Source organism: Falco cherrug, chromosome 3 (assembly GCF_023634085.1).
Source record: "Falco cherrug isolate bFalChe1 chromosome 3, bFalChe1.pri, whole genome shotgun sequence".
Taxonomy (NCBI): domain Eukaryota; kingdom Metazoa; phylum Chordata; class Aves; order Falconiformes; family Falconidae; genus Falco; species Falco cherrug.
In genome coordinates, this window is record NC_073699.1 from 18,740,933 (window position 1) to 18,878,167 (window position 137,235).

At 43.0% G+C, this 137,235-nt stretch overlaps 1 protein-coding gene across 1 annotated transcript; it reads right to left on the minus strand.

Moving 5' to 3' along the window:
• Nucleotides 1-43,071: 43,071 nt before the first annotated feature.
• FER1L6 (fer-1 like family member 6) lies at nt 43,072-117,568 on the minus strand. The gene is made up of 42 exons (XM_014279360.3): nt 117,446-117,568; nt 117,325-117,329; nt 115,193-115,275; nt 112,018-112,144; nt 111,341-111,395; nt 111,114-111,245; nt 110,324-110,386; nt 108,724-108,802; nt 104,852-105,008; nt 103,695-103,881; nt 101,894-102,086; nt 100,502-100,845; nt 97,014-97,122; nt 95,056-95,236; nt 87,657-87,777; nt 86,257-86,357; nt 85,535-85,625; nt 84,629-84,748; nt 83,381-83,533; nt 81,854-82,040; nt 81,161-81,285; nt 79,093-79,227; nt 78,380-78,529; nt 74,448-74,558; nt 72,119-72,280; nt 70,785-70,968; nt 70,400-70,584; nt 68,779-68,901; nt 68,608-68,647; nt 66,784-66,896; nt 65,522-65,653; nt 64,363-64,488; nt 63,214-63,341; nt 61,189-61,359; nt 59,847-60,007; nt 57,708-57,850; nt 56,303-56,391; nt 54,224-54,322; nt 51,559-51,800; nt 51,050-51,213; nt 48,235-48,335; nt 43,072-43,585 (listed from the first exon to the last, which is right to left on the minus strand). The coding sequence occupies exons 1-42, from the start codon at nt 117,566-117,568 to the stop codon at nt 43,405-43,407; spliced, it is 5,676 nt and encodes a 1,891-aa protein (XP_014134835.1). The 3' UTR covers nt 43,072-43,404.
• Between the last annotated feature and the right edge of the window lie 19,667 nt (nt 117,569-137,235).

A 137,235-nucleotide genomic window follows, 5' to 3' on the forward strand; every position in this document is an offset into this window, starting at 1 on the left:
GGAATAGTGTGTGGGGGTCAGGTCGCCCTGTCTCCAGAAGGGTACAGTACCACTTGAAACAGAACCGAGAAAGGCAACAAGGGTGATCTCATCGCTTTAGTATGAGGAAAGGCTTTGAAAGACACCTCCGTCTGGAATGAAAACAACAGAGAGGGGATGTTGCAGAAGTCTGTAAAATTGTGAACATGGAGGAGGAAAGAAATGACTATTCATTACTTTTCATAATACATTGCACAGGTAGAACCCAATTAAATTACTAGGTAATAGGTTTAAAACAAAGAAAAGGACATACTGGTTAATAGAAGGGCAACTTCACAGCTGGGCTTCTTAAAGGAGGTCGAAAGTACAAACAAGCTCCAAAATGGAATAGATAAATTCACACAGTAATGCGCTGTCAGTAGGTATTAGACACAGTTATCTGGGTGAAGCTTCTGCCTAAGAGATCATCAAAGCAACTGTTTAAGGACATAATAATTATTTCAGGGTGGTTAATTTGGGCTAGCTCCACTCTGCCTCTGAAGGCCGAACACCCATCAGCACCCATCAGCAGTGGGAGTGCTTGGAGTGCTCCTGGAGCACAACTCAGAATTTACTTCAGCTGAAAGAAGTGCAGGTCCTGTCCAGCAGCGCCTGGGGACACAGACAGAAACAAAGTAAGTAAAGACGATCAAGCGGTTTGGTTCTGAAGTTCACTCTTGATGTGAACAGAGCACATGAAGGCTCACTGCTATACAGTTATGACCAAAGCACCTTGACTTCAGCGGGGTCACTTTCTTTGGAAGGGGAGAGTGGGAGAAAGATCACCTCTTCACATTAGTATGCAGATGGGGTAGAGGCATGAAATGCATTTAGTGCACCTAAATATAGGAAATGGCCTAAACATACAATAACACCATGAAGCACCCATGGGTTTGCTCATGGTGACCATGTGGAAAATGGCCTTTGATTGGAAAATGGGTTTGGCTCTCATGGGTGGAAAATGGGTTTGACTTCCATGGCTGCCACCAAGGTTTCAAATTTTGTACCTGCAGGGACCAGTTTTCATGGTATATGTCCTCTCCTCCTGATCCAACAGCAGAAATTTTAAGGGTCATATATGAATATTCACTGGTTTACACTTGACTAAGGATTAGATTCAGGCTTTGAAATTCACTTCTTTTAAAGAAATGCAGCACATAAAAGCTGCCTTGCTTTGATACACCAGAAAAGGAGAAAGAAAACAGAGGAATGTGGAAATTCTGAAATTTGATCCTTTTTGGTGTGAATACATTCGAAGTTACCAGTGCCTAAGAACCAACCCCAGTCCATGCAGGGTGTCAGGGCACACTGCCCTTGACACTAACGCCTTTGTTCGGTCTGCCTGGTAGGTGACTGATGGAATGACACCAAGTATTTTTGCATGCCCTTTTCTGCACCTTTTGGTAGTACTGCTGGGTGTGAAAGGCCAGGTGACAGCTCAGCCTTGGAGGAGTTTCGCTGTTCTTGGGAGCCTTTTAGCTATCAGTGAAAGCTGCATACCTCAGATCATTGAAAAAGTGGGTCTTGACTTATTGTCAGCAGACAAATCTATAGTTTCAGTGGAATTAAATTTTTAAAAAACATCTGATTGTATCCTGTCCTTTCTGTGTCTGTTTCCCCATCTGCACAAGACACTCACATATCTTTTAATGCCTTTTTGGGTTGTGAAGTCCTGTGTCTAAGCGAAGCAGAGTGATTCCAGCATTGGAGGGATGGAGGGATGAACCAAACCTGACCCATCTGGCCTCCATGCTGCCCCTCAGCTGCTCATCCGTCGTCCCTTCTCATCATGTAATCTTGCTCAGAGATCCAAATGAGAAGAATGGCTGGGAAAACCAGGATATGTTTCAAAGGCTCATCAAATGATTGATGAAACTGCTTCGTCTAAACAATCCATTCAGAAGAGTGGGTTGATTTCTGAGTCATGATGTCTGCTGAGATGTATGAAGAACTTCAAACTATTCATTAATAAAGAATCGTCCGACCTGATAATTGAAGCCTTCACAAGACAGACAGCTCAAAGAAAACAATGAGAAGAGCAGCATGTCCTCAACAGGCACATATGTTTGAAAGGAAAATGTGAATAGCTTTATATTAAGACTAGTCGGAAATTTCAGTCTCTCCATTTGATGTCTAATCAGTGGGATTGCTCCAGCTCTTGACAGTTTTATTCTTTTGTCAGTTGTGTGAGTACATTCAGCCCTACAAATACACAAAACCAGGCCAAACAGGAGGAAACATGCAGTGTGACCCTGTCTTTCTACCTTTTCGGCTTCAGGTAGGAGAAAAAGCCTTCTTCCATCCTGTCAGAATGGTATTGTAATCCATTGTCTGAATAAATATATCCTCTGCTGGATATTCAACACTTGTAAGAAGAAGCCGAGGAAACTCATTTCCTCATGGTTAAAGACATCTGATGTTAACAAGCATCCACTCCCACAGTTACTGCACCCATGCTGTAACTTGCCAGACCGTAGAGAAAGACTTAGTAGTTGTTGACTAACTCAAAGTTTTTTGAAGATTCATAATAAAAGTCTATGAAATGGAATGAACTCCTTCCAAGTGACTGTAAAAACCAGCAAAAAGGATGCAACCCCTTCCAATATTCAAAATCTGCACCTAGAGTATGTAATTCATCTGTGTAATGATGTGATCTCTGTTGCCTCTGCCAACGGAACGTCCTTTTCCAACTCTACACCTCTAATCTGAAGCACAGGGTTACCGTTGAGCTCTAGGGAACGTTTCTATGTATCTAATTCTGAAATGTAGATTTTAGACACACTACATGGATTTACTATGAAGGTTCCTGGGACAGTTTCATCTGGCTCAGTAAAGGTTTTTGGGAATCTTAATGTCTGTAAGTTTCTCACTTTTGCTAGTGCAGGATAGCTGGGAACTTAGTGTATCCATCATAGGCCATTAATTTCATAGGTTATTCCTGAACAAAACCCAATAATTTTTCTTTGAATAAAGCAATAACGTCATTAAAATCAATGTATTTTTGTATAAATGGTAACTTAGTGAAATAAGGTGGGAGCACCAGCAATAGCAGGGGTTGCTTCCACATGTGAAGCCTTACAAGGCTGGTGACAACAGGGAGGTGCTTTGCTCCCGACACTGGCACATCACACACAATCTCAGTACAACCCTTGGGGCAGCCTCTGCAGGGGTTTCTTGGGCAGCACAACCGATAGAGATGTGTAGACCAGGGGACCAAATGGAAACTCATCAAAATTCATCCCCCCCCCCAGCCACATACAACATGGAGGAAAAGACCTCAGCACCAAATAATCCGATCTACCAAATCACTTGCTAGTGCAGGCATTTCTAATATGGACTATGAAAAGTTTGCAAATGTCTTTATTTTTGCAACCACATTAATTCTTAGTTGTATGAAAGACTGAATGACCATAATGATGTTGTATAACCTCTTAATACCTTTTTTCCCCATCTGTAAACTCAAAATAGTAACACTAGAACTAACGTCAGATGTTGTGAGGCTAAATGAACCTCTGAGGCCTAGCTGTCATCAAAAGATAGCTTAGATCCACTGCCTTTGATGATACTGTGCTCATACTCATCGCTGGATCTATCCTGCTGACTGTTTTATCTGATCTCTTTGCTTTGTAGATGTTAGATATAAAATAAATGGGAAAATATTTTCAGACTGAAGGGTGAAGCCAGTATCAATTTTGCCAACTATTGCATAACCATGGAAGTGATAAACCCCTAAAAGATTATTAAAAAAAAACCCAAAAAACCCCAAAAAAACCCAAAAGCCAATGGATTTATTTACTTTTGTCATGTTTTTATTATTTAAATGCATAAATATTAAAACCAGCAAAGACTGTTAAATAATTTGTTGTGACAGTCTGAATGGAAGGAGATTAGATTCACAATACTTGTGACTCTTGGATGAAGCCTAACAGCATGTGTTCAAATAAATTAAGCCTTCCAGAAACACATGTGGTTCTGTTAAGATTTCCAGAGAGGCAGAAGAGTCTCAGGTCCACATTAAGATTTAGAATGGAAACTGCTTAAAGAAAATTTGATATTTTTTTCATTGCCAAATATGACCTACCTCAGCATCAAGGACTTTCAGAAAAATACATTGTAAAGCCACAGGAATTGGCAGCTGCAGGAATTTTAAATGACTGATGCTGACTTCTGGGTTGTTTGTGAACCATTAAGCAGATGCTTGCACTTTTAGTTCCATGAAGGCTTTCCAGTTTTGCTCCTGACTCTTCACACACATGATCTCTCTGACAGGGAGCATACAACCAAGACAGCATTCTTGGAGCAACACCAAGAACTCGTCCCTCATCAAATTCTATCCCTGTTTAAAAGCAAGTTGGTTTTATTTTTTCTCTATTTTATGAAAATAACCTCTGTCCTCAACATGGGGTGTGGATAAAAGAAGAGTAAAAAAAAGGAAGTAAAAAATCTTTTGGGAAGACAGATTAGTGCTATATCCTAACAGAAATGAAAAGCATACCCGTATATTTTATAACTTGCCCTGTGCCATGCTGGTGCAGATGGAGAAGATAACAGATCATTCATGACCCTTCTGCCTCATTCCCACCTCTGTTACAGCTACAGTGTAAGGGCAGTGGGACCATCTAGCATGAAAACAAGTGCTTTGCCACAGAAAGACTCACCTGAAATCAGAAGTGTCCTGATTTGGAGGCAAGGTCACACCTCCTGTTTCTCACTGTCAGCCCTGGGCTGGTTTTTGGCATGTTAACAAAGCATGGCTTTGTTATTCACTCCAACTGGTTGAAGATAGTTGCATGAGCAGGACATCCTGAGCTATTGAATGGTTGGCCCTTGCTCCAGTGAGCGGGACTGAAGAAGGCAAGAGGTACCTGCAAATTTTCCCCCTCTGAACTGGCTGACTGCGTGACTGTGGTGCCTCATATCAGGCACGGGCCAGTACAGTATGTGACAGATATTAGGTCCCATGCAAACAGAATGAAAAGACAGCACTGTATGGAAAGTGTATTCTAAATATCTTCTTATTTCGCTCTTGATCGGTCAGTGCTGCAGACTGCAAACATACCTATGTGAAGAACTCACTTCAGCCAGTGCTGAAACCGCATTCACTTGTTATCTTTGTATTTAGTGGTCTGGCTTAGCCCACACACAGATTACAAATTGTGTTATGTCACATGGCTGTTGTTGCTGATTGATCTTTGGTTCACCAATGCCACAAAACCTCTCCCTAACCTTCTTCTGCTGATCTATAGTGTGGAAGAACAAGCTGAAGGCGTATTCTCATTGGGAAATTAATTTTTATCTCATTATTCAAGAAGTCCTGTGCTTTTTCCATATCTTGCAAGGTCAGGAATAGCATGGTTTTTTTCTAAATATATGTTTGCCTCTGGCCAAGCCACCTCTTGGGGCTCCACATCATCAATCAAAACTTATGCCAGAAGTGGATTTTTAAATGGGTCTTTTATGTTAAGTTGTATAATTGTTAATAGGCTTGCAATGATGAGGTGGAAAAAAAAGGAAAAATTAATGTAAACCTGTTTAGAAATCTCTATTCCTTGCAGAATTTGCCTAATTTTTGGAATGCAGAGTAAATCCTTTCTGTCCACAGAAATGGAAAAAAAATTACCACGTGTTCAAATGGCTGTTGCAGGTGAAGGTTGGACTTCTCAGAATGACTGTCTGGCTCAGACAATAACCAAACAATGGAGATGGAACAAGTCCCCTCGGCTCTGCTGAACTGTAGTACCTGTCCAAGTTACTACAGTGAGGAGGTAGTAGGTCAAAATTCAGTGAAAGACAATACAGACCAACTAAGCACCAGATGAAAAAGCTTGTCACATTACTTTTGGACTGGTCATAGCTAGTAGCTTGCCCATAGACAGTTTATTGATAACCAAGTTTACTGATTGTCAAAATTTATACTTTATATGTACTTGATATGCCCACAGAACATCCTTGCATCTCAGTCTCTCTTGATAATCAATGAAGACAGGGACTTGTAAGGAAGGAGTCATTCTGTCTATTTAGACACCATTATAAAAAGAGACAAACTGCATATTAAATCTGCCTGGTCCACCCTGCTGACGCCAATGGGTGATGAGATAGTGCAGTTCAGGTGTAAACATGGGGAACAGAAGCCAATACCCACTCAGATAAATCTTGGCTGTGCTACCCAGTTAAAGCTCCTTAGCACACTATATATCTGGATCTTCAGGTGCTTAGGAGTATCCACTTATTTTGGATCAGCTGGTCTGCAAAAATAACAAAAGACTGGGTGATTTTCAAAGACCTGTCCAAAGACTGAAGAGTTCAACACAGGTCACACCAGAAGTTCCACACCCTTCAAAATGCTAAAGCCAAGTCTGTAAAGCTATTACCACAAGTTCATGCTGAATTTCAGCAGTACTGGTTATTAGGTTGAAAAGTACCTGGAAGATGAAAGTAATTTACTACTAATCATGCTCTGAAACCAAATTCGATTTCTGAAGGACTTTAAAAGCTTTTCTTTAAATTGGACTTTTCTTCCAGATTATGCACTTTAGTTTTACTTTTCGAAACGTGCACAACATAGTCCTGATTTAATTGCACAACCAATGCAGTCACATGCACAGATCACATATTTACTTGTGCAAGTGAGGCCTGATCTTGCAACCACTGAATGTGAATAAAAGGACCTATATGCCTCTTGTGGTGCACGATCAAGCTTATGGGGACCCATGAATGTGGCTTGTCATTTCTGCATTTTCCCCTACCACCATCACCAAGCTCCTAAGATTTACAGGATATATCTACACCTTGTTGTTTGGGGTTTTTTTCCCCATTGTAGGTGCTTCAATAAATTACTTTATAGTTCAGGCCAGCTGTCCTTTGGGTCTGTCCTCCTGCGTATTGCTAATCCCCAGGTATTTGGCATCACTCAGTGCCAAACACGGACAATACTGTGCTGCGCCACTCTCTCCAGCTCCTGAATCAAGAGTGTCACTCTCTAATTCAGCCCAAGACTACCTTCTTCCCTTCATCTTGTGTTTGAATCTCCAGAGCTTTTTGAAGCATGAAAGATGTTATGTTTAAAAAAACCCATCTTCCTCAATATTGTCTTTATTGCTGTATTTTGGTACGTCCTCCGCTTCCTATAAGAGGTAAAGCTATTTCACATGTATTATTTTAAACACCTGCTTCATGTGACCCCAAAATTCATTAAAGGAATAAAGTGGCAAGCAAACAGGCATCACACCGGGTTTTAGGTTTTTAAATTACATCAGGAAAATTCATACAATCTGGATACGCAGTGGTAAATTATCATTGCCTTCCCCTCATAATGTCTGTAGAGAAGAGATAGCTGTTTCAAAGATTTGGGGAAACTGTTATTACCAAATAATTTGATGAGGAGGCTTGCCCCATCCTCCTTGCCCCCAGGCTACCCTGCCTGGCACCGGGACTGCGAGAGTTGGCAAACACTAGCCCCTTCCTCGCCTGCGCAGCAAGTTTCAGGGGGGTTCCCAGTGTTTGCAGGCTTCAAGAGGTTCCACCTGTCATGGGAGAAAAGGACCTAAGCACCTCACATCTGTGCAGGACAGAGTACCACAGCCCTTTCCCAACTCGATTTGTGCTCCTCCTGCAGCTCCCATAGGATTTGACCTATCCATTCCTCTCCATGCTGTGTAAGCAGAAAGCAGCGTATGTCCGGGTGTCCTTGAACCTTCTCCTAACATATTGCGCAACCCTCGCATTACTGTGAGCCAGGAGGTACGTGATCTCTACACGTCTTGGGAAAACATTTGATCCTGCCCACATGCCCTGGCTGGCATGGTTAGTGGTGCCGATCTGCAGTCAAAGAGCACTTCGAGCTCCCTACCTGCGAGCAGTGGGGTGAGGTCGGGTGCCAAGGGGGGATGTCCTTCTGCAACCACCTTGGTGCAGGTCCAAGGGAGCTACACAGCTCATGTGTGGCAGCCTCCAGAAAAGCCTCTGAGCAGGAGAAAGTGCAGTCACAGATGCTGGGCTGTTCCTTTTGTTCATTAGATTCTCTGGGCTGAGAAAACCCAGATCAAACAATTATACAGTAAACACATGATGCCCGCTCTGCACTGCCCCAGACAGAGCTGTATGGGCTCTGAGGCTGGGTTTGGCCTGTTGTAAAGACAAGGATGGCCAGTGCCTTTGTGAAGCCAAGACCTTTGTATGTAAATTGGCTGCATTATGTCTTTTTCCAAGATGCATTTAGTCTTTAATATGTAAAAGAGACATCCCCCCTCCATGTCTCAAGACGGCAGGATGGGTTGAACAGCTGGTAAGGAATTCCGCTCTCAAGGACTATTAAGGCAGTAACATTTAAATGGCATAAAGGCCATTGAGTGCAGGCCAACAGAAGCTCATAGCTAGAGCCAAAAAAGCCTGTAAGAGATCAAAGGCTCGTTACCACCCCCTGCTCAGCTCCTGCCTCATTCTGCCACATTCGCTGTCTCTCTGGGCCATGCTCCTGGACACTGAGAGCTGCCCATGTGCTGGACACTGGGGACTTGGTGCCTCATTTTACTGTTGCAAAGTCTTAGTGGTTTGGTGCCGGAATTACTGGTGTTGCTGGGGGGTTGTGGACCTACACCAGCAACTGGACCCTGCAGGGGGTTGGGACAAGGCCATGCAAATTCCAGGGATGTTCATTGACAGCCGGCTGAACATGAGCCAGCAGTGTGCCAAAGTGGCCCAGAAGGCCAACAGCATCCTGGCTTGTATCCAAAACAGTTTGGCCAGCAGGACCAGGGCAGTGATTGTCCCCCTGTACTCGGCACTGCTGAGGCGGCACCTGGAACCCTGTGTTCAGTGTTGGGCCCCTCACTGCAGGGGGGACACGGAGGGGCTGGAGCGTGTCCAGAGACGGGCAACGGGGCTGGGGAAGGGGCTGGGGCACAAGTCTGATGGGGAGCGGCTGAGGGAGCTGGGGGTGTTCAGCCTGGAGAAAAGGAGGCTGAGGGGGGACCTTGTCGCTCTCTGCAGCTCCCTGACAGGGGGCTGTAGGCAGGTGGGGGTCGGTCTCTTCTCCCAGGGAACAAGCGACAGGACAAGACAAAATGGCCTCAAGTAGCACCAGGGGAAGTTTAGATTAGATATTAGGAAAAATTTCTTCCCTGCAAGGGTGGTCAAGCATTGGACCAGGCTGCCCAGGGAGGTGGTTGAGTCACCATCCCTGGAGGTATTTAAAAGATGTGTAGATGTGGCACTTAGGGACATAGTTTAGTGGTGGAGCTGGCTGTGCTGTTTATGTTTGGACTTGATGATCTGAAAGGTCTTTTCCAACCTAAACAATTCTATGGTTCCATGACCTTAGTGTTGGATTGGGACAGAAAATGCTATTACCAATTAAATTCCTATCTGTAGGTGTATTCTTGCAATTTCCCAGGGTGGTGGACTTGTATATCTAATGATATAGAATTATGCAGGACAGGTTTTGTAATAAAGGATCGTTTTTTCCCTCATTAATTCCTGTTTAGAAGACTCAGCTATCAGGATGGTGGAGGAAATTTTCCTTTAAACAGGGACTGAGCAGTAATGAGGGACTGGAAATTATTTAAGTAATGTAGTGAACATTAATTCCCTTCTTCTGTTCTGTGTTACAGATTATAGGTAGGCATGTAATCAGACATAAGGATAAAGAAATCACAGAGTTTGGGGAAATGAAGGATTAAGGCTTGGCTTGATTTAAGCCCATGTGAACAACTTCCTTTCAACATTTATTACTTGTCTTAAACACTGGGATTAGGTTGTGCTAAACACTGGGCAAAAAACCTAGACAAAAATCCCTGCCTGTATGAATTTACCATCTGGACATAAATGAGACCGAGCACAGGCCACATGCAGGCTCTCTTGTGCCAGTGTTCAGAGCTGAAGGTTTGGTCCTGGACTGTCTACGCTCAGGTTTTGACCTGGATTTCTAAAATTATTGGCTCTCACTGCATTTACAGAATCATAGAATCACAGCATCGTTTCGTAGTAGGGGAGCCCAATTCTGAAAACTGTGCTACAAGTGTAAGGCTGTGGGAGATGCATAAGATAGGAATTACAATAAAACCAGGTTTAAAATGTCTTAAACAAAGGAGGTAGCATTTCATGGGAGATACATACACTTGTAATGCGAAATTATACACAGCACTTCCAAGTTCCATTAAGCTCCTTGAGCTGTTTTGTGTGCTGTGTGGTGCAGAACATGACTGAAGAGATCTGCAGCAGAGCATGGTCCTGTGTCCTGTGACCTGTCCTGGCTGCATGCTTTCCTCGGTCATTCGGAGGAAAAATAGATGTTCAAGCATAGTAATTAGAGAAAAAGCAAATGACTAAAAAATTTCAGATGATAAACAAATCTGCTGTTGACTTGTGCTAAAAATGCTTGCATTTATTCATGATTAACACATAGGACCATGAATCCTGGGTCATGCATGTGGTAGGCAGGGCCTAGTGTCATGTAAATAAATAAGCAATAATGCTCAAGTGACCTTTTGCCAGTGTATTAGGAGAGTATGTTGCTTGAGGTATAAATCATTGCAAAAGCTACTGAAATTTGCAAGCTAACACTGAACAGCTGTGGTTTTTCCACAATTAAGTCAAAGGCAATTAAAAACCACAGTAATCAAATATGAAGTTCTTATTTTAAATAAAGACAGACATAAGAAGTGTGTGTGGGGAAATAAAAATAGCAAGTAGCAAAATTCAATGTGCTCTGTAGCGTGGAGACATGCAGAAAGGATTGGGACTCATTTCTGAAATCCCTTATGCCAGTCATTTCCATGCAACGTGTATTGCGAAGGAACCAGAGAAACACCTTATCAAAAATGATAAAATAGCAACAAGACCACAATGTACAAGGAAACATAATCCAGAGCGCAATGCAGGGTAGAACTGGGGGGGTGACGGTAGCTGTGGTAGTTCCTTACAGAGAGGAATTCAGCCAGTTCAAAAATAGAAGTTGCCAGGCAAAACAGAAAGTCCTGGAGACAAGCAGGTGGCTGCAGCAGATTTTTGTTTGAAATGCTAAGGTGGGGGAAAATTACCATCTTCATCCAGCTTTTCTACTTCTTGAGATTCAGAAGGAGCCAGGAAAGCACGTGGAAATCTCTTGTCTTCCTACTGAGCAGCCCCTTTCATGGGAAAATGAAGATGACGTGCAATATTAACTATTGCCTCTTCTCCAATTGATGTTCTCTTCAGTCCCACAGTTTGAGAGGTTACTTAGAGGACAGATACTCTTACAAATGTAATTTACTGTGTCAAAGCAGGTATTTTTTTAATTTTATTTTATTTTATTTTTTGGTTTCTCCAGGGCTCTGAAACACTGTTTTGCATCCCTACTAATGCTTGCAGCCAGTTGCTTCTGGCAAGGAAGGGACCTTTTCCTAAAGTAACCAGATTATGTCAGAAATGGGAATAGGCAGAAGCAGACACACATCAGCCGGAGCAATCTAGCAATCATTCTCAAGGGGCCCTTAGCAAACAGCCTCAAAGCACTCTCAGTACAGGAATTTACTGGCAGTGTAACCAAATAAAGTGCAATGCATTGCAAGAAGAACAAAACATTTTTTGTTGATTATACGCTGCATGCAAACCAATAAACAAGATCAAAGTACATGCTTTTGTAGAGAATTAATTTTAAATGGGCTGGGCATAGACTTCTGTGTCAAAAATACCTCTGCTGTGATTAGATAGGGAAAGATATATCATACCTGTCTGGATAGCTGTAGTGCATGGATCTCCATCTGAGCTCCTCATCCTGAGCTTTTCCACTGTCAATGGAAAGAAAAACTAGGCAATTTAAAATATGATTTATGTAGTGTATTTTAGATACTGACTTTGGAGTGAGATAATGGAGTGAGATAACCCTAGTTGTAACCACTATTAAGTGAAGCCAGATAAATGTCTCTGACGTTCATTTCTCTACCTTTGATGAATCCTACCAGAGGAGTACTTCACCCTAAGAGACCTTGGCCTGTGCAGGCTGCCACTACTGCCCAGTAACTGTAACCCTCTACCCCATGTGGGGATGCTGGTTTATCTCAACCTACAGTATTTGACAGTCACCTGGGACAACCTCACTGATGGGCTAGGGCTAGTAGTGTCTGACCTTTGTCTGGGTACTCGCAGGCAGAGCACCTCCTGGGAGGATTATGATTATGGCTACCGACAGACCTATGCCCTTGGGTAGCACTTTCTGAAGCAGGTTTTTTTTCTGGACTTTGCATCTTCAGTGATGCCTGAGTACTACCCATTTCACTTCCTAGCTGTGATAAGGACTGCAAGAGCTGTACTTCGCAGAATACCTTACAGCATATTGCTAGGAGGACAGGCAGTCTAGTCTTTTCTCATCCTGCTACAACAGGTGTTGAACAGTAGTATATCAGTCTATAAAGATCTAATGCATCGATAAGATTCCCCCAGATCCTTTGGTCTTCAGTAGCACACTCGGGTATACTCTGGTATTTAGGTGACTAATTTCCACTTGGCTTCTGCTGTTGATCTATCCTGCTCTCCCTGTCTTCCTCCTGAAGCTTCTTGCCATATCTTTGTTTTTTCCACAGAATTTTTTAATTTTGAAAGTTTATATCTGCTCAAGGTGGATATGAAAAGTATGCAGTAGGCCTGAAATCAGAGTCTGGGGAGGATGTTCTTGATTCATGTCTGTCCTTCGAGCTCCTCAGGAATGGCAGTTTCCACCACTGGGAAACCCTAGCATTTCTGATCTTTCATTCCAAACTGGGGGAAAAAAAGGAAATCCAAAATTTTATACCAGTACAGACATTTTCAACTGCAGCTGTGTGCGCAGGAATTAAGGAGGAAAGTTTGAATTCTACTAAACAAATATTTTTCAAAAGAAAGTTGTTAGGAAATTTTCAGCCAAGCCTACCCCATTATTCAGTTCTGATTTTTTTACTTATTTCACTTGACAGGATACTGGCTTAAAAGAGATTATTTTGCCAGCATGCTGTTCTGTAACATTTGCTCATATTATTTGAGTAGCTTTTCCCCAGATAGCCCGTGGGTAGCTGGTATAAACAGTAACATATATATTGTGACTACCTTTCTAATTTCAAAGCAAGTTGAAGTTCATTTGCTACTGTGATTTCTGTTTGGCAAATGGCTTCTGGTCATAAACTATGATGTAAAAGATGGAATCACCTTCTGTGTTTGTGCAATTAAAAAGAAATGATCAGTCTTAAAAAGTCCTGTTGTAATGCCAGTAATGACCTTATGTGCACAATGAGGTAATGAGCATTTTCCCTGTAGTTCTTCTTATGCTAATGAGGTGACTTTGTTCTTGGTTTTGCCTTTTCTATGGCAAAGGTAGGAAATGCCAGATGCATCTCTGGTGTAAACCAATGCACCTAATAAAGGGACAGAGTTGATTAAGTGAATTTGAAGAGCTTTTCTCCAGCTGATAGAAAATATGGATATGAAGCACCAAAAAGAGCACAACAGGATGCAGAGGGATTTTACTCTGTGCATATGTTAGAGAAAACAATGAGTGCATATATTTGCATGCTCAGGAGGGGATTTTATATGGTGTGCACTTGAACGTGAGCTTCTTCAGTACCTTCTGGGTCCTACCTAAAATCAGCAGAGCACTACCAAGAAAGCCAGTCCCATAGGGACTGTGCAGCCATCACCTCACTTCACCTCTGTCCTGGCCTTCTAATATTTCCTCCGTGAGCAACAGCTGCACATCAGGGTAAGCTCTGCTCAGGCCAAGGCTCGACTGGCATCCTCCTCCCAAGCCCCCTGCAGAGGGATCTCACTGGCTAAATACCTTCAGCCTCTTCTCCCCTTCTTTTCTTTCTGAGCCTTAGGGGAGAAAATTGTCATTGTGACATCTGTAAGTGAAAAGAAAAATTGTGATACTTTATAGCTCATGTCCTTCATGTTTCTCAAAACACTCCAACAATCTGTAAGTTGGCATCTCATTTTTCTGAGTCAGAGGTCTCTGAGGCAGAAGGGGAAAATAAGGACTGTGGGGCAGTATCCATGTCAGTCTTTAGATGTCTGAAAGTCTGCAGGTTTAGTTTTAACTGCTTGCACATGCCTCCTCTATATCTATGGGCCACCCAACAAAACAATTCTTATCGAAGACTGGAACAGGACAGGACAGGACAGGAAAGGAAAGGAAAAGAAATTTCAGCTGGAAGGGATCTACAGTGATCATCTAGTCCAACTGCCTGACCAATTTGGGGCTTACTTAAAGTTAAAGCACAATGTTAAGGGCGTTATCCAAATGCCTCTTAAATACTGGCAGGCTTGGGGCATTGACCACCTCTCTAGGAAGCCTGTTCCAGTGTTTGGCCACCCTCTCGGTAAAGAAATGCTTCCTAATGTCTAGTCCAAACCTCCACTGGTGCAGCTTCGAACCATTCTTATGTGTCCTATCACTGGATCCTAGGGAGAAGAGATCAGCACCTCCCTCTCCACGTCCCCTCCTCAGGAAGCTGTAGAGAGCGATAAGGTCGCCCCTCAGCCTCCTTTTCTCCAGACTAGACAAGCCCAAAGTCCTTAGCTGCTCCTCATGGGACATTCCTTCCAGCCGTTTCATGAGCTTTGTTGCCCTTCTCTGGATACATTCAAGGACCTTCACACCTTTCTTAAATGGTAGGGGCCAGAACTGCCCACAGCACTCAAGGTGAGGCCACACCAGTGCTCAATACAGTAAGATAATCACCACTTTAGACATCTCCATTCAAACTAGTCACCCTAAGTTTCCTTTCCAGTCAGTGGAGAGAAGTAGAGTGTGATTCTTCATGTCTGTGATAGGGTGAGATGAACTGCACTTATTCCTCTCCATTGATCATAAAGGTAATTTAGTGATGACTAGCCTGTCTGTGTTTTAGAAGCTGATGTTCAGTGAGTCACACTGCAACCGTTGTGATAGATGTCAGTGTTTTCTCACATCACTTTTGATAAACCGTAAGACTACCGGCTGATCTGTGATGTACATCATGTCCAGACTCAGCTCCAAGGTACAAACAAGACTGATGTTGCTTGGCCTTAGGTGTAACATGTACTTCTTATCTCATGGATTCAGCAAACTTTAGAACTAAAAAGTTCTACAAAGTAGTTCACTACAATGGCGGTTTGTCAGCCTGAACTTGTGTAAAAGGGTGAGAAAACAAGATGAAAGAACTGGTTTTGTGGTCTTGGCATTAGTCAGCTTTATAAAGTTTTAGAACCAACTAGCCTTGACTAAGGAGGATAAAAAACAGGAAAAAAAGAACAACTGAATGAGAAACTGCTTTGCAGGCCGTTGTAGCTTCTGAAAGCCACGTCCATCCCACCCACCACATTCTGGTGTACATCTCTGAAGAGACACAGGTTTTTCCAAGTGAGGACCATTGCCAATCCCAGGTAGAAAATGTCCTGTTCTGAATTATCACAGGTTAGCAAGTTTACCCACTATTAGCTCCATCACCAGAACCTGCCTTCGATACTGCTGGTTGTTTTGGAAAACATTTGTAGGATTGGTGCAATGCATAGCCATGGTCTCTAGTTAGTATGAACACGTCATATTCCTTTTCTCTGTATTTTCAGGTTTATGATCTTGTATGATAAAACTAAAATGAAGTACTTTTCACTCATCATATATTCCAGTAAAGAAGACACAAATCATATCCCCTGAGTAAGAAGTGTATCTTACCTCAGCACAACCAGTCATCTTTAGCTGGGATGAATTACAGTCGTTCCATCTTTGCTGGTATAGCCACTGGGATGTACATCTTCTTGAGGAAGTTGTTCTCCAGTGCCCTTTGAGTCTCTCCTGATACTCTTAGTGCCACAGGAACCATTTATCCATGCCTGAAAGGGTCATTTTGATTTAACCAGAGGAAACAGGGAGATAAAATATTATAAATTCTTCCTGATAAAAAAAAAAAAAAGATATTTCAGACATAACTTTAATGGAGTGGGAGGGTGGATGTGTTTAAAGTGTCATATCGATTTGGCTAAATTAATTGTTGAGATTGATATTTCTGGTATAATCAACCAGGAAAGATGAAATCAAACTGAGAAGCAGATACTGTATTCAGAAATCAATCCATTCATTTGCGTACAGGCCATGAGAGAAAGATTAAGGGGCAGACAGCTGCTTGATCATCATTTCAGTTTTCATCTATGACTTTTAAGTAATAAGGACTCCATTTCTTCTGGGTTAAGTCTTACACAGACATCAGCTTTGCAAGCCGGGCCAGCACAAATAAAACAGTAAAGTGAAATGTAAAGGAGGAATATGTTTGGCTTTTACAGCATTCTTGTGCTTCTCTGTGCAGGGCAGAATCAGCTCTACCTGAGCCATGCTGGGCTTGAAATCACATCCATTTCCATGAGAACTTTTATATAAGCAAAATTTCTGGTAATTGCAATATTGTCTTTTTCTTCGCTTAAGTTGAGCTGATTGAATTCATAGCTGAACAAGAAAACAAACAAGCATCACCCACCCCCCCCCAAAAAAAAAAATAATGGTGAGAGGAAGTAAAAAGCCCAGAAGAAATGGATTTTTAAGTGTTTGGTTCAGCCAAGTCTGAAAGTCATGTGCTGAGTGTCTGAGTGAATTGACATTTTCTCACAAGTCACATAAACCTTGTTTAGCAGGAGTAGCTCAAAACTGACTCACTGCCCGCTCTCTCATCTCACAGCGCTCATTAGCTGACACAGCCTGCCACCCCAGCCTCTCAGGCACTGTGTTTCTCTGCCACTCGGCTTTTACAAATCCACCGACAGTTTCTAGAGCACTTTTCAAACACCATACTACTTTTTCAGAAGTATGTGTGAGCTATAAATGACAAAACGTGTGTATTATGCCTCTGCACCAGGAAGGAGAGCTGCTTGTGCAGTCTTGCTTTCACAATCCACATTTTCCAGACATAGACCTTTTTGTTTTTCCTAGGATGACGCCTCTCTTTCTCTCTGCTCCTTTCTTGAGCATTTAATTGCCTTTCATCGAAACTCTCACTGATTTTCTTCCTTCTACCCTCAAAAACAAGAAAAAAAAAGGAGGTTGACATTTTTGATAGCTGATTTTTCTTGCTGAAGAACACAAGGCTGCAAACTCAGAGGAAAAAGTAAATTTCACAGATTTCAGCATCTCAGATACTGTTGACTGAAAGAAATTAAGTAATTTCTTACTTAAATTAAGTAAGAAATTAAGTAAGAAACTCAGAGCTATGACGGAGGTTTTATGGGTATTCTGTCCCCACCGAATTCTGAGCTGGAAAATTATAAGCTCTTGTGTCCATGGCAATACATGAGGGATTAATTTGGTCTTTCTTGTTAATTTATAATGTCATGTACAGTGGATGTCACATGACACAGACTGAAGTACACAGTTTGCTGAGATACAGACCCTGTGATTCGTGCAATTACCTGTCTCAGAGGCATGGCCCGTGCAATGCATGTTTGCAGGGAAGGACAACAGCCTTCTCCTTTTTTCACAAGCTCATGTGCCAAGAGAACAAGGATATCAGCATTGTAAACTACATCAAACGTGCTACAACAGAGCAACAAGGAGGAAGATGAAGGAGGAAAAAGAGTGAGCTCCAGAGTTGAGCAGTTCTCGAAGCCTGGGTCAAGTAGTGCCTGAGAAAACATGAAGGCACCTTGAGCAGTGGAGATAGGTGTGATGGTCCTGTGGAAGGTGCAAGTCAAGATCTCAAGGGGAATACAGTGGAGAGAGAGCTGGTGCAGACACCACACAGACGTCCTTGGGAAGACAAGCTTTCCTGTGCATGCCGTTGTCACATACATGGCAGGGAGCTGCGCGTCCCAGCTATGGAAACCCATGCTTAGAGGATGAAGTCCTTCCCTGAAAAACCCATTGTTACTTTGAAGTGTGGCCCAGTTTTCAAGCCCAGTTTCAAGAGCTAGAAAAATGGATTTTAACTTTATTCCTTCCATATTGTGTATTCTTAAAGAGCACTAAGCCATATTGTGGAGCATTTGTCACCTTGGAGTTTTCCACAAACCCATTGAGTCTCCCTGACACTCAGTATACAAATAGCCTCATGTGTATGATGTATGGTGTATGATGTATGACGTATGATGTAGGGATGGATGTATCATCTCTCCCTAGCCCACCCATCTCCAGGGAGAAGGGAAAAGATTTCTTCCCCGGCCATCCCGCGTTTCGAGTTCATTGTGCTCTCTGTTTGAGTGTATCAACAAGCAGGTAGGCTTGGTGTGCATGTGTATGATCCCTGACTCTTCATAACTATACATCAAACCATCAGTGGATTAAAAAGTGTAAGTTTTCTTGGGGGCACCATTTAAGCCCTTCTGGCTGAGGACATTCTAGACCTCATGTTTTGGTTTCCTGACAAAAGCAGCCATCAGCTACAAACATTGTGCTGAGGCACTAAGTCATTTTTCTTGTTTATATTATGTACCAGAAACGTATAAGGTCATATGTTTTCCTGTAAAGGTAGCAACACATTGATCACAGGTGATTTTATGGATGCTCTTGGCTCCTGCTCAATTTATCAATCACCCTCCTCGAGTTTATCAATGGGTGAATTGTCAGAGGTACTATCTGGGTTCATTTCATCTGGTTAAGTAGAATTCCATGCTGAAAGGGTGGTTATTGGTGTTTAAAAATAGTGGCATAATAGCAGTGTATGCTTTAATTAATATTCTTTGCCAACTCAACACCAACTGAGCAGTCTCTCCAAACTTACCCAGACCACACAGATGAAAGCTTGGTCCCGTGCCACACTAGGGACATGAGCTGCAGCTCAGCCCATGCAGCAGAGCCAGTGCTCAGCTGTGCATTCCTGGTTCCTGCCAGGCTTTGTCAGCACAACAGCCACAGGGAAACACGCAGTAATTCTGAGAACTTCAATCATCACATCTTCCTGTGAGAAAGAATAAACCAGGATCTTTTCTTTCATTTTCTCAGAAATAATTGGTACAAAGTTATATCCAGGAAGATCCTATTTAATAATGATTAATCCCAGTCACAGCCAATTTGGTCAGTTATATTAGAACAATACGTAAATGGATGCACAAGAAAATTATATGATTTCTTGTTTGGGGAGAAATTTGAACGTACTTTTTCTTCAATGCTAGATGAGTCTATCCAGTTTATAGTTTCATCAAGCCTCTTTTTCCATATGTTTTTTACTACCTGATGCTTTTCTGTCCTTCAGGAATCCCAGGTCCCACACACCAGGCAGAAAATCTGAAGAAAGAAAGATGTACCCTTGGTGGAAGAGGACCAGGTCAGGGAATACTTCAGCAAACTGGACATACATAATTCCATGGTTCTGAAGGGATGCACCCATGAGTGCTGGGGGAGCTGTCATATGTAATTGCAAGGCCACTCTCGATAATCTTTTATCAGTCATGGTGATTAGGAGAAGTGCAGGAAGACTGGAGGAAAGCAAATGTCACTCATCTGCAAGAAGGACAAGAAGGAGGACCCAGGGAACTACAGGCTAGTCAGCCTCACCTCGAACCCCAGGGAGGTGGTGGAGCAGCTAATCCTAGAAACCGTTTCCAGGCACATGAATATGATTCTTGGAGAATCTTTTTTAATAACAAGATAAAAAGCTAGGTGCAATTAATGTGAGCTGTTTCAGCCAGCTGCTGCCATAGGATCACATTAAATTGCACACATGACATTGTGGATTATATCACCTCCAAGAGAAATCTGGGTTGACTAGCTCAGAGGTAGAAATCTGTATCTCTGGGTATTAACACTCAGTTACTTGAACGCTGCCTTAAGTCTTAGGTGAGCTAGCAACACAGTGGGCAATCTCTGTGTGTCTACAGGATGCTCTAGAAAAGAGAAATATAGTGAGATGCAACACAGTATCACTGAGTAGTAGTGAAAGGTTTTCATGCCCAAGTACCTAATGTCAATATATGGAAGCTGCACTGCTGCCCTCATCCCAAGATCAGAATTTTTGCTGCCAAGGTTGTCTGTGCTTTATGGGATGCTCCCAGCACAGAGCAACGTTTGACATGGAAGAAGCTAGCAGCGCTCATTTGATTTTCTTGGCGAGTCTGGAGATTAGGATTTCTCTTGGAGGACCAAGTGGAAGAAGCCTCTGATGGAACCAGAGGAAGTGGTCTGAGCCTGGATCCCCTCTGGAGCCGTGGATGATCCTTCTTTGCCTGCTTGGGGCTCAAAGAGCAGAGTCTGCCCTAGAGCCATGGTTAGGGAACACAGAGCAGGCTCTGAGGGACAAGGACTTTTGACACACAAACTTACTGAAGCTGAAAATGGTTTTTCACAATAGCTGATGCTTGCAATTTTCCACGTGCCAAGCACCAGAGGCAGCCGTTTTCCCTGTGGGTTGCAGATGTCAGATCACTTAGACACTTTAACAGAATTTCAGACATTAAGTATTATGAGCTCAGAAAAAAAAAATTTAAAAAAATTCTAAAGCAAAGTGAAAAGTTCAGAGGTGACAAGCCCACAGGGAAATAACAGTGGTGTGAGGATGAGACTCCCTGAAGTACCAGAAGCATTTGCAAGTCAGTGAGGAAGATTTATACTGGGGATTCTCCTCGTCTCTTAGGTCCATGGGAACATACTGCAATGTGAATACTGATGTGCTTGTTCTCAGAGCCTATGATTTAGAGGAAGTGTGCACTGGTCACTAGGCTTGCTCTGGCGAGACTGCAAACAAGGATGAAAAATAGGTATGAGCAAATTGTGGGTATTCAGCAGGGTGTTACTGAGACAGAAATCATCTTTACATGCTCAGAAATGGAATCTAAACAAGACCTGAAAAAGTGCTGTGCTGGGATGGCTCAGGGAAGTTGCAAAGATTCCTTGCTATATTTCAGTGCTGTTGAAGAAATTATTTCTAAGGCTGCCTTTACAGCTTTGCAGGAGGTTCGTGATGGCAGAAGTAATTGGTGAGAAAACACTGGGGTCTGGGAAACTCTTGGCTACTTTCTGTTTCTTAGTGCATACTTGCAGTTCTCCACATCTGAGAATATGTATGGTGCTGTGTTCCCTGGGCACACGAGACTTCCAGGCAACTCCAGCAGCAGGGTCTGATCCGTCTCCAGAAGTGAACACCAAGTAGCAGCTCTAGTCCTTTTTCTAGTTGCCACAGGTTCACAACACGGCTCTGTGAAATGAACAGCTCAGCGACTGAAGTGACAGCTTCCTCACCCCAGGAATGAGCCTTGTCAGTGTCGCAGTCCAGTGAGGGATGGGTAGGTGGAAATCACAGTTGCGTGATTAACCATGGAATGACCCTTGACCAATATGTGAAGGAGAGCAGTTTCCAGGGCTGGAAAGATGCTCCCTTTCCTGGAGACCACGTGTTCAGCCTGTTCTGAGTGAAAGACCTGGGAAAAGCCCCACTCGTATCTCCTTACCACGCCTTTTAGAGGAACAGTGTGCATGTGCAAACCTACCCAGGCTACAGAGCGACCTGGCTTCCCTTATTATTAAAATAATTCTCATCACTGAGTCTAGTAATTACATTCAATTCCACATTGTAATGTTTGGAGTCACCCTCAGGCAGATGTAATATCCTAAATCCAATTAGTTATGATCCCTTTCCTGGAGATAGACCATTTCTTTTAATGAAAGAGTCACATATAATTTTTATATAACAACCAATTCTTGGCCAGCTTGACAAAAGCACCTTAAAGAGGCTGCCACCATCACAGTCCTTGGCAGAGAGAGACAGAGGCAATGATCTCGCACTGGATTTATGGCAGCTGGAGATCCTTCAGATCTGGTACCTGATACCTGAGATACAGGTGTATGGAGATGTACTTCTCCCCTGTCTGAAGAACACTTTATGGAAATGCTTTTAGGTCATGGCTTCGACATTCAGTAAAAGCAAACCCAATAATATCAGGTTCCATAATAACAAGTGACCTTACAAATCCACTTGAAGCCTTACTTAAGACCATCATTCCTGTAAATATGATAATCATTACTCAAATATCCCTTTTTTCTGACAAAAGCAGTTTGATTTCAGGGCAATGTTCTTATTCCTAGGTACTACATATGCGGTCTCTCAGTCCTCAGTTGAAAGGGTTTATCTTTTACATATGTAAATAATCACTTAACGTGTCACATCATTGTTATAATTGGACAGGCAAAGATAACAAAGAAAACCCTAGAACCTCGTCATACAGGTTACATTAATTTCTTGTCAGATTAGGTAAAGCAGAATAACAAAAAAATATATTGTATATAGCAGGCATCCCTTCTTGCTCAAGACCTCACTGGGCAAGCCTCCAGCCACGGGAGGAGGGTAATTCCTATAACACGCTTGATGGTCCTTCAATCTTCACATCCCAGCCTCTCTTTTTGCTGTGTTTTCCTTTCAATTTAAAATATTGTTAACGTCCAGTTTGTTATCTTTAAATGTCTTGATATGAATGAATTCTAAATAAAGGGATTTCTGTCTACCCTTTAGGTCCTTTACTGAGAAATTTTGCATCTGTGATGCTTTGTCACTTGTTAGTCGCAGTATTACATATTTTCTTTTGCCTTGTCTTGCATTTATTTGTTTACAGTATCCCAGCAACAGCAATCAGGGGCCTGACTGAATTTACATCATTTCCTATTGGCATGGGGAGAGCAAAAATGACAAAGATATAAGGTAATATGTTGCCCAGTTGTTTAAGCAACACGGAGTCCGCATACAGAAAATGCATTAGTTTAGCTATATTCAAGCCCACAGAAATGGCTTTTTCTTATGAACCAAACGAGATTGCTTTATGACTGGGAAATTGGGCAAAAGGAAAAACTCAGATTTTATTTTCAACTACAGAAAAGAAAGAAACAAGATTTATACCTCAGGCTTCCCCAGATGAAGTGTTGCCATCATGGGGTTATTGCTCCATTTAGTGAGGGATGGGACAGGAACAGCTTCTTCCACCACTTTCCATGAGAAAGAGTAGTCCTGACTGAAGCATTAAGCCCAGGGAAAGTTTTATAGAGAAAGGTGCGTTTCACCTGTCTCCTCCCTGTCACATGCCCTGCTGTGGCTTAGGGACTGCACCACTCTTATTTACCCCTGTGGCGTTTGTGTGATATGATCCATGCATCACACTGAGACTTCAGGTGCTCAGCTCAGACTGAGACTTCAGAGATGTGGCAAGTCCCAGTCGCTGGGACGTTATGTGCTGCTGGTTCCCTTCATGGACCTCACTCACTCATCTTTAAGACTTCCATGGTGGGTCACTGCCAGGTCTCCCTTGATGTAATATCCCATTTTTTCCTTAAAAATCCTTTGTGTCTAACCCTTTAAACCTGAACTGATATGTAGCTATATCCTTTCAATATCCACTTCAAATTTCCTTCTAGCAAACATAGCATCCATTTGACAACCAGTACATGAATTTCTGCCACTAGTAGAAACCAGTTTCTCTTACACATTTCCTTTCTTCCAACCTCTGGCATATTTTTGTGCTGCATTGACACAGATAAGGGAACTGCAGTACTCTGTAGGAAACATGGGAAAATATTAATCTTATTAAACAAAAGAATACATTAAAACAGAAATAGACTGTTTGAAAAAGCTTCACTAGCTATGGTTAGTCGAGGTACAACCTCACACAGTGTAATGCTGCTGTAGTTCTACTGGATTTATAGCTGATTTACTTCGGATGGACTTATGTTACAGAAATAAGGATAAATGAGTGGAATTTTAAATGGATTCAACAATCTTCCATCGACCAATTTCTGATCCAAGCCTTTAATTTCTTTTCATTCACCACTCTTTGGATAGCTGAATCACTGCCTTGTATTGCACCAGAAGAGGGATCATGGAATAATTTATAACAATAATCAACCTTCCGCCCAGTCTGTCACAAGTAATCTACTATTAACAGGAGTGGGAGGCTGAGTTTCCATTGGGGGGGGATACTGCTATGGGGTACATTTTGTGTCTGATCCTCAAAGTTCACTTAATCGTGATCTGATCTGAGGTCAGGGTAAGACACAGAATTTAGATGATATGCAAATAAGCCACGTCTGCCCTTCACTTGATTTTTGAAGCGTCTGTGTTCTCTCTGAATCCTTACAGCAGCCTTTTTCTTGGTACCTCTTCTGCTCAGATTCTGCACGTGATAGTCCATAAGGTCACTCTCCATATAATGACACATAGGAGTAAAAAAAGTGTCATGATACAATAAGGCGTCTTCCACAATTTGATGTGTTGTGTGCATCTGTCCTGATGCTCTTATGCTCACCAGGCACCTTTCAACTGAAAAGTTTTAAGAACGGCTTTATAGAGCCACTGAGATTAATGATGGGGAAAATAGTTTTCTTCCTTCTTCTGAGCTGGCTGCTGTACATGCCTGTGAAACACCTGACTCCCTCACCTTTCCCCAGGCAATACAGCTCAGCAGGTCACACCAGGCTAATTATTAAGGTGACTTTTGCAATTACCCTGCAAGGCCCCCGAGGTTTTCCTGCTGCCCTGTTCAGCATGGATGAGGTCTCAGCTGGAGCACTTGGGTCATCAGAGGCAGTGATACAGAAATATTAAAAAGGTCTTGAAATACACATCAGGTTCCTGTGAGGGAGAAAAGAGTAATCCCCATTTCCATCCCATGATGGGCAGGATAAGAAAAACCTTTCGGGAGGTCAATAAATGAGGAGTGATCTACTTGCCTGCTCTGAAGGCAGGATCCTTCCAGTCGTACAATTGGCTTTATAAGCCTGTCTCCTATCACTTGTAATTTTGCTCAGGTGCAACTGAGCTGACATTTCCTAGCCTGGGAAATCTCCCTGGACCTGAGGTTTAGTGAAACTTTCAGCCCAAGCAGTGACAAAGTTTCAATTTCCACCACTTTTCTTGGCTCTATTGCTGACCTGGACTGGAAGGATTTGGTCTGGGAAAACTGCAGGTTTTGCTGTTCTCAGTCAACCACTCCAAACTGTAGGAGCTACTTTCAAAAACCCCAAACCTCTGTTTGTACATGTCCAGTAGAGACATCAATATTTTGTGGTTATCAAACAGAAAGGCTCTGTGCTCAGGGAAATGAGCTCAGCCCCTACCAGTTCTTGAAATAAGTGATGTCTGATCAGGTGTTAGAGAAGTTCCTTCTATTGCTACTTTGGAACTCTCACAAGATGCCTTTAATGTCTCACATGCAGCTTTCCACCCCCCAATAAACTACATGAAAAAGTGATGCTAGTGTGGCTACCTCTCTGAGAACTGGTATAGGACCTGTCTCAGTTCCTTATCTCTGCTAACTTTAAACACTCTCCTTGAATTTGGAAACTGAGATGAAGAACAAGCCTTTGCCATCTGCTTGATGTTAGTCTGCCAGGGTCACTGGATCAGTTGCCTTTGTGGCTGTAGAGCAGTACAAAGCCCCCACACCTTCATCTGCATCCTGCTGATACTTTCAGGGGCAGAGGACCATTCAGATCCTGGTAGAATTCCTGAGCAGGATCTGCTCCCTGTTGCCATTCATGGAAGCACCATCCAGCTTCTGGGCTGGTTTCATTATGAAATGGGCTTTTTTTCAATCAAACACCTATCTGCAGCGCAGTTTAATTTCTTTGCTAGTTAGCTTTAGTAATAGTAATTAGCAGATTGGAAGAGCATAATTGATTTCTGAAGCGTCTGCAGTGATTTTCCTGCTGATTACTTGAAGAACAGCAATGCCCTGAACCCCAGGCAGGATTACAAGAAACATCTGTGTCAGAACAGTTATGAAAATGACAATAATATCACTATATGAAGAAAAATAAACAGATTTCTCATATTCCCCAAAAGAGATTGATGGATAAATGCTATGCTGGTAGAAGGATAATGGTATTTCCACTTGGCCGAATATGGGGATGGGATAGTTCCTCCTTTCTTTATAGTTATCTTGGATAGGGTCGTGCCCCAACGTTGGCTGAGAGGAGGCGATGCAGTCCATGTCAGGAAACAGAGATACCTGATGGGGCAGTTGTGCTGGGCCTGGGCTGTGACCTCAGCAGGATCAAAACACAGAAAATAAACACTGAGGCAGGAGAGTTCTGAGTGTTTTTGGAGAGTGCCTTGTGTAAAACTCCCCATTCCCTCAGACAAGTGAGATATGTGACAAGAGCAGACAAAGAGAGAAGGTCACCTGGGGCTGGAAGCCATCCCTCAGCTGCTGGAAAGGGACTTCTGTCTGGGAGCTGGTGCCAGGGAACACCACCTGATGAACATTAAAGCTCCGCAGAAGGCATGCCATCACTCACTGCCCTGGGTGGCAGGTCCCAGCAGTGCCACCTGTGCATATCTCTAATTCACCTTGTTGTTACTGAAGTCTTCTCACTTCCCCAAGACTTCTAACACCAGGCAAAGCATGGATGGCAACGTGATGGGTTTATTTCAGCCAAGTCAAAGGATAGGTAGCTGCACCTCAAGTAGGAGAAAAGATTATAGAAGAGAAAGGCAGAATAAAGGAACCCAACCTCAGATCCTACCTGTGCAGAAATATTCCTCCCTGGTATTGGCTGAGATGCCCTACAGTTTTTCTCAGCTGGAGAGCAAAAAGCAATTCAGACATCACCAGTCACCTCCCTGCATGCTGCTGCTGTTCAGTGTTGAACCCTAAAGGGGTTCAACCCCTGAGGTCTTAGCCCTGACCAAACACCTTCCCCGTCCCTCCCAGGGTAGCTGTGGCTGAGCTCCCTTTTGCTCCTTTCACCTGTGATGGACCTCCTTTCCCAGCTGTGTTTGAATTTCACTTGCTGGTTCTTTCCTGTAACAGGGAAGCAGCCTTGGTGGCTCAAACTGTTGCTATATGGCACCATCTGCTCTGACACCTTCCCCTGTCATGTCTTTTGGAGACAGGCTTGGAGGTGTAACATGCAAAGGTAACAGGAGCTCCTTCATCCTCCCAGGTGGCCCCTCGGTTCTAGCATCTTCGTTGGCTGAGACCTTCCTTCTCCTGCAGTAAATCACCCTTTGTAAGATGCATTTATTGTGCATATACTCTAGGCAACCCAAGGTCCTACTGAGATTTATCTCTTAACAGGAAGCAAGAACTACATCACTGATGCAGAGGATGGAGTTGTCTAAACTGCTCACTCCCACACCTGCCCGCACACCACTCATAGCGGGCTTGCTGGGAAGTCAGTATTTATTTATTTATTTATTGTGATGTGGGGTATGGAGGCAGCAGCTGAAGAGTTTTTCATTACTTTGGTCACTACCTGAGAGCAAAATATTTTCCTTGATTTAAATAACTATGAAGGACTCCATTGGCATATTTTCTGAGGGCCTCATGTTCTTTAAAGAGTTTTATCACCTCCCTGATATGATGTCAGATTTTACAGATGGAAAAAGGACTTGTAAGAATAAGTAATAATGAGGCCAACAGAGTTGTGAACTACATTGGAAGAGCATCGCCAGCAGGTAGCGAGAGGTGATCCTTCCCCTCTGCTCAGCACGAGTGAGGCATGTCTGGGTGCTGAACCCAGGGCCAGGCTCCCAGTGCAAGGGAGACATGGACATACTGGAACAAGTCCAGCAAAGAGCCATGAAGATAATTAAGGGACTGGAGCATCTCTCTGGAGCTGAGATTGTCCATCTTGGAGAAGGCAAGGCTTTGGAGATCTTATCCATAAGTACCTGATGGAGAGGGAGTAAGGAAGACAGAGTTGAGATGGTACCCAGTGGTACCCAGCGACAGAAGAAGACACAAAGAGCACAATTTGAAATGCAGGAATTTCAATCTTCATTTTACAAGGCCTTCCAGTTCCATGAACAGCACAGGGACTATTCGCTTCTGCATCCCCATAATAAATATGCTGAAAAAGACAACTCAAAACTAGGGCCATGTACCTGTTCAGAACACACAAGGTGAAGAAAAGCTGCAGTGTGACCATATATGAGGTCCCAAGAAGGGACACGATAATCACAGTTTAAAGTTTTCTTCAAAGGAATCACTAATGGCTGCTTAATGAGGGTACGTAGAGCCCACTGTGAACAGTGTGAACAGATGTGAGTTGGCAGGCTACTGAGGTCCCTCCACACTGGCCCGTTCCTCCTGTGCCTGGGAGCAACCCATCCCTGTGCAGCAATTAGAGAATGCCCCTTCCTGAAAAAAACTACGGCCACCACCAAACTTCTCCTTTTCTTCAAAAATTAGTTCACAAAAATTAATTTCTGTAAAGCAAGTATGTTCCTTAAAATTACCAGCCACCCCAAAATCCTGTTTCCATCCCCTGTGCCCACCTCAGGCAGGCAGGTCACTGTGAACGGCCTTTCCTTACAAATTCTCAGTCCTTAAATGGTCTTGCAGGTACAAGTGTAAGCATACAGACTTGATATATTTTTTAATCTAGTTCCACCACAGTTAAATCAGCCACTCCCATTCCCAGTAGCCACACAGGGGCATTAAGTACAGCCTGCTATCCTAGCTACGTCCTCTTCAGCTCTTCAGAGTTGACAATATGATGGGATATGGGAAGATGCTATTTGAATATACATCATAATTCAAGCAGTAGCAAAGTATACTGCATTCACACACACACACACACTCCTACTAAGGTATACTGTTATATAAAGACTTTAAAAAAATCTTCCTAAAATCCAAACTCTTCCTAGTTGTTTTCTCAAAAAATGAATTAAGGAAACTTACAAAACTTTTGCCAAACACAACCCTGTGAATTAAAATTCGTATCTTGTTGCGTACCACAAATTTGTGGCTCTGTAGCAATATTGCTTTTACGGTGCATGATTCTCTTCTTCCTGATACCCTCTCTGTGCTCCACATTCTCTACACTATCTTGCCTTCCCTTTCCTCAGGTGATATCTGCCTCAGCACCTTTCTTTCCATCCTGTTAGTATCTTTCCACTTGAGAGGTACCAACCACATTTCCTTCAGTGATGGTCTGATACACAGCTCATCAAACTGTGACAACTTTTCTCTGCTGTCGGTGCCTGTGAAGCTTCCTGCCTCTATTGCAGATCTGAAGAAGCTCTTGTGTGCCCCAAAACTTGCCTAATTCTTCCTTTTGCCCTGGCTGGTCTAAGAAGAGATGGTGTCTTACATACCTTGTCCTGTCTTAAAAAAAATTATATTCTTAATTTTTTTAAAGAAATGTTTACACAGGGATTTGCTTTAGGATGTCAGAGTGACTGAGCTCGGTGCTGGAGTCTGCAGTGTAGGGAGCGCCGCATTTGCATCACCAACATCCCCGTTAGGCCAGGTGGATTTAGAGTCCCTGCAGCACGGTAACTGCACTGCCGTAACAGCTTTTCTGCTAAAGGACTTGAAAAATATAACCACATATAACTCTGAATTACTTATTCTACAAACAGAAAATGAGAAAAAAAGGAACAAATGGTAACACTCTAGGTAGATAACTCACATTCTGCTCTTTAGTGAAACCGGTTGCTTTATGCTTTACCAGTTGGGTTATGGCAAGCCAATATATAAACCTGCAGGGAGCTATGATGAGATGAAAGACTTGTGGCATGAGTCTGTTCCATTTCAGTCAATAGTAAGAGGTGATCAGTGAAAGCACAGCACAGATTATGGATAAAAATTGACATTCTAATAAAAATGTAAGGAAAATGGTAGATGTGGTTGAAAATCACAAATGACATGCTAGAATCTTCTCTACCTCATTCATTTGGTCATATTCTGAATTTTTACTAATTTTCAAACTGAAATGTTACTTATTCTTTTGCCACAGCTGAGAAATTATTTAGACTCCTTTCCAGCTTTTGCAAAAGCCAGCACAATAGGAAGGCAGTAGGTTTGTCTATTGGGCCCAGCGTTGCTCTGCTGAACTCTCTGGTTGTTAACCCAGCACCATCTCATAACCACGGTGGTTTGATAGCTAGGTCTGTTGAAACAGCTTGTTCTGGGTCCCTGCTGCAAAGCATTCAGGGAGGTTTCTCTCCACCATCGCTCCAAATCGCCCTAGTGTGTGCTGTACATTCCTTTTTCCAGCACTGAAATGCCCTTGACTAGGAAGGTTCAACTTTGCAGCTACTGACTGCTAAAAATGCTCTGTGGCATTGGCTGCCCCACCTCAGTATGTCCCTTAAGGTGTTATTTACATGCCACCCACTGCTTGAGAACTGCACCTGGTGACCCTGGATGCAAGAAATTGAGCTCCAGGGCTGCAGCAGTCACACTGCAGGAGTTTAGAGAAGCTTTTTTTTGTTTGTTTTGTTTTTAAAGAGAGATTTATTGGTTTGGGTTGGGTTTTTTTCCCCCCAGTCCTCATCTTCAGTCCTGCACAACAAAAGCTTGAAACTATGAAAACCGGAGCTACTAGCAGCTTTTTTATAATGGAGCATTTGATCACAGTGGCTCTATCTTAACTGTGTGTTCAGTTTCCTCCAACATACCAAGCTATCAGAAGCACATATATTTGATGAGAGGCAACAGAAGTTTTTTCCAAAGCTTTCAGCAGTAAAGTCACTTAACTCTCAATCTGCTGACTGCTTGAAGTCCAGCAATCTCAAGGCCCCCACACACATCCGAAACACAGCTCCCACTGTGTTCAGCGAGAGCAGAACTGCTTCCCCATGTGAAATGAGGGGCTACACGCTGGCAGAGAGCCATTTCAGATTAATGTTTAAGCTGTGCTGTGGTTGATTGACAGTGCAAACTGTCTGTTTAGTAATTAGTTGAGCATGAATGCTCTGGCATGCCAATGTTTCAGGAGCTCTGTTCTGATGGCGGGTGTCACCATGACAGCTGTGCGAGGTGCGAGGAGGATGCTCTAGCTGCACACAGCTCGGCAGGTAACTTGCAGCTGCGCACATGCCATTCAGAGCTGCGCTCAGCTTGCTTCCCTTTCAGTGCAGTAGGTGAAGTAAAAACAACCCACAAGGAATCCTATGTAAAAGACCTTATGACCCTGGGATGGAAGGTAATTTGATGGATTAAAAAAAGGAGATCACCGCCATGCATTTTCATGTCAATAGCCCGGTGAAAGCTCTGGCTTAATGTAGTTATAAGCAGTGGGATCAAAGAGCTCTCACAGATGAAGTACTTGCAAGCTGCCTCAGGTTTCACTAACAAATTTGCCTTGCCCCCTCAAAAGCACTGACAGAACAATACTGCCTGTTTTTTCTGAGACAGGGATCATAATTTATTTAGTTCAGTTCCAAGAGAAACTGCCAGTGGTTTTGAAACGAAGGGAGAAGCTTGCATAAAGACCTGCAAAAATGCTATCAAAGCCAGAGAGCTGAGCTGAGTTGAAACCAGATCATGCAGGGGTGAGCTAGTGCTGAGTGAACTCTGATCCTGTCTGGTGCTGAGGAGCCTCGGCAGCCTCAGAGCCTGTCCTCCATCACACATCCCACAGGGCACCTTGGTCCAGCAGGTAAGTCTGCTCCTGTCATGCTCAAGCTGCTCTGAAACCTGGAGGTAGCAGGACCAGCTGTGGAATTTGGAGATGATTCCTCCTCTGTGCTCCTGCTGCAAAGTGAGATGCGCAGGAGCTGAGTTTCAGGTCTGGGTCTGATTTGCGCTGCCAAACCTACCTCTATGTAAAATGCACTTTCACTTATTTCCAAGCAGGCTGCATGTTTTCCAGTCCCAAGGACTGCAGAGATGTAATCCACCTGCTTTTATCCTTTGATTTGTAGCCAATAACTGAAGAAAGTCAGTAATAGAGGTTCCGTATATAACATGCTGTGGGTACTTTGCACCACACAAAGCAAGAGTGAGCCCCATTAAACCAGGCGTACATCTGCTTTTCATTGCTGGTGGAAGATGAGCTTGCTCTATTGGTATTTACGATGAAAGGAGAACGCACAAGGTTGCTTTCTTCCAAAGAGGGAATTACTTGTTTGCTCTGGCAGTACTGGGAATGGGTGGCACAGGGGAAAAGAGATGGGGTTTAGCTGATCATTTGGTGATGGGAAATGTTTAATTTTAGCAGTGAGTTGAAAGCTGATTTGGAAAGCTTGTTGTCTTGTGATCAGGAACTGCAGGAAAAGTCTTGTGCCCTTGAAGCATGCAGAGGAGAGGTCTGAAAGCAGGGAGTGACCGAAAGGTATTTAATGGGTAGGATTTGTAGTGCACACTCTGTTCATCCTTCAGCCCTGTCAGATGTGATCAATTAACAAAGCAAGGCATGATCAGCAGGGCTGGTTAAAAATTGATTTGATATTTCTCTCCCCAGGTGTCAATCCCCCAGCCTGCATGGGGGGTCCTGGGGATGCTCGTTGTGACTCTTGAGGAACCTCCTTGCAGGGGGAGCAAGATTAATGGGAGTAAATTTAGACTCAAACCCGACGCTTTTTGTGAAGCTACTGAAATGTAAGTGACGGCAGAAGTCAGTGTTTAGTTTTGTGTGCAGCAAGATAATTTTCTTGCCATGAATATATTAGCATATTTGAATACTAACCAAGTGGAACAACCTTTCAGGCAGATGTCAGACCTTTTTTATTCTGTTCCTAAAAAAGGTTTTGTGCTTGGCATAAGCAGTGGAGTGTCTGGAATCTGACACACACCCAGATGCCACAGGGAATCCAGTCAGCATCCCAGTGACTACAGGTGCAAGTGATTTACAGGTGCAGCTTCCCTTTTTGGGTCCAGTGGGAAGAACACCTTGGATGGCCTAACACCTGCTGGGAAGTAATTTGCCTGATGTAGTAAGAAATGGCTTTGGCAAGAGGGCATTCAGCTGTGCAAGATCTCGCAGTCTGGAGCGTGTTTGTGGTACAGGCCCCCAAGGACTGATGTAAGTACTCAGACTGGACCATGCCCCTTGTACAGCTCTGGGCACAGCTCTGCCACCGTCCCTGCCAGCTGCTGCTGGGTGGACAGCTGGCTTATTGATGGCTCATGGTCCAACCTGACACAGCAAGCCCCAGTTCTCATCAGTCTCTGCTTCCCTGTCCTTAAATCCAGCTAACTTCTCAAACCACTAAATAAGAATGGAAACACTAAAGCAAATCTATAAAATTTTAGCCTCAAAATTGGAGGTGATCTGGGGGAAAGTGAGGTTCTTGGAGATAAAGATGACTCTTAGTCAAGGGGCTGTGGGGGCTTTACGGCCACTGGAATTTTAGAGGGCTGTAGTGGAATTTGGACTACAAATATAGTTGTTGCCAAACTTTCCCTTTATAGCTGCCTGCAAAATCTTTCGTTTTATGAGCCAAAAAAAGGCTCTGACCAAAGCCTATGGAGTCAGTAAAAAGCGTTCAGCTTTTCCATCTTTTCTCTCCCCACCACAGATGTTATAGGGAAAAAATGCTGACAAAGCATCCCAGCTTCACTCTACAGGCTGAAAAACCTTTCATGTCAAAACTCCAACACATGGATGAGCTAATAAATTCCTATTTCTTCAGCACATGTGTTGACCCCTTACTGCACAGGTCTGTCCTAATGGGCAGTGAGCATCGCCAGTGAGAGATGTTGACCCAGGATCACATGGACAGCGCTGGAGAAGGCAGATATTCAACTCTGTTAAGGGTCTACCATGCTCCTGGGAGGGAAAAATCACAGTGCCTGGCTCTGAAACACATCCTCCATACCATCATGTTTTACACATCCAGTCAGTAAGTTATCCTCACAAATAGCTACTCCAGCTCCTCGTGCCCAGAACAGGAAGACCTGGCCCTGGTACATCAAAATCCACCCACACTCCCAGAGCTGTGAGCGAACCCTCTTTGTGGTCATAGCTGCTGCTGAGACATCTGCGTGAGCTGTACCCCATCAGGAATCAGTCAAAACAGAGCCTAGGACATGCAAACAATTGCCAAATAGAGATATTGAAGGAGGAGAAATGTGTGAACTGAGCAGAACAAGATGACTCTCATTAATCCTCTGATTAGCGGGTGGTTCTTATTATTACTGTTTGCTTAATATATTGACTTTACTGTATGATATCCACTGCAATTGTGTTCCAAGGCTCTAAAATAGCCTTTGAAGCTGCTATAGGGCAGCACTTTCACACAAGCTGTGCTTACCCATCTGCACTGTGGGTACCAGCTCTTGAGAGCTGTCAGTTTAAGGCAGAGCTGCTCTCTTGGGTGAAGCTATTCACACAGCACGAGCCAAGAACATAACGATGGTGTCAAGAGGCTGCAGGCTTTTGAAAAGTGCTTTGTTTAGTGTTTTGGTGAGGTTTTATTCTGACGGCTAATTAAAAGTTCATCACGTGCACCAAACACAGCCAATGTTTATTTGCTGTACAGTCATACTGACAGGCCAGTGCTTTGTCAGTATCTCAGAACTGTGTGCTTGTTTCTGGAATGGATTAACTATCACTTATCTGTCAGGAAAAAAAAAAAAAAAAGAGAAACATCACTAACAAATAAGTAAACAAAAAAATAAATCCTTGTCTCTCTTGACATGCCAACAGCCTTTGGAGTTGCTTTTGCATTTGGATCTTTTCCTAATATTTTCCTGAAATCTGGCATGTAAGTTGCAGTGCAGAGCTAAATGGCATGGACCAGCAGGCTCTGGGAATGACAAACCTATTTGGATTTCCTTGTGCTTGAAACCTGTCCCTTAGCCCAGCAGGGGCTTACAGCAGTAACCACTGCTGATGGATGCAAGGAGCTTTGATCAAGGATGAAAGTTTGAGAGGCAGGGCTTCCAAACGAGGCAGCAGGACCAGCTGTAGCCACTTAGGCTGCAGGTAACAAAAGTGGGTGAAGGCCTCCCTCTGAGGTGTGGTACTCCAGGGTGGTCAGCTGTCCTGCTTCAGGGACTGAGCACACACAGAGACCCTGCTGGATGAGAATGGTAACAAGTAACAAAGAACTGAAATAAAAGGAAACTGAGGAAGGCAACAGCAGTATGTCTGTACTGTTCAATCATCTCACCTAGCAATGTAGGTATCTGAAGAGTTCTTGATCTTTATTTCTAATATATTTATATATATCTTGCAGTAGCTCCCATCCTCTAGTGACTCTCAGTTTTGCCTATGAATGGATGCAAAATTTCTGTATGTGCCTGGGGCTGGACATGGAAACTGGAGATAGTTTCCTTCTCCAGTCTTCACTCCAGCTTCTGAGCCAGCAGTTGCATGCAGTGGATTTTCTGTTTTCTACCTGGCTCACTGGCAGGAGCTAGCTGCTTGCAAAAAAAGTACCAGCCACCAGCACAGCAAAAGGTGGAGGAACTGCTGGTAATGGTGTCCTCCTGTGCTGGCAGGTGAAGCACAGCCCTTTTGAAGAGCTGCAATGTGAAAAAAGTTCTGTGTTGTGATGAGCAGGTAATACTAAAAGAGGAGGGTGCTGGAATTAGCCTGTTAATTAGCTGTCAGCATCATCAGAGAGAGTTCAGCTAGGGCCACTCTTTGGTCAGTGGGAGAGAGGGAACAGCCAGAGATGTTTCTAGCTTGCTCTTAATGAAGGCGACCTCTGTTACTGCCGCACAGTCTTGGAGCCATGGCAGAGGCATCCAGGAAACGGATGCATAGTTTCTGCTAATTAATATAGCTCTGATTAGTCTCTGTTCCTGCTTGCAGAAGTGATTAAAAGAGATGCAGTCTGGAAGACTTTTTACAAATCATCTTTTCTTCATCAGAAGTATGTGAAAAGTTATTTGTTTGTTTTTGAGATGGAGACTTAATTAGAAAGTGGAAGGGAGAGGTGGTTGTCATGCACCAAATGTCTGGGAGCCTGGAACCAGATCTCAGGTTGAGATTTTCCCCGGTCACAAATAGCTGATAGAAAATATATAAATTAGTCTGGAAGGAGACAGCACTCTGCACTTTGGAGCCAAAGGCAAGCAGGCTATTCAGCCAAGCTCATAAATATCCCTTTTGGAGCTCACAGCCAGCACAAAAAAACCAATGAGCAGCTCCTCCTGGCAATCAAAAGCCGTTTTTGTGACTAACATGTGGAGGAAACTAATTCTTATAACACCTCATCAGGGGGGTTGTTTCTTCAAATGTAAAAGCCATTTTAAGGTAGTCATTAGTCACTATGAGATCAACCTGCTGGGTGCAGTGCAGTTTGCAGGATGGGAGTGAGGCATGGAAAATCCTGCAGGAAGCAGGACAGGGCAGACTCCTTCCAACCCTCCCCAGACACCGCTGGCTTCACAACCCCAACCAAGCCACCTTCCCAACAAACACCTCGGAAGCAGCAACTGCAATATCACAAGATATTTCTGTGCTTTGTGAAACAATTCAGTGCGCTGAGATGGAAGTTTGATTTATAATATCCCATGTAGGATGGATACAGCTGTCTAGCTACATGGAAAGCAGAGTGGTCATAGTTAAACATGAAGCTCTAGGGTACCTTTAGATGAGGAATAAGATTCAAAGGTCTGAGTAATGCCTTCCTTTTTCTGATAAGCCCTTAATATATCTTGGGCGCTGGTGAACATGTTCCTTTGTATTGAAGTCAGAGTGGAAACGGAGGACACTCGGCACTTACTGCAAGGTGCCAGGACTGGCTTAAGATGGTTTAATACATGCAGTGTAAAAAGGGAGACCCCCAGGTGTCGAACCTTCTGATAAACTAACTTCTGGAACTATGATCACATGAACATCAATCATAGTGCCTTCAAATCTTTTCTGAACAAGAAAGAAATCTCTTTACAGGTAATATGTCTTCAATTTGTCCAGAATCTTAACTTGCAAGAAAGTTTGTTGAGGGGGAAAAAAAACCCAAACCAAAATCCAACAAAACTAAACCCCAAACTAAATAAAAAGTATCCAACTCCTCAAACCCAGAAGATTCAGGCCATCTCATATTGGACTTAAAAACCACAAAGAATTAAGTTTGCAAAGAGGCACAGAGCTGTTGAATTTAGTTTCTCAGAATTATAATTGCAGGATAAAGATGTATACAGTCTATTTTGGAGCTTAGCTTTTTTCCCCTTTGCTTTGTAGGATAAATTGTTCTGCCAATCCACAAATTCAATACTCAATACAACATTAATGCAGCCTAGCTATCAACGGCCACTTTCAGTATGGTAATCCCACCAAAACTAATTGTGTTATCCACAATTTCTGCCAGTCATATTGCTATCTTCCCTTTTTGCCGTGTTAGCAAGAAGCTAAAAAAGTACAAAGACTAGGCTTTCAAAAAAGATATCCCTTCTTTACAGATTGAAAATTGGAGGATACATTTTCAAGAGCTTTTACTTTTATTACAATTTAGGCAATAGTTACGTGTCTCTACATGGGAATTTTTACAGATTTAGACAGTTACTGATGCTTTGTGTGGTTTGCAGGACAACTACTCTGTGGCCTCTCAAAAGGCAAAGAGGAGTCCATGGCAGAGGAGGAAATAGCATCAGATCTCTTTATTTGTGGTGCTTTTCTACACAGAGAATTCAAACACCAGCACCTGGCCTGACGCACGGTTACACCCCCGTGTAGGAAAGGACTGTTCTACCTCTGAGGTGAAGCCTGGTTTATCCTGAAAGCTTTAGTCTCCCTGAAACATTCCAGGGGTGCAGGCTGATTTTTTTTCGGTCAGTATCAATCCCCTTGGACTGACCTGCTGAACTGTCTATTTTGTGACGTTCCTGGCATTTTGGAGCAGGTATGGAGGTGGCAGCTGCGCCACTGCAACCACGGCTGTGCAATGGCTGCTCACTGACACCTCTGAGGGAGCTGTGGTTCAGCATGAGCAACCAAGGGTCCAGCTGCAGTGGGGTGCTAAAGGGCTGGGGCAGTCAGCAAATACATGCATTTCCATCTCTTCCCCCCAAAATAGAAAGAACTGCATATAAATGATAGCCAGCAAACCTTCTTTCTTCTGCAGAAACAAATTAGCACATCTCTGATGAGAAGGACAGCGTGAGTTGCTGGAGTTGCTCCCGTGTGTGAAAGGGTTCTTCTGATGTCCCTGCTTCCCTCCATGTCCTGCTCTTCTGGAGTCTGAGCAATTCAAGGACAAGATGCCGGGCTGGGCTGGTGCAGTGACTCAGAGCCTGCCAGCACCTCTTACAGTGGCTGCAGAGGTTCTTCCTAGTCTCCTGGCTTGTACTGGTGTGGGGAGAGAGGTGAGCATTCACCATGCTCGGAGTGTGATGTCTGCCAGCACAGGACCTGGAAACACTTGTCCATCAGCTAGGTTGTCAGAAAACCTCCACTTGGCAAAGCCCATTTATTTTGGGAGGGAGGCAGATGTGCTGCCTCATTCACAGCAGAAGCAAATCAGCCCTTTGCCAAGGTCATGCAGAGATGGGAGAGGGATGTACCTGCTGCCAAGGGGCCACACCGCAAAGAAAGGAAAACAGATCTCCAGAGAAGGTCTCTGAAGAAAGCGCTGCAGATGTGAGCGTAGCCGGTCTGGGGAGCCCATGTACTAGCCTGGTCCTGCATGCTGCCAGGACACACGTCGCCGTCTGAAATGCAGACTAATGGCACAGCACAGAGGAACTGACTGGGACCTGGTGAGTTTTGCAGAAAAGACTTTGTGGATGATGGTAAGCATCTCCTGGCTGGCACAGCAGGAACCTGGGCTTGAAACCTCCTCCTGCGGCACAGCCTCAGGGCTGCATCTTGCCAGAGCCAGGGCTGTGTGGGATGCTGCGGTTGTCCTGGCTCTGCTGGGTGGCTCAGCATCAGCAGGGGCTTGGTGAGAGCTTGGCTTACAGGGAAATCAAGTGCTACTTTTCTCTGTCTCACTTAATGGGCAGGGAGGGGGAGTTAGGAATTATGGGGCGTTTTCTCCAATCCTTTTTTTATGCTGTGGTAGTTCAGGCTCCCTAGTTGTGGTGGCAGTGGAAGTCTATGCTGGGGTTTTCCTGAGGGTTTGGTGATGGGCTGGGATGTTATGAGTAGGAAATAGCTGGTAATGGGTGCTGCACATGGCCCCATCCTTAACCCCTCGTGAGTCTGGTGATCATTTCACACTGTGGTATGCCCCAGGTGAGCACAAATAAACAGCTGGACTTCAGCAGCTGGGCTGGGGTAGCTTTTGCTTACACAGGTAAATGTTGTTTCTGTATTGCAGGCTTCCGTAGCAAGAGTCAGGATCAGCAAGTGTGTTCTTTGGGAGCTGCTACACTGTGCAGTGTGAGACAAGATTTTATTTTGTTCTAATTAGCTACTGGGTTTTAATTGCTATATGGTATGCAAAATTGTCAAAAAAGGTCAATAAGACCTTGTAAGACTCACCTTTTACTGTCATATACCTGATCATCAGGTAGCCAAATCAATGGTAACAGCTCCTTTCTGTTCCTACAGTAGGGAATCAGGCAAGATTGCAGCAACCCCCACTATGTACTGGTTACAGTCTGCTTCTACTGGCCAAGCTCAAAACTTCTGCTGCTGCTTAAGCATTTCATGCTCTTGCTTACCTGTAGTATTACCATGCCACTGTATGTTCCTGAACTGAGCTAATAGAAATGACAGAGAGATAAATTAATAGATATTTTGCTCAAGGACTTGCCATTCAGTAATCTGGTGGGGTTTTTAACTATTTTTCCCTTTTATGGGAGGCCCTGACAGAAAAGGTCCGATAGCAATTTTCTATCACTTTCCTTCTACTCTGTTAAAGCAAGTGGCTTCACATCTCTGTTCTTCAAAGGCAGCAATGTTTCTTCATTCTGGCTGATGTAATAATAATGTTTTATAAATAATTCATTTTAGTGTGCCTGGGAATATGCCTGGAGCTGAGATTTTCCCCCCCCCCCCCCCCCCACAGAGAACCATTCCTCTTCTAGTGGTTCACATTGTAGATTAGGTGTTAGGTTCTTCTTTGGTTTTCCTGCTTAAAAGTAGACTTTCAATCTCCTTTCCTTGAATGTTCTTCAGCTGTATCACCAGAGCAAGGCAGAGGTCCATCTTCCTCTGTTGCCCCGTCTCTGCTGATGTGCTGTTTGGCATCTGCTGGTAGCATTATAAACCTGTACAATTCCTTTTGGTGCAAAGATTTGCCTAGTGATTGAAAATGCAGCACATCTACCTACAGCAGTGGCCACAGGTGTGGGTGACCACTATTTGCTTTGTGTCCTCATATGTCCTGTTGAAAGCAGCAAGGCTTTGGCACCAATGCATGTTTCCAAGCCAGAGCTGGCTTCAATATGGTCAGCATGATCCTCTGACACATCTGACCCCAGTCACCCACCTTGATGTGCCCGTATCGAATCAGCTACAACTGGAGCCTAGAGCAGGAAGGGGTGATCAATGCCCAACTTGCTCCACAACACTAAATCATGGATGGGAATCTGTTCCCACTCTGCTCCTTAAATGCCAGCAGGAGGTGAGTTTGTGTCTTAAAATCTGACACAGGGTACCTGAAATTGGGCATGCACTTGGAAATTATTACACCCCAAACACGAGTCTGTCTTCAACAGTTTAGGCATAGGTCTCTCCATCTTTCAAGTTTGCCCCCCAGAAGGATGACATCTGCTCCCATCCGAGAAGAATTTTGTATGCAAAAAGCAGTGTTTGTTGTTGCAAGCCAAATGTCTCAAAGCAGGACGTGCTTTTTTAGATCAGAAGTGGTAGGCTATTATTTCCAAATATTTGGGGGATTCCTGGCTAGCCTTCCCATTCCAAGAGTACAATCTTTTGTCCACAGATCTTGAATTTGCCAATGGTAGCACTCAGCTATTTAATGAGCTATTTGTGGTCAGAAACCAGCTGATAAAACTCCAAGTTCTACCAGCTGGCCTCAAAATTGAGCCAGTATAATTGTAGACTAATGTTGAGATAACTGCTCAGGACAAGGATCCCGTCTTCTTGTATGAAATAGGTAAGAGCCTTTGACAATAACAACAATCCTTGCTATAAACCTCACTCCTCACTGCCTATTAACCACAAAGCCCATGTCACCATAAATTCATTTAAGATGCAAAACCATAACATCTGTCATCTATATGAGTAGTCCAGCATTGAGTACTGCTATATTTCGTCTCTGTAATATTTACTGACAGCCCTACTTCTCCAGCTACTTTGCAGCCATCTGGAAGATGATGAAAAGGTATTTGATTTAGCTTTGTCCATATGACAATGCTGTCCAGCTCAGCCTACATTTGTTGAGCGTAATGATAGGCGGTTTGAGAGTTGTGGAAGAGTTATCTTGCTTGTGTTTCGGCTGTGTGGTACCCTTTTTAGCCCAGGCTGCAGGGCTATGCAGGGATAAAGGAATCTCTGTGTTCAGCAATACAAGGGGCTCAGGAATGATTGTGCTGCAGGGGACTGAAGACCCTAGGGGCAGCAGGAGGTGAAGGAGATGGCTCTTTGCACTGGGATGCAAGGAATGAAGGGACACAGGTCTTTGCATGGTCCCTGCTCATCCAGACTCAGACTAGGACTTGGAGGGAGATGTTGTTTAATCCATCTTGTCCTAAGAGAACTGCTGCCACTGCGTGCTTGTTGCTGGGGCCAGAGCCAAGGCTTGGGCCTGGAGCCGTGCAGGAGGACCCTCCGGCATGGGTTGGGTGCTCAAGCCACAGTCCTGGCAACAAGGGCAAACAAGCAGAGTAAGGACAGATGGACTCAGCAGCTGCCATGCAGGATCAGGCCTACTTCCCTGACACACTGGGAAAAAAATCAGAACCATTGCTTTTATGGCTGTCACAACATACTCTGGTTGTCATAATTTATCTCCCACCTTTTGCACCAAAATATTTTCTTTTGCTCTTATTGGAAGTTTTAAATTGCATTTACAATATTTATGGTGTGGTAAGACACATTAGGAGAAATAACGTTTTCTTTTCTGTTTCATACAGGCTTAGCTGCAAATAGGGAAAAATCGACAAACAAGTGGCTTCAGAGGAATGTGTCACACATGCTGTGTAAGCAGAGACTGTACCAGACGAGGGCACAGAGCAGAGTGATAGGAGACAGAGGGACTTGGGCACCTTTCCACATCGCTGCCTTGCACTGATACATTTGATGAGAGCAGATTCAACCATTTGTGTTCTGACTTCTTAGTCATATCAAATACACTTCTAAAGGTAAATAGCCTGAAAGCAAAAACCCAATGTGGCCCTTTGCCACATGTCTCGTTGTAAAGCAATTATTAACATACCCAAATAATTTAGTTATATTTATTGTATCCTTAGAATGTGAAATTCAGATGAAATACTAAGTCACAATCTGCTGGATGAGGTGGGGATGGGATGCTTTCAGCCTGCCTTTAGCCATCTGCCTCTACTGTCAGTGGAATGAGGCAGAGGCACTTTTAGAGCAATTCATCCCATCGAAACCAAGCTCTAAAATGCTTCTTAAACGTAAAATATTTACTCTGTGGAAGTTTCACTGAGATCCATTTTCAGAAAAATGCAATTACCTGTTTTGTAGGCCAGAGGGGATCACAGGAGCTCTTTGCATAGCCTTAACAGGCCAGGTACAAGCGGCCCACACAGGCTTCCCATAGAAGTGGCCTCTGAGAATGATGCAGATGCCTACATTTCTACTCCTGCACCCTGAGCTTGGCAGAACTATCAGCATTTCTAGGATTTCTTTTTCTTGCCTAAAATTTGCAAAGGGTACTCCCACTTTGTGTAAGTGGAGGGTGATAGAAAGCGTTTTCTCAAAGGTCACCTTTACAACATGTCTAACCATGGATGAGACTAGAGAAGATTGCTATAGCTACTTCAGATTCATAATCACTCATTTTAAGGCCAAGTGGGATCATTAAGTTATCAAGCTTTGCTTTGTGCATGACACAGGCTGCAGCGTTTTCTGTGTTCCTCAGTAGATGAGGATTTTCACATTGACAGCTGTGTAAGGTTTTGTTCCTTATTTTCTTTAATCTTCCATGGTTTGTTCCACTCTGCAGACCTTTTCTTTTTCATTCCTCTTTCCCTTTCTTTGTCAAGCAGCAAGATTCTCCCTGTTCCCTCTCCTTTACAAGGATCATTTGCTACCACAGTGCCTGTGGCTGAGGGATCTTCCTGATCCCTCCTGCGACCTTCAGCACTTTCAAACTCCAGCTGAAACAAGTTCTTCCCATCTCTGTTTCTACCTCCCCCATCACCAACACTTACCTCATTTATAAGTGCGTGAGCACAGAGCTCCTACTGAGAGGTGCAGGATGAATGCTGCACGTGACAGCAAATGAGACAATTTAACTTTAGCTTTTTTTTAATAAACCTTTTATCCCAAAATAATCATGCCTTTATAAGGTCATTGAAAAACAGTTCAAATAATTACAAAACTATGCAAAGACTGAACTAACATTTATCTTTGTATACAGATTTTGCTGTTAATATTTAATCACTTGTCTGTAATAAACACTTGACTGAGAAATCAGTTTCTCCATAGCATCGAGGAATTTACTTTCAAACTCAGTTTCAGGTGCAGAATCAAACTTCCATTTTCAATGAAGCTGCAGCAGTATATTAAAGAAGATGTACATTAAGGATGAGTCTGAATGAGCAGCCAAAGAAGACATTAAAATATTCCAAGAGAGTTCCAGTTTCTGGTAAGAATAGTTATGTTTTCTTTTTACAAGGAATGAGATGTTTCAGGTTGATTAATTCTGTATGCCTGAATTTTATTTTTAACTGGAGTGTTTGTATATGATTGGTTACAGTGAGAGCCATAACCTACGCTCATCCTAGAACTATCCTATGACTGATCGCACCTGGCAGTGTGTAGATGAAGAGCACCAGGAAGACAGTGAGTATAAGCAGAATTATGCCGATGATGATGTACTTCTTGTAATTTCTCCAGATCAGGTGATACAAACACTTGAAAGGATTTACAAACCAAGAGAAGGATGTGTCTGGTCGGCTAAGGGGGAAGGAGAAAAAAAAAAAAAAAAAAAAAAAAGAACTTTTGTAAAAGCAGATCCAGCTGTTTCCAAAGCTACCATGCTGCAAAATACATATTTGAGTCTGAAAAGGACCTTTAACTCCTAGGAACACACTAAAGAGTTTAGAGGGAACTTCGAGTTTCACATACTATTGGGTCAATCTTCTTCCATCCATTCCACAGCCCAAGATCCACAAACCACTCAGAATGAAATTCCAGTTCACTCTTCATAACTACTCCAATTTAAGGCAGGATAAGGGGTTCAAAATTACAGACAAGACTATGATAAATCCTTAAGAAGAAATACAGACATCTTGAACTTGAGAACAAAAGCCTTCTGGTCATTGCAAGGAATTTAGCATTTGAAAAGGAAAGTTGAAAAAAGCATTTGAAAAATGTGGCACTACAAAAACATCCGATTGCTCAGTGAGTCATAGTGCCATAGCAGTCAGAGCCAGCTCAGGTCTGCCATATGGGCCAAAACAGCACATTTTCAGAAGAAATTTAAAGCAGGCCTTCTGAAACAGGGAGCTGAAGGAAACCCAAAACCTAGGTAGTTTGCCTGGGTACTAAAGAAAAGCCACCTTCTTCTGGTGGAGAATATCTGCATCCATGATCCTAACTTTTTTCCAAATGTTACCCCATGTCATATTCTCCTCCTTAACAAGGAGTTTCTTCACACTGTACAGCAAAGCTGGTTGCATACAGAGAGGAAAACTATGTTCTCCTTAGGGAAAATGTTGGTGTAGTCTCTCCTGTTGAAGGAATTCAAGCAATGTCTTAGTCACCTGGAGAATTCAGCGTTTAGCCTGTGGAAGTGAATGCCAATGTAACAAAGTCTGTAAATCTAAAAAGACTAGCTGAATATCTTTTAAATAAAGACTGTGTGTTATTCTGAAGTAGACTCAGAAATAAATCAAGAAATAACCCTTCCAGGTTAAAAGGAATTATTAAAAAAATGTATGCACTAAAGAGTACTTATTGAATCGCAGCCTTGAGTAACAAAACCATTAGTCTGTGTGTTCAACTCCTTAAGGGCTTTTCATAACCTTTAAAGACGGGAGGGGGAGGGGAGAAGCCAGACTTGCTCATTTAATTTGTTTCTTTGCAACATAGGCAATAGAATTCCCTATCAGCTATAGCAGCGTATTTATTATAAAGACTGCATCTGCAAAAGCATCTTTTCTTGATTGGCAGAGATGAAGAGATGGATATCCTTGTGGTGCTTTACAGTCACGGCACTTTATTTTTCATTTGCATGTTTTTCTTTAGTTCCCAGACATTTAATTTTTGTCCACCTTTGCTCCGGTACATTAAAGAGTCTGTTACTCTCTTGTAGTTTCTTAAGGTAATTTTGGGTTTGAAAGTATTTTGTTTCTTAATTTAAAAAATTAATTATGTAAAACAATCTGAAAAATTTGATGTGTGAGCCTCCATGATTAGCAAAAAAAAAAAGTGAACCTTTAGTATTGGCATAGATATATGGACGTGCTGACACGAAGTTCCTTGAGATCCACTTCTTCCTGGAGAACTCATTTGAAGTTCAGAAACATTTATCTGTTCTCTCTGTTGATTCTGACTACTCTGCATGCATGAACCACATCATATTTCATCACTTGGGGGCAGTGAGATGGCAAATTTTAATACCAGCTTTATGGACCTGGGGTATGTAATGCCTTCAGCTATAGTTTATTTCCTTTCCAGTGAGGGTCTAGCTAAAATAGTATTTACTATCCACGTGCTGGTGTTGCTTTAGCAACACCACTTAGGATTTATTTTGCTTAACTTTAAAACTTGGGTGTTCAGCCTGGTGAGTTGTGAGCTGTCTGTATGTGGAGAGGAAGGACCTTCTGGAGGATAATTCATCTCTTTCCCCAGATCCATCTTAAGATGTGTGTGTTAAGTAAATGGGATGACTACCCCACCTGTACTTGAGCAGCTACAGAAGGAGCCTGAATGGCTTGCTTCTGAAACAGGTAATGTTAAGTGAAACTAATTTCAGTTGAGGCATACATCTCAATTAAGAGTAGAACTGGGTTAAGCCATGTGTTGGCTGTGTATTTCATCATAAAAACCTAGATGTGGAGCCTCTCTAGTGCAAGATCCTGAGGGAGGCTCTGGTTTTGTGGCTTTGGGTCAAAACACCTGGAGGCCAGCTGCGCAGCAGAGAAGGGACCTCCAAGGTTAGTGACAACCTCTTGGCCCATTTGCAGATAAAATGGCCCTGAGGTGCGTGGGCTGGGCCTGAAAAAATGAGAGGAAAATTACATGATGCCTTTGTGCATGCTGCTGACAACCTGCACATGTAATCCTCCTGTTACATACAACACTCGCTCTTAAAACTGCCTTGGCTGACTGCTTCCCACCACATGTATTTCAGAGCTACCCCAGTCCTCTCTCCTCTGTAAGACAGTGCTTTAGCTTCCATTGCTGGGAATCTTTCAGGCAGACATCTGTCAGGCATGAATCATCCTACTTTTGGATAAAGATGTTGGGTGATATGATTAATCAAAGTCTTTCCAAGGTTAATTTTCAACAAGCCTCTGATACCTTTAATTTACAGGCTAAATTTATAACCTTTGTACGAGTATTGGCAATTCCACCTTTATGCTATTTTATCCTTTTTTGTGTTTATCCTGAGATATATATCAAACCAACAAAATTAAACAGAACATGCAATGATTACCATTATGATTAGCAATTGATTTTTGGTAGCAGGAAATACAACATCAATTACTCTCTTTTTTCTAAAAAAATCTAGCTCGTTACTTTAGTAGGACAAAGTGCGTGAGCCAAAACAGATTAGAGATATGTTTTTTCTGAATGCAAAAATCTCAGCCCGTAGTATTTTTTTAATGTGACAAATACTGAAAGATAAAATGCTTCTTCTAGATCATCTGCCTTTGTTAAACCACTTAAAAAGTTTTATGATGAAAAATAAGCATCTTCATTCTTTGATTATGAAGTACAAAAAAATTAGAGATAGATTTGTTAAAGTTGTATCATTCCTGTATGACCTGATTTTCACGTTTTATGACCTTCATCTGCAAGTGATTAATTTATGCAAAGATAGAGAGATGTATGCAGAGGTCAGTTTTCCACTGACACACAGAAACTAAGACATCTTTAAATGTGTGCAGATAATTCTTAGAATCACAGAATCATTTAGGTTGGAAAAGACCTTTGAGATCATGGAGTCCAACTGTTAACACTACCAAGTCCAACACTAAACCATGTTTCTAAGCACCATCTCTACACATCTTTTAAATGCCTGAAGGGACGGTGACTCAGCCACTTCCCTGGGCAGCCTGTCCCTATGCTTGACAACCCTTTCAGTGAATTTTTTCCCTAATATCCGAGGTTCTCATAATTAAAAAGCCCCAAACAAACAAATGACATAGGAAATACTTCATACAGTCATTTTAAAGCACATAAACATGAAGGCTCTACAGAGGGCTCTAGACAGGCTGAGCTGAGGCCAGTTGTATAAGGTTCAAGAAGGCTTAGGGCTGGCTCCCACATTTGGGTCAACCAACCCCAGGCAGCACTACAGGCTGGGGCAGAGCAGCTGGGAAGCTGACTGGGGGGAAAGGACCTGGGAATGGTGATCAACTGCTGGCTGAGCATGAGCCAGCTGTGTGCCCAGGTGGCCAAGAAGGCCAACAGCACCCTGGTTTGTATCCAAAACAGTGTGGCCAGCAGGACTGTCCCCCTGTACTTGGCACTGGTGAGGCCACACCTAAAATATCTTCATTTTTGGGCCCCTCACTTCAAGGGACATTGAGGTGTTGGAGTGTGTCCAGAGATGGGCAACGGGGCTGGTGAAGAGTCTAGAGAACAAGTCTGATGAGGAGCAGCTGAGGGAGCTGGGGGTGTTCAGCCTGGAGAAAAGGAGGCTGAGGGGAGACCTTCTCGCTGTCTGCAACTCCCTGACAGGGGGCTGTAGCCAGGTGGGGGTCGGTCTCTTCTCCCAGATAACAAGCAATAGGACAAGACAAAATTACATCAAGTTGCACCAGGGGAGGTTTAGATTGGATATTAGGAAAAATTTCTTCCCTGCAAGGGTTGCCAAGCATTGGACCAGGCTTCCCAGGGAGGTGGTTGAGTCACCATCCCTGAAGGTATTTGAAAGACGTGTAGATGTGGCACTTAGGGACGTGGTTTAGTGATGAACTTGGCAGTGCTGGGTTAACGGTTGGACTTGATGATTTTAAAGATCTTTTCCAACCAAAATGATTCTATGATTAATCTAATAAATAGAATTCATCTGATCTCTATAGGTGGCCAAAGTGAGGTGTTGTGTGTATGCATAAGTTATGATGGTTTAAGAGATTATCACGTGCCAGGTCAGCTATGGAATGAGCTCACATGTGAACTCTAGCTGAGGACAAACATTCAGCAATGCTATTTATTTGGGCTTGCAGAGGACAGCATTTAATCTAACCTGGAAGGTGGTGCCAGCTACAAATGCCAGCAGCAAGGCAATGCACAAGTTGGACAAATGGCTTGCTCAAGGTTACAGCAGGAAAGAGGAGAAAAGCCAGCAGAGAAGCAAGGAGACCTGACCTTTCACATCTCCTGCTGAATTCCCCTTCACAAGTTCATTTAATGAGTATGTTCTTACTCACTGTGGTTTTTCCAAGGGCTCGGGCTCCTTTCGAGCTTTTCCTACAGGATTCTTCTCAGCTTCTTCTGCTGTGACTAGGTGAAACTCAGCTTCCACCTTGCCCTGGATCAGAGAGATCATACATAAGCATCCAGTCCTAGGTTATTATTAGTAAATCACACCAGGATTTGGCTTGTGGAGAAATTATGGAACCAGCCAAGGGCAAAGGAAATTGATTAAAGAAAATAAGATAATTTTTTTGCAATTAAAGAAAAAGCACAAAGGAAATGCAGGCACCAAGTTCTGACTTATGTTCAAGGACCAAGAGGAAAGAGAGGTAGGGTGTTTTCTTCCAGACCCATAAATATGTTTTCTGTTTCCTAAACTATAACATAATTAATCCAAGAAGACCTGTCTTCTATCTATTGCACACCTGGGTGAGCTGAATTGCCGAGCTGGAAGCTGTGTTTCCAACATGGGTCAGGTGTAGCCCACCAACAGGGAGGAAATTCAGCCAGTCACAAGTGCTGGAGCAGTTGATCTGTGGGGTCTCAGCTCACAAAAGGAAGGTGGGTAGAAGTGAGATCTATGTGCAGAAAATATCATGCAGTCCTAGAGCTCTGTTCAGAGTAAAGGAATAGTGGTCTGTCAGATGGATTCAGTCAATTTTCTTGACGAATGGCCAGAAGATGAAACTCAGAGCTGTGACCAAAGGAGAACTTTGTTCAGCCCCAACTTACTGATAATTTCTAGAATTCAGAAAAGTCATAATGTGATTTAACTGTTGATTTACTGCTTGTTTTCACTGTAACAAGCCATTAAAACTTGTTGAGTGACTAATAAAATATTAGCACATATAAAAGGTCATGTCTGCTATGCCTTGCATTAGAAATATGTAATATGAGTTATTTGGACTCATAGTATCAACTGTGATTTCTGCTATGGAAACTAGAGCTTCCTAAATATGGATTAAAAATCTGTTTTTCATTTACAGCAACAAATCTGTTTATATTTCTGTCTGTGTTAGGTTACAGGGATGTGCTCTCTTTTCCCTGTTCTTTCAGGTAATGTTCTTCAGTACTATTGCCACTATAGATTCAATTAGGCTAAAGAAAAAAAATAATAAAATATTTCAGAGATTTAAAGATTCTAGTAATGATTAAGAGTGGGTAAATCAAATCAGCTTCATAAAATCTGCTGTGATGGATGAAAACCAGACAAATGGCATTTCATTTGTTTGTTATTTTCCTACCCCATACCTTCGTGGATATCAAAAACTAGAGGGTTAATCTATGGCTAATGGCTGGGATTCAGCACAGAACTGGGCTGAAAGAAGGATGCAGATAAAAGGGATCAGTGTGGAAGACTAGGAGATCAATAGATGAAAGTGGACTGGGAGAAAGAATCAACTGTACTAGGGCTGAGAAAATGGAGGTAAAGCAGGGATTTGGGAGCAGAGTCCATTCACTAAGTACGCAGTCACCTGCAATCTGAAGAAGGCAATTAACTTGAAGATGGCACTTTTTATTAAAGCATTCTTCTTGCTGGAATGGACAGAAATATGAAGGAAGGGTGAGGTTTAGGAAAACCCTTGGAGAATCAATGGAAGGCTAGAGAGGGAGGGAGGGAGAAGGGCCAAAGCAGGTGAATTTGTAGAGGGCTATGCTACAGGAAGGCAGCTTGTAGCTCTTGGTGCGCATCCCCAAAGGGATCTGGATGCACCTAAAGAGACTTCAACCACACTAATCCCTGGACTGGACTGTCAGGATGCCTGGGTTCAGGTCCAAGCTCCCAAAGTACTCTGTGGCCACGTGAGCACACCAGCTTGGGTTTCTTTACTAGCTCACACAGCTCTGCTTCATGCTCTTTTTCATATAGACATACCCCAAAGATCATGTGCAGAGTTAATCATCAGAATGTACTTCATGCCTAGATATATGCACTCCACCTAGGAAACAGAGGATCAGAGTTGTCTTTCATTTACACTGAGAATCCCTATACTGCTGTAACAGTACAAAGAGGCCTTAAAGACAGGAAAAATTGAGAAGTTGTTTTAAACACTGAGAATTTCTGTATTTCATTATCCAATTCAGTATTCCAGTAGCTCCAGATTATACACAGAAAGCACTACAACATTATGAAGGGAAGCTGCAGCAGAAACCCCTGAGAAAAATGGCTAGGTACATGCTGAGTGAGATTTACACACTCCTGTAAGCCTTGTTATGCTAGAGATTTGGGGTAAATGAAAACTTCTGGGGCAGCATTTATATTCTTCCTAGGAGGATACTTCTAAACATAACAAGTCTTGTAGAGTTTGGGGGAAGCTGCATTGCCCTTTGCATTCCTTTATACCAATTGTATCCTGCCACTAAACCAGAAAAAAATTGGCTTATTGAGCACACAGGGGCTGTGCTCTTTCTAGTTGAGATGTGTCACTGTCAAGGAGAATAATGGCAGGTTCCAAAATCTGTTCCTTTGCCCTAGTTGGAGTGAGAAATAAATAGTAAAGAAATAAATACACAGGTGAGATTCCTCCCAGGATTTCCTCAGCTGACAAACTTGTCTGTAAACACCTGATTTTCTACTCTACCCATCCACTGTGCTGGGCAATGAACAGTGGAAGAAAGCAAGGAACAAGTACGAAGTGCTCTGGTTGCCTGGGATGATCTGAACCAGATCTATGGGGAACCACTAAACCATTTAGAGGAGCCCTATGGCTTGCCAGTGGTGATTCTTCTTCAGATACCATATCCAAAATTAGCATCTGTCTGTTTCAGGACCTTAGCAGAACATATCGGTCCCAGAGAAAAGCTGTTCATCTGTAGCGAGCTGCTTACCGTGAGCTCCCCAGCTTTGATAAAAGGCCACCAGCCCCTGACGCGCTTCTGCTGAAATATGGAGATCTTGTTTTCTGCACTTGCTGCCACAACTATGTCTAGGTCACAGCTCTTGGCTGTCTTTGCTGCTCGAGGGAATCCATTCAGGTTCAGTTCAAGCGTGCCTGGAGGGAGAAGGAATGTGACAAGACTCAGAAACCAGAAAGACACAAAGGCATTCAAACAGTGGCTTCCAAATGAGATACATGGAGCAATGCAGCAGCTTGGGCCCAAGCTTCAGAGCTGGGGATCTCTCTGTACTGTCAGTTGTTCATTTGTGTTGCCCTGGCATTGTCTTATCTGAGTTCCTAATTATTCCCTCTCCAAGAAATGTCTAAGTTTACAATGTAGTGCTTCAGAGAAAGACAAGCAAAAAGTTGGGTCTCAGACACCTCTCTGTATGTACCTCTACAAAACACAGGTCTGGCAGGACCTCCAGTGATGTTCAGGCAGATCTATTGCATACTTACCCAAGAAATCATCTGAAGAGAGGGTTTCAAAGTCCCACACCTGAAGAACCAGCTCAGCAGGTATTTTGCGCTCTGACTTTTCCAAGGAAAATATGTTTTCTCTTTTACTAACCACCACTTGTTTCTCTGCTGGGAGATAGTGGAACGGGAACACAAAGCGCCAGTTGAAGTTACCCTCTCCTGTCAAGGAGTTGTAATGTACATCTGTCTCCTGCTTGTCCTCTTCCAGGCCCTTTATCCATCTGTAGCAAGCACACAGTGGAAAGCACTGCTGTCACCAGGGGAGCTTGAATTATGGTTGCCATTATTTGGTTACAAGCGTGATCATTTACTAATTCCTACCTAATCAGTCAGAGGCAACACACTGTTCAGGACTGTGACATGCACCAACAGCCCTGGCTCCGGGATCTCAGCCACCACCTCCCCACCATGGCACAGGCTGCAGCAATGGCCAGTGATGACCAAAAGCCAAGAGTGAGAATATGATTTCTATTTTGATCAGACCCCAAAATACCAGTTGGAATTTGCTCTTGGCCAAAACGTCTGTCTTCTTTGGGACTGACAAAGACAGAATCAGTCATTTGCCCACCACTTACCACCCAGCATTCATGTTGTGCCACACTAATAAATACTGTGTCAGTGTCAAAGACTGATTTCAGTGCTCGGTATTAGAGTCTAAATTGTTTGCAGCTGCTGTTTGGGGGTATAAACATGGTGAAAGTATGGCTGAAAAGGTCTCTCTTTTTTCTTATGATTTCCTCTTGGTTTCTGCTACAGTGTGCACAAGATCTGATGTGCAATGCTACGGTACAAAAGGACAACACTTTCCTAAACATAATCTTCTCTTCTGGAGAGCTCCACTGAGGTAACGATCCAGCTAGATATATTTTAGCTGTAAAGATAGTTTATCACAGCTTGAGTAAAGATTAGCATTTTTTGGTGCTACATCCAAAGTGTGGCTTTTCCCTTGCAAGCCTCATTATTTCAAAAAGGAATCAGGAAAAACAGTAATAATCCCAAGCATGGCATGTCCCCCAGTGCAAATCCATGCCCGGGGACAGATCCAGTGCCACATGCAATGTCTGAACACAATGAGATTTGTGTCTTCATCATAAAGGCACAAAATTAAAAAGTTTTCCACTCCCTGTCACACTGCTCTGGCATTGACAGTGATGTCCTCATGTTATCACACAGCTCAGCCCAAAGGCTGGCTCCTAGTTATTCCCTCAATTTTTCACTCTCAGAGCTACTCTGCTACTGCTCTGAACACATTAGTTTATTGCTAAGTTGGACATATCTGTGTAAACACCAGTGATTTAAGAGCAGCTCCTCTCAGGGAACTACAAGGGGAGGTTTGCTCAGCCAGTGCATGCAGTAACTGCACTTGTGGCACGCTGGGGGCCGTACGGCTGTATTAGCACCTGCTTTACCTGGGTTAGTATCACCCACTCCAAAGGAGTGGTACTGTTCCTGGTGCCCCACACAGTTCGGTCAGAGCTAATGCAAGTTTGCCTGGTAAAATGCAGGTAGGTATACCCTAAACAGAAGTAAGAGCTGCTACCAGATTGCCCTGTCTTACGCTTACTTTGGATTTCTTATTGCGTTCACATGATTTTCAGAACCTGCAAGGTGGAAAACATCCTCCTTTCCCTGCTCCATCAGTCCCAGTGCTCCCTCCCCCAGCTCTTTGCATTTAGTCTTTGGCAATCCTGAAACAACTTTTTAGGGAAATTCATGTTGCCATATGCCTAGCACTCTACAAATTCAGATTTTTCCAGGACTCCACAATGACACAATTCATACTGGCATATTAATCTCACTCTCTAGCAGTGGAAACACAGCAAGAAATCTATGACCAATCTTGCATCTGAGATTTCCAATATTTCCTACTAACACTTATACCATAATTTCCCCCCAAGCCTTTCTGGTACCTGCATCCAAAGCCTGCTCAGAAGCAAAAGGTGCAAAGCAGTACTCCAAAACAGGCAAGTAATTTTAGGAAGTAACCTGCTAAAATCTCAGGAAAAAGCTGGTCTGAGTGTCAAGCTTCCCTTTTGCTCTCTCCCTTTTCATTTCTGTTATGTGATATGGTTTACTGATTATCCCAGTTACATCTGTGAAGCTGTGGCAGACGTTTTGTCTGCAGCAGGAAGGAGGCGGAGAGCAGAAAGCACACATGATGTTCCTCCCAGCATGGCCATGGTCATTCACCCACACATGCTCCCTACATGAAGTTTAGAAAATATTTCCAATAGAAATAACCTGGCAAACATCTGATTTCTCGTTTCTGATATGTTCATAATTCCCTTTTCTCTGATTATGCCAGATCTCCCTGCAGCTGTGTAAACTCTTACAGTTCAAATTCTCTAAGTATTTTATTTTGCTAAACTGTGGGCTTGGTTCTCTTCTTGTGCCATCTCTGCCTGAGCGGGAAAGAACAAATAGTGTCATTTTACAGTGACTTGATTTTAAGAACAGAAAAAAAAAAAAAAAGCAAAAAAAAAAGCAGTATGCAATACAGCTGAGTAATTTAGGCAGGCATTTAGAGCAAAATGCCCAGGTCACAGAAATAGCTTATTGGATATTCTCAACAACATAACTTTTTTGTCTGATTTTTGAATGAAATATTACATGTTCTTTTGAAAACAAGTCCTGAAGAACTTACCCTTTTACATAGATATCACTTGATTTTTGCCCCGTGAAGATATTTTCATCTTCTAGAATTACATCCTCTGTATTCCAGATTATTACCCTCAGTTCGTAGCTGGAAAAGAAAAGAGAAGAAAGTATGACTGCATATACTTAAGCTCTGGTCAGACACTAATGTAAACTTCTATCAAATCATGGTTTTATGAAGTGAGAAATGTTGTATCTGTGCAAAACTTTTAAAAAAAGAGCCTCAGGCCTCTTCTGTTTAAAAAAGTCTAGAGATAGAGTGGGGATAGTGGCTCCTCTCAACTCTTGGAATATGCTGAATGACAGCGGAGTCACTGCCAGCTTTGGAGGGATGGAAAATTCCTTGCTTTTTGTGTGCCTGTTCCTTGTCATTTCTTTTCACAAAAATGCTGAAGTGAAATAAAGCAAAGCTGATCTGAACAACATCATCGAATCAGTCTCCAAAACAGCCAGCAGTTTGCCAATAAAAACCAGAGTTCCCTCAGAGGTGCTTTTCTGAAGAAATGCCTAAAACCATTATTTTTGGTGCAATGCAGTGCATTAAAAGGCACTGTTTAGAGATATTTTCATGTAAGCAAGCACAATCATCTTTAGAAGCAACAGTAAAAGGAATTAATGTTTTCCCATCCTTTCCACTCCCTATATACAGACATTTATGGTGGCCATCCAAAGCTCTAGAAATACAAAGTGAAATACAGATGTTGCAGGTGAGATAAAAAAATTGATACTCAAAAATTTAGGTATGCCTTGAGTCATTGTATGGTCTGCAAAATAAAATAAAAAACCCCTATGTTTGAGAAAACCAACATACGGTTTTTCTGATGTAACGTGTTGTCTTGGAAATAGCCTCAGCCTCAGATGTGAAGCAGTTTGCCCTAGAAGTTACCAGATACCCTAGGTAATGGAGCTCTTAAGGAGGTGTCAACCATGAAAATCAAGCCTCTGCACTAACCAAAGAAACTTTCATCTGCAGTGCTCCGTCAGAGTCTTGTTCAGTTGAAGACTGTCAACAAGAAATGTTTTCACAAAGTGTCTGAAGTCTTGTGGAGCCTGGAGCCTGTTTTGCTGCAGCAAATATGCTTTTCCTCAGCAAAATGTGTAACTCATGTTTGCATGCTTACTTTCTTTCTCAAAATTAACTGTTTGACAATATTTTCCCCTGCTTGTGTAGACTACAAAAATGGCAGTGACAATTTGGTTTTGTGGGTATGATTAGTTCTAAAGCTTTTTGAACTGGAAAATGCTTGTTATTAAGGGTCTTTACAGAAAGTTCTGGTTTGAAGAAAGTAGTTACATAGACTTACTTTTGTCAAATCTTGGCTTTTGTGAAAGGAAAAAAGTTTTTATTACGTTGTTTCTTGTTCAAACATAAATAATACTTTAATAGTACCTGGTGCTGCTTCAGACATAAAATTATCAGGAAAGGCCTTCCTAAAATATTGGAATAAAGCTGACACAGGATGGGCTGAGAACTCTGTTGTAGTTTTTGTGTTTCATTTACAAACATTCACTCAGCTTGAAGAACTATGTGTAGCATTGCATATAAAGCGTCATAAGTATCTGTGTGAAATCTGACAGGTTATTCCAAACATATCTCTTCTATATGTTGCTGCTTTATGTGTTTCTTGATCTTATCTTTGAATGAAGTGCTGGGATCCAATAGATGTAATACTACTGCATCAGACTGAAGATCTCATCCAGGGTCAAATAAGTTATCTAGCTGAAAGAGGTAGTGAAACTGGAATTACTTCTTTCAGCTCAACAAGTGGATGATAGCATCAGAATTATTAAAGGACTCTTCCTTCTAGCTAGCTGAAATCTCTGTATGAAAAGGGGATCTTTTACAAAGAGGTGTGTGATATCCCAAATGTTCTTTCAGTAGTTCCACGGAGGAGACAAAACTACATGCTCTCATTTGCCTTGAAGTCACGTGAAGCTACGAAAACTTTTCTCAGGATCACAGAAGTTTGTTGTGATAGTTCTTTTATAGTTCTTTCCAGACATTTAAGGAAGACTCAGTCTTTGAAGACTTATGTCATTAGGCTGGGAGGAAAGCACATAGTATTACCCTTTGGGCTTTCTTGGTGAAATGTCCACTGGGGGTCCTGGCAGAGGCATGTCTTTAGGAAACATGTCGACCCACATCTGTACACGCCCCTTGAAAACAAAGAGAGAAACATCTCTGTAACCCTATTTTAGAGAGACTTTAAAAGCCTTTAACTGTAGTCCTGATGTCCAAAACCACCACTTCCTCTATAAACACCAACCAGCTCACTATCCTGTAACGATGATTTAATCTATAAGGTTACTATACAATGTATTTTTTTCATACACGTATTCTATCAGTCTCTCAGGGATTTGGTGAAGTTGGAATTGAGCTCAAACATTGGCAACTTTAAGGTAAAAATCATATTAAAATAGTACCTTATGAATGGGGAAAAAAAGATTCACAGAATGACAGAATGGTTGGGGTTGGAAGGGACCTCTGGAGACCATCTAGTCCAACTCCTTGCTAAGGCAGGTTCACCTAGAGCAGGTTGAACAGGATCGTGTCCAGGTGGGTTTTGAATGTCTCCAGAGGAGGAGACCCCACAGCCTCTCTGGGCAGCCTGTTCCAGTGCTCTGTCACCCCCAAGGTAAAGAAGTTTGTCCTCATTTTTAGACAGAACCACCTGTCCAGGGCTGCAATCCTACTTGTTGCCTTGCTTCCTCCATACAGGACCCTGAACTCCACTATCTCATGGTGACTGCAGACAAGGATACCCCAACCATTCCTTCTCTGTTTGTGAGTACAAGGTCAGGCAGCACACCTTGCCTCATTGGCTCCTCCACCACCTGTGTCAAAAAGTCATCAGCAATACTCTGAGGAACCTCCTGGACTGTGTGTCCTAGCTGTATTGTCTTTCCAGAAGGTATCAGACTGGTATAAGTCCCCCATGAGGACCAAAGCCTATGATCATAAGGGTACTTCCAGCTGTCTGTAGAGGGCCTCATCAACTTCCTCTTCCTGATCACGTGGCCTGTAGTAAACACTCACAACAGTGTCACCCACATTAGCCTGCCCCTTAATCCTCACCCATAAACTTTCAATGCGTTCTTCACGCGCCCCTAGGCAGAGCTCAATATGTTTCCATTTGCTCTCTCACACAAAGAGCAACTCCCAAGAACTAAAGTCTAAACACAAGCAGAGTTTGGGTTAACTTAATGCAGTAAAGCATTTGAAAGTATGAAAATGTGAAGTTACACCTTTTGTGATTACTGTGTATTTGGGTAACTGGCCGTACATACATGTGTGACAATTTCCAGGTTGATACGGTACAAAGTCTCATCTGTGGTACAACACTCGGATGCTCTGTAAGTTTGCAGGTGCAAATAGAAACCACAATAACTGGAGGAAAGAAAAACTGCTCCTGGGTCTACCAGAAGCAACTATCAGAAGGTGGTCCATCACCACCACCTCTGAGCTGCTCTACCTGTTCCATGCCTGGCTTATCCTTGTGGTAGAGAGGCCGAGTCTCAATGTGCTCTGGTACCAGTTTGTATCCAGCTCCAGGGATTTCTTCCCAAGCATGTAAAACCTTTAAGGAGAGATGTTCATACGATTCAACTGGCTCCTCTACACAAAAAAAAAAAGTCAAACAAAAAGAACAGAGAGAGCTGAATTACAATGTTGGACCCCTTGGTAACACATTCCATTAATTATTCAAGTTGGTCATTAAAAATTTTCTTGAGCTAAAAGGAAGGTTTTATGAATCCCAGCTAAGTAAAGAAAGGTCTTGAAATGCATTTAGTTCTTGTAAATAAAGGTACACACCATGGTAACTAGGAGATTAGCACTTAGGCAGCATTTTATCTGCAACACACAGCAAGTAATTTTGCTATTACAGCAGTAGTTTCTAACAGCAAGAAAGAAGACTGAACTAACCTTTTCACAGAAAATTGCAAATGTGAGGCTTTTTTACAGCTCATGAAAGACAAGGAGACTTGATTGTGACAAAGCTGACAGAAAATAGGCATTAGTAATTATATAATGCGCCTTATTTTGCCTCATGATGGCAGCAGTGAAAACCCTCCTGGACAACTGAATCACACCTCAAAGGAAAAGGGTTGAAGTTCACAGGCAACAACATGTCACCTCTTGAACATTTTAGCTTGGCCACTGGAGGAAGGGAGACGCCAGAGATAGCACCTCAAGGAAGGATCAGTGCCAATACTAAAAGTAGGGTGGATATTGGAAAGCAGAGACAGGCTTTTGATCTCTTGAGCTTCTCTTTCTTGTCATTTTTTGTGGGCTCAACACAAAAGGAACCCAGACTTTTGAAGAGGGGTATCTCCTAGATTAGAAGTACCCAAGTGAGAAGTTGGCTTCTTTGTGTCAGCAAACTGATATCACTTTTCCTAGGGGTGTTGCTATCTCCGAGTTGCTGATAGTTCACAAAAATGTTTGTTTGTGATTTAAACAGTAGATATTAAACACTTCACAATGGCTTAAAGAGTGAGGAAGGATGACCCTGTGGTTATGAGTCCTGGTTCCCTTTTGGGCACCAACGTGTGTTTGAGATGTGATGTATTTCATCTGATTTTAGCCAGCTAAAGGACAGATAAGGGAGTAGAGGTTTCCCTACACTGCCACATTGTCCACTACTGTCTCCAAGACCAGCTCCTTTTGTTCCCCCTTGAAAGTCTCCATCCTTTTTCCTTACCCTGGGTATAAAACTGAATCATAGAATGGCTTGGGTTGGAAGGGACCTTTAAAGATCATCTTGTCCAAATTCCCTGCTATGTGCAGAGACATCTTTCATTGATGGCTCTGTCCCACTCCACACTTAAGCGATACGGATACTCAACTTCCTGGTAGCTTTGACTTCTTTTTAATCTGGGAGCTCTGAAAGCAAGTTCTGTCCTACACCCTGGATTCATGGACCCCACAGATACCCAGCTATCCACAGCACTGTGTCAGTGCTTCAGAAGACCAGTCAGAGTGATAATAAAGAGGAGGAAAAAAACAGAGAGGAAAGCAAAGTAGGTAAGGTAGGACTGGCAGATAATTGGCCTAGAACTTAACTGGTCAGAGACTTAGTCTGACCCTGAGTAACTCACTTCACATCTGTATTTCCCTTCCCCCTTCTTCTCACTTCTTGGGCCTGCCTACACTAGTGTTTTAATTTAGACAGGGAATGCATTTTTGAAGACTCTCCCTGACTTCCCATGCTTTGACTTGCTGTGTGGAAGGATCTCAGAGCATGCACGTGGACTTCTTTCAGATGAAACAAAGCCAGAAGACATGTTCCAAGAGGGTCACCTGCACTCCAACCAATCCTGGGCATCCCATCCTTGGGATCAGGCAGGAGCTAGTCCAAAGTATCCCCCAATGCCTACCATGGGGGTGTCAGGTGATCAGCAATAACTCTCTCACCCTACAGATTCTCTGAAAATAAGCCATGGCAATAGCTAATGTAGACACAGCTTTCATCACCACAGTATTTCAAAGCAGAGGCAGGTTCCAGTAATCTGACTTTAGAGCACATAGCACAACAGGGCCCCAGCTACAGCTTGGGCAGGCTCTTGGTACGTCTACAATGCAGTTGAAGAACGATGAACTGCTTCATTACCATTGTCATCTTCTGTGAAGATTGTCTGTCCCTTAAAGACTTTCATTCCTACTTGTATCTCCCCTGGCCGCATGAAGGGTCCATTTATTCTGTAGTCCTTACACAGCTTAGTGAGGATCTCACTTGGCTTGGTTGCATCTCGCCATGCATTGTACCCTTCTCTGTAAGGAGGGAACAAGGAGCAAAGAGAAATGGGTGAGATTTTCCTTCAGCAAAGTCCACTTGCAAATCAAGACTTCCCGTGCAGAGACTCACTTTGTGGTCAGTGGCCCTAACATCTGCTCAGGCAAACTGCTCTGAATTGTCCAGTGCTACGTCTTACTTGAGACACCCCTTCTGTCTCCTCAGGTCCTGGGGCCAAACACTCTTCTCTCTTAAAAAACAGGAAAAGTTGAAGCAGCCTCACCCACAGCTTAGGTAAAGTAGCCCAGACGTTGGCATGCTCCCCAAGAGGAAAAGGAGCAGAGCTCATTCAAGGACTAGAGCTCATTCCCTGTTCTGCCTAAAGGATTCATGTCTATATGTTCTACCTCCATTTAATGAGAAGTGTTCTGCGGCTCCCACATGCAGAGGAGAAGCTGAGATTATCTCGGACCTGGAACAAGCACATAAAGAAATACCTCGCACTGGAGGCTGAGCTGGCAAGGGAAGTCCTGGGGTTTGCTCTGCGCTCCTGGATTGCTTTTCCATGTTGCCCACTCTTTGTTTGTAGATAGAGGAACAACCACAGGAGAAGAGCCCCAAGCCCACATCTCCCACATTAGTGCCCCACCCCAGGGCAATGGAGTTATTTTAATTTGACTTTCTCTACATTAATTAATCTTTGTGCACAACGTCCTCAAGGCTGCAGCTGTATGACAGGGACCAGGAGCTCAGCACCATCGCCCTGTGACTCACCACTGTTGCAGTGGCCATGACAGCAGTCCCGCTCTGCTCCTGCTCCCCTCAGTGCCACGCCCGTCCCACCAGTTTTGCTGCAACAACTCCAGTTGCAGATGAATAGTGGAGAGCAGAGCCCTGTCATTACTTCTGACAGATTTTTTTCCCATTTGCCCTTTATGCCTGTCCAAAGGCAGTTTATCAAGCAGGTATATTAAACATAGGCTGGTTACCATCTAAAATACTTGGTGAACAAAGAGTGTTGTTAATTTTAAAATATCCACTTCCTACTGAGCCTGGCAGCTACCCAAAGCCACTGCTAAGTTCTTTGGTGAATTTTAATTAAAATGCCTCCTGTGCACTTTTGTGCTGGAGAAAGCACAATATTTAGCTACATCTGGAATTTCTCCTTCAAGTCAAGTAACTCACTGTGTGCTCTGCTGCTGTCTGAAGAGGTACTTACATTTCATATTGACTTTGTAGCCCACAGGTAGCTCGATGCCTGCTGTAGAAACGATTTTCCAAATCAATTTTAGTCTCTCCAATGAGATCATCTGTTCCCACGAAGTCATGGTCGTAGATCAGGACTGTGAGCAAGGAATCTTTGGGGAATGTAGCTTGTATTTCAAATGATCTACAGCAAAAATTGAGACCTACATGCAGTCAAATCAGTTTGGAAGCCCAAAAGACTGAGTTAACAAATACTGTGCAAACAACACGTGGACAGTGTCTCTTCTAATAAGAGACAGTGTGTGTGTGTGTGTGTGCGTGTGTGTATGCATGAGTGTTTGGTAGTGTTTTTTGTTTCAATGAACACACTGGAAACACACAGGGCAAAATTTTTTTTCTTTCCCCTGCTTCCGTACCATCCCCTGTACAGTTCTAAGATCCTTCCCACCTACAGCAGACAGAGCAATGGGACAGAGCTGGTCAGCTGCAATGGTTTATCCTGAATCCAATAGAGATGGAAGCATGGAAATTACAAGGCTAATGAAGCTCTATGTAAGAGTTCTCACATGCTTTTCAGAAGCCCCAAAAGGGACATCTGAGTCTTGGCTGTTTTCTTTCAAAGGCTCCAGGTTAAATATTGAATATAGGAATCTGGGGGCACCCAACAAAATGATCAGGCAACAGTTTTAAACAAGTCTCAAAGAAGCAAAGATCAGAACTCCCTTTTCACTGAGTGCATTTGTCAGGGATAGGAATCATTGTCGTTGAGATGTTTAGGGAAGCCAAAAATATAAAAGTGATTTTAAAAGGGATTTAACAAATTGGTGGAAGACAGGACATCCTCATCAGCACAACACTGCCTCCAGATTTCTCCAAAGCACAGGTAAAACCGAGCTTTGTCTCCTGAAAAACAAATTTTGTCCTTTTTCTCAAAGTGGCCAAAGTAAATTTTGTAGCAACAGCAAAGCAGTCTCTGGAGGACAGAGGGGTTTGGCAATGGTCTTTTATTGCTAGAAGTTGGTGGTGCCATGATGACCAGGGCTTCCAGGATGATGAGAGGTGGTTACTATGAGTGATGCTACTGCTGTGAAGGATTTGCTGGTCCAGCCACCCCAGCCACTGGCAGCAGCATCAAGGACCATCCAAATGAACAGCCCATTCCTAACCTTGTCTAAAATAAACACAGTGGCAATTTTCCATTCCATTTATATGCATCTATGATGGCTGTACTTTACAGTTTATCATAATGATCATTCACTTGGAACTTCTACTAAGGAAGAGTTTAAATCATAACAACTGAGATGGCGTGCTATGGAGGGACCGCTCTGTTCTTGTCTTTTCCCCTTAAACTTTTTTCTTTAAATCTCTGTTTTTGCAGACAGGACCCTGGCCTAGGGGGCTTTCTGTTCAACATAGTATAGTTTCTCTGTCTTAATGTTCTTACAGAAGAACATTTTTCGATCTTCCTAAAACATGGAAACTTACTGGCAAAAAAAAATCACAGCTATTAGAATTAACAATAGAAATACATATAAAACATTTATAATACAAAGTTGATGTTTACTGACAGCTTGCCCCTGGCTCCCCCATTCAGAAGGCTGTGTGGGTTCAAAAAACTAGGGGTTTTTGTCCTAGTCCTAAAATTAGGAGATTTATTTGGCTCTCTAGTCAACCTGAAATAGCAACAAAGGTTGTGAAATCACACTTTACTATGCTAATATTTTTTTCACTTTAAACTTAAAAATTACATTAATTTGCACAGACAAGATCATTTGTTGCCTCATTTCCTCTCATGCATCATTTTGCAAAACTTCTCACAAATTGTATTCTGCGATGTTTTTTGACTGGTATGAAAATGAAATAATTTATAATCATACAAGGTGACACCACTTTTCAACATTTTAACCAGCAGAATTGCAAAACATCCAAACAGGCAGGAATCAGCATATAACAAACACTTTGGAATAGTAACAGCAATAGTTGTGGCAAGTGATAAAGCAGAAACCACCCCTGAATAAGAAAATAAGCCACCACTGACCTTCCAAATACTGGATTTAGCTGCTTGGGGATGTAATTTTCCCTGTCTTTTATTTCTGTGTTGCCCAGTCTCAGCACAATGTAGGGATCTGACTTGCCATCTGGATCAGCTGGGCTGAGGTTGAACGCCTGTTATAAAGAAAGACTGTGTCCTCACGAAGCATGCTTAAACACAGCATGGTCACGACATAGGACCGTGGGTTTCCTGCCCAATCCTGGGTGTCCTGCAAATGCAGGGGCTTTGCTTGCCTCATGTAATATAAAATTGGGCATTTAGCTTTGCAAGGTACTGGGGAAAGATGATCTGGAGAAAAGAGTTCGCAAAGGTGGAAGGTTTAAATGCTGTCCCACCACTAAGATAGAAAAAAAGATGAGCGGGAGAGGCAACACTGAGGAAGAAGATGGCTGCACAAGTGCATGTAGGATTCAGGAAAGGTTTCCCAAAAATACTGGTCCAGATCACTGAACAGTGTAAAAGAACTTTTCAGACTGTATTTATGAGATAGCTTGGAAGTCTTTATATTCAGGAAACAAAGCAATCTCTTCCTATTCTTCTTCCTAGTCTTCTCTTCTGTTTTATTTGCCATTCTTTCCTTCTTACACCACCTGCAACTCTTGTTTCTCTGAAATACCAGCTCCTTCTACCCCTTTTCCTTCTCACATTGCACTCTCTCATCATCTTGTCCTTTGTATTTCCACCTCTTTCTCCATCCCATAACTTATTCACATCTACCACTTTGATTATATGCAGTTCATAGCCCTCAAAAATATGCTCCCATTTCCCCTTTACTGAGGTTTTGTTTGAATGTGTGCAATTTTGAAACAACTCTACTGATTGAAACTGGATACATTTGCATAATGTAGCTGGAACCGGTTGTCCATACTACGCTAGCTATGTCTCTAGCGCTTTCAGTTTGAACAAGTAGTGTGATTCTCCGATCTTGTGATTTATCGTGAGGAATATGTAACAATTTTTCTACTCTGAACACCCATTTCTACAACATGAAACGTCGTCTGAAATACGACCAAAACATTTCTACCACATGGATGAGGATTTTCACAAGCTTCACTGCAAAGATACTGGAGGTAAACTGAGTTGAAAAGAAACATCCAAGTTATTTCAAGGTTAAAAGAACATCTGCCTACTTACTGCCACAATATAAACCCTGATGAGGACTTTGACCGAGTGGTTTGGTGGTATTCCTTGCAGAATGCGGGGCTGCCCTCCATCCAACAAGCTGCCATCCTCAGGACTTGGGTATATGCAGAAAGAGCCCTGGTAATACAGTGCCTTTTATCTCCCTCGAAAACAGATGAAGTGCAATACAAAAAACAATCCTTTGAATGCAAACAAAACCTCATTCATGCAGCCTGCACTGCAGTACATACATATACACAACACATTTTGAGGTACCGCTCAAAGGGAACATAGGCTTCAGTGCACTAAATATAATCTTTTAAAATGTCTTTAACTTATAACATGGTACTATCATCACATCTAGATGACTGCAAGAAGTACTTTTATTCCCTTAACTCTCTATTATTTAAAGGAAAAGCACCTGCAGGTGTTCTAAATCTAGTTTTCTTAGTATTAATATTCTAAAATTAATATTTTGCCCTTAACTGTATATTTGCAAACTGAGAATTCCATTGGGTTAGTTTCACAACAGTGTGACTGGAATCCAACTGTATTTTTGCAGCCACCATACAATTCATATAAATCAATATTGACTCACTCTGCTGAGTAGCTCGTACTGCCTGAAAGCAACTAGCAAGTAATTTGAGCTGAAGTCTGCATTGCAAACTGATTGCAGTATCACTGAGTTTAATCAGTTCCTCTGAAGTACAAAGTGCTTGGATTCCTACTAATATTACTCACACTTTGAGCTGTGTTTTCAAATTGCCTAATGGTGCCCTGGATCAGGCTGTGCAGTTTTTTCTAACTGGAGCACTGTAAGCTTCATTTAAATTACTGAAAATTAAATACAAGGTGCTGTAACTGACAGTGCAGTAATCAAGTTGCATTAGTGGAACGTGGATTATATAACACATCTCTTATTTTCCTTCTGTGATTTAAAACTTTTTTGTAATACCTTGTTTCAAAATAAGAGTGAACACCCGGTGGTGGATGCTGCTTTCATCTATCAGGTAAAGGGAACGGAAAAATATGACTCTAGATCCCATAAAAGAGATAATTCTATTTACAACAGACTGTCAATTTCTTTTTCTTTCATCTTTGGTATACCTGAAATATGCATGAAAACATAAAGTCTCTAAATTATTACCCATTTATTCAACGTTAAGCTCACCTTAAATTTTCCTATTATTCTGTCTCCAGAGTCAGCATGAGCTTCGTCATTAGATTTTCCTCTTAAAAGCTGGAAAGTTTTCACCCAGTCCTCAAAGTTATTAAATTCACTCTCCAAGTCTCCTTCATAAATCTTTGAAAACAGGAGAATGCTTATTTTTTGTGGTGCAGGTAATATATTTATAGCAACTTTTTTTTATTACAGGATGACTAGAAATCCATTTTGACTCAAAATACAGATTTTAATAAAACCAAGGTTTTGCAAAATTCCTTGGGGGAGGGGGGGGTGCGGAGTTAATTCCCCACTTAAAACAGGAGCAGGTTTGTCCTTAACCGGTGTCCTTCCCAACTACTGGAATAACACATTAATGCAGCAAGTAGAAGCGGCTCTAGAAGGGCCTGAACAAACATTTCTAAGCACTGGTGTGGGTGAAAAAAATGTGGATGCACTGCTCTTTGCTTCTGTTTTCTCTCTGCAATGTGCCTTTGATGTGCTGACCCATTCTGGTATATTAATATGTCAGGATGTGAGAGCGAAGCAGACAATACAATAAAGTCCTGTGGAGACAGAGCTGTAGGATATGTAAAAACAGCAAATCCTTTTTAAAAGGATGGGGTTTTTTCAACACTCTCCCCCTGTAATTTGTTAAGAGTTATTCAGTGTGAAATAGAAGGGCCTAGACTAGTGCCACCTCTTAAAAAATGGAAGCAGCGGTTCCGAATTCTCCTTTATTCAGCTAGAATCTAATCCAAGCAGTTCTAATCTTTTCAAACCTCTTCATCTCTCCAGTCATTTTGCATGACCTATATAGTTTCTTTGAATTCCTTCTATCGTTACCCAATCAAATCTAATGCAAGATGAATATTACTTCCCCATCAGGGACGATGCACTAGTGATTACAGCAATGCTTTCATTACTCATTTTTAATTCATTCTTAATAGGCTGTATTATTTCCAACATGAAATTGGGTATTTCCAAATTCGGTGTTTTACAGGCAAACAACAAAACAGAATTTTCACTAAAGTCTCTCTAGGTGTGTCTATACTGATAAACTGACAGTCTAAGGCCACCTGCCCTATGAGGCCCTGGTTTCCTCTGGGGCCCATGTGCTGATGTGCATTATCACTATCATTTTGGTTGGTTTATTCCTTTAAGGTGTATGAAATAAATGTATGGAAGGTTTACTAAACTCACCTGCTGATGGCAAGCTTTGGGGAGACAGTGAATAACAACCTTACCTCAGAGCCTTACTTCTCACTTACCTGCAGTGTTGCTAGGTTTGGAGTTTCTTTCTGTTTCCTTTTCAATGTCTTATCCTTCTTTTTTTCTGGCTCCTTTTCTATGATCAATGCAATGTGGTCCAAAGTCTGCTTATCTGCAGAGATTTCATGACATCATGTAGGTTTTAGTGAGCAAAGCACACCAAATGCTTCAGATAAGGATGCAAAATACATTTGAAATGTTCCTTCTCCATTCATTCTTCTGCTGCGAAGCATGGGGTCCTCTATTTTCCCGCTGCTCCTCCCAGGCAGAGAGGTGGCATTTGATCGTCTCTGTGGCTAACAGTCTTCATGATGAGCTTGGTTGACAGAGTGTGATGGTGTCCAGCATCACTCCTTCCCTGCTGGCCATCTCACAGACCACCCTTTTCCTTCCTCCTCCCAGATAAAACTGACAGATCTTAACAGCTTTCACATAAAATTTAAAGCTTATTTAAAACTGGAAGCTGCTATTTAGGCTGACTGATCCAAGTCCTTCTCTGCTCAAAGGCATCACAAAATAGTGTATCTCACCTTGTGATAACCTACAAGTATGAGAAATGGGAGGTGGTATGACCAGCCTCAAGCCAGACTCCAAACACCGAGGGGACTTCCCAACAAAAAGAGGGTGAGCTCTCAAATATGGCACTGAGATGGTTGAGTTCATAGATTGAAATCTGGATTTTTAGTTCACTTTACTTTCATTTTTTGAGTAGTTCATGTATGTTTGATACCACTGTTTAGAAATATACGTATATGTATATATTATATCAGTTCTGTCTCATCTGTACAATGATTATCGTAAGTGAAAATATGTGACAAAAATTATCAGAAGAGAATTTATGAGATCTGAAGTCAGTGGTCCAAAACAACATGCCACAGCTGCCTGAATAGCATGTGGATGGATGTCACAATAGCAAATAAATTTCTAATTGTAAGTGAACACCACACCTTTGTAGAACATTTTCTATCAATTTCCACCCTGTAACAAGTGAGTTTCAGTCAGAAACTGATCTCTGCCTTATCTCTCAACAGCCCTGATGATCACTAAAACACTGTCAGCTGCTATTCCCAGAATTATACCGTCTGACATGTAGGTCGTGTCTTCCATCCAGAGCAATCTCAACACCTCCTTTAAAACAGAAATCACCTCAATCACTGGTGAATGCAGTCAGCTCTGACATGGGAAGATGTTATAGCTTAATTCTGAATACCAGCTACTGTTAGGAGCAGTAAACATTTTTTTTCTTTCCCTGCCTGCTCAAGCAGTCACATTTGTCTAAAAAATTTTTTTCTACAGCTGTTTGATTGTGGGAGGACCTGCTAAGCCATGGAGTATACAGGTATGGAGACAAATATACATACACACACCAAAAGCCTATTTCTGGCCAACTTTTTTGAGTTCTTGTGCAAAAAAAATTCCGCTAGAACCTAAGCTAGACACAAAGCTTTTCAGCTATGGAAGTAACACACATGACTATGAAGTCGCCTAGCAGAAGCTGTTCCTACATCATTGATGCTGAATTGAATTCAAGATGGAGAGAAGCTGCTTTTTCTGAACCTGTTACAACCGCAACCTAAGATTATCCTAATCTCCACCTTCTATCATTTGGGACTTCGACTTTCCAAATCTCTGCACATGAGATTAGAAAGACAGAAACCTCATGTTAACCAACACTGCCTATGAAGTTTTAACCTACTCACTGTCTGACCTGTAGAGGAAAGAATCTGGTATACCACCAGTACTCCATTACCAGACAGTAAAATAGTAGAGAAGCAAAGTATTAGTAGGACAAGTAAATAGAAAAATGCAAACAATTTACTTACTGTCTTCAGGTTTTCCCTCACTGGAAAAAATTCCTTTTGCCTTTCAAAAGAAAAAGACGATGGACAAACTCCTCATTATGAACGTAATACCGAAGAGGAATCATTCAGCAGTAAATCTACTTTTACAACATTGCTCATCCATGAGAGTTTTAGGCATGCTGAGTGACTTACCTTTTGCATTTTGAGCACAGAAGCATAGTATTTGGACCACCAGTCAATAACATTTTCAGCTGATTCATCTGCAATTGTTCTTTTTTTCCTCTTTGTTGACCGTCGGATAGATTTTTTCATATCCTACCGAAGAACGGGGGAAACACTGTTGAACACTAGAACTGAATAAAACTAATCACCTGACTCATGAGGTCAAGCATGAACAAACCTATATGAAGAAATTATCAACCTCCAAAAGCTAAATAAATGCAATATGAATTAGTGTCTCCATCTTTTAATCCAAGACACTTCATCACAAACATCATATTATTAAAGCTATCTCTATTACCTACCGACGATGCCAAAACTTAGAGCATTTGAAATATTGTCACAGGAGCAACCCATACAGCAGGAAAATCTACACAGAGAAATAGGTAATGATGTTTTAAGGGATGGAAACATTCAGATACAGATTGGCTTCTCCCACTAAAGTCTGCAAGTATTTTAACAACTCCCATCATTACTTTATTGCCTTTTGGAAGAAGAAAGAGTCCCAATGGTTGCTGCAGTTCAGCTGTTCTCTTCTTACAAAAAGCTAAAATCTGAATCTGAAGATCACCTGCTCATGTGGCAAATCTTACTGACTTCATTTCATCCTACACCCTTACAGAAAGTTGTCAACTTGGCTGGGGAAGCTGGAGCAAAGATAGATAATTGGGAATGATATATAAGTGGGAATAATAATAAAAATGGTTAATTTACGGGGTTCCCTATAGGACTTTTTTCTTACTATACTTTGCTGTCATACTTTAAAATTTTTCTATACCAGATGAAAGATGCAGACTGACTGGTGTGTACATCTGGAGAACCAGACATCCCTGCAGTTTCTTTGACCTTCTAATCATGAAGGATGCTGGAAGCATCTGACCACTGAAACATCAAATAAAGAAGCATGCTTTATGTAGCTGCAGAAACAGCTTCTGAAATGGAACTCGCTCCTGCATCCTCTGCTTTTATTGTTGTTAATAAAAGAGTGATTGTGATGGGAGAAACTACAGAGCAAGGCGGAGCATGTGCATCTGAATAAAAAATAATGTGTACAATCTAAAGCGTATACTGTATTGTAAACCCCATGCTGATCTGAACTGCCTGTTTTCACATACTTTCCTTTCCTCTACCCATAGATTAACACCCGTTTTATATTTTGACTGCAAGATCTTTTGGAAACAGACTTTCTGCTCCGCATTTGTACAGCATCTAACACAAGGGAGGCTGTCATCCCTGACTAAATGCTATGGACACAGAAACAGTCATTCACAGTGGGAGTTTTGCAATTAAGTAGATCATTCAAGGTCAGGAAAAGCAAAAATCCTATTACTACAGTAGTACTTGCCCATGAGATGACAGTCTAGGACAAAAGGAAAGAAAGGAAGTATCTGTTAATGGAAATAATGAAATTATATGGGCTCAAAGCCACATTGCTACCTAGCTCTCTCAAGGGCCAGCAAGATAGCATGGGTGTTAACATCAGTACCCAGAATCTCTAATCGGGAGATAAGTAAGAGATTACCATTTTATAAGGAAGGGTTGAAGTCTGCAGGACTGCAACAGAAAGTAAGCTGACAGCTTCAGCTATACCCACCTTCCGTTTTCTCTCTTTTCCTGGTTCAGAGGCAGAGTACTCTGGTTCAGTAGCAGGACGTGTTGTGAGATATGGGTCTGGCTCTACCACTGTACATTTACCCTGCTCCACCTCGGCATAGATGTAATCAGCTGAAAATGGTTCTTCTTGGGGTAACTCAGCAGACTGGGATGACTCAGGTGAAACTGCAATTGAAACTTTGCAAGTTAGGTAAGATTTAGCCAGAAATGCTATCACCACATTTGGTGATCATCAAAAGATCATATCATTAAGGGTTTGACCCTACACTCAACACAATAAAGCATATCCTCGAAGTGTGTGCCTAGTGTTAAGCCTCCGAGTAGGTACTTTGTCTTTCTATTTGGGGTCAGGGTTGGACATTTACCTCTCTCAGTTTCTACAACGTCTAGTCTGTTTGGTGCAGCTTCAGGACCCAGTTGAGTTTTACACAGGAATTGCTTAAGGCAATTGATGTTATGTGTTCCAACAAGAGTACTCCTCCCAAACGCTCTCCAGTCAACCACACAGATGCTTAGTGGTGGATGCAAAAGTTCATTTTCAGGCAGCTCCTAGTGGAGGACAAATAGCAGCATGAGAATTGCTACAGAATACAGAACACATATAGAATATTTGTCTTGCACAGCAGTGAGGCTTTTACTCTTCCCTCCCTTCTCCTCAGCTATTAACATACTCAAGAGGCAAAATGCATACAGCATAGGCAACATAGTTCTGTTCATGGTTTTCTGCAAAGTCTGGAGAAAGCCTTGCTCTTAAGAACAGAGAGTGGACTGTGTGACTGTGCTACAGAGTTGAGTCCCACGCTGTCATTTAAGAGCATCTCTTGTTAGAATAAACTGGGAGAATCAGGAACATTCAGAAGGAATGAATGCTGTGTTGGAAGTTCTGAGTCTTAATGCCACTGCTGCTTTGTTGAGGGCTGTTAACCTTATCTGCCTCAGTTTGCCCAGCCATGAGATGTGAACACTGGGTGGTTACATGTCTTATAGGATGAATTACGAAAGGGAAAACAGCTCTTTGGACATGTAACATACAGTGGAAGCTAAATATACTTTAGCAACTGTATTTTAGTATCCAGGTTAGTGTTTTGATATCCTTTTGCCTTATAAATAAACTTCTCTTTTGGTGTTAGTAACTAGAGCAAATTGAATAGATTATTTTTTTCTAATGCTGACCTTTGTCCACTGAAAGTACCAGCTTTTATAACCCAGACAACAGGCAATGATTAGATTTACAGTCCATAACAGCAAATGTTACAATATGAAACAGTCCAAAGCTCACGAGCCAGAAATCATCAATCCTCTTAATGGCCCAGTAATATATGAAGGAAAATTTAAAAAATTGAAAGCAAATAAAGGAAACAGCACTACCCTGCAAAATGGGAAAGGAGGAGGAAAAACGATGAAAAATATCCCTGTTATCTGCCAACAAGTTCCAACCTATCAGTAAAAATCTGATTGCAGCATATTTCCTTGCGTACTTGGGACGTAACATGAGGAACATTACCTTCTTTTATCATATAGTTTTAGCAGAAGTCTTTTAAGGTATCTTCAAATCAGTAGTTTTTGCATGAGAACTGATGTCCCTTAGTATTTAATCAAGACACAGTGGAAATTATTTGACAAGAAAGGAAGGAAATTAGTAATTAACACCCTGCCTAACAAGAGAACAGAGAGGCAAGGAGCAGCATGCTCTACGTACCACTTCAAACCAGTCTGCAAGGCCACTGAAATTGGGATTTTTCTTGTAGCTTTGGATGACAGAGGATTTCACTCCTTTCCCTGCACATTCGATGAGAACCTGGGGGCGATCTACAGAGAGAAGCTGGACTTTCTTCAGCTCTCGAACACCCCAGAACAGGACCTGTGGTGGGCAGAGAGAAACATCAGCAGCCTGCAGAGACCCCTCAGTCTGTGGGAAGCCACTGCTGGGATCCCATCACCTTGTATTCCTTTGGGTATGCAGGACTACCAGGAAAAAAACCAACTTAAATCCAATATTCAATATCCATCAGGGTTAACGGTGGAAGTTAAAACAATTAATAACATCAAACAGTTATCAAGGAGTAATTGCCAACAGCAAGACATAATAGTGACATTTGAAAAAGTTGTCTTTTCAGCAGGGCCAGGGGACTACTCATCTGAACAGCAGGGGCTTGGTTTGTTTAAAGTGTCAGAGCTGTTGAAGGAGCAAACAAATCCCATACGAGCAGAGGTTTGCCAGCTGAGCTAGCCCTCAGGTCTGCAACGGATGACAGGAGGTCTCTGAGCAGCTTTCCTTCAAAAGACCATGCTCCTGGTCTGGAGGACAAGGAGACTGGGTCTGTAAAACAGAGGTCTGCAGGAAAAATGGGACTTTATACAGCACACGATGGGGGGCCATGAAGGAGAGCACTGGGGTTGCGAGAGATGGTTACGTTACAGTTGGTGAGAGAAGCCGTGAGTCTCATGAACCTAAAATGAAGACTGGAACCTTTCAAAAGGGAGCATGGGTGGCTTTGTGGACAACTGAACACTGGCAGGACTGGAGATCTGTGTGAGTCCGGGACTGGCAAGGGGCACTGGAGGGGCGTGGGGATTGGTGAGATCCTGCTCTGTTCCCGGAGGCTCCCGATTAGAGTTGGGGAACACTTCTGTGGCTCTGTGGCCTTTTCTACTAGTGTGAGATACAGTTTATAGTATATTAACGAATACAGTTGTGTTACATTCATTTTGTGTTATTTCCTTGCTGGATGCCCTCCAGAGTTCATATTTTCCTTTACATACATGCACTTCAACTATAAACCTGTTCTTGCAGCAATTTAACTGTCTGGATCTGGATGCAATTTCCCTGATTTCAAGGTGCCTGAGGTATCAGACTGAGAAGCAGACTTATCCTGTGCTCTCTCCAGAACCAAAGGAGACAGATATGCACTTTCAAAATGTGATTTAAGATCTGAATCACTCTGGAAGGGTGGCTGCTTTGCTCAGCTGTCCAAACAAGAAGCCTGCAGCAAGGATGCTTCTAAGCTGAGTGCCTTACAGTTAGTTAGGATGAATGTCACAGCAGTGTGAAATAGAAAATGTACAAGCAGCACAAAGCAATCATGCTGCAAGGGCAGGAGGAAGGCTTTCAGAGCACAAAACTTAGAGGAACACCTAAGTTTAAGGATTTAAGCATCAGCAGATTAGTTCATGGGCTTATCTACCTTGCAATATCAGGTGTAAAAAAAGTAACACTGCTAACAAAACCTCTTCCCTATGTACAGAAAACAGCAGCTTAACTAAATGATATAGCAGGGCTAATAACTGTTCTCTCCTTTTCAGCAGCTCGATTGCTTGATCTTTGAAGGCAAAGCTGGAACTGCTTCTGGGCTCCTGAAGGAGTATTTTTGTGGAAGAGCCACCAGGTAACGCAAGCAGGATCTGACTTGGCACAGTAAAATGGGCAAATAGGCAGGTGGTGTGAAGGCTGCAGGATGAGTGACAGTGAGTGGTGAGTCTGGGCAGCATCCAAGCATTACGCTGATATGAAAAGATGTCACATTTCCCTGCTCTCTAACATAAGGGGACTTTAGACCCAAATGGTGCAAGAGAGGAGGGTAGAGAAGGTGCAAACATTTGTATGCAGGCAGGAGACATTGCTTGACTGAAGTTTGGGACCAGAAAAAGCCTGGGAGGTGGCTGATGCTGAACTTCACCTCCAGTGAGGTCAGCTGCAAGGGGAATTTCTCCATCTCATGGAAACACCTCCCTGGGTGGCACAGAGAGCAGGTCTGCCAGCCACGCTTTGCCACTGGAGCCATCCCCTCCCAGCAGGTCAGGACTGAGATGTAGCCTTCCCTGGCCTCAGGTGGAAGCACTGCCTTGCATGCCCAGCCACAGAGAATCAATGTGATCTGAGCTTACCGCATGTAATTTGGGATCCATACGCTATTTTTAGGTGATTCCTGTTGATCAGGATTTTAAACTCATCAACTCTTACTGTCACAGTTCAGGAACAGAATAAAAGAAGCTGAGATTTGGAAATGGAAATATTCTAACTTGCTCACCTCCACTCTGTACTTGCTTAAAACTGGTCGGATATTAGCTGGGACTGTGTAAATCTGGCCAACATCTGGTGGATCAAGTGGGGGAAGTCTGTCTGGGCCCGACTCAGGAATCTGAAAAATGAAGGAGTCATAACTTAGGCTGGTTTTCAGAAGAATAAAAAAATCAGAAGTCTCTGTGAATGGCACGCAGAACACGTCAATTTAATGCAGTTTTATAAGACACATTGCAGAGCAGACAGGTTGTGCTGTGAATGTGACCTGGATTGCTATGTGTCCCGCTGTGACGCTAAAACATTTGGCAGGAAGAGTATTCCATAGAATTGGTTTATGCACCTTTCCAATAAAAAGGCTCCTTTGTCCTAGGCTGCCCTGAAGACATACATGTGCTGAAGCATAGCTCTATTTACTAAAAATGGAAAGCATGGTAATTCTGTTTAACAAAAAGTCCCAAGAAAAAGTGCTTAGAAGACTTTCATGGGAAAATTCTAGATCTGATTCTAGTTCAAAAAGGCTGGTGAACAGACAGCACACATCAGCGAAACCGCACACTTGCTAGGCAAGTGTGCCTTTGGCCGCTGCAGAAGCGCTGTCCTGCATCGTTGCATGCTGCCATCATTTAAGAACTTGCAGATCGCATCTCCAGAGTTTGGGCTGGGTCTTCTCAGTGCCATACAAAAATCTTGCTGCAGGCAGCACTTACATTCTTTGCCTGTGATCGCACATAAGCCTGCCCCACCTCCAGGAGCTTACTGGGGTGTATGGGAGCACTCAGTGCCCTGTGGCTGCAAGGATGGCAGGCTCCACCACAGCCCTGGAGCCTGACTGTCTCTTTGTCTCTTGCTGTGCTCCAGGCTCTGCTGCCTGTTCCTTTCACCTGCTGTGAGAAAGCTCCCTGGCTTCATTTCCCAATCCCTTCTAATGATCAACTATTATTCCATGACCTTCTCAGTCCTTTCAGGGCAGATCTGAAGCCTGGCCTGACTTAGCAAATTTCTACATAGAACAGCTGAAGCCAGCACATGCCGATGAGCCCTACCAGGAGCTCAGGCTGCAATAGCAGAGATCAGTAAGAACACAGGTTTCACAGGTGAGCTAACAACCTACAGACAGAGCTCTCCTCAGCTTTCCCAGGCAGTACAGTACCTAAAGTGTACTGTGCGTACAGCTTCTGGGAAAAAGAAACGCAACTGCTGGAGCGCTTCAGCGCTCCTAAGCTAACTTGTCAGTTTTGAAAGGTGAAGCAACTGAGGTGCAGCTTTCAAAGGACCTGTAAAGTTCAAGTCTTCTGCTTCATTTAACTAGGCCACCTGTCTGTTATCTGCAGTGATGTACAGTTGTGCGGGAGTTTAATTAGCATCAGGGAGAAAGGATGTGTGCCCTAGTACCTTGCAGGTGAGGGAGATGGGTGGAAAACATGTCTTTCAGCAGAGCACCTGCAGCATATATGAGTATTCACACAACTAACAGCAATAACTCACATGCACATGTTTAACACCTTTTATCACTAGAAATCCAAAGCAATTCACTTCATAGATTTCATGGAACTTGAGGCCAGAGATCTAGGTCTAGTTCCCCAATGTATCTGGTTTCTATCAGTCACCTCTGTCATACCATTTAAAAAGCCAAACAGAAACACACAACTTTGTTCACAATACTTGCCTGTCTAGAAATCCACCTGTTTAGCTTTAATTATATTCCAAGCTTACAACTCTACATTAACTGACATTAAATGCTCAAAGAATTTACCCCATAATAGATTAACTGGTACTTTAAATAAAAGAAGAGGCAAAGACCACCTGAACCAGATCACAGACCAGCTGCCGTGTCCCTGCACACAGTTCACATCCCAGGGTACCCACTTTCATTGCATTCTCTGACTTGGGTTCTGATGACAGGTGATCAAGAAAAATATATTAATCTGCACGTTACAGTGACCTTATGCATATGTAATTTCTAAACCTCACCATTTATTTAAAAAAAAAAATTAAACTATAACATACATAGCTAATTTTGTCTCCTCTTACAGCTGTGAGAAGGGACTAGTTCCAAAGGACATAGCTCAGGAGCGTAAGGCTAGTGAGAGCTCACATTTGAGGACAGAAGTGCCTCGTAAAGAGTTTTATTAAACTGCACTCTGTGACTGCAAAACCTAAGACTGATATCAAATCAAGATTACCTGGATCTTCATTTTTGTTCTTTTTAAGTACTGCAGTTAACTGAACAGTTCTTATTGCAAGGTCCCCAGTTTTCCAAAATCTAACAGCCATTAGTGGACGTGAGAGTGTTTCTGTATTACACTGTTAATTTTAGTGAAATTAGCTTGGTATAACTCAGAAAGGACTTTGCTTCATGGCTACAGTGAAACTGCACAGAGCAAGAGGTGAAGGCTGATCTAGCACTCAAATGACACTTGAGGAAAATACCCACAAGGTGTGTTTAAAAGGGGATTTTACTTTTTTGATTATAAAAAAAAATAAAACCAGTAAATCCTGAGCCCACTTTGAGCAAAACCATGACTCCTAGTATTCTTTTAAGCCTCCTATTTTCCTAAATGCCAGGGTGCTTTCCTATAAGAATCATTTTGTCCCTTCAGCAAGACATTATAGCATTCATTTTGAAAAAGGAGCATTAACTCACACAAAACTCCTTCAGCTGAAGCAAACGGTACCTGCAGATCAGTGTTATCAAACACGGTATGTCATGGGAAAGGTTATGGGCTTGGAATGAGAATAGATTAGTGATAAGAGATTTTTGTTTCCATCCTCACAGAGCATCATCAGGAATCTCCTGATGTTGGAAGAGGCCACCGGCACATCAGCTTTGGGAGTGCTTTGAAGCCTGGCAGATGTTTACATATGTCTTTACCTAAAAATTTCTATAATGTCCATATTGCTATTATCTGCTACGTGAGATGCTCTAGAGTGTTGTCACTGAGAATAATAGTACAGAGCTTGAAAATAAGGACTGTGGGGTCTTTACTTAAAGTTCTGGTCAACACTCTAGAGAAGTCTTAGGGGTATATTTGGATATATCCCAGAAGCAGTGCTGCTTCCCTTGTCCCAAAAGATCACCAAAAAAAATATACAATGCTCTCGTTATTCACCAAAAAGTTGATTTCAATTAAAAAACAGGGAAATTGTGGCTAAGCTGCTAGACTCTATCCCTAGGTACCCACCATAATGAGGAAATGTTCCACATGGTGTCGTATTTCAGGCTTTCATCAAGAACATAATTAGCCCATCATGCTTAAAAGCCTGTTTTACCTTGGGAATATCTGTAAAACGTGTCATGGAGTTCCACGTTTTTCCCATTTCAGATTTCCGAATAAACTGATATAGCTTTTCAGCAGAGAGAAGTTTCCTCTAACTGGTGGCTCTGTAGATTCCACTGAAATTCACTGAAATCCCAGGCATGATACACCTCACTCATGCATCTGCTGAATTTACCTTTTGCCTTGCAGTTGGAAACCAGTGTAACATTTCTCTTCAACGTGTTAGGGATATCTGAAAACTCAGTCTCCCTAATGCAATCCTTATTATTCACCACTTTCTTTTCCTTAAGAGTGAAAGCAGTATTGAGACCTTTGAGGCTGCTAAAGTCAGGGCCATATGCTACTCCAAAGAGGTCATTGCGACGGCGGTAGGATTTTCCCAGTTGTTTCACAGGCCAGAACCCAGTTTAGGGAAGGGCAAAGTGATGGGCAAATGACGCTCAGAGTATGCAAGGGGCTGGTGGTGGTGTGCATGGAGAGTGGCCCCTGGCAGGTTGGAGGGAATGACAGAGATTCCATGGGGACTGTGAGGTCCAACAGCAGAATGGTCCTGCTCCAGCTGCAATTCCCATTAATTCAAGAGTGCGATAGGCCTTGGTGCCATGACTGCTTTTGTGAGTGCGGGGTGTAAAGGTGTAACAGTCAAGAAAGTCTCGCTTACCTCCAGAAGCTCAAATGTAGCAAGAAGGTCTCCTCCTGAAATATTTCCACAATGCAGTGGGTGGTAAGAAAGTTTAGGTGGTTCATAGTTTTGATCAGCAAGTCTCACCACAGGGGCAGCCACTGTAGACCCAATATATTCTGCCTTACCCTAAAGGAGAGTACAGGTGTCAAAGGCATTTGACCTACACAGCTGTCATAGCGGCCAAGGTGATTCAGAGGTTAGTATTTGTGAAGAAAACAAACCCAACTTCCCCTGAAGGAAAGAGCAAGGTAAAACGCAAGGCAGCTATGAAAATGGAAGCTGACTATTTATTACCTCTTCAGAGCATCAAAAGTTTCTGAGCTCTATATTCAGTCAGTGAGACTGTGTCAGAGTTTGCATCATCAGAGATAAATCCGTATCTCCTCAGACTTAGATACAGTATTTACGGTTGTGTGCAAGGAATGTGGGGGCAAGATGCTTCTGATTTTTGTAAGCCGGTCTTTGGGAGCGTGATTCACTTGGGGGAAAAAAAAAAAGACCACAGCTTTGCAAGGACATAAAGTGAATCTCAAGGCTGTTTTCAGATGTTCAACTGCAAACCACTGTAAAACTGAGCTCCATTCAGCAAGATCATGCATTTAATACCTATTCAGTTATACAGCTTTGCTTTCACATTGGCAGTAAGATGTAAGAGCCCAGGTTTTTACTAAGAAGGATTTTGAGTTTACCACTGCATCATCATCATACAGCTCGATGACGATCTCTGGTGGAAACTGAGCAATCTCCTCCCGGTCACCATGAAGCACAATGCTGTTGAAGAGCAGCATCTGGTTCCAAGTGGGGGATAACGTCTGAGAAATGATCTAATGAAAGAGAGGAGAAGTTTAATGAGCTATGAACTGTTTGGTTGGGAGTCCTTCTGCAGGGCATGCTGATCTGCTGGTGACGTCCCTTCCCACAGCCAGAACAACTCCTTGCCTGAGACACCAGGTTTTTCAGCTGCTATTCCCAGCCAGAAGAATAGGATTCTTTCACTTTGAGGTCGGTATCTCCCATTTCCTTATCCCGTTTGCCTCACAGACCCCCCACAAGCATATCAATATACGACCCCCGGTCTGTGTAGACAAAACTCAGCATTAAGTTTAGAGGAAAGCTGTAGGCTTAGGAAAGCAGGCTCAGGTCCGATGATGATATTAAAATAAAGCTTTGCCCTAAACCAAGGCCAGTTTTCAGTTCTCCAGGGTACACTTTTTCAATCTTGCTTTTACTGCAGTGTAATGATGCAACACTTTATGGGGAAAAAATAAAAAGAGAAATATATTTAATAAATCACTCATAATAAATCAATAGTTTTTAATTTGTTGTAATTTGGCTTGCATGGATGCTTATGGCATTTCATCATAGACAATGTTTTATCTGTCTTGGCAGGAAATATATTTAACAAAGATAATATTTAAAGGAAAAATATGCCAACTGCAAAATAACTCATAAGCTGCTATCATTCTTTTGAATGGAAATAAATCTCTTAACTACAGTTTATTGGCACTTGCCCGACAGTCTTCTAAAAACATGCAAGTTGTTGACTGCAATATTTTATTCAGGTAGCAAATAATCTTAACACACTGTGCCTATAAAATCCTATTTTTCCTGGGCCAAATTCTACTTTTCTGAACCTGGTGTATCTAAACAATTCACCAACTTCTATTAGAAGATAAAATCACATCACAGGGAAAAAACAATTCATATCCTTGAGGCAAAAGCAGCACAAACAGGCACCTACAACTTAGAGCAGAGAATGGTTTTTGCTTCTTGCTCCATTTAGCACATGCTAGAGAACTTGCTTTGTAAAAAAAGCAGGTGACAGGAATTTTATATTTAACTAAATTAAGACAGTCTTCTGTGGTGGTTTTGGGGTGAGAGGATGGATGGAGGGGTTAAATAATTTTCCTGAAGTGAGACCATATTTGACACAGGAAATTCTGTTTGTGGCATGGGTTTCAGAACTTCCAGACCCATTTTAACTCCAGGGTAATTGTAGAGGCCTCAGGACCTGGGAAATTCAGTCTTCATGTTCTGTGAGGGACCATCTTCCTGCTTATTTGCCAGGGTTGTACTTCAACCCTTCTTGCTGGAGCTCTGTTGAAGATCCCCCTTCTCTTTAGAGGGTCAATTAAATGTCCACAGGAGACCATTCTCCCCCTGGAGATGCCTGCCTGAGGGAGATGTGAGATCACTCCTTATGGGCACATTTTTGCAGCATTTAAGTGGTGCAGAAAGTCTCACACCTCTTTTTTTCAGCTTATTTCAACTTTGCCACTCTAAAACCATCAGTATGCGTTGCCAAATTCCATTGCAAAGAACCATGCTGGCTCACATGGCTACAGAAGCTATATAAAGGTCTTCACTCTTTGCTCAATCATTGCACGCATAGACTGTAGGAAAAGAGAACTCTGGGAGTTCATCCTCATACCAAGCAGTGACAACAGCCCAAATTAAAAACATACAGAAAAAGACATAGACAAAGGTAATTCACTTGCTACAAAGTCCCAGTAGCCCCAGAGAATGTGACATCTGGCCAAAAATAAAGCAGTACTACTGCACTTCATGTTAGGAGAGTAGCAGGTTATGCTTAAACTTTTGCCTTGCTTGCAGTGGACTGTCAGGAGTTGCCCTTTAAGAGCACGCATCTAGGTTTTCCTGCTAGGTACCTCCTTGCAAAACCAAGATTTTTCCTTTTCACAGCTTAATTGGAAAAACAATGTGTTTTCATTTACTGAAAGAGACTTTGGAACTTACCTTTGTGGTCTGGCAGCGTGATGTGAAAGTAACTTTTGCAAATGGATCGGAAAGTCCCGTGCTGTCAGCTGCAATGAGCCCCCTTGCCTGATACATGTGGGCTCTCAGCTGGAAGAGGTGCGGGGCTATGGCATTGCAAAGAAAACAGTCATGTCAGCTTCATGGAAGTGATGCAGGACATAGGTAGGAAGGGAAGATTCATCATCACCTGCCATCCAACCAGTATCTGACAAGGGGAACTGTTGCTAGTGCTGGCTCACTAAAGAAACACCCGAGACATTCAGAAGTTGTGTAAGACTTCTGTATTCACTTAAAATCAATGCCCAATCTAAGTCTCTACTGCAAGGTGGTTAACTGCCACTTTTTATCTCCCATCACTGATTTATTTACTAGGTGTTCAACATGGTAGCTTCACCAAGGCAACTGGAGGATACTCCTCATTACGAGGAGACAGACCCATGGGACGGGGAACAGAAATTGCAAACAAATAGGTCCTTTCTTTCCCTCACATCTGCAAAGTGTCAGTGGCAGGACTGATGACTTTGCAATAAAGCCAGCCTTTTCTGATGAAAAGATGCTAAGTCATGATCATCTTAAACAGTTACTTTAAACAGAGGTTGTGCCACCCTCCGAACTAGAGCTTTTGGGGCCACATCTCTTAGTTACTAAAATGGAGAAGAAACAGTGCCTTACTTTTATACAGCAGGCAGGCAGGTGAGGGCACCGCACTGTGCCCTGAGTTGGTCTTAGATGATAATTCAGTCTCATATCCTACAGGCAAATTCTCCATGATGCTGTAGGCATAGCTGGCATGTCCAAGCCATAGGTAGACGTCCACCTTTGCCTGCACAGTCCAGCCCAGCGGGCGCTTGCCTGGTAACTGATGAAAAGAATCCACTCATCACCAACAAGCTCAAGAAAGAGAGATGGCTAGATGTTGAGTCCTACCAAGCCAGAGTAAAATAAAGGAGCATTCACTGAGTTGATATACTGATAAATGGTATTTCTCCACAGTGAGTGGCCCTGAGACTCATTTAGCACAAGGAACTTTCGTGGTTCTTAGGGAAGAAATGAGTAGTTTGCTCAGTTGAAAGTCTATGTAAATGGCATACTGCCATATATGCAGAGGTTTGTGCAGGCTACCCTAACAGCTGCAAGCATATCAGTGCTAGCTGATACCCTACTTTTCCCAGACTTCAGCCTGTTTTCCATTCCACACAGTTTTGCTGGTCTCCAATAGTTAGTCCCATGTATTACCAGAAATACTATTCCATTGGGCGGGTCAGAAAACATATTCCAGTATAAAACACTACTAGTCTTGACAAAGAGTAGAATTATTTCCTTCCTCTCCCTTCCCACTTCAACTAGATATGCTAAGCTAAATATTTAGCATTATCCATTCCTAAGGTAATTATTGATATTGAAGGGGCTGGAGGGTAACTTGTGGTATTTTTTGTTCATACAGGCAAAGAGTACTGTGCTTAACAAGTACCCATGGCCACGATCAGGAGCTTAGATATTTCTATCTGTTCTTTAGTTGTGCTTTATGGGAGTACTCCCAGCAACTCCAGGTGGAAAATGACTAAAATGTTATTATATGAAGGTATCATTGTCTTGTGAGTTTGGGCTTTTCCAGATGGCCATAGTAACAATTACATTGCATAATATTCCACTGCCAGGTACTACCCAGCCACAGTGCCTTTGTAGGAGTATATCCACTAAGACTTTCCTTTCAGATGAATAATTCCATAACAATATTTTGAACATACATTGCACAAACCTAGGCACATTTGAAATAGCAAGCATGAGTAAGTGCTGTATTACCTCTGAATACCTAGGTTTCCTTGTTATCTGAGTTGCTGCATGCTGATGTCCTACCAGTCTCCTCCCAGACTTTCATGTGCTGCATTCTGACATCTTTGCCAGTGAAGAGGTTGTACCTCTTCTGTTTATGTATACAGATATAGATAAACAATGTTACATACTTGCCATAACAAGTAGTGAGAGGATTAATTACTCATACACCAAAAACCAAGCAATGAAACAGTGCTTAAAGAAGGACAAGCATAAATGTAAGAAGAAAACTAACGGCAGATACAAATGTATACACATTTTTACTACATTACAAATATGAGCCTGTAAAATACAACCCCTGGAAGAAATCTGAATACCGAATGCTCCCCAGGCATTACCTGTGTTTGCAGAGTGCCCCAGACTTACTTTCAGGAAATGAGTTTTAATCTTCCCACAGTCCTTGCCTTTCTGTTCTTTCACTGGGGAATAGAGTATGTTTTTTGCTGGGACTCTTGCATACGCAAGTCTCTTGTTGTTGCTGAGCATCCAGATGAATACATCAGGCACTGTATTCTGTGGCTGTTAAATGATGAGGAACACTGAACTAAAACTGAATTCTTTCTATGAGCCATCACCGTTATTTTTTGTTAAAACACTCCCTGCCAAGAGCTGATTCCCTCACAGCTCCTATGGAGTGGCAGATGTGCACTCGGACTAAAAAAGGCTGTCTCTTCATGCTTTGCAGTCCAAACCTCCATTCCTAAGCACAGCTGAAGGTAAAGAGCTTTGCCGAGTGATTAAGGAGCACCCATGCCATAAACCATTTCAGGAGAAACTGAAACTAAAAATCTGGGTCTGATTCTCTCTCAGGAAGCAACTTACCCATACACTGCTTAAGTTGAAAGTACCTACCATGGAAATGCCATCAATTTCATCTATACCAGCAACCAAAAAGGACTGGGGCCAAACTCAAGCACTGGCATCTGACCATCTATTATGCTTGTGTAACATTTCTGCAAGCAAAGCCTGAGCATATTTTGAAGCAAAGACCAGCCAGGGGCTGTTCCCAGGAGGCACTGTGAGCAAGGTCACTGTTTTGGGAAGGAAAGGAATTTAGCTGTAGGCTGCAAACCATGCCAGGCTGTACCCCTTGCTCTCTGAGCCAGGGAATAGCCTTGGCCCTGTTTAGTTTGCTAGCAGAGAGAGCTCTCAGAGGGACAGCACTGCACTGACTGCATTTTGGCCTGATGAGATATGTCTGTTCTGTTATTTTCAGGCTTAATAGCATGTCTAAGCAGTGTCTGCACAATGAAGTATAGCACAGAGACCCTCGAGTTCACGCGAGTCCGAATCACTGTGTCCATACAAGCGGAGACATGAATTCAGATCAGAAAACAAGCTGTCTCCAAACCACTCCCAAAGAGGGCATATATGAGATGACCTTATTTAAAAAAAAGGAAAAACTCTCCATACCGCATCCTCTCCACACCACACAGCCCAGTGTTTCCTACCCCAGTCTGCTAACAGCTCCATTTAATACAAAACAGGATTGGGTCCAGATATCCAAAGACGACCTCTTTGAATAACCAGGCCAGGAGTTATTATTCACACAGGGTGATGAAAATCAAAGTCAAGGCCTAGATTTTAAAATTATCTGATTTTATGTTGGATTACCTCATCAACCAAGAATCGAATTTTATCTATAAAGCTCTGAGTCTCACGCATCATTTCATCCAGTGACATCTTCTTTTTCTGTTGCTGAACAATTCCCTTGGCGTCACTGGACATTGCTTCCTGCAGCCAGGAAAGAGAATACGTATTTTTATGTATTATCAAGTAGTTTGAACTGGACACAGCAGGAGAAAACAGTCTTCAATTCAAGTTGAAAAGAAAAGATGGAGACACCTGGTTCAAGGTAACAATTACCTTCTTTCTCACAACAGACAGTGATCAATTCTTTGGAGCTGAGTAACATAAAATGTGAATGTCCCCCATTTTCTTTGTATGTATACTGCATGTATGGAAGTCCCAAGAGACATGTGATTACCACCTAGATTTATCAGGCCTTGGTCCTGACAGAAGTCACAACCAAATTCTGTGAAAAAACAGTAAATAAAGCTAATAAATACTCAGATGACCTCCACTCAATTCAGATTCTTCTCACTGGTTCCCTGCAGGAGGTGATTAGGTCCAGGAATACCAAATGCCAGACTTTACTAGTCTTGAAGTTGAGCCCCACCACAGTAACTAAATGCATAACAGCATGTTAATTTGGTGGTTTTCCACTGAACTCAGCATCATCTCATCTTAAAATGAGAGGGCGAAAAAAATCAGCTCAATATTATAATGTCTTATTTGTATTTAAAAACAACAGGTTCTGAATTAATTATTTTAGCATAACTTACAACTCTTTATTAAGCACAGCAGGGTTTATTGAAAAAAATATTCTTGGATATTACATTCATACTAATTGCAAAGCATTCCAGTATAATGAAATCAAATAGAAATGAAAATGTATACATCCAGTGTGCTTTCAGCTAATATCATTGCATCAATGCTTAAAGGAAAAAACACACCTACCAGCTGTTGCTTGAACAGCATGAGTCTCTTTTTGTCCAAAGCAGTGTAGTTCAGCCCTTTGGGCTTCTTTTCAGAAATGGTAATGAAGGCCCTAGGACAAAGGAGTAACAGGGTCTTTAAATATGCTATTTTTTTAATGTGAGCTGCTAAAATACTTTGGAATGAAATGTTCTCTGCCTACTGCAGTACATGAACCAGAAAACCGATGATGAAATTCTCTAAAATAAGTATTGAACACCTCTAAGATAGGGTCCAAAAACTTTGCATCACATTTCACAGAAACAGGGTTTATATCTAGAAATCAGGGTTTGTATCTATTTTGAGCCCAATCACGTCAGCTGACACAAAGCCCACTGGGTGATTTATCCCAGCATGTGAAATCCTTTGTTTTTATCTTAACCTTGTCCTTTTTTACAGTATGTCTATCACATGCTTTATTAAATCCTACTTATCCCATATACATTCTAGTCCAGAAAGCCAAAATAATATGACAATCATTGGCAGTAGTCTACTGCCAATACTGAATATTAAAAACAAGACAATATTTTCTCTGTATAAACAGAAACTACAACTGGGGAAGGCCTTTGCTTTTATAGCAGAATAAATAAAATTTATATCTCAGTAAGTTTACTGTACTTTTTTTTATTATCATCAGTTTCCTTGTCTAGCCTCAAATTTGTAGCCAACATATAAAGTTTATTTACTAAAGTAAATGTAGTTACCTGCTTTGATTGATAAAATAATTTAGGGTTGTCCTCATTTTCTCCTCAGATGCTATCTCTGAAACCTTGAGCAAGTCCTTTACTTGCTCTAATGATTCTTCCTACGAGAAACACATGAAAAAGCTGTTACATAATGGATGGCACTTTGTCTTTCTGCCAGTCTTATAACACCATTATTCACTGTATGACTAGCAAGAATGAGGGAGGTGACTTTGTAACCTGACAGAACAGGACCTTTGATATATCACTATGCTTGAAGTGCACAGAGAGGACTCCAGCAGCATAATTTATATTCACCTTTGCCCAGCCTCTCCAACTACTAGTCCAAGCCACTACTGCTTGGAGCAGCTTTGGTGTCTCACTTCTTTGGTAAAGATCAGCCATTGGGAAAGATTCTCCACTAGGTAGGAGGAAAAACTGTAGTTCTCCTTGGTTCTGTTTCCAGCCTTGCTGCTTAAATTTAGCAAGTTGCTAGAGTAAACTTCTTAAACTTTAGTGGGCACCTGAATCCACGTGCAAGGTCTACCGCAACACGTACTGTCATCACTGAGAAATGGAGTCTCTTCTTGCAAGCTAAAATAAAAAGCTGGATTTCCAGCAAGGCGTGTGGGTGTTCAGGTACACTGACAAACACATCTCTCTATATGTATAGTCAAATGTTTGATTTTCAAATACCTGGGTTCAAAATATTGGCCCGTAAGCCACTGTCTTCTCATGATACAACCTTGCGTAAGTATGACTTCAGTGTTGTGCTCATGAGGTATATAAGGATAAATGAGGGATGAATCAGACTCTTAATCTGAGTGCCCCAAATTAAAATATCCAACATTAGAAGTCACTTCAAAAAAAAATACAACTACTTTCTTGAGACTTGATAGTCAACTTCAAACAATGGTAGAAAAACCATCATGATGGGAAAATGCTATGACTAGGGCATTGCAGTGACTGCCCATGGGACGATATGCCATTTTGTCTTTATCAATGTTTTTAGGAATACTAAAACCAAAAAGTGTCCTTTAAAGAGTCTCCAGCATAAACACAGGTTAAGCCATGTGGTCTGAGGATGAAGACATCAGAGGAAGAGCCATAGGAGACAGATTATTCTTATCTCATATTTTAATTGTTAGACTGTTCTTACAAAGAAGAAACTGTTTCTGACAAAACAAGACAGCCCTACAGCCAAAAAAAAAAGAACCTGTGGACAGGAATACTTCACTAGCTCTAATAGATCAAAGTAATTGGGAGTGGGGGGGGGCGCGGTGAGAAGAGGCTAATCTTTCACAAAACAAACAGCAAGGAATGCAGTCAAGGGAAGTTCTGAAGGGCTGTTTTGAGGAACGTGGCCTCTCATTGACTTACCCTGCTGAATACGTGAGCCTGGGAACACAGTTGCCACTTACCAGGTGATCTGCCATTTTCTCCAGAGTGTTGGCAGAGTACAGACGGAAGGTCTGGTCACCCCAGTAGCTCTTGACACAGATACAGGGCTTCCTCTCATCATACGGTAGGTACTGATAGTTCCTGTGAAAACAAAGTACAGAGCAGATCATAAAGGTGAGAGAGGAGTTCAGGGCAAGGTGTGGGAAAGAAAAACTGTTTGGTGCTCTCTCACAGCGCAGAAAGTGAGGACACAACAGGATGTGTTCACATGTGCTAACCAGTAAATGCTGGGGAGAACAAACACGAACCTCACTTTTGCCACATGTGAGATCCCCGAAGAGAAACGTCTTGAAGTCAATAGATCTAATTTCAGTGCTTTCCAGGGTCGGAGAAAAGCTGGGCAGAGAGCCATGCAGAGAAGCTCTGAAATACTGTTAATGGCAGAAAGCAACATGGGAAAAAGGAGCAAAAATTAAAATCTGATCACCTCTTCAAGAGCAATGGCTCTGCATACTACACAGCAGGAGAGGCATGGCAGAGTCTCACCACCACATTACTTTCAAAAGTGCTTTTTTTTTCAGAAGCAATAGCTAGCAGAGATTGACATTTCTTGGCAGAAGCTGATCTGCAGGACCCTGCTTAGTAAAAGGGATACCAAACTTATAATAACTCTGTGATAAAATGCACCTGCTGATCTCCCTTTTCTCTTTTTTTCTTAGGTCCAAGTTGCCATATTGACTCTTTTTGCAATGCTACTTTCTTTGGGTGTCCAGCTGTATGAATATCTTGTACTGAAAAGAATGAGCAAGATGACAGCATAACCAGAGGCTCTGATGACTTCAACGCACACCGGCCACAAAGACTGATGTTTGATTGGAGTTGTGGTATGCACTATGTCAAAACCTTGAACCTGATAAGCACGTTGTCCTCCCTTTATATAAATTCTCTAGCCCTATGAAACACCATGCTCAGGCATACTGGATTTAACACCTGAGGTCTCATAATTTTCCTTACTAATGGTGGCACAGTGGAAAGGTTTTTAACGGAAATGAAGATCTATATAATCCTTTATGTTCTTCTGGGAATGGCTCTAATCCAATACATGCTCTGCAACTGAGAACAGGCTACTGGAGAGCTATTTTCTGGTGTATACTTCTGTTGTGGTTTAACCCCAGCCAGCAACCAAGCCCCACGCAGCCACTTGCTTACTCCTCCCCAGTGGGATGGGGGAGAGAATCAGAAAGGGTAAAAGTGAGAAAACTCATGGGCTGAGATAAAGACAGTTAAATAAGTAAAGCAAAAGTTGCATATGCAAGCGAAGCAAAACAAGGAATTAATTCATCATTTCCCACAGACAGGTAGGTGTTCAGTCATCCCCAGAAAAGCTGGGCTCCATCACACGTAACAGTTACTTGGGAAGACAAAAAAACCTCACTCCAAATGTTCCTCTGCCCCTTCCTTCTTCTTCCCCCAACTTTATAGAATCATAGAATCATTATAGGTTAGAAAAGACCTTTAAGATCATCAGGTACAACCATAAACCCAGCGCTGCCAAGTCCGACACTAAACCATGTCCCTAATTGCCAGTCTACACATCTTTTAAATACCTCCAGGGATGGTGACTCAACCACCTCCCTGGGCAGCCTGGTCCAATGCTTGACAACCCTCTCAAGGAATAAATTTTTCCCAATATCCAATCTAAACTTGGCACAACTTGAGGTCATTTTCTCTCATCCTATCACTTGTTAGTAGGGAGAAGAGACTAACACCCTGCCTACAACCTCCTGTTGTAGCTGTAGAGAGCAATAAGGTCTGCCCTGAACCTCCTTTTCTCCAGGCTAAACAACCCCAGTTCCCTCAGCCGCTCCTCATGCGACTTGTTCTTTAGACCATTCACCAGCTCTATTGCCCTTCCCCGGACACACTCCAGCACCTCAATGTCTTTCTTGTAGCAAAGGGCCCAAAACTGAACACAGGATTTGAGGTTTGGCCTCACCAGTGCTGAGTACAGGGGAACAAGTGCTGCCATGATCCTGCTGGCCACACGGTCTCAGATACTAGCCAGGATGCCATTGGCCTTCTGGACCACCTGTACATACCGCTGGCTCATGCCCAGCCGGCTGTCAACCAGCACCCCCAGGTCCTTTTTCCCCAGGCAGCTTCCCAGCTGCTCTGCCCCAGCCTGTAGCACTGCCTGGGGTTGGTGTGACCCAAGTGTGGGACCTGGCACTGAGCCTGGTTGAACCTCATGCAATTGGCCTCAGCCCACCGATCCAGCCTGTCCAGATCCCTCTGCAGAGCCTTCCTACCCTCAAGCAGATCAATGATCCCACCAAACTTGGTGTCATCTGCAAACTTCCTGAGGATGCACTCGATCCTCTTGTCCAGATCATTGATTAAGACATTAAACAAGACTGGACCCAGCACTGAGCCCTGGGGAACACCACTTGTGACCAGCCACCAACTGGCTTTAACTTCATTCACCACAACTCTTTGGGCTCAGCCATCCAGCCAGTTTTTTTCCCCAGCGTGGAGTACACCCATCGAAGCCATGAGCAGCCAGTTTCTCCAGGAGAATGCTGTGGGAAATGGTGTCAAAGGCTTTACCTAAAGTCTAGGCAGACAGCATCCACAGCCTTTCCCTCACCCACTAAGCAGGTCACCTTGCCATAGAAGGAGATCACTTTAGGCAAGCAGTACCTGCCTTTCATAAACCCATGCTGGCTGGGCCTGATCACCTGCTTGTCCTGTATGTGCCATGTGATGGCACTCAAGGTGATCTGCTCCATGACACTCCCCGGCACCAAATTCAGGCTGACAGGCTTGTAGCTCCCCAAATCCCCCTTCCAGCCTTTCTTGTAGATGGGCAGCACATTTACTAACATATAGTCCACTGGGACATCCCTAGTTAGCCAGGACTGTTGATAAATGATTGAAAGGGGTTTGGTGAGCGCTTCTGCCAGCTCCCTCAGTACCTTTGGGTGGATCCCATCTGGCCCCATAGACTTGTGTGTGTCTGAGTGGTGTAGCAGGTCACTAACCATTTCCCTTGGATTATGGGGGCTTCATTCTGCTCTCTGTCCCTGTCTTCCAGCTCAGGGGGATGAATACCCTGAGAACAGCTCATCTTACTATTGAAGACTGAGGCAAAGAAGGCATTAAGTACCTCAGTCTTTTCCTCATCCTATGTTTCCAAAAAAGGATGGAGATTCTCCTTAGTCCTCCTTTTGTTGCTAATGTATTTACAGAAGCATTTTTTATTGTCTTTAATGGCAGTAGCCAGATTAAGTTCCAAAGTGGGGCTTTGGCCCTTCTGATTTTCTCCCTGCACAACCTCATGACATCCTTGTAGTCCTCCTGAGTTGCCTGCCCCTTCTTCCAAAGGTCATAAGTGCTCCTTTTTTTCTTAAGTTCCAGCCAAAGCTCTCTGTTCCTCTGTCTTCCTCCCCTCCAGCTTGTCTTTTGGCACATGGGGACAGCCTGCTCCTCCACCTTTAGGATTCCCTTCCTGAAGAATGTCCAGTCTTCCTGGACCCCTTGGCCTTTCAGGACTGCCCCCTTTCTCCCTGAGACTCTGTCAACCACGCTCCTAAACAGGCCAAAGTCTCCCCTCTGGAAGTCCAAGGTAGCAGTTCTGCTCACCCCTCTCCTTACTTCTCTGAGAATAGAAAACTCTATAATTTCACATTCACTGTGCCCAAGATGCCTCCAACCATCACATCACCCACAAGTCCTTCTCTGTTCACAAACAACAGGTCCAGCGGGCACATTCCCTAGTTGGCTCCCTCACCAGCTGTGTCAGGAAGGTATCTTCCACACATCCCAGGAACCACCTGGACTGCTTCCTTCCAGCAGACATCTCGTAAGTTTAAGTCCCCCATAAGAACAAGGGCTAACAATTGTGAGACTTCTCCCAGCTGCTTGTAGAATATTTTGTCTTCCTCTTCATCCTGGTTGGGTGGTCTGTAACAGACTCCCACCATGATATCTGCCTCATTGGCCTTCCACCGGATTCTTACCCATAAACACCCAACCTTATTGTCACCATCATTAAGCTCTAGACAATCAGAATGCTCCCTAACATACAGCTCTACCCCCCTGCCTCTCCTTTCTCACCTATCCCTTCTGAAGAGTTTACAGCATCCATTGCAGCACTCCAGTGTGCAACCCATCCCATCATGTTTCCATGATGGCAGCTATGTCATAGATCTCCTGCTGTACAAAGGCTTCCAAGCTCCTCCTGTTTGTTGCCCATGCTGCGTGCATCGGTGTAAATGCAATTCAGCTGGGCCTGATCCTACCACCTTTTTGGAGGGAGAAGCCCTCATTCCTACATGACCATTCTCAGGCATTTCTGCGGTTTCTAACACATGAATAACCCTTGCATCTTTGCACATGGATCTTCATCCCCTACCTCCACTGAAACGGAAGATCCAAGGACCTCACCAGCACATCATCCCGCAGACACTGGCATGCTTCCCCCAGGCTTATCTCTAGCCAGCCTGGGTATAACTCTTTTCCCCTTCAAATCCAGTTTAAAGCTCTTTCAATGAGCCCTGTTAACTCCTGCGCTAAGATCCTTTTCCCTCTTTGAGACCAGAATACCCCACCTGCCACCAGCAGACCTGCTGTCGTGTAGACCAGCCATGATCAAAAACCCCAGAATTTGCCAGTGACACCAGGCTCGGGAGCCAGGTATTCATCTGCTGGCTCTTCCTGCTTCTTCCTTTATATTGCTGACCATAGTGTCATATAGTATGGAATATCCCTGTGGTCAGCTGGGGTCAGCTGTCCCAGCCGTGTCCCCTCACAACAGCTTGTGCCCGCCCAGCTGCTCGCTGGTGGGGTGGGGTGAGAAGCAGAAAAGCCCTTGGCACTGTGTAAGCGCTGCTCAGCAGTAACGAAAACTTCCCTGTGTTATCAGCACTGTTTCCAGCACAAATCCAAAAGATGGTACCATACAAGCTAGTATGGAGAAAATTAACTCTATTCCAGTCAAAACCAGCACAACTTGCCTTCAGTATTTCTCCACAGAAACCGATTCTCTAAATAATAAATAAAACTACCCAAGCCTCCTGCTCTTCAGAACGTTCAACAACTAGCTGCAAAAATGGTTGCATTTTCTATTTCCTCTACCCTGGGAAAGGCTGTGGTATCCAAGAAAGGAAAGTGCACTTGGTATGGAGAGAAGACTTGTTCTTCCATTTCAAGGTTTCTCTGTCTGAGCACAGCCAAATTTTTAGAAAGTCCTGCTCACCTGCTCCTGAAATCCAGAGTCCCAGTAGGCTGAGTTAGCCGGGCATGGTCATTCACCTTGTGGGACCAGAAGGGGCTGGGATTCTCATGTTTGCTTGTAAGGATCCCTCAGATACTCTAAGTCATTTCAGATAGAACTGGGCACATGTGTGTAACCACTAAGCCAAGCCCACAGAAACCAAATCACTTGTTGCTCTTGAGCGTCCTATCCCTAACTCCTAACTTCACACACGCCTAACAGGTTTATGCAAGAATGTTTCTGTTTAAAAAGATTAAGATTTTCTCTATAACTTCATTTTACTGCCCTATGGGATATCAAAAGAGAAACAGAATTTTCCATTTACTTTCTCCTCAATAACCTACAGCAAGGTGAGCATTACCCGTTCTACTCGGTGCATAGCAGAGCTACACGAGTCTCAGGCAATCATTAATTTTGGTGGTTTCATAAGAGGGAAAACCACTTCAACTGTCCCCCAATGCCAGAACGTCTTAACCTGAAATTCATAGAGCTTATGGAGTCTTCCTACAGGATTTACTAAGAAAAATATATAGCCATGAAATAACTCACATGGAAGACTGAACTTCCATGTCTCTTATTCCCACTGTGAGAATTCAGAGGAACCACTTTTTCAATGTTAGCTTACCCTTGCTATACATTTTGACATAAATGTGGAAAATTCCTGGCAATTTCATGATGTCTGCTTTACAAGTCTTACTGCTCTGCCTTCTCCTTTAATTAGTTAGTGTTTTTAATCTCCAAAATGGACCCTTGTTATCCTTTTCTACTGTTCATTTATGATTTTAAAATGCAAAGTTTATCTAAACTATTGGCTATCCCATTAAGTACTGATTATACTAAAAACATCCAGCGATGAGACCAGTATGATGCCAATATAAGATGACAGTCATAAAGTCAGTAGTTGGTGTCTGTGGCTGGCCAAACTGTTTTAGATAGCACAGGAGGGAAAAAAAGATGCAGCATTTTACATAAATTTGAGGAAAAGAGATCTTCTTTAATGAGAAAAAAAATTGTTAATATTGGAGTGAGCCAAGCAGTGAATAGAAGATTTGAAGAATGATTCATTCTTTTACAGCAGTTCTTTAAATCTAAATTCTTGTTAAGGGAAAAACTAAAAATCCCACAACCTCCCAGAGAGGATAATCACCCAGCATGTACCCAAATCTGCAGTCCTTTAATGAGGAGAGACAACTTTCTGTCAAATATTGGGTTTTTTCTCCCTTCTCTGTTCATTTGCTGAAGAAACAAAAATTTCTGCTATGGTATTTTCAGTCTTTTTTTCTTCTACTAGCTCTGATTTAATCTGAGCCATTGATTGCAAGAAAGGATGAAAGTACTTTTTTAACTGAGGGAGGTCCAGAAACCAAACAGATCCAGGTTGGTATTTCCCACCTGGTCCTTAGATCTGTAAACTGCTTGGCAGTGCCTGGCCTGGTAAAGAAAGAGGTACTGCCTAGTCTTGGCACTCAGCAGTACAGGGATCATTACACCTACAAAATTAACAAAGAAAATATTTATTTTTATTAGCATCTTTGAAATTAATTAAACCTTTACACCTTAAAACCTTTAAACCTTAAAATCAAGGCTATTTAAAAAAACTGTTCTGCATGTTTTAATCCATTGCTCCATTCCTTTTTTCAAGGACTATTTCCTCCTACTTCTGTTACTTTTTGCTATTTAAGTTTGCATCTATAATTATGAGCTCTGGGAAGTGTTCTGGGAAGCTGACTTTGTTTCGACTAGATTTCAATATTTTTGATGTGTTATTCTGCTTCTGGAGTGGTCACTGGGTGGATGTTACTTGTGATCAGACTACGGGACCCTACACCAAGGACAGCACTGAAAGGAGTTGCACTTGCCTATAGCTTTCTGATCTATAGCTGGTGTAACACCTCCTTTTTAGAAACACCAGAAGTTCAGGAGCTCATGAGGCCAAGATTAGAATATGAGTGTAAAATAGCTCAAAGCCCATTCACTTCAGTGGAGCCTGCAAAATTTACTGTTGTGAAAGATGTAATTGAGGATTTGAAATCCTCAGTTGCACACTACCTGTTTAGTGCTGCCAGGGTTCATGAATGAGTCCTGCAGGATCACAAAATAGAAACTAGAATCCTGCACAATGAAGTTTTGAAACCAATTCTTACCTGTTCCCACCTGTGATCAGTGGCTTCTCGGGGGGGGTGGTGGATATCAGGGGTACTCCAAGGTTGTACGAAATTTCACCCTCCACCTCATGTAGCAAGCTTTCTTCTGCTTCTCCATCATGTAACTTCTTTTTCCCTCCAGCTCCTGCTGACACCCCATCAGTAATATTTCCAAAATTACCTAGAGACAGAGAGTTACAAGTGAAGAGATGACTAGCTTGGAGGCAGTAAACCTGAATGAGGTTTAAAAAAAAGAGAAAGACCAGTCATACCAGTGGAAAATCATTATCCCCTCCTGTTCATTAGGTGTTCCAGCCATAACGCAGTTTATAAAGCTCCTGACGGGGTATGTCGGTCCCAATGACTTTTCAGACTCCAGGACTGTGCTTCCTTACCTGCCCTATGTGATATATACCTGGTATACTACCCCCACCACTAAGTGATGTGATCTTCTGATTGCTGGCCCCCAGGACCTTCTGCTTTTGTTAAAGAAACTCAGAAGCGAAACAATACTGCTGTTGATATTTCTAGACCCAAGAGCCCAAATTATGTGTTTGATTTACACAGCAAATGTATGTCTTGTTTACAACATATGGATGATAATTTCAAAGTCTGATCTCAGAAGGGCTAAAGCTCATTTTCAGACAAGCAAATCTGGCATAGTGGTGTTGCAGAGTTAGTAATAACAATGCTTTGAGGCCCCAGCTTCAAGCCTAACACCAGACAACTCTGCTAACAATACAGCCATCTTCTCTCATAGGATTTTGCCTTAAAGGGCAATTATCAGCACTGGGAAAGAGGTGCATCCATCAGATGGGTAATTACAGATTTTATTACAGACAGGCAGAAACCATTCCCTGCTGGAGAAGAATCACCCCATACATCTTGATCTGGACTTTTGGTCCAGCTTTTCATGTAAATAATGGCCATTTGCCAAATTCGGATCCAAATTTCAACTGCACAGGTAGCTGGTAGATGTTCAGGTCCAGAATTCAGAGCCAGATTTATCTTTAGTATTAATTCTGACAAGAATCAGTATAATTTCTTGCCTAACTATACAAACGAGCTTCTTGTCATTCTCAGCTTAGCTTCCTGCTAAGTTTCAGCAGGAATCTATATCACTCATTGATTGTCTTGTTTGTCACAGACATCTCTCCCTGCACACACAGCCTTACAGCTGAGCACACTAAGGTACACAAGCACAAAGATGGGAAGTGCCAGGGTGCTACTGTGCACTCGGATTCGAAGTGGGGTTTGTACAGACATAAGCAAACTTCTATATGGGAAATGAGACAAATTCAAGCTTCTCTCAAGGGAAATGTGTTCTGCTTTTGAAAATACCCACTCAATGTTCATGAAAGTGTCTTCATTTTCTCTTTAGTCTGCTCTTGGGGACAATTCAGCTCCTCCATGAGGGTATCACTCGCATAGTACAGTCCTGCTTTACTCAGAAAGAGGACAAGCCTTACCAGAGAGATCTTAGAGGACAAGCTGCTGCATGCATTTTGAGGCTTGGCTCTACATCACCCCCATGCCCCACTCACAGACTCACATGCAGCTCAGCAGGGTTGGCCAAGATGGTCCACATGGATCTTCTGTGCAAAGGGGGTCCCTCACAGCCAGGGACTAATTGCAGTGGACACTACAGAATGAACTCTAACCTAAAGTAAATTACTTGAGTTTTGTTTGCCAAGAGATTAGGAGGCTGAATATGGGGTAACTTGCTCTATATAGTGGGTGAGAGGATTTGTATTAACACTGGGTATCTGGGACTAGAGACAGATCAGTATGCCTAGTTTGACTACTATCCAGTGAAATTATGATCAGGGTTTAATTCAAATGTAAGCCCGACTCTGAAGCTGACTCCTGAGCCCTGAGACACAGCCGTCAGTAACACAGAGCCTTCACTTGCTCCTGAGATTCCCTCTCTCCTTTGGAGAAGAGCTTAACACACTTACCAATGGAAACCTCAAAGGTTATTGGCTTGTCTCCGACCTTCCTATCAATCATCGTGGCTTCAAAAAATGTCCCAAAGAGGAGAAATTCCTGAAATTTCTCTTCATAGATCTATTGGAGAAGAAAGAAGCAGGAAAATCACATTTATTTTACCTTCTACTCTTTTTTTGCAGCACAGAGGAGTCTTTATAAGCCTTTAGCAGCAGTGTTACTGTCGTAAACCTATTGGTCTGAAGTGGTTGGCGAGGCACAATTTGTAGGAAGTAATACGTCTTCTCTGAGAAATAGGTATGACTGGAAAAAGAGATAAGCCTATGTGCTTTGGCCTTGTCAATATTGTCTAGTTTATATCAGAACTGGTTACATAAAAGTCATTACCCCTCACTTCATACTCTGCCTCACCAGTGGTCGCTGCTAAATGGTTTCAGCACCTTCACATACTCTTGTACCATCATTCAAATTATACATCTATGGCCGTTCAAGGGCAGTTTAAGGGCACTCTTTTAGCGCAGCAGTAACAAACTATCACCATCCGAATATGTCATTTATCAGTGAGTGTGGCCGTAGTCTTCCTTCGCATTGCAATAGTAAATGCTGCCACCATACTGCATCCAGGCAGGGGAATGCTCACCCAGCTCTGCTTTCCCCAGGATGACCTTGACCTACTGCCCATGTGTTTGTACTGCCAAGACTCTGACCTTGCCCAAAGTCAAGACTTTGACACTCAGCTCCCAGTGACACCAGTAAGACAGAGAGATTTCTGGTATCCACATTTTAGATGGCAGCCCTATGCCAAAGCCTACTGAAACCAAGCAGTCCTCCCTTTTTTTTTTTTTATCCTGCTGTGTTTTAAACCATAGAGCCAAAGGTGGGATCTAAGGGGCCAAGGGGAGCACATTCCTCCACTCTTTGCCTTCCCTGGTATCACTAGCCTCAAACCAAGGCTAAGCTCAAAGGTGATATGTTTTAAGTTTTGAGTTTTCCCCAGATTTACACCCTGACTGCCACAATCTCTCCAATGCAAACCCTACTCATTTCACAGTATGGGCACCAGTGTGCTGAAGCCCATTAGGCAAGATCACCACTAGCTTATTTTGCAACCGAGTGAGGCACTGAATAAAACATCAGCTGTATATGAATATTTGTTTCCCTGACTTTGCAAAGCAGAAACAGCTTTTGACACAGCCCATGATCTCTTAATTTTGAAAAACATCTGCTATAGACAGTAGAAGGGCATAGGTTTAGGTGAAAGGATTAGCAGCATCACACATCAAAGATAACACCACAAACAGATTGCAGCTCTGGAGTAACTTTGGCTTCCTTGCATCTTGATTATTTTCAGCATGAACCCAGAGCATAGGGTGTCTAATAAAGCTGAGGCTCAGAAACTATGACACAAACATCTATCTCTCATTATAAAGAAAGCAAATTGCATATGTTTTACATCATCTTGCTGCCAGAATAGGTCAAAAAAGTTGTGCGGTGGGGCTGGGCAATTTGCCTCTGTTGCCTCAGAGGCCCTATGAGACATTTTTTGCCTTATTTGTAATGTCCCCAGTTCCTGCTTTTCCTTTCAGAGAGCTGTAATACAATTACTGTGTCTTCTGTAGCATGAAATATTGCTGAATGTCAAAAACAAAAGAATATTAAGCATCACTGTATTATGCTGTTGCCTTTTATTCATTCTGTATTTAAAACTGAGGCAGAGTAGCCAGAAATAAATCCTTTTTACTACTATTAATATTTATTGGTGTACAAAGGGACTTGTTCCTCTACTTGGAGTATTTAGCTAGCACCTTGGAGTATTTAGCTAGCACCTAAGACCATAGTGTTTGAGCCCCTCACAATAATGGATTTCTGCCATATAAAGGATAATCTATATTATAGAAATAAATTTCTTCTCATATCACCTTGATTACAATCTTCAGAGACGAACCGAGGGACAGAGGCAATTTACAACTATATGAGTAGGTAAAGCAAGACCAGTGCACAGGTTTGCCCAACTGGCTTGCCATTTCTCCGCTAACATACTCCTTGATCTGCTCCAGCTAGCACTCATGCTGGCAATGCCAGGGCACAGGCCAGGGAAGAGCACTTCTCAGGGCTGGGCTTCAAGACCAAAGGACAATTTCCTCTCCCCTATTTACGTGTAGAGGTGGAGTCAAAACACTAAGAATCAGATATAATAAAGGAAACGAACCCTGTGTTCAGTGCTGGGCCCCTCACTGCAGGGGGGGAAACGGAGGGGCTGGAGCGTGTCCAGAGACGGGCAACGGGGCTGGGGAAGGGGCTGGGGCACAAGTCTGATGGGGAGCGGCTGAGGGAGCTGGGGGTGTTCAGCCTGGAGAAAAGGAGGCTGAGAGGGGACCTTGTCGCTCTCTGCAGCTCCTTGACAGGGGGCTGTAGGCAGGGGGGGATCGGTCTCTTCTCCCAGGGAACAAGCGACAGGACATGACAAAATGGCCTCAAGTTGCACCAGGGGAAGTTTAGATTGGATTTAGGAAAAATTTCTTCATTGAAAGGGTGGTCAAGCACCATCCCTGGAGATGTTTGAAAAACATGCACACATGGTGCTTAGGGACGTGGTTTAGTGGTGGACTTGGCAGTCCTGGGTTGACAGTTGGACTCTCAAAGGTCTTTTCCAATCTAAATGATTATAGGATTCTATTTATTGGGAAAAAAAAAAAAAAATAAATAGAGCTTGCATATACATGTACCAATGTGCTTTTGCTTCCGGACAGTGATGTGATGGAGCAGGGAATTAAAGCTTAAGTGTGGCTCAGCACCTGAGCCCACATGTCCTGCCACAACTGCATGACCTTCTCAGAGCATCATAGCACAGATCTGCCTATAATGTAACCCAGTACAACAGGTGGAGTTAGGAAAGTAACACCAGTTAATGCCAGCTGAGACTGAGCACATGATCTGCAGCCCTTCTCGTAAAGAGACTAGCAATCTAAAACTATGTTGAAAATCTAGGGTTAAAGGAGGAGAGTAAAACAGGCTGGGATGCATCTCTCTGCACTTGCACAAATTCCGTGTCAGGTATTCCCTACTGACTTCAACTGACAAAACTGACCACTACCGATTTTGTCAAATGACTGCAGGAAATTAGAATTTATAATTAACAGCTGCTGCGATTGGCTTTCTGTCAATTCTTTATCAGATTTGTATTTAGCAGATATGACAACATGTAAGTTTCTACCAGGAACACATGGATGCAGCTAGTGCAGAAGGGACAACAGGACAGGAGACTAAGTTTTATGGAAACCAAGTCCTACTTGCGATGTTTTTATGAGTTACAGGTACACATTAATGCTCCATTTTTGCTGCATTATTAAGGGAAAGTCCCAAGACTATGGAGGCATGCAAGAAGCTGTAGGGAGCACATAAAAGCAGTATTACATGGCCTGAACCCAAATACACATATCAGTGCCATCCTTGGAGGTTTAAGGACATATGTCAATCAATCTCTTAATATCATACTGACCTCTGAAGGCACATCGAATGGCTCCACTTCCACTTCAGTTGAGTTCATCTTATCTGAAAAAGAAGGTGACTTTCGATCCTCTCCTGTTTTCTCAGTTTTGTCTTTTCCTTTGGGTGCTTTGAAGTCTTTAGATGGCAATTTGATGTCCTTGATAATACTTGAAAACTTCGACTCACGGGCTCCTCCTGAAAGTATCTCCACAGCAATCTCAATGAAGAGACGCCCCCTGAAGGAGACCCCTTCTCCAAAACCTTCATTAAGCTCCTGGTGGTCATCCATGAGGCTGTGGTTCCTGGGTGAACCATAGAGATTGATCCAGGCAGGCCCAAAGGTAGGCAAAAACCCTGGAGATAAAGCACCTTTTGTGGCATTTCTGCTAGGTGTTAGCATGCTTTCCTTACTGTCTGCTCCAAGAAATCTTGCCTCTTGCAACCAAAAGCCAGACAGGACTCATTTCTGTGCAGGCTGGGATACCTCATATTCAGCATTATTTTCAGAGCAATTCTTTGGCACCAAAGAGCCTCTGCCAATACCCAGCCAGGGACTCTGCTGGTGTGGAGCTCTTTCTCAGAAGGTGTTCATACCACACGTGCTGGGACATGAGGTCTGTTGCACCTCTTGAAAAAAAGAACTTTCTCCCACAGACTGGGGGCTGGGACATGGTAGGAGAGGAACGGAGGCTTTTTCACCCAGTTCAAACTGTTCCCAAGCCCATGTCACTACTCAGTTTACATGGTTTATCTTTTATTTTCTGATCAAGGACTCAGATACACATTTGAATTGCCAAGTTTAAGGAGTTACTATGCCTTTGCTGAGCGGTGATAACTGACCATGTTCCACATGTAGATCGCAGAACGTCAATAAGGCTACACATGTAGACTCAAGCATCAGTAAAAAGACTCCAGGTAGCGAGCTTTACCTCACATAAGTGAGGACAAACACACTAGTCCATCATACCTCCTTGGGATGCGATAGCACCCAGCTGAGCCTTACCTAAACGCCTTGCTCTTACTGGGTAGATCAAAACCACAACCCTACTCTGTCCATGATTTGCACTTTGTGCTTTCATCACCCAACTGAAACTTGCACAAACTATAAGCTTATATCAGTCATCCCTAATGGACTAGAGCAGACTATTGCCAGTCACAAAGAAGGTACCAAGTTATGTAGCAGCTCTGTAACAAGACAAGCAGTGGCAGACCTCCATGCACCAAGCACAATGTAATGTAGCTTCAAATTAAGCAAGAAAAGGTCTCTCAGAACCAACAAAAACTATATGGATGTTCACTTGAGCTCTGGGCATTCCTAAAATGGGATTAGCCAGTGCCCAGATACCAAGCAAACAGATTTTACCTTAAGGGCATATTCTAGAGCAGACATTTTCCCCTTTACCTTTGTCACCGTCTTGTTCATCTGATATTTTCTTCAAGTCAATGAAGTGGGTAGCTAAAGCCACATCATTCATGCTGCCTTCATCCCAGACCTGGATTTTGACTCTTCGACAGAGTGGAGGGAACATTTCCTTGAAAATAATCTGTTCGTGCCATACTGGATCTGCACAGCTCTTTTGCACTGTCGTTCGACCCTGAAATGAAAGTCCAGCAAATTTAACCCCAGAGGGGTCAGACTCTGGAGAATAGCAATGAGTGTAGCACAAATTGCACTTGGCAACATCTCTCCGGACATTTTTAAAGCACAAATTGCTGTCTTGAAAGTACTTGGGCTTTTCTATCAGCTTGTTTATTTTCCCCTCCATATCTAATAAAAGACCACATTATGGCTAAAGAATTCTCACCTCCACGCGGCAGAGCCTGGAATAAGATCTAGTTCTTCAGGGCCCTTATGCACAAAACATAACTAGGAAGCCAGGCTCTGGCATTTCTGTTACAAACTGCACATCTTCAAATGGCTTTTGAAATACCCGGGTAGTGGTAATGCAGCGCAATTTGTCTCATAAAACGTGAAATTCATTACAGCTGCCAGACAGCATGTACCAATGAAACTACCTTAAATGAGGCAATTTATCTAGTATAAAATATGATTGCTGCAGCTCACATTCTGGGCATATGCCTGTGTGCTAGGGATGTAGAGACTGGAGCCATGCCTCCTAGCCTGCAGGAGACAGTAGGGCCATTATCACAGTCTGTGCAGCCACAGGCTGTGGGAGGCCTTCTACTTTCACATTGGTGGGGAGAACAGAGTCAGGGAACACACTGACGATACCTCTAAACCCATGTTTTATACACCAGCATGTAAACTCACATCACTGATCCATTCTCATGTCTCCTTCAGCCCTCTATTAAACCTGCAGCAGCTGCATGCATCCGACCGTTTTAACCCATACTGGTTTGGGATGTAATACTTTGCAGTTTGGATTCACAGCAAAACACAAAATCAGCACTGAGGCACTCATTCTCATGCCTGAAACATCTGTAAATTACTTGCTGGAGTTCTCCCTAAGGCTTCCTTGCACACAGAAAGCATTGCTGGCTTAAAATCATTTCCAGTTTGATTCTTTCCCTATTTACACCAATAATCAAGACAAACTCGCTGACACGGTGCTTCACAGGTGTACCCCAGAGGACCAGGTCCCTGGAATTCCTCTGTACTCCTCTTGCACCAAAGTCAGAAGGTCCCTCTCGGCAGGTCTCTGTAGCACCATGTTTGATGTTGAAGGAGCTCTGGGAGCAATGAAGACAGGCAACACTGAGACAGTCTACTCAAACACTTCTGCTACCCACAGAAAAGCTACAGAAGTCCTGAATCACAGCAGAGTAATTCAGAAGTCAAAACACAGCCCTACAATCCAGACTGACCCATCTTCACTGATTTCATCCCTGCTTCCCTTTTTCACTCTAGGAAGACCAGAACATAGCACTTAATTAATACCACACTGGGTAGTTCACTGTCTTGTAACTTGATGTTTTAATAACAGATCTACAGAATTCTCCTTCCCCTCCTGCTGCCTGACTCTAACCTACTGCTGTGAGGCTGATATTAGATCAGCTGGCATTAAGTGTTTCCATCACTTTGTTCCTGCATAATTTAAGAACTGAAAATTTTCTTTCAGATTACAGAAATACGCTTTTTACTTAATTTATGTAACTATAAAGGACATAAGCATAATCACATGCCTGCAGCACAGCTAATAGGAAAGAAGGCCTACATTTGTAATCAAGAGGATCCCAATTACCATTTGACCTGCAAACATGACCACCACATAGGGATCCACAAGGTCCTTACTGTCACCTACGAAAGCTTTGGTGACATTGGCCATGATACTAGAGTTCATCTTTGGAAGTCCTTCTGCTTTGTAAATTCTCACATAAAACCTGGCCCATGGTCTTTCAGATGGAAAGCCTTTGGGGATCAATAGGTTCCTGAAAGACAAAAAGAAGCCATTTCCTTAAAACTGAAAACTCAAACAATGAAGTAGTATTTTTTCCAACAAAATTGTCATCTCTAGTTAGCTTGCACCCTGACAAGACAAAAAAAGGTGTAAGAATTTGCTTCTGCATCTAAACCAAAAAAATTTCTGGTTACCATGAGAAAATCATAGAATCGTTTAGGTTGGCAAAGACCTTTGAGACCATCAAGTCCAACCATTAACCCAGGACAGCCAAGTCCATCACTAAACCATGCCTTTAAGCACCACATGTATGTTCTTGTTAAACACTTCCAAGGATGATAATTCCACCACCTCCCTGGGCAGCCTGTTCCAATGCTTTCATGTAGGATACCCCTTTACTTGCTCTTCTTAAGGCCCAAGAAACCACCTCACACACACATACACACACTCCTTTCCCTGTAGACCATGTGCTCCAGCCCTCCATCATCTTGGTGACTCTCCATGGACTTGGTCCAGTATGTCAGTATTGACCAGAAACATTGATCTTGTAAAATTTGAAGTATGCTGGCAGCATACTTTACCACCTTGAAGGAGAATGCTAATGCACTTGAGTTTATCTAAGGGTATGGAAAATATCCATACACACACATCTGATAGAGGAGAAGGAATAGCTTTTCCTCATATTTTTAATTCATATTGCACTGCTCTTCAGAAATATTTAGCTGGTTTTAGACCAATGAACCTTCTGTCAGGGGTAATCTGGCACTTAGCCACAATGCATGGTCAACTCCATCAGCTGCAGAGAAGTGACCCTAACATGCCCTTCAATTTAATTGAGGAGATTGTAAAAGCTCTCTTTGAGCACATCAGAACAGCCAGGTGTACAATGCCACCCTGCTATTAACCCTAAGTTAGCAAGGAAAGGACTGAAAGGAGCACAGAGGACCCCCTTGAGGTACTTGGTAAAGAAGAAAGCAGTAAAAAAGAAACTATTGCAGTACTTTTCAATCTGCTCCTCAGTATCAGCTGTTTTCTGTGCAGCTTGTATTGCATCACCTTTCCCAGTCACACTGATGTCACACTTCAGGTATCCCTTGGCTCCCGTCCTAATGTCAGCAGGGTCTGTGAGAAGCGCCCACTTGTCACAAAACTGATGACCTGTAAGAAGGACAAACTTAAATATCCAAACAGTAGATGCAAAAAATGTAAATAATTCTCCTTTCCACTCTCAGAAAGGGCACTGCAAACAACCTGCCTGCTTTCAGGAGGGTCATGCTGAAGCACACTTTTTTACCGGGCACATCTGGAGGGTCCAAAATGTTGTGTGACCAAAAAGAACGGATCTAGAGCTCATCAGGAACAAGCTCATCTTCATCAAAGGTTACTGAGATCAGGGACTAAAGACCAGTGGAAGGTCAGGTGAGATTTCAGCACCTGTGTCATTGTGGGAAAATCACCTTCAGGGGGGGAAATCAGAGAAATTTGGGTCCTAACAAGTGCAGTATTACAGAAAGCTTTTTTAGGCTAAAATCCAGGTATCACCTTCAGGATGGGTGGTATGCACAGAATCTACATCACCACAGCTCCCTAAGCCACACATCCTGCCAGCTCAGCACATGCTGGTAGGAGTGACGGAGAATGGAGCAGAGCGAAAACACTGCGACCATGCTCTGTTGTGCTCCCTGCAGGAATGGGAACTCGATAGCACCATACAGCTGATAAGCTGCATACCAGTTGTTGCATGAAGAATCCATGAGATACCTGTGGCTGAGCCAACTACCGTGGTACAATTACTTTCCTCAGATGAAATAATCTCATAATACTAATGCACACTCCATCTCAAAGTTATCTGCTTCCAAGGTACTTCTACACCTCACTGGGCACACGATACCAGTTAGTAAAAACAATATGTATGACTAGAGTCACTCAAGCTCCACCTAAATGTGATGGAAATGGACTAGTCCTGGACTGAAATAAATCCAAAGCGGGGGAATTATCATCTAAACTCCTGGATTGCCCAACTCTGATTCAGTGTTCACAAAGCTAGGTCAAGCTGAATCACTCTCTAAAGTTGTTATGAAGGGACTTCTAATCAAGGTAGTCGCCCTTGGGGAGGATGAGAAACAAAGAACAGACAGTGAAAAGAACACCGTTATCTAAGTTACACAGAAAGAAGCCTTCAAGTGAGGGAAGTTCTGGCTATGAGAAGAAACAGGATGATAAGGTGTTGCAATCCACTGACATCATCAGAAAATTAGTTGAAAATAAGACAAAGATAATTGTGGTAGTGGGAGATCATGACCTCCAACTCAAATAGTCCCCCTGAAAGAGGGCAAAACCCCACTTGAGGAGCATGCATAGTTAGTAGAGAACTTCAGTAGCCCTATCTGAAGATGAGTACTAATTTGCATTGGAAGCGAGAAACTTGTAACCAATCCTGTGTATGATGAATGAATATGCAATGTACTATGAAGTATAAAAAGTGGACAGATGAGGGGAGAAGTGAGGGAAGACTCCATCGTAACTTCTGGGATCAGTCGACAGGCTGAACCTGTCTTCTCCCCCATAGGGATGCGTTGACTTATGCATGCTAAATAACTAACTCACAACAGCTGTTATTAGTGATTATAATTTAGTTGTATGTAATTTAGTTGCATATCATTTCAAGCTTGTTTTTGCAGGCAGTCCCTATCATCGGCAATCACAAACCTTAATTTGTCATGATGTCATACTAATAAAGAGTGCGATTCCGTAAATTGTTGGTGTTGGTCCTTTGTGGGCACTAGCAGTTGCCAGCAGTGGGTAACACATCCAAATTAAGTGGGAAGACCAGCTGAGGGGTCCCCCTCATGCTGTTGGCGTGTTTCCCTGAACAAGGCAGTTGAATCGCCCTCCGATCCAGCGGGACTGTTCAGCAAAGGGTCCCTGTAACGGGATGCTGACAGACTGGCCCGGCACAAGGGTCTGGGCTTTCCTGGGGTGCCAACAGACAGATCAAACACCTGGGGTTGAGAGGATAACACACACACACCACACACGCACACCCTTTCACATGACAGTCATGTTTTAACCCCAGCTGGCAATTAAGTACCACAGAGCTGCTCGCACACTTCCCCCTCACCCAGAGAGATGGGGAGGAGAATTGGAATGTAAAATTTGAGGGCTGAGATAAGAACAATTTAACCACTGAAATAAAATAAAACCAAAAGAACAAAAATAGTTACAATAAAAAGGGAGAAGGGGAGAGGAATGAAATCCAAAGGGAAGGGAGAAAAGAAAACAAGTGATGCACAATACAGTTGCTCACCACCTGATGACTGATGCCCAGCCAGTCCCTGAGCAATGATCGGCAGCCCCTGCCAACCCTCCCCTCCCCCAGTTTATACACCAAGCATGATGTCCCATGGTACATCTTTGGCTAGTTCAGGTCAGCTGTCCTGGCTGTGTCCCCTCCCAGTTTCCTGTGCCCCTCCAGCCCTCTTTCTGGCAGGGCCCAAGAAACTAAGAAGTCCTTGACTTGGTATAAACATCACCCAGCAACAACTAACAACATCGGTGTCCTACCAACATTGTTTTCACACCTAATCCAAAACACAGCAACAAAGCACTGCCCCAGCTACTAAGAAAATTAACTCTATCCCAACTGAAACCAGGACAACCTGAATTAAGGCTGAGGCTTTATGAGGGAAAACCAACTTTTTGATGAGAACTGTCTGAAGATCTCAGAACTCTCCAGCGGCAAAACCCTTGCTGAGAGCAATGGCAAGGCATAACACCGGCAGCCAGCTGAGAAAGGAGGCTGGGCAGCTATCAGAGGAAGAAGCAGCAGCCAGAAGCAGGTTTGGCTCCATCTTTCCAGTGGGAAAATGCACAAGACAATTCACCCACAACAGCCCTTGCTGCAGTCCTGCTTCAGCAACCCCCCTAAAACTTTACGTAAAGTCCTTGGCCATCACCTTGGGTGTGTAAGGGAGTGGGAGGGAGAGACCAGAATATACCAGGGATATGAGCTCAGGATCACCCCTCAGACACCACCCTCCTGTAGAAGTGTGAGCAGAAGATACAGGACAGACTTCAGAGACTAACGCAGTCTGAGTACGGACGTAGGCTGCTCACTCCAGTCAGGCCAATACTCTCTTCTGACTCTTGCAGAAACCCTGAAGGCAGCATGGGGCTTGAATGACTCTACACTTCTGCCATAACTGGGTGACATCTATAGGAAGTGGCCTAAATACATTCATTCTTAAAGACTGAGAAAAGACTAGGTCCTTCAATAACTATAGAAGAAAGATACATGTTTTGTGGATGGCTGTAAAAACAGACCAAAAAAGAGACAAGTGATCTTTTCTTAGCTTTAGATTTCCAAAAGCACTGGACAGCTCTGAAGATGGCAGGTCAAGTGGACCCATGATCACATCTTTGTCATCTCCTTCTTTTCTCTCCCATTATGGGCTGCTCCTCCTCTCGTCTCATGCTCTCCTCATCATTCCTTCCACGCTCCATCCCACTCTCCCTCCCTCCATCCCTTCTACCCCAACACACGCTGCACAGTTTTGGATGCTCTGCTACCAATGAGTGGAGTTAGGTTTTGTAGAGCATTGAGCTGCCCTCTCTACCCCTGAAGAAAAGCTGTTCTTTGTAAGTGCTTCCCACCAATGGGCAGATTCTCAAGGTGTTTCCAGTGTTGAACCTGTTTCCAAAAATGTGGCTGGTATCCAAATGGAAAAACAATCTTTCCAAAAACCTTGTTAAGTTTATCCCTTGGCATAAACCACAAGCATCTAAGTGAAATAGCAGCACACCTCCCTCTCCTCTCCTTCCCTGCCTCACATCTCATTTAATAGCCAAAAAGGGCAGAAAATGCACGACTTACCTGGCTGACTATAGACTGTCCCCAGATCTACTTTAAAGGAGCCTATCAGCACACTCCCAATCAGTTTATTGTGCATAACCTGTTAGAAAAAGGCTGGTTAAAGAGTATCATTATCTCTCTTCCCAGTGAGCATAAGCAAAAGTAATCCAAACAAAGGTCTCCTTTGGTTCGGAGGTAATAAGCCGTGACATCCAACACCACCCAAAACTGGGTGTACACAACCACAGCAGATACAGCAAGCATTTGAAATCTGTTCTTAACCCAATATTGTGCCAATTTAGAAACTGATATAGTTGCATCCAAGTGGAATCACACAGGTTCATCCCAGGTCCCAGGATTATACAGTGCAGGAATCAGATGGATGCGTCTTCAGAGGATGCAGTTGTTATTACTTACCCTGGCAGGTTTAAATAAATTGTGATGAATATAAACACATGGGGCATAACTGGTTTCACACTAGGCTGCAGAAACCATGTAACTCTCTGTGCAATATCCGAATTGCCATAAGAACTGAGTACACCCAGAGGAGGAAGAATTAAAATGTTTCTTTGCAATATTTCAATGTGCATATAAACTAAGAGACTCAATTCTGATTTACCTCTCACAACATTAATGAAATCAGAGAAGTGATATAGATGTAAATGAGATGGCAAGCAGGCCCCAGTGAGTGTGTCTCTGTCAAGCACAACCAGCACCGACCCTTTCCTGGCGTATATTTTGGAAATGGACAAAGAACTTCAGGGGGAAAGCACCTTTCCTGGGGCAACAACTCAGTGCTCATTTCTCTGGCCAAGTGGTGGGACTTTTGGTATTAAAAATGCAAAAACCAGCTCATGAACAGCACAGCTTGTGATATTTCTAAGTAACACAAATACAGCGCTGTCCACAGTCTCAGGACATCTTCCTTAATTCCTTAGCAGCTTTGCTGAACGTGGTGATGAACCTCAGGAGCCTCTGGTAAGACAACTAGCATGGCTCCATAGGCTTGGCCTTCCAAACTGCAAGAAGTCCAAGAGCATGTGTGTCTTCCATCAGGGCTGTTCTAAGATGTCACATAGCTTCACCAGGACTTGCAGCAAGCTGCGGGAGCAGCACTGAGCAACCGGAGCCCACTCCCATGCCAATAGCAACCAGCCACTGACACTTCCAGGCAGCCTGGGAGCTGCTGCTGAGGGTAAGGTACCTGGATAGTTTAGGTAGAAACAGTTGTACCTGAAGAACTGAGGTAAGCCAGAAGTTTCAACTCGGCCATTTGAAACAAGTGGTAGCTTAAAAATTAGAGGGATGGAGACAATGCTGAAAACACTTAACTGAGCTGAATTTTCTCATTCTACCTCACAGGTTGCCAAGCCAGCAATGAGTGTCCCTGAAAACACACAATCTTCCTTTAGGGTTATGCTCCTTCAAATCGCTGCCAGCTGCCGCCTTTCCTCCTTTTTCTGTTCCCTATCCTTTCTCTTTCCTATATTTCATGCTGACTTTATAGTGCCCTTGGTACCTAAAATTATTTCTCTTTTTAATTACATTAAGAAGAATCATTTAGAGCCAAAGTGACACCATTGACCTTTACTTACTGTGCAAAGCTTTCCTAAGTACTTACAGAGATGTTGATTATTTTGTCAAACAGGAACACCTGTGGTCCAACGAAATCAAACACAAAGTACTGTGGGAAAAGGGAACAGTAGATCAGAATTGTCTTTGTGCTGGTAGCCAGCACCCTCAGCAGCATCATTTAGCTTTTTGGGTTACTGCTTTAAAAAGTCCTGGTGTAGGGGTGCTGAGGAGGCAGTGATGGACATAGAAAATCCCTTTCCTTGCTCCCTGGCTCATGTCTGCCGTAGCCCAGACCTGTTTTCCACTCTCCTCCTTGTGTGGCTGCACAGCACTGCCCTTTGCAAATACCCACAGCCCTCACTCTGCATCCCAGGATACTGCCCAAAGGGACAGGCGGCACAAGGAAACCCAAAGGACTGGTTGGTTTTGGGGGTTGCTTTGGTCTCATTTGTTACCAGCTGGGACAAACATATTTCAAGGAAACGCTGAAATGGTGAAATGGTAGAAACGGGAGGCTGAAGGGGGGCATTTAAGACAAAGCTCCCAAATGGGCCATCTGAAAAAATGCAGAGGCAGTTGTATTAGGGCGGGATGCAGTGGACGGGGTGTGGAACAGGATGGACTGAATTTGAGAAGAGAAAGAGCAAACAGAGCTAAACCCAAGGGAGCTACTGGTGGTGCTTGGCCAAGACTGAAACTCAAGCAGTTCCTGCACAGATCTCCCTGCTCAGACATGTAAGTGCTACAAACTTAGTTCATCCCCTTTTGAGCTACCAAGTGGTGGAGGCTACCCAGAGCCATTGAAGAAAGTGTCTTCTTCAGGAGCAAGCACCTACCTCATTGTAGAAAGGGGCGTTTGTGCCTTCCTTTACTGTCGTTTGCTTCTTCTCATCACCTATCTCGATCATCACCACAGGGTCAATGTTCTCACCCACCAGCTGTCTGGCCTCAATGATGGTGATGGCAATCTGTGGGGTACAAGGACACAGCGTGCACTCCTGGGATCAGGTCTGGCCTGTCCGAGAATTTCACAGGCACGTAAGGGCAGTCAGCCCCTGCTCACCTGGTAGTTCTGGGATTTCAGCTCCTCTCCGTGAATTCGGGTCACCAGCTTCGCCCTGATTAAATAACAAAACAGGTAATTACGAATGTCTAGGCAAAAGCTGGTACTTGGACACATGTCGGAAAGACTTTGTGTCACTAAACAAGCATTGTTTATGGCAGGTAGCTTGGTTGTGAACTGTTAGGCTGGATTTCATCAGCAGAGACCACCGATTTTTCTAATATACTTGGTGATAGGGAAATATTTTGCATCCACACTGACCAGTGCAGCTACCTGCCATGCATGAGAATTATTTCATTTGTTGATCCTATTAAACCTGACTCCATTCCTCCCCTGTATGGAAAACACACAACTACACAAACTCTTAGCTATAGAGATTGCTGGCCCCTTTGACTCATTTTCATTAGCAGAGTTCATTAGCACAATTGAGGCACTCAGACTCCATTTCAATCTCTCCCTGAACTGAATAGCACCTGGTGACAATTGGTCTTGAGCTGATAATATTTTGCTGACAAGTACATCCCGCTCTATCATGTGGGAGAGCAGGAGTGAAGGGATCACTGCTGTCAGCAAATGGATTTTCTGTCAGCAGATGTATTGTCCTGGGGCAATGCCACTCCCAAGAATGATGGTAAAGGTTTTTTAGAGGATGTTAGGTAAGGTACACCAAGAAATACCTTTTCCTCTTTGGGCTTGAGGATCCCAAAACATTGGACCGTGCATCACTGTTCATTAGGTCTTCCTCTCCCTCTTCTTGTCTTCTGAGAGTGTCATGGTGAAGATTTGCACTTTCATCATGATCACCTGATGAAGAAAACAATCAAGAAAGTAAAACCCACCTCCGATTTCTGCTTGCAAAAAGCTAACTTGGAGCAGAGCCACAAACTCATCAGCATGAACTGAATATTTTATTTATTCGGGTATCACAATTAGAGATACAGTAGTGGTTTGTATTGAGCAGCGCTGATTACAGCAGCAGCTCCCCTCCTGTGCAATATCACATACCATGTAAATTGCAGCTATAGCAGCTCTCTTCACCCCATGTGCACACACAACAGTCACATGTACACCAGTCACGTCTGACTGCCCCACCTCTCATCTGCCAGAAAGACAGCGGGACAGATTATTGCTGGGTTTTGCAGGTATTAATTTGCAGCAGTGAGCCTGCCATTCATGGTTTGTCTTTAACAGTTTGACACACCTCAGTCCCTTCCAAGCAACCAAAGCAGCAGAGCCTAGCTTAGAAATCATTTCTCACCTTTCCTCTGTGCAGAGATGATGAACTGGAGAATCAAAGACAGAAAAATAGAGTTGAAGAGCATGATTTATGGGTTTTCTTGTAGAAAGTTATATTTAAATGAGAAAAATTGCTTCCAAAAATACTTGGTTTTCTTCCCGACCATAAAGAAAATCTCAGCAGCTAGCTCAGATGTACACATCTACATCTGGCCCTTCCCATGCTGCTCGGCTTTGTCCTCGTGGTTTGACAGAAGTCCTGCCAGGATCTCTCCCTCTTGCTGAACATGTCTGTGTTCAACACTTGCCTTGGGAAGGGAGCTGTGCGCTTTAGGTGAAAGTTTAAAATTTGGGTGCCTGTAGTTCATTCCAAGAATTACATTTTTAAGCCAGAAATGTTCGGTGACTCTGGATGTGTAATTTCAGGTCTAGAAACTGTCAGGTGGTAGCTGCAACAGTAAAGATGATTTGCCCAGCAATATCCAGGGGCCTAGGTGACCTTATGGATGATCTCACATCAAAGGAAAGGAAACACATCCAAGTGCATTTTCTGCAAGTACTCTACAACACTGTGCTCCACTACAAAACTAGACAAAGAGTTGTAACAGTGCTTCCTTGTCTCTTTGGTCACTTGAGGGGTGTTTAGAAACTGGTGATGGTAGCAAAGGACCATCCACTGTACAATAAAATTCGCATGGATAGCCCTCATCAGGTGTGAATGTTCCTCTTTGAAGCTGGCTTCCACAAGCCCCTACTCTGAGGCAAATCACCCGTCAGGTACAGGCAGGCACAACTTTTGCTTGTGTTGCAAGGCAGCCAGGCAGGAGTCCACTCAATGAAGGTTCCTCCACTAGCAACCTCATGTAACATATATGCTCCCTGACTGCCGCCCTGGCTCTTGTCCAACTTCCCTAGAGCACAGGGAAGGTGAACTTGCCTTCACATCCATGTAGGCATAGCCTGATTTTCAGCCCTTGAGGCAAAGGCGTCTGTCTATGGGTTTGCTTCTGTAGCACCAAGTTCCCATGACTACCCTCCATATCCTATTTACTCTAGAACATGCTGTTTGATTATGGGTGTGTAGTAGTCTGTATTGTTTGCTCTGAGGCCAAAGCACGTTAAACTTCCCCCCATGACATGTCTGGGGGACAGATGTGTCAGTATGACATCCTGTCTGGGCCACTTTTTGTGAGTTCCATGTGGTTTCTGTTGAGATGGAAACTCTTTCCAAAGCTTCTTTCCCTTTATAGCTCCATTTTCCTGTAACTTGAATATCTGAATTGCTATCCTTTCCCCCTTCTCAATAACCATATGTATGTTGTGCATAACCAACCAGCAGGAATTATTCCCTTGTACGGATCCAATGACAGAAAATGCAGATGGTTCACTGAGTGACAACATTCCCCTACTGCACACTTCCCCGATAGATCTCCTAAGCCCAAATCCCAACAAAGACAAGAGAGAACTGGTGATTGTTTTCTTTGCTACTTCAGATTCTTCAGCAACAAAGACACTAATGAAAAGATGAAGATGCAGCATAAGTACCCCAATCTATTCAATGATTCAGTCATTTGAGATAAACAGAGATCTGAATGCTCACATGGAAGACAAGTAAACTAGAGTATACTGTATCTTGTAGAGCATGGTATTTTTCATGGGGCATAAGATAAACTCCAACATATCTGTAATTGGTAAGAAGTTTGATGGTCCAGAAGTCTAAACACCTTGCTGTAAGGACCAGAGCAGAATCTTTTCAGAAGTAGTGTGCCCTTTAGGTAAATAATGCTTATGGCACAAAATAGGTATCCCTGTTTCTGTCCAACAGTGAGCACAGACTCACATGGCTGGTTTATTACAACACTGTGATTCAAGGGCTGTACTAAATACATAGTAGTCCATGTTTTAAAAATTCCATGAAATCTGAGGCATGAGAATGCAAGATAAAGCTATAGAAGGTGAAGACACGGCTGAACTACAGATTTTGATGCTTGGGAGGACTGTGGTGATAGGAGAAAAAATTACAGTGGTTGGATGTGCAAGGGAATGTGTCCTTAGCTTGGAAACCAATGGTGTATTAAGGGAAAGAAACAGGAGACCCTGCATGTCATATGGATGTACCCACATCTGTTAAAAATAAAAAATAATTAAAAAGAAACCTGCCATACACTTAAGAGGAGAAATGCTACTAAGTAAAGCTCCCAACTTTACCAAGCCAGCCCATCCAGCCATCAGAGCCTACTCAGGCTTTGTTCTTATGGTTTCTAGAAGCAACAGATCTGGAGGAATTACATACCTGTAATGAATTATCTATCTCTAGAGCAGAAAAAAAAACTTTCAAAAATGTGTCGTCTCTCTATGGTAAGAGTCATGCTGACATTTTTGTTTTACTCTACCACATACAGCAGTCCAAACTCACAGAGTCTGAATGCAGACTTAATGAAACAGTTAATACAAAAAAGAATTAACTCTCTGTTTACTTGGGAGTGCCAAGGATTTATTGCCCGTTTTATCAATACTAAGCCCTAAGACACAATTCAAATGAGTTCACATGAAATTAGATATAATATAATCCCCCACCTGCTCTTCCAGTTGCAATATTCATTTATGAGGCCTTACCCAGTGCATCTTTGTTTGCAATAGTCAGCCCTTTCTCGCCTTTTTTCTTCTTCTTCAGCTTCATGCCAGCAAACAGCCCCTTTCTAAAAAAGTAAAGAAAAGCAATCAGTAAGGTATCTTCAGCCCTTTTCTGAGATGGACTCTAATTTAACTCAAGGAGCTGTTAAGATGGAGTCTTGATTTCCAAGTAAGATCATTATATTTGGATTTTTCTTTTATTGAAAACAAACAAAAGAAGGCTCTGATTTTATAGTACAGCTAACTTTGTTTATTTTTAAAATTTGGCTACCGGCAAACACACTGAAAGAAGAACCGAAAGTTCTTTTCAAACCAAAACAGCAAGAGGCAAAGAAAGGAAATCCAAGACAAGTTTCCAACCTACTGACTTCCCACACACGTAATTCTTATACCTGTGACAAGATCAGAGATAAAAGCTTCTCACAAATTACAGGTTCCAGATCAAAAGCAATTTTCCAGTGAACTAAGCAAAACATAAAAGCAATTGTGTTAACTTTCTTGGTGAGCACCCACTGTAGCAGCAGCACATACACCACAAAAGCTTTTGCCATTTCTTTAGTTAGTTCTCACTCCCTCGCAGCAGCAAAGCCGTGAACAGGACTGGACAAGGGTTTCTTCTCAAGCTGTGTTAAAGAAAGGCTTCTGCCCAGCATCAACCCCAGCTACCACTGCGTGGGGCTTTTTTGCCTCCCACTTGTTCCTGTACTGGATTAGGGAATTGATCCAGCTTGAAACCAACTAATGCAGTTAAAGCTTGGTGAGGTCATTTTTCAGATCATAACTGACTACGGTGGCTCTACAGCCTCGTTAGGCCTTCCTTATTCTTCGCATTCAACTCAGTTTTGGCTACAGCGCCTTGCTGGGAGCCTACCATAGTCATCCAGGAATGAGGTGTGTTCATGGGATGAGATGTAGGAAGGGAAGCATGGCCGCCATCTGGTTGCCATCACGGATAAAACATGCCAAGACATTCAGCAAGGACTCACAGTGCAGTCCTGCTTCTTGGGAAACTGATGGCAAAACTCCCCATGACCCCAAGGCAGTACAGCTGCCCAGCTAAGATAAAGCACCTCTCCCAGTGACAGCACAAGCCCAGGGTGGCTGTTCAGAGGTCTGTGCTGGTTTTCCTTTCCTACTTTACTCTTCTACTGGTCCTTCACCTCTTCAGCGAGTAGACAGAGTAGAAAGAACAGTTGTGTTTTGTAGAGTTGGTTTTAAAGAGGGAGGTGAAAGTATCTCTACAAATGCCATACAGTATTTTCCCTTCAACAAAGGGTCTCTTCTTTTCCTCCCATAGCCCCCAGTCCCTTCTTGGTTGCCAGCCAGCCTCATCCCACCAAACTTTGTTTGCCCCATGTGAGGATCCAGGAGCACTTGTCCTGCAATAGGACACCGATGCTGTTCTGAGATTTTGCAAGAACAGAACAAAGCATGACTACAAGACTAATACCTTTAGCAGTCTGCAATTTACACCTGACCTACTGCTCCAACTTCTGCTCTTCCCAAGAGCTGAGGCAGGGGCTGACAGAGAAGGAAACCTGTGGGAAGAAGGTGGGACTTCTCCCCCTTGCCCCTGAGCAGGGCTCAGCACAGCATCCATTCTTAGCAATGTGGAAGAGAAATACCATTTTCTGTGTTAAAGCTGTGCCCAGAGAGGCCCTTTCAACCCAAGGTTTCGGAAATAGGGTGGGAAGCAGCCGGCTGTCCTGCAATTGCCTGCCTGAGAGTTTAAAGTTGGCAGTTTGCACAGTTATCCTTGCACTTCGGGAAAGGACTGGCTACTTTCTATCGTCATGACTTTCTTATCTTTTCTTCCTTTTACAAAGTGTGTGTTTTTAAGCCACATGATTCATCATTTGAGAGGGTGTTGGGGAATGGAAATCAAATCTCTGAGCACTGGAGCGTGCAGTTTAATTTTTCCAGGTTTCTGGAGGTTTGAACCAATGTTTAATAATGACCCTTAGAGGCTGCACATGTTTTTTCTTGCTGTCAATCAAGATCTGGTAAAACAGTCACAGTAATGCAGGAAACATACACAAAAGTTTTTCCTTAATGGTAAACTGGGCAGTGGTTGGGAGAAGAGTGGGCGATAATAGACTCTTGGCTTTGAATACCTGAACTAAAACAAAAAAAGAAAAAATGGGAAAGAAATCAGTAGAACCAATCCCAGCTTGAGAAGCTATTTTCATCAAATAAAAGCCTGTGGACTTACTGTCTTGAATTAAGCAGACCAACCTGACTTATACTCAGAAATCCAAACTGCAAACAGGTCACTTGGCTTTCTTTGATGGTGAAAATATAAACCCCACTGTTGCAGATCTTAACTGCTTGCTGAAATGAACATAGTTCAGATTTCATATTGCATAGTAGTGAAATATGTGATTCTGTTTGCAGGCAATTTGGTCCTTTTCAATTTGAAGTGTCAAGAACACTTCAGAACACCTGAAAATTTCATTTTGAAATCTTGACATTACATGGGTTTATATTTTGAAAATATATACTTCTATACACCTTGTTTTGAGAGCTGAAAAATATTCACTAAATCCTCTGCAAATTTGTGAGCAGTGATGGGTTTTAACCCATCTAGAACTTCACTTTTATTAATATATTGCTCTGTACTTTTTTCCCAATTATTGGTCACATAATTTAAAGAGGAGGTCTCTGGGCATGATTTCATTCTACAGTTTTCCCAAGGAAACAAATATGCCGCCTATTTAAAAAGGAGAAACAACCTATGCTGCGTGAGAATTTTGTGCTATGAACTCTACTGACAAACAAACCAGGGGATGTGAGTGGAAAAATTAAGGATTTAGTATAAAGGCACTATTTTTCAGGTTCTCTGTTAGCCACAAGCACACAGTGATAAACATTCAGCACATTTTCTGCCCTCCCCCCCCCCCCCATCATCAAAGAACTTGTTTGCCTAAATTGCTGTAGGAATAAAAATCCACCTGGGGAAGTGCACAGCCTGCCTAGCCCAAACAAGCAGGCACCTACAAGCTGAGCAAACCTGATAGCAACCAGTGCTCAGACATCTGAAATCACCTGCAAACTCAAAGTGCATTTAGCTATAGAGGAAAAGTTACTGCATACTGGAAAGGAAAGCTGATAACGTTCAAAGTTGTATTCAGAGCAAGCAAATTAAGTTTACTGACCAGGCCTAAGAGGAATGTCAGCAATGCTGGGCACAATCACAGCAAATGCACAACTACATACCAAAGAATGCCAAAACTGGACCAGTACAAGTGGCAGTGTAGTACCAAAACAAAAAATGTCTTGAGCAAAAAAGAGTCAGATGACAACTGAAGGGAATGGCCATTATTAAAGCCTGATGTGGAAACTGGGCCACCTTCCATGATTTTCATATTTACATAACACTGAAACTTCTTAAAAACAGAACTGCAGTGGGTGCCATAGAGCGACAGAAAGAGCCAAGCTTGAGATCACTCCACAGGTGCCAACAGCAAAATCTGTCTTCAAGGAAAATCAGATTTCAGTCTCAGCTTTTTAGTCTACCAGAGGTTTGGGCACAGAAAGGCACCAGGGTGCACCTGAGCTCTCCTGCATCCCTGGCCCCACTGGTTACCTCGGCCAAGGGCAGTTGTGACCATGCAGAGAAGTGCCCCTCAAAAGCACCAGGGAGGCAGCAAGCACAAGCCACTTGCAAAGCTCAGCTATGAGAAAGGAGAAGAGCACGGGATTGTTTGCTGAGATGGCAGGGCAGCATTCATTATACACAGGATTTGCCAGAGAGAATTTTCTCTGTAAAGGTCTAAGCTAAGTAAATGAAGATTTCAGGGAATGGAGGGTATCAATCCCTCACAACAGAGATGTTCCATCACTTTGATAGGTAAACTGCTTGTCATCCAGTGACAGTGTACTTGCTCCAAATATTGTGTACATAGGTAACATCCATGATGCTCAAAAAAATCATTTAGGCTTCTTTAAAATGTTCTGTGGATACCCTTTTTGCAATAGAAAGTCTGTTCTCTTGGAAAGCAAAAAAGAGAGTAATCTTTCTTCCAATTTCCACAAATGTTCCTTTTCACCACAGCTTCAAGATAAATTCAATCAGTTGTTGAAAACTCGGAAATTACTCCTTCCTCTCTCCCCGAGATTGTGAAAAATTTCACAGGAAAATCTTGCCAAGAAGGGAAAGTTTCAGGCTTCCATGCTGTTTCACCAAACCTGATAATGTTCCCAAAGTTATCCACACCCATCTGTCATCCCTAAGCCAGGCATTAAAACTGTGTGCCACCTCTAGGTAGACCCCAGAGATGTCATGAGGAAGGGTCTCCCATGTTCCCCACAGGACCTCCTGGCTGTCAGCAAGGCACAAACATGGCACTGCAAGAACCTGGGAAACCAGGAGAGACTTGGGGCGCAGAAAAAAAATCTTTCATCTTGGACCTGCTGAAACCCGGTGAGGTTGTCAGCAGCACTGACAGACTTCAGAGAAGATTAGCCCCCATATGCTACAAGATGCACAAACACAGATAAGGATTTTGCTCCTTCCTGGATCCAACAAGCTAATTTAAGATACAATAAAACAAATTAATGTCCAAAGAGAAGGTGGAGGAGAGTTCCTACACACTACCAACAGGTTTTCTATTATAAATGCCTTGATTAGAAGCAATTAAAAATCAGCCATCTCAGCTAATCAAGAACATTGCTTAGTTCAAAGAGGACTGAGTCTCTGAGCTCCCTCCATGTGGGGATTGTAAAAAAAGCTGGAGAAAGGACAACTTTTTCTGTTCTGCATATGTACAGTGGCAATGTGGGCCCTAGTTTATGCCTGTGATTCATTGAGGTTTCCCTGCTATAAATAGTAAATAAGAGTGGGACACCAACCATCCCACAGCATTTTGACTGTACTCAGACCACGTTGGATTTGCACCAGAAATCTGTACATATGAAGGTTCATTTCCCGTTGTCAGTGAATTAATTTTCATACTCTTTGAAAAAGACTCACAAACTGTGTTCTCCTCGCGTCAAGATCTATCCATGGCAGCCTCCAGCTTTCCAGCTTGTTAGCTTTCAAAGAAATCCACTCGTGCCATTTCTTTTTCATTTAATCTGTCCTGTCAGCACAGAGGCTTCACGATCTCTTCTTGCACAGCATAATGTTCTCTCAGATATCCAATCATTGCAATTTGCAGTCTAATTTAAAAGGAAAGATGGCAAAAAAACCCCACTTCGGAGTAGTCCACAAGAGTACAAGTGACCTTACTAAATACTGAATCTCCTTGGAGTTTTTCCACATTGTTTAAACTTAGTTTCTTCTTCCAGCAAAATCCTTCAAAAAGTCCGTATGCCCAGAAAACTGACATATCAGGAGAGCAGCTTCTTGCTGTGGGAATGGTCACACATCATCCAGAGGCAAACGGGCACTTCTAGGGTGCAGGTAATAGATCACTGTAGATACTTACTGTGGGATGGCAGAAGCCAGTTTTCCGTTGGTTATGAAGTCAGAAGAATAACCTCAGCCCTCTAAACACAGGCATGTGTAGTTCAAGAAGGGATTTTCTGTCCCCTTCCATAAGGCCCCCTTCTCTCAGCACACTTTTCTTCCTCTTGTTCAAGCAAAACCCCGTCTTGGGCTTAACCTGCATCAGACCGAGGTACTTGTCAAGGTCAGTTTCATAACCATGAGCCTTGGGATGCCCTTCCCTAGTGCTGGTGTGTGAGCCATGCTCCTGGTGGGCACAAAGGAATTAAACCAGGGTATTTGGATTTGGAAACACGGAGGGCAGACACAGAAACAAACCCCATTTTTCCAGTACCTCTCCTGAGACCATCCACAGGTCCTCAAGTGGACAGGATAAGTGAGCTGCCAGGGCGCTCCTGGCAGCAGAAAATCCTTATTGGAGCAGCTGCTCTGCTTTTCCCCCAGGTCCCTTCCTCCCCGGAAGCAGCAGTCTCAGAAAACTTTCTGGAACTATCAAAATGATTTCATTCAGGGATAATCAAAGGTTTGTGCAGCTCAGATCTGAGCCAGCTCCAGTGCCTGAGCATTGTAAAGCTATGAGTACGGTCACTGCCGTGACTGAGAAAGTGTTCAAAACTGAAGAAAGAAGAAAAACAGCCTTCAGCCTTCTCGCACAGAGATGTAAAATTTGTTAGGTTGGTCTATATCTTTGCATTCTGTTATTTGCATTTTATAATGTGGTTTGGTTGGGGTTTTGTTTTTGTTGTTTGTTTTTTTTTTTTTTTTGCAACTCCTTAAAATTCTGCTTCTGTCAACTTAATTTCATTTTCCAAAGAATTTTGCAGTAGATCAAACAATATTGCACTACGTGGATAATTATCGCTGTGTGATTAGTTCTAATTTTTATCAAATAAACACAAGCAAAAAGATTCTCTAATTCTCTATGTTATAAAAATATTTTCTTTCCTTTTTAAATGCAAAAACATCAGAAAGACTCTCGGCTCATTTTATCCTTCCACAATATGTACTAGTCAATGAAACTGAAAGGAAAAGTAAATTATCTCATAATTTAAACCGCTCTTTTCAGAGTAAAACATAATTACAATACAAAGATGGGGCTTCCAAATAAAAAGCCTAATCAATCTAAACTATAACAGAGGCATAACTGTTTAACTCTGAAACATCTTTTATTAAGCTAGTATGTCATTTGTGATAATAAATGAAGTCCCAGGGAAGAAATTTATTGCATTACATTTAATTGTCACAGACAGCTGGATAAAATAGATTCTGTGTTCTTGAACACACAGAGAGCAAAAAACATCTTAATGAATGGTTAATGATGTACTCATTTCATGCCTTCTTTTCTCAGGATTACAGAAGTTAATGGAAGATTTTGCCTGTTTATTCATTTAATGTATCTCTTTTGCTAGTGCAGGGTTGCTTTCTACAGTGTATTGTCAGATACTTTATCCCAATTCAGTAATAAGACTCCCTTTATCTCAAAATCCATTACTTCTGCTGTGGTTCTTTCACAGCTGAGGGCTCTCACTAGCTATCTTAACTTGTTTCCATTTTTCCTGATTTCCCACTGGTTCTGCTGTTGTAACAAGTCTAAGGATTTGCAATGGAAAATCTTCAGCTCCTCAAGGGGGTGAATGCACAGTCCTGTATGATAAGCTGCTATTTAAAAACCACCTGTGGCACACGCACAAGTATCAGTTCTGAAGCTTGGGGTTTTTCACACCTATGTGACTACGATATTCTAGGTCTTGTCTCAACTATTGGTATCTCATCAATAAGAAAATAAAATTACAAGATGCCAATACAGTGGTCAACATTATTATACACTAACTCTGTATAATCAAGAGCAGGCACTACATCAGCTATTGCAACTCAAGAAAGAAATTCTGCTGCCTTTGTGGATAATTCTCTGGAAAACTTCAGCTTATCACGCTGCAGCAGTCAAAAACTGAAAGCAGCCATTAGGAAGTCTAAGAAATTAGACCAAAATATGACAGGGAACATCATATGCCACTAGATTACTGCATTTTGACTACTGCTTGCTGCTTTGATGGCCCATCTCAAAAGGAACTCAGAACTTAGCAATGTGCAGAAAACACTGGTAAGCGCGATCAGAGGATGGTAGTTGCTCTTGGCAGGGTCTATTCAGCCTGTATAAGAGATGACAGCCTGTGTTTTTAAGGTGGTGCAGTAAAAAGAACTAAGCATGCCTGAGAAGCACTGAACTGGCAAATCAGACTCAAGGAGATGGTCCTGGAGTCATCACCAGTGGTCTCCAAAGTCAGCAGCTCAGTGTGCAGCATCAGTAAAAAAAGCCAACACGGTGCTGGGTGGGTGTTGTCAGGATGGGTACTAGGAAGAAGGCAGTGAGTGTCATTTTGCCTCTAAAGCACTGGTCAACCTGAATTATTCTTTGATCCTGTCTCAGGATCTTGTGTGTGTTCACATCTCACATACTGTGCATGGCTTCGGTCTTCCCCCTCAAGGAAGAAAACAGGGTTAGAGGAGGCACAGAAAAGGGGTGGAGAAGCCACCTTATGAAAGGCTGAAACAGCTGGGGCTCTTTGTTTGGAGAAGGGATGACTCAGTGGGAATAGGATCAAAGTTTATAAACTTAAGCTGGTGAATAAGGTGAAGGCAGAGCTGCTTGCTGCTCAGCAAAACCCACAACACTAGAATGAGGATGCATTTGTTGGAACAATTCTAAAGATATTAAAAGGACCAGACAGGGATGTAATCATTAACACTTGTGATAAAAACGTTCTGGATGCTGGGAGGAATGGATCACAGAAAGTAGCCAGGTTCATGTGCTCTCCCTGAATACCACCTCCTTTTGCCACTGCTGGAGACAGAGCACCATGCCAGATCGATACTGGATCTGACCTCATGGGGTATTTCTCATATTCTGGTGGGTCCCTCATCATAAATACCAGATCTGTGCATGGCTGGGTCACCTAGAAGTCATGCTAGATTCCATTCAGGTATGGGCTCGTTACCACATTTCTGTCAGAATGATCAAAGCACACAATACAAGATTTTTCCAGAATTATACCTGATCCAGCATAAAGCCTGACAGTGAAAAAAAAAGTCATCTGTTCTCTCAACACACTTGAACGGTTCATCCCCAGTTAGCACGGTTTTGTGTGATCACCATGTTCTTGAGAGGTACCTGGATTTACTATATTGTCTAACTGCAGCTGAAGTGGCATTTGGAATGATGAGTGACATGGAGAGAGGAACAGATAAAGAGTTTCTCAGTTTCAGTCCTGAGACAACAAAACAGGAACACTCAATGACATTATCAGGCAACGAATTTAAAACAAATTAGCATCAGTGTTCTTCAATGAGACACGTAAATCATGAGACATGTTGCAAGGCAGTTTGTTGAGATCAAGGAATTCTAAGAGTTTTCAGGTAAATTTATGGAGTTTGTGGCCACAGGGTCTGGTATCTATCCAGCTCATAAACTTCCTAAGTGCATGGAACTGCTAAGGGCGAGATTACTTGCCCATACCCGTTTCATAGACCCTTTTCCCAAGTATCCACACTTGGCCCTTCTTGGAAGGCAGAAACAGAGGTGAAGGAGACTTTACAGTTTGATCTAGTTGCTTCTATGTTTTTAGCATTTCAGTTAAGAAAAATATTATTTCCCTAGATGCTGTTATATACAGAATGATTAAAAGATGGTCTGGAAGAGGAAATACCAGGTGTATTCAAACACACTCTGCACAACCTATAATTTGAACTTTTTAATTGTGCACAGTTCTGCCACAAGTGATCTTAAAAGATCTGTGAAGGCTTCAGAAATAGCAGCACCACAGCACAGGACCTCTGCAAACACTGGACATCTACCCAGGCACATGCAGCCTTGGTTCTTTAAAATCCTGTCCCTTCTGCAGTAAAGCGATGATGTTTTATTGACACATTTAGCATTTTTATACACCCCGAGTCATGACAGCAAAGAAGTCACATCCTGAACAGATGCAAAGTAGCGGTCATATTCAACAACTTTCCTTAAGTCAGTGCACAAGAGCCGGGTAACAGATCTACTAAATACTAACATATGTCTACAAAATAAAGAATGCAGTCATCATACACAAAGGGGTTCATTTCTCCTGTTCCTGCACCACTTCTTAAGAGTCCTTTCCTCCCTCCACAGGGACCTTAAGCCATCACCTGCTGGTCTCAGAAAGTTTTCCCTTGATTTTGTGCAGGTAGAAAAGATTAAAGAAAGCACAAGGCAGTATTGAATAGATAAATACCAGGAATAATAATCATGTCTGCTAGGAGCAGTTAAACAAGCATTTAAGGACCTGTTTATTTTTTTTCTTTTTCCTTCAAGAAGTCTTTAAATATAATTAGCTGAATTTAACTCAAACCTTGGAAGAATTAGACATACCTGTGGGCCTGAGGTGCCACTGATGAGGGTTCCATCCTGCTATTTTTCTTGCAGTCACTACCTTTTACATCGTGAGCAGGCTCTCTAAGCTTATATTTGCATTCAAGTTTGCTACTTGCTGGTAGCAAATGTGGTACTTGGTTAGTCAAGTTGTTAAACACTGAACAAGAACAAAGACTTAGCCCTGTGCAAACATTAACTCCTCTGGCTCTGCAGAGACCTGCAGGAGCAAGCCAGCAAGCCACATGCTGCCCTCGAGCAACAGCTCCAAGCTAAAAGGATGCCGAGATTTTCACACCCACCAACACACCTTGGAAAGGTTTGGACGTCAGTCTAAGCAACCACTGTCTGGAAAAAACAGGCCTATTTTAACTATTCGTGTATTTACGTCCAGTTATTATTTAATAAGAACAGAACAACATTTCTTTTTCTCTATTTTCTCACTTTTTCCACCCATATCTTGCCTGACCTCTCTATTGCAGCCCAGTGTACAGAGCTCCTGGATTGCGATTCCCCCTTCTACTGTCTTCCCAGTTAAAAGGCTTAATGTAAACTTTCACATTATTCACAGCTGTTGCCTCCAGCCTCATATGTACAGCTACCTCCTTGACATTTCCTCTTGGACATGATCCACTCCTTGCTGAGAACAGGTTACAGAGGCACAAGATCTCTTTTGTTCTGCACTTCCCACAAGACCATTTTCACACAGTTCCTACCTTTGTCTGATGGGAACTGACCTATAGAGAAGAAAGCCTATTACTATGAGGCTGAGTGTCTCTAAAGACACCTTTGGAAGGAAGTGTTTGAACCCCAGCAGAGTGGAGGGATTCATTCTTCCCAAGGCGCATAATTAAGTTCCCTGCTGTGATGAAGTACCCATACCATGCAAGGCATCAGTAGTCTTACTGGAGTGAGAAATATAACAGAGAAATTGAAATGACATTAGGGAGCTTAACCCAAGCGATCAGCCAGGTGCAAAATTCTGCATCCTTTCATTTCTTTTGGGTGACTTTTGGGAGACGGCTGCCTCTGCAGGTCAGGCTTATTTGCTCTGCCTCGTTTCAACAAGGTACGAGCTTCCAGCGTAGCTGTCCAGAAGCTGCCCTGCCCTTCACTGGCACCAATCCCATTCTTGTTTGACTTGAGTGGTTGGGCAAAGCTCTCCTAGGAGGAAAAATGGTAATTAAATCAGGTATCTCGTACAATCCTACATCTTTAAAAAGCACATGCAAAATCCCCTTTTCTCCACTGGAACAGAAAACTAAATGCTTTTTTTCTTCATTCACACTTCTGAAGTTTGCAGTCAGCCCCGAGGTCTTATTCTGGCTTTCTCTGGGAGTGCTTTTTTTTCAATTTCTTTTCTTACTTTCTCTTATCTTCTTTCTTTTTCTAATGTAAACAAGCCACCGTAAGAAATAGTAATAAGGACAGAAATCACCAGCAGCACATGCCTTAGGTTTGGGTGACGTGCCTATGCCCCAGGGGGTTACTGTTGCTCTATCTACCTAATTCTCTTAAAAGGTTTAACTTTTTCAATGAAAGGAATGAGCTAAGGAAGGGTATAGCAACGTGTACAATAGCATATCTAGTCTGGGCAGATTTGTCTGATAGCAAAAAAGCATGGTCCCCTAGGACATGCCACACAACACTGCCACTTCAAAGCACATTCACCAAAGCCAGGTTTTAAAGCACTCTGTTTCTAGATGAAATCCTAAACACCATGAGCAGCCAATGAGCCCTCCCAGTGGAGGCTTGCTCACAGTCTGGCAACATTTAAAAAAGGAAAAAAAGAAAACATAATTTAAAAAAAATCCATTTTTTCATTTCATGACTTCCAACCCCGTCTCTCTTGCAGGGCTGAATTCAGAAATGATTCATTACCAATACAGAATGGTTTTGCTACCTTACCCAAAAAATTTGCCACTGAATAAGCTGAACGGGCAGCTCTACAGGAGAAAGGTCCTGGGCACCCTGAGTACCCACCAGTTGCTGATCAATTTTTCTCGCCAGCAGGCAAGCAGGCAAACAAACTCTCCTTGTGAAGGCTGAGAGCCTCCCTTGCCAGGCTACAAGCCATCTCCATCATCCAAACAGCTTCTTTGCTAACTGCACAAAGCATCCTGAAGCACCTGAAACAAGCCAGCAAGCCTTCTCTTTGCTCAGCTGGAAACAGTGGCTCTACCCTGAGCACCCAATTAGTACTTGAGTAGCAAAGGAATTAGTACTTGAGTAGCAAAAGCTGAGGTGACCTTTCAGCAGCTGCTCTGACCTAATTGGGACTTTTTTCTCTTTCTCTCTCATTCATTCTTTCTCAGAAAGTGCTGGGGTTTGCATCTTATGAATCTGAGGCCAAGCAAAAACTCCCTTGTATTTACAAATAGGGTGTTTCTCTGAGCTACCTGATAAATCAAGGTGGGGGCTGTGCCCAGCGCCAAGTTATCAGATGTAAAGAAACAGAAAGCTTACATAAGGGGAGGTTTTCAATAGTCAATACATTTTAAAAGTGACTCAGCTCCTCTTCTCTTATAAAAATGTAGACCAGCCCTGGGCTAAGCCAGGCTTCCAGTGGAAGAGAACGGATAGCAAGAAAGCTGAGATACAGAGTCTATTTCCAGCCTTATTCCTGCCACATCCATAAAGTTAAATAGCTTTGGGTGGTCTGGCAAGTTAACGGAATTAAAATATTTACCTATCCAATGGGAAGAGCATCAGGAGACTTAAGTGTTGGTTTAGAAGTGCTCTGATTGAAACCAGTGTTTACAGAGATGGGCCAGTGCATCTAAGGCTTGAACAAAGTGGTTCCTCACAACTACCATAAGCACTTAGTGATGCACGTGTGTTGTTTTTCAGTTTCTGGAATTGGTGCAGAATGTTGGGTTACCCTCAGTGAGTGCATTTCCTAATCATCTTTGAAACCCTGAGGGACCTGGTGCCTTTTGCTCCATTGAGCCATGGGAGCAGGTTGCCCAGAGAGGTGGTAGGTGCCCCAACCCTGGAAACGTTCCAGGTCAGGTTGGTCAGGGCTCTGAACAACCTGATCGAGTTGAAGATGTTCCCGCTTATTCCTGGGGTGCTGGACTAGATACCTTTAAAGGCCCTTTCCATCCCAAACCATTCTATGAATCTAAATGACCCCAAACAGGGCATGTTGATGCCAAATGCAAGCAGCTATAAACAGGAGTTAATTCATTTTGTGGTATGCCAGAAAACATCAGCCATAAATCATCTGTTACAAGGGAGTCCTCAAAGGGTTGGAACAATCTGATTTGAGAGAAAGCGATACTTGATTAGAAAAACTGAGAAGCTTCAATAGGCCACCTCCTCAGCAGGTATAAATTGGTGTGCTATGTCAGTGACTGGGTGGCCCTAGAAATGGGATTACTGTGATTTTTAATGGGAGAATCCACGTGCTAAAAACTATGCAGAAGCATCTAGCTAACGATCCAGCTGAAAATAAGTAAAGAGGTTTGATAGAGTCAAGTATAAAAAGCAGGATTTGGCTTTTGTAAGTGACGCTGCAGACCTGACTGTGGGTCAAGATAAGTGCAGAGATGGAAGTATCTGTACGGGACCATAGCAGGAGCTTTCTCCCGATGCTTCTTGCAGCTCCGGGGAGGGTTCTTGCAGCTGTTGGAGGGTTGTCAGCCAAGGATGGTGAGCTACCGACTGCTGCCAGGCCTGGCTGGTGTGGGGCAATGCTGCTGGGTTACCCTCAGTGAGTGCATTTCTTCCTGAATATTGAACTGATGGCTGCTTCGATGTAAAGCAAAATATTTCAAATTTGAAAAATAAAACAAACGCTTTGTGAATGTGAAGTATTACATACCCAGAGCGAGCTCGGCTTTGTGATAAGATCTCAAACTCAATCTTTTTGCACTTGCTTTACTAAATTTTTTTATTCTAGGAAGAAAAAAACATACTGCAGTGCAGAGGGGGTGGTACTCGAAAGCCCTGAATTGTAATCCCAATTTTGCCTCAAGGCAACCAAGCAGCTACTGGCAGGTCTCTTTGCCCCTGCTTCCCCTTCCACCTACCGGCTTGTCCAGTGGGTGCTACAGAGTGGCTCAGGCAGCACAAAGTGGCTCAGACACCTTCTAATGCCTTCGGTTCTGCTTTTGCAATGTCATAAAACCCTACTGTATTTACAGAAGTAATGAAGCATCAGTGACAGGCTTGGGTCTGTGCTGGTATGCAAAAGAAACTGCTCAGCCAGAAAGGCAGAGAGAAGCCTCATTGCCAGGAGGGGTCTGCAATCAGGCTGCAGTCAGGGCTGATACCTCACTCAGTGCCCTGTGGGTGTAAAAACAAGCCTGGGTCACCGTGCTGGACAGGAACTGTTCCCAGCCAAGCTTTGTTCCCATGAAGTCAGGCAGACAAGCACCCCTTACCAAGCCATTTCTCACAAGCAGTGGTTCAACCCTTCACAGTCAGTGCCAGGTCTCAGCATTCACGCCCGTGTTCTGCAGCTCAGCTGTGCATCCTGCTTCTCCCCAGTGGTCTTGTTATTTTATGGTACTCCCAACATACTTAATCTTCAACTTTCCAAAGACAGTTGGCAACAGTTATTAGCAATGTGGAACTAGAAGAGAAGAAGAAAAAGCCCCATCTGGATGGACTCAGCACATAGTAATACGTGAGGTTTGGACACGGTTGTAGGATCGGTCCCAAGTTAGTAGTTAGGCTCTTGTCAAGGTATGAATTAAGCCACAGTGGTTTAATTCCTCTCCCTCCCTTCCCCATACAAGCATTCCCAGTCATCGTAGGCTGCCTAGACCATGGATACAAAACATTCTTAGGGCTGCCCTATTTTGTACCAAACCCTGTCAGTCCCAAAGGCAGAGCTGAGAGCTCTTCCATGCTCCTTCTGCTCATTACAGCTATTAGGACTTATGGCCCAAAATTACAGCCCACAAATACGACCCCCAAGCTGCTGGCTGGTTCATCACTCTCCAGTGATGATATAAAGTATAATGCCGATTAAGCAGTGACATTTGCAAAAATGCTTCTGTTTTATCAGCATGTTGTTTGCACTGGAATGTAACTGTTGGCTGTTCAGCAGGGAGTATTAATCCCAAATGAATCCTTTCCAGCATAAGAACAAACCAGACTGACTGCTATGGGAAGTGCTCAGCATCTGAGCTCATCACACACATGGTGAGGTTCTCTACCAAGTAGGCATGAAGTTTAAACACTCTTCAGGAGGCCAAGCAGGTTGGATTCCATAATCAAAAAGGTGTCTGAGCACAGAGCAGCTCAGAAGTCACTCCACCTGGCAGAGAGCCTTTTTTTATTCCATCCTCAGAAAGGATGTAGCTTACCTTGCCAAGAGAAGTACAGAGGTCCAGCAGCGAGATACCCGTTGGGCACACGCAAGGACCCTGATGGACAGATGTGAAGGATAAGGGATGTAGCTTGCCCTCCCAGAGCTTTACCAAAAGCTACTGCCAATTCTTGAGCATGTAATGCAGTTTTTTATTTACAACTGCCTATGTATGAGAGTCATGGGTTTTGCTTTGGCATGTGCTGACAACACTTTTTTACTTCCCATGTCCCTGTGATCCTACATCACGAACATTGTATCTCTTTCCTTTTTAAATATATCCTTCCATCAAAAATCTGTTGTTATTGTGCCTACTTTAGTCCCAGTCTAAATATGTAACAAGACAGCCCTCGAAGAATGTAGAAGACGCTCCTAGATGAAGAGGCTAGCTAAGAGGTAGCAGGTGTTTCTGACATTTCTTGTAACAGGATGAATGTCCCACTTCTCTTAAAGTGCTAAGAATTTGTTTATTTCTGGCTCAGTGGGGCTGTGAAATGCTAGGGCTGAACACTCAGATATCTTCCAGAACAACCTCCTGTTCTGCAAAACTTTCAAATTAATCTTCAGTGTGATTTTAGAGGATTATCCCCATAACAGACTTACACTTTCGAAAGCTAGAAGAGTAGATGCTGCCTTCAGCCTTTCTACAGGTAACAAGTTTAAAAGGAGCATTTTATGATATAGCTGGTACAGTAATTGTGTACAACTTCAGACAGCAATCATTGCAGGGTAATTTGATTTTCAGTCTGGATAGCCTGTACCCTCTCAGGCCACATAGACTTCTTCCTTCTCTAGTCCTGAGCTAGTCATAAGAGAGAGAAAAAAATAATATCACCTTGAACAATTATTTGTAGAGCATTAGGTTATTGCCCAAGCCAAATCCCAGGGAGCTTCCAAGGGCTACAAGCAGGACAGGGGGCTGCTGCCACTCAGCACCAGGTGACCCGCTGGAGGTGCTGGTCAGGAAGGCAGCCATGGCCAGCCACAAGTGCACGTGTGCCGTGATTTAACCCGGCAGGCAGCTCAACACCACACAGCCTTCACTCACTCCCCCGCAGTGGGATGGGAGAGAGAACTGGAAAAGAGGTAAAACTCACAGGTTCAGATGAATTCAGTTTAATAGGACAGAAAAGGAAGGGATAATAATAATGATAAAAGAATGTACAAAACAAGTGATGCACAATGCAATTGCTCACCACCCGCTGACCGATGGCCAGCCAGTCCCTGAGCAGCAGGGCCACCACCCTCTGGCCAAATACCCCAGTTTTGTTGTTCAGCATGATGTCATACAGTATGGAATATCCTTTGGGCCATCTGGAGTCAGCTCTCCTGGCTGTGCCCCCTCCCAGCTTCTTGTGCACCCCCAGCCTCCTCGCTGGCAGGGCAGCTTGACAAGCTGAGAAGTCCTTGACTGAAAGCGAGCACTGCTCAGCAACAACTGAAACATCAGGGTGTTACCAACATTATTCTCATCCTAAATCCAAAACACAGCACTATGCCAACTACAAGGAAGAAAATTAACTCTACCCCAGCTGAAATCAGGACAACATACTTCACACTGATGCTGTCAAATGCCTTTAAACTGGACTGGAAATCAGTCTTCACTGGTGCTACAGCAATTCAGTTTCCATTTGCTACCAGAAAATCCAAACCTGTAAAAAGAAAGAGTGCCACCAGCCCAGACTTTCCAAAAAATCACCCTTTCATTCAAAGCCAGCTGTACCTTTCAGATGAGAGGGACTGAAAGTTTCCCAAACATCTCCTCTCTCCACCTTTATCATAGCCATCAACGTAACAGCTTTCATCAATATTGCTCCTTCATTTTACAGGAGTTGGAGGGAAGCTGTTCAAACAAAGGCTGTATAAAATGGCTAGAGCACTACTAGTGTCTAAAATAAACATTTTCATGTCTCAATATTTGCTTCCCATCAATGTCTCTGAACTCATCCTGCCTACACAGGGTGCAACTCAAAGGAGTTTGCTGTTTCAGGGGTATGATTCACACTTTGCCAGCAATAAGCACATTTGGTTGAACTAAGAACTTTCAGTTACTGCAGTACCTCTCAAGGTGTTTGCCAATAGCCAAGCTCCAGCAATTGCCATAAGCATTGTTAGTACCAGAGATGGAAGTGACTGGTCAAAAATAGCTGTCTGCGTAGTTTGGCAAGGAGCCTATCTCCAAATAAAATTTTGGAATGAATCTCCTTGTGAAGGATCAGGTCTGCAACCCTTGTGCTTCAAATTTCATTCATATTTTACTGGGACTATTTGGTAAAGAAGAAAAGTACACAAACATGAAATAAGATACAGATTATTGTATGAAGAAAGATTGTTGGAGGAATGACTAATATGCACCCTTCTGTACAAACATACAGAGAAATAATTAATCTTCTGTGTGATTCTGTTCATAAAATCACAGAATCATAGTTTGGGTTAGAAGGGACCTTTGAAAATCACATAGTCCAACCCCCCTGCCATGGGGAGGAACATCTTTCACTAGATCAGGTTGCTCAAAGCCCCATCTAACCTCACCTTGATCACTTCCAGGGATGGCGCATCCACAACTTCTCTGGGTGACTTGTGCCAGTGCCTCACCACCCTCATGATAAAAGTTTTCTTCCTTATGCCCAATCTAAACCTACCCTCTTTCAGTTTAAAACTGTTGCCCTTTGTCCTGTCACTACAAGTCCTGGTAAAAAGTCTTTCTCCATCTTTCTTATAAGTGCCCTTTATATACTGAAAGGCCACAATAAGGTCTCCCTGGACCCTTCTCTTCTCCAGGCTGCACAACCCCAACTCTCTCAGCTTTTCTTCACGTGAGATGTGCTCCAGCCCTCTCACCATTATTGTGACCCTACTCTGGACCCACTTCAACAGGTCCATGTCCTTCTTGTACCGGCAGCCCCAGAGCTGGATGCAGTGGTGGTGGGTGGCTTCAGGTTGGGTCTCACGAGAGCACAGTAGAGGGGAAGAATCACCTGCTGGCCACACTTCTTTTTTCAGTCCAGGACGTGGTTGGCTTTCTGGGCTGCAAGCACACATTACCAGCTCACGTCCAATTTTTCATCCACCATTATCCCTTAAGTCTTTCTCTGCAGAGCTGCTCTCGATCCATTCATTCCCCATTCTGTACTGATATTGGGGATTTCCCCAATCCAGGTGCAAGACCTTGCACTTGGTCTTGTTGAACTTCATGAAGTTTGCATGGACCCACTGCTCCAGCCTGTCAAGCTACACCTGGGCAGCATGCCTTCCCTCAAGTGAATCAACTACAACACTCAGCTTAGTGTCTTCTGCAAACTTGCTGAGGGTATTCATATTACTCAAGGTATTCATGTTACTCAAGGAATACACCCCTGAAGACATTTTCCATACCCACTGCCTCAAAAACATTTCTTCCCTAGGACAGTCAATTTGCTTTTTCTTGTGTTGCAGTCCCTAACAGAACTGCTGCTCATGTAAAGCATATTGCCCCAAACTTGAAATAAAAGTCACCCACTGTGTTGGCCATTGCTGGGGTTGAGGAAGGGAGGGTTCCACGCCGTAGTAGCAGTGCATAAGGCAGGATCTTCCTAGCAGACGAGTGGAGACAGACAGGCTCCTCCAGACAGCATTTAACAGCAACAGCTTATCTGGCATTATGTGAATTGTTTTCAGGAGGAATACTTCCCTCAATGACACCAAGCAGCATGGATCCTACACAGTACCTAAAATTAATCAGAATAACCCCACCCAGCCACCTTTCTACTGTGACAAGCCATTTTCAAAAGACACTTCCATTTTGTTTATTGTAAATGTATTCCTCAGTAACGCAACAGAAGTACCTATCTGACAATAACTAGAAATCATTTCTTCCGAGGATTTCAGAGCACTTTTCAAGGGCAAGCATAGACTCGTTTTTAAAGATGGCAAAATCGAGGAACAGAGAAGTAAATTGTCCTACAGAGACTAGGTGTCCTGGTTTAGGCTGAGATAACTTTCATTTTCTTCCCAGTAGCTTGTATAGTGCTGTGGTTTGGATTTAAGAGGAGAATAACGCTGGTAACACCCTGATGTTTCAGATGTTGTTAGGCAGTGGTCAGGGACTCTTCAGCTTCTCATGCTGCCCCACCAGCGAGGGGGCTGGGGGTGCACAAGAAGCTGGGAGGGGACACAGGCAGAACAGCTGACCCCAAGTGACCAAAGGGATATTCCGTACCACATGACATGCTGAGCAATAGAAAGTTGGGAGAGGAAGAAGAAGGGATGGTTGGAGTGATGGCGTTTGTCTTCCCAAGTAACTGTTAGGCATGACGGAGCCCTGCTTTTCTAGGGATGGCCAAACACCTGCCTGCCCATGGGAAGTGGTGAATGAATTCCTTGTTTTGTTTGACTTGAGCATGCGACTTTACCTATTAAACTGTCCTTATCTCAGCCCGTGATTTTTCTCACTTTTACCCTTACACTGCGGGGAGAGTGAGTGAGCGTCTGTGTGGTGCTTAGTTCATCCACAGCAGTCCTCTTTGGCACCCAAGATGGGGCCCAAAGGGTTAAGATAGTGACAGACTGACCAGAGCACATTTGTTATAAGGATTCATTGTACTAGTTTAATAGACTGGTCATGATGTTGGTTTATTTGGTCTCAAGAGTTGTGCTTGTTCAGAAAGCTGCATGATGTCTTACTTGCTATATATGTTCCCTGTTGTGCTGTTTCTCACCTCTGGGGGCTGGATTAAGGTTATCATTTTGTTGTAATTTGTAATACTAGCTAATGATCTGATAAAATTTCTGGTCATGAGACTAATCTGATATCTGTACTCAGCATTGCCATCATCTCCATACTTTGGGGGCCATCTCTTGGAAACTGTTAATAATTACACACATCATCTTTCCTCCTTGAAGACCCAGACCCTGCTCCTTCACCTCCTTTTGTCCTTCCCTTTCCCCTTCTCCTCCCAGCTAGTTACAATAGCTCTTGAGAATTTTGAATATTCTTGGGAAGTTCAGACTGGCACGTTCCTGTTGATATGTCTCCTGAATGTGTTCCAGATCTTGTTTAAAGTTAAACAACTAATTAAGAACAGCATCCGGAGATTTATTCTGGAGAGTTTTGAGTGGTGGGGTGTGTGAGATAGTATCAGCATGTAGCTAGAACAGTGGGTACCTCCAGTGTTTTGGAACTTCACCCCTGAACAAGTGCAGAATCCTGAAAAACTGGTAAAATACTTAGAAGTATGCTGTCACCCTGGCAATTCCAGAGCGACACAAATCACTGCAACGTGCTGGGCTTGGCTCGTGCCTAACGAGCCCAGTTCAACACTATTCAGTACCCTCCAGGGGAAGGGAAGGTCTCTGGATCTGGTGACAAAGTGACAGGTATTGCAGCTACTCCAACCACCATGACAGGCACAGCTGCCACTTCACACCGGTGATAAGCACTGTAGCTGAACCCAAGAACCAACCTGTGCCAGCATCAGTCACCCCTACACACAAGAAGAAATGTTGGAAGCGAAAAGTCAGCTTGTCTAGTAAAGGGAGAAACTCTTCCCTCGGTAAGGGAAGAAGTGGATGAGGCAGGCTACTCCAAAGCAAGGCCATGACGAGGACAGGAGGAGGAAGAGGCAGAACCCATACACAAGGCAGTAACACAATCCCTCTTCCTGAGCGAGCTGTGAGATATGTGAAAACACTGCAGCCATCGCCCAGGAGAGCACATTCTCACCTGGCTGCTCTGATGCTGGAATAACAGGGCCAGTAGCCTGGAATAAGAGAGTAGGAAAGCCAAACAGTTGGGATCCCTTCCTAGGGAAGGAGGCATTGACAAAGTGATTGGAAAAGGGGCACAAGCCAAGCCCTCAGCCTCTGGAGATGACTCCTGTCAAGCGTGAAAGAAAGATATCTCTTCAAGAATGATGTATGTTACATAGGTAAGTGGACCACCATTAAGAGAGGTATCCAGTACCTGAGGGAATTAACTATAATGGAGCTGATTTATGATGATGAGCAGTTATCCAAAGACCCAGATGAAGTCAAGTGCACATGACCCATGTGGCAGAAGTTTATATGGAGCACACCATCATTGTATGCCAACTCATTGGCAGTAATGACCTGGAAAGACAGAGAGGAACAACTGATGGATGAATTGGTTGGCCAACTCCAGCAATATGGAGGAAGTATTAGGCCTGCGTCTTGACTGTGGAGAAACTATCCAAAAAACTGTTCCAGGAGTTGCAGCAATTCGAAGAAGGTACGTCCTGCTCCCCACCTGTACAGATCAGTATCTCAGCTATTAGGAGTAAGCATTGCTCTAGTCAAGGGAGAGGATATAGTGGGAACACACCATGGACAGTCCTGTGGTTTTACCTGCATGACCCAGAAGAATGATTTCAAATGGAGCCCTGAACAATGACAAGCCTTTGAACAAATTAAACAGGAGATAGTTTATGCAGTGGCCCTTGGGCCAGTCCAGGCAAGACAAGATGTTAAAAACATGGTCTACAGCGCAGCTGAGGAGAATGGCCCTACCAGGAGCCTCTGGTAGAAAGCATCAGGGGAGACTAGAGGTCAACCCTTAGGGTTTTGGAGTCAGGGATACAGAGGATCTGAGGCCTGCTGTACTCCAATGGAAAAAGAAATATTGGCAGCATATGAAGAGATTCAAGCTGCTTCAGAAGTGGTTGGTACTGAGGCACAGCTCTTCTTGGCGCTCTGACTGTCAGTGCTGAGCTGGATGTTCAAAGGGAGAGTCCCTTCTACACTTCATGCAACTGATGCTACATGAGTAAGTGGGTCACAGTGATCACACAACAAGCTCGAATAGGAAATCCTAGTTATCCAGGAATCTTGGAAGTGAGCATGGACTGGCCAGAAGGCAAAAA

Excerpts from the sequence above, each read along its gene's own strand:
- FER1L6 (XM_014279360.3), bottom strand. The coding sequence starts at position 117,568 with ATGAAATCTGAACTATGTTCATTTCAGCAAGCAGTTAAGATCTGCAAC. Across the intron at positions 79,228-81,160 it reads CACGCTGCCAGACCACAAAG|ATCATTTCTCAGACGTTATC; the intron begins GTAAGTTCCAAA and ends CTCTTTCATTAG. Across the intron at positions 61,360-63,213 it reads CTAAATCCAGTATTTGGAAG|ATCATTTGAAATACAAGCTA; the intron begins GTCAGTGGTGGC and ends TTTTTGCTGTAG.